Source organism: Pseudonaja textilis, chromosome 9, assembly GCF_049901715.1.
Source record: "Pseudonaja textilis isolate UNSWEBS1 chromosome 9, rPseTex1.2, whole genome shotgun sequence".
In the NCBI taxonomy this organism is placed as follows: Eukaryota; Metazoa; Chordata; class Lepidosauria; order Squamata; family Elapidae; genus Pseudonaja; species Pseudonaja textilis.
The window spans coordinates 13,349,029-13,488,790 of record NC_141998.1 but is presented as its reverse complement, the minus strand read 5'-3'; the positions used below and the strand labels follow the sequence as shown (position 1 = coordinate 13,488,790).

Here is a 139,762-nt window from a genome sequence, read left to right as displayed (position 1 = left end):
CGATATGGCATGCGATCTTGGAGGTCTGAGATCGCTGCCAATATCTTTGCTCCTGGACGATCCTTTCAGATCTAAACCATCCCGAAGAGATGGTGAAAGTGAAGAGCGCATCCTGTCGATTCCAGGACCGCAAAGTCCCTGGTAGATCCAGGAGAAGCTCTTCTTGCCAGCAGCAAAGAGGCAGCCATTAAAGCTGCTAAGGTTGGGACAGCACCAAAACGGAAGAGAACAGAAAGAGAGAGTGTCCTGGTTTGGTGAGAACTTTTTCTTTATTCTAAGATCTGAAAGGACATCCTAAGGAAAAGAAAGAATCTGTAAAAGTTTTGACAGAAGTGATTAAGTGGCGATTTTAAACAGGAATGTCAAAGTAATGTTTTTTTTCTCATTGCTGGATTTTCTATACATGATCTTATATTTTGAAACTGGACTGTTTTTTTCTTTTTCATCTATTTTTTTCTCCTTTTTGATTTTGTAACTATTTTAGGCTAGAGACTCCCATTTAGTTATTTTTTTAAAAAAATATATCTTTTTTAAAATTAATTCTTATTGCATTTTGCTTGGAAAAAGAGGGGGAAAGTAAAAGCAAAGAAACTTTGTAACACTGCCAACTAGAGGCTTGGAAATATTCTATTTCTCTTGTGACCAGACAAAGCTGAGAAAGAAAGAACGGAGACTTTTTTTTTCAAGGACATTGCTATTCGATAAGATAGAGGGAAGAGCATGGGAGAGTACTATTGCAGGTGCTCTTCTGGGTTTCTATCAACAGCTGGAGTCTGGTGCTGAAGGTTATAGAAAAAGAAAAGATGATAAGTTTCTGGAGAAGAATGTTATAACAAGAGCCTTGGATAACTAAACAAAGTGCAGTGTGTTTTTTTGATTTTTTTCTAAGCTGTGCTACCCCTCCTCAACAGTTTACTTTTTGAAATAGCTATTTGGACTTTTAGTTCTTTGGAAGTTGTCTTTGCTTTTTTTTATGCTTGTCTTTGGAAGTTAATTTTTTACATTTGTTTTTTATTTTAAAAGAAAAGTTTTAGTATTAATGATTCCCTTCCCTTTCTTTTTAAGGGAGTAGCCTTTTTTTTTCTCTTTTTGATTTTCTAGTATTTTTGTTTTTCCATCTACCTCCAATACTGGTTTTTTCTTTCTTTTTATCTTTCTGGCTTTCTTCTTCTTTTTCTCTTATGCAGTCTTTTATATTTGAGACCTCTTAATTTATTTATTTTATTTTATTTGTCAATTGTTTACAAGATAATAAGTATAAGTGTATAAATAGTTATGAATACATGAAATGGGTACATATAAGAAAAATAAAAGAAAAATAAAAGAAACAACAGGACAGGGATGATAGGCACATTGGTGCGCTTATGCACGCCCCCTAGAGACCTCTTAGGAAAGGGGTGAGGTCAATAGTAGACAGTCTAAGGTTAAAGTTTTTGGGGTTTGGGGAAGAAACTACAGAGTCGGGTAGAGTATTCCAGACATTGATCACTCTGTTGCTGAAGTCGTATTTCCTGCAATCAAGCTTGGTGCGGTTAACCTTGAGTTTGTATCTGTTGTGTGCTCTTGTGTTGTTATGGTTGAAGCTGAAGTGTTCATTGACAGGTAGGACATTGCAATTATGATTTTATATACCATGCTTAAATCAGACCGAAGACGGCGTAATTCAAGGTTTTCTAGTTCTAGAATTTCAAGTCTGGTGGCATAAGGTATTCTACAAGGAGTAGAGGAGTGGAGAACTCTTCTTGTGAAATATTTCTGGACTTTCTCAATTGTGCTAATATCAGATACGTAATGTGGGTTCCAGACTGATGAGCTGGTCTAGCAAATGTTTTGTATGCTCTAGTTAGTAGTGTGATATTACCAGAGAAAAAGCTACGTAGGATTAGGTTAACAACTCTTAATGCCTTTTTGGCTATGTAGTTGCAGTGGGCTCTAGCACTTAGATCATTAGAGGTGAGTATTCCAAGGTCCTTTACAGAGCTTGGATCATCAGCAAGATCTTGACTATTCAGCTTGTATTTTATTTTCTGATTTTTTTTGCTAATATGTAAGACAGAGCATTTATTTGTTGAGATTTGAAGTTGCCATTTGTTTGACCATTCTGATACATAGTCAAGATCTTTTTGAAGGGTAGCAGTATTGTCTGTGGTATTGAACAGCTTTACATCATCAGCGAAAAGAACGCAGTTGCTCTTAATATGATCACAGAGGTCATTTATGTAGAGTATGAAGAGAGTTGGTCCTAGAACACTGCCTTGGGAGACACCACTATTGACAGGTACAGAATTTAATAGGACGCGCCAATTTTGACCATTTGTTGCCTGTTTGACAGGAATGCTTCTATCCAGTTATGCAGTTGTCCAGAGATACCATAGGATTTTATTTTTAGTAGTAGTTTGTCGTGTAGCACTGAATCAAAGGCTTTACAGAAGTCTATGTAGATTACATCTACTGTTTTGCCCTGATCGAGTTGTGTAGTCCATATGTTTTTGCAGTGTAAGAGTTGCAGATTACAGGATAGTTTTTTTTCTGAAACCAAATTGTTTATTGGAGAGTAGGTTGTTTGTCTCTAAGTGGAGGATGATGGATTGGTTAATAATTGATTCCATGACTTTACAGGTGACACAGCATAAGGAGATTGGTCTGTAATTTTCAACTAGGCTGGGGTCTCCCTTTTTGAAGATGGGGGTGACCGTGGCTTGTGACCATAGGTTAGGCAAGGAACTGGTCCTGAAAGATTTTTAGAAGATTATGCTTAGAGGTTTGGCTATGGCAGTGGGTAGCTTTTTTAAGAAGTAGGCACATATTCCATCCGGTCCAATGATAGAGATGGTTTTAGATTGCGAAGTGTTTTTTCAACATTGTCTTCTGTAAAATCGGTATGTATTAGATCATTGTAGTTATCTGTGGTTCGGCTAGGAAATACTGGGCATGATCCATTGCTGTTTACAAATACTGAGCCAAAAAATGTGTTAAAGATGTTGGCTTTAATGGTGTCGTCGTTGCAGTCTTTACCATTAGGTCCTATAAGGGGTGGGATGGACCTTGAATCTTTTAGTTTGTTGTTTACAAAATTGTAAAAAGCACTGGTGGAATTGGTTTAATGTGATAATTGGTGCATTCGGTCTTTATCTGGTGGCATAAATTTTTGTATCGGCTTTTGAAATTGGCAACGTGACCAGATTTGTTTTTCCGCCAGAGTGATCTCTTTTTGGATTGAAGTTTCCTTATTGTTATGGGTAATCTGTTTTTTTGTTTTGTTTTGGGAGTTGTTGGTACATACAGTTTGATGACTCTTTTGACTTCAAGTAAAAATACGTTGTAATGGTCTTCAACAGTATTGCATCCAGTGAATAGAGATTGCCAATCAAGGGATGAGAGATCGTTGTCTATAAGATCGTAGTTGCCTTTTTCGAAGTTATAATTGGGGATTATGTCATTGTGGTGGTTTTTGTGTGGACGTATGTTGAGACAAAAGTCAATCATATTGTGGTCACTGCTGGAAAAGGGTTCTTTAGTTTGTATTCCGTAAATTAAATTCAAACTATTGCAGAAGATGAGATCGAGGCAGTTGTTTAGTCTAGTGTTGTTGGTTACTAGTTGTTCCAGTCCCAGATTTGTAACAGCATTGTAGAAGGTTGCGTGTATGGTTTCAGTTGTACATTCATTTAGGGTCCAGTCAATATGAGGTAGATTGAAATCACCAAGAAAGATAAAAGGGTATGGGCAGGATGCTGCCCATGTTAGTAGTGTATTTAGCTTGTTTACATGTTCGATGTCATAATCAGGTGCTCTGTAACATAGTAAGAATCGAATTGTGATATTTAAGGATAGTTCACAGATAATGGTCTCAGGAAGAGCAAGCTCCTGGGTAACTTGGATATTTTTTAGATGTAAGGACTTTTTATAGAAGATAGCAACACCACCTCCTCTACGAATTTCACGATCTGATCAGTAAACATGATAGTCTCTTACTGTGGTAATGGAGTCAGGGAGAGATGCGTTGAGCCATGTTTCACAGACAAATATAATGTCGAATTTAGCCATATTTAGTAGGAGGAAAATTTCAGGTATTTTATTTACAAGGCTTCTTGCATTGAGTAGCTTGCATTTAAGGCCAGCAGTAGTTGGAATTGAGGTAGTTAGGGGCGTGTGTGCCTAGTCTTGGGTGATGGTGGATTGGTTGAGGTAGGGTTGTGGTTGAAGGTTAAAACTGAGTTGCGGGATGTGTGACTTACTTTTGATACAGTCAGCATGGTAGTCATTGTACAGGTCCTTCTCTCCATTGTCTAGACATTTTTTGAGTTCAGTGCAGAGTACACGGGAGCGGGCACGTTGCTGTATGTTATAATTGTATTAAGGTGTTGAAGAACCTGAATAATTTTTCCTCTTTTTTTTTTTAGCTTTTTATTCTTCACTTTCCCATCTTTTTTAGGATTTTACAACTTTTTCTCCTTTGGCTGAAGCTTTGGAAATAATGGAAGAGAAGATGATGGATGGAATAGATGAGGTTTATCGAGTCTTCACAAGATACGCAATGAGAAATAGCCTACCAAGAGAAGTTCACATCAGATTTACAAAGAAAGCCATTAAAACGCAAATATTGCAAGTGGCAAGAGAGAAAACATTGAATATAAAGATAAGGAGATTGTGGTTTTGAAACAAGTACCCAGAAGAGTGAGAGAAATGAGAAGAGAATACTGATTCTTGACCAAATTGCTACTTAAAAAAGAGGTGGCTGATTCCAGAAGGTTTAATGTTCACATGGCAAGAACAGAGATACAGAATTGATTCAATTGAGAAAGCTGAATCATTTTATACAGAATTTTTCAGAGGGAAAGAGGAAGAGGCAGAAATTTTTTTTTCACCAATTGAATTCCAAGAGGACTGCCAAATGACGACTGAAAAAGAGGAAGGTGCAGTAGGTGGAAAGGAGGAAGCCAAAGGTCAACGTGAACCAAGATCCAAGAGAGCTGCCAATCCTAATTATAAAATATAACCATAGAAGAGAAAAAATTGATTACAATTAATATAAATGGACTTAATTCAGCCATTAAAAGAAGGAAAACTTTCCATAAATTAGAGAAATTAAAATTTGATATAATATGCCTACAAGAAGTACATATTCAAAAGCAATATGAACAATTGTTTTTCTAAACAAATTTTATTAATTTTCAAAGACAATACACAAACAAACAAAACAAAAAATGTAAGAACATAAAACATCTTGTTTAAGTACAGCATAGTTCCAAATTATCACATTTCTATACAAACACAATTTAATATGCATCTTGTGTATTCAACTTCATATCTTATTACTCTTTTTCTAAGTTCTCGCTATTTTTCCCTTTACTTCTATTCAATTTTATTCATTAAACTTATACTTTCATCTGTCTTATTTACAATTTCATATGTTCTCATCCAACATTCTTAATTCTCAATAAACAAACATAAACAAACAAAACACGTAACATGAAAACATAAAACTTCTTTTTAGAAAGTGGCTTAATCCCGGGTTACATCTTTTTGTACAGACATAAATCAAATTCATGCTCACCTTATATACTATTTCATATCTTATTTAACATTCTATATTTTCTATATGTCTTCTCCCCTCTTTTCACTCTCTTAATTCTATTTTATTTACTTCATCTCAATTTAAATCATTATACTTGTATCTTTTGTCCGTTATTTTTCAATTATCTATTTATCTTTTCTCTTTAATACAAATTTTTTCCTGTAATCACTGGTTGAAGTATGACGCCTTTCTATCTTTCCCCCAAATTTAACACTTAAAATAATACATAATTTCCATTCTGATTCTGCTTAGTACATTCTACATAACATTTTAAAATAAAAAACATAATAAGCTTATAGTATAGTAAAAACAATGTTCCATAACAAATTAATTAATTAAACTGTATTATTAAATCTTAGATATTTTACACATTCCCTACAATATTCTATTAACACATAAAATATTCCAATTTTCTAACTCTATTTCAAATACAAATACAATACAATCTTAAGTACTTTTGCAGAATCTCTTTTTAAATTGTATTTTACCCTTTGTCTCTAAAAAACCTGTTTCTTAACATCTTGTTTTAAGCCTTTATAACTTCTCTTCCCTTCCCCCCTCCTTTCTTGTCAAATCTAGCCTTTTTACCCCCCCCTCTCTCAATCTCCACCCTCTTAGTCTCCCCTCTCTGTTGTATTCCTTTTTTCTGTTGCTTTCTGACATTATATCGATTTTTCACCTTATTTTCCCCTTTCTTGATTGTTTTTTTAAATCTTGAATTCTCCATTTTCTCCCCCCCTTTATCCTTTTCTTCCTCAACTAAAGTTGTTTGTCCATTAAAGATGGCTTCTTCTTCATCATCCCAGCTTTCTTGTTGCTGTATTTCCTGATAAGTAGAAATCGCCATTTCTAAGAAGTGAAAAATAGATCCAGAAGAGCCCTTGCCTTCTTGTTCCTCTTCTTTTAGCTTTTTAAATTCCATTTTCAATTCTTCCACAGATAATGCCATTGTGAGATTTTTTTTAAACAATCCAAATGTTTTTAGTCTTCAAAAGATAGTTTGAAAAAGTCCCAAAGTCATCCAGCAATAAAAATCAACACAATCTGTTTCATTTAGCACTTTCTTCTTTTAATACTTTCTCTTCCTGGGGTAGAGTTCAATTACATAATTCCAAAATGATTTTTTAGAAGTTTTATTGCAGTTTAGTCTTTGATCTTATAAACTCCAAGAAGTCTCCTCCAGCAAAATCTTAGTATAAATCATTTACCTCTCCCTTCCCACTTATAGCAAAAAGATTTTGATTTTTAAGTATCAATGTTCAGAAATCTTTAATGTCCCCTTGGCTTTAAATTTCAAAATTAGTTACCTTCTGTTGCCAAAGCGGGTATTTTCGATTTCCATCTGCTATCTCCATAGGGAAGGAGAGTGGAAGAAAAAAAAACCTTTTCCTTTCTACTTTCATTTGCAGCTTTTTACAATCTTCTTGGGAAACAATGTATCCTTTAAAGAGCTAAATATCCAGGGTATTCAGATGTTACTTGTTGTCCCAGTTCAGCCAAAAACTTTCACTTTCTCAACTTCCTCCTGCACAAACTTGTCTGGCTGAAAGGTTCTTTGTGGCGGCCATTGCTGACCGCCACTCCGCCACCTTTGGAAAAGGGAGTTAAGCCAGCTGAGGAAGGGGGTTGCAATGTCCCCAGACCCATGCCGGGATCTCCCCTATCTTCAGTTATCTCTACAGGATATCTATAGCCTCCAAATCCAGCTGGATCAGAGGCACTCCAGCAGCGAGCGCAGCAGGAATTGCGCACAATCATGAATTCCTGCCGCCGCCGAAGCCTGACAAACCGGAACTCCCACAATATGAACAATTCTTGATACAGCCAAAACTAGGGAAAATATTTACCTCCTTGACACAATGCAAGAAAAGAGGAGTGGTTTTATATATTAAAGAGACTATTCCAGCGAAATTGATTTATACTGATGACGACGGAAGAATACTAATGGTGGAAAGAATGGATAATAATACGAAAACACTCCTGATTGCAATCTATGCCCTGAATGATAAACAAGAAGAATTTTAGAAAAAATTACATATCAAAATAATTGAACTGGACTATGCTAATATAGTTATGATGGGAGATTTTAATGGAATTGTAGACAACAAACTGGACTATACAGCACAGAAAACAATAAACCAAAACAGAAAGACTCTCCCAAGTCTTTTTTTAATATGGTAGATGAAATAAACTTAAAAGATACATGGAGAGAAAGAAATGCTAAAACTAAACAATACACCTTCTACTCAAATAGACACTTATCATGGTCCAGAATAGATATGATATGGATGTCAGCAGAATTGTTAACTAATATCCAAGAAATAAATATTGAAACAAGTACTTGGGCAGATCACAATCCAATGACAATTAAATGGAAAGGACAAAGAAGAAGATCTAGATGGACACTAAATAATACTATTTTAAAGGAAAAAGACTTCACACAGTGGATGGAGAAAGAACTGCCTTTTTTCTTTAGAGAAAACAAAAAAGAAGATACATCAATTCAGAATGTATGGGATACAATGAAGGCATATGCCAGAGGCTTGATAATAGACTATACAAGGAAAAGAAATACCATGAAAAGATTAGCCTCTAAGGCATTAGAGGATGAGTATAAAGGACTTGAAAAAGAGCTACAGAAAAGGCCACAGAAAAAGGACACTAAGTTAAAAATGGATATAACTAAACATAAAATGGGTCTAATAGAAAAAGAAAAAATAGCACAGAAAATTAGAGGTGCAAAACAGAATTACTTTGAAGATGCAAATAAACCAGGTAGATGGTTAGCATATACATTGAGAAAGGAGAAAGAATCAAGGAAAATATTGCAACTAATAGATGATCAAGGCCAAGTTTGCTATGGTAATAAAGAGAAGAAGGATTTCCCATATTCCCAAGAGAATATTGATGAGGAAAGAGTCAAACAGTACCTACAGAATGGTAAGTTACCCCAGATACCTAAAGAGATTGAAACAATGTTAGAAAGCAATATAACGATGATGGAGTTAACTGAAGCACTCAAGAAGCAAAATAATGGAAAGGCACCAGGCCCAGATGGACGTCCGGCAGAATTTTACAAAACATTACAAGAATCATTGAATCTTCCATTGCTAGAAGTCATATGAATGAAGTTATGTTAAAGAAGAGGATACCTAATTCATGGTCAGAAGCTTATATTACACTTGTTCCAAAAGAGGAGGCCGATCCATTACAAATCAAGAACTATAGACCTATCTCCCTACTAAATGCAGATTATAAAATTTTTGCTTCAATATTGGCAGAAAGACTTAAAAAATACTTAAATAATTTCATTCATCCTGATCAAAATGGATTTCTGCCAAAGAGACAAATTAAAGACAATATGAGACTAATTTTGGACACTTTGGAATATTACGAGGCACATCCTGAAAAACAAATGGCTTTGATATTTCTAGATGCACAGAAGGCATTTGATAATGTGAATTGGCAATTCATGTTGTTACTGCTGGAACAGATGGGCTTTGCTAGAAAATTTATTCAAGCAATAGAAGCTATATATCATAAGCAAACGGCAAAGGTAATGATAGAGGGAGAACTGACAGACTCTATTGATATAAGAAAAGGAACAAGACAAGGGTGCCCACTGTCACCTCTGTTGTTTGTGTTAACTTTGGAAGTGCTAAATAGAAATATTAGAGATGAAAAGAATATAAAAGGGATGAAAATTAAAAAGGAAGAATTTAAGTTGCAAGCATTTGCAGATGATCTGGTTTTTATTCTAGAAGACCCACTAGAAACAGCATCAAAACTGATAGAAAAGATAGAGACATATGGAAAAGTGGCTGGTTTGAAAATAAATAAAGATAAGACAAAGATCTTGATGAAGAATATGCTATCAAGACAAAAGGAAGAACTGGCAGACCTATTGAAAATTCAGGTCATGAATAAGATCAAGTACTTGGGGATATACTTGACAGCAAGATGCAGTACACTAAAAGAAAATAATTATATCAAACTTTAGCAGATAGCGCTAAATTTGGCGAAATGGGAAAATTTACAACTGTCATTAATAGGGAGAATATCAACAATCAAGATGAATATATTACCCAGAATTTTATATTTGTTTCAAACAATTCCAATTAGGCTTGGAAAAGACTATTTCGAAGATTTAAATAAAATTGTGTTGAAATTCATATGGCAAGGTAAGAAAGCGAGAATAAGGTTAAAACTTTTGCAAGATGCTAGAATAAGAGGAGGATTTGGTTTGCCTAATTGGGAATTGTATTACCAAGCTACAAATTTGATGTGGGTTAAGAAATGGATAACATTAAGAAATACTAGATTGTTGACATTAGAAGGACATGATCTGTTGTTGGGGTGGCATGCTTTTCTATGGTATAAAGGAACTAAAACACAGGGGTACTTTAGAAGACATTATATACGGGAGTCTCTGTGGTTAAACTGGGAGAAGATTAAAAGACAATGTTATTTGAAAATTCCAATCTGGCTATCGACTATTGAAGCATTTTCTTATCCTATAAGATAAAAAAAGGAACAAACAGATATGGTGAAATATTGAATGAAAAGGGTGAACTTAAATCTATACAAAAACTAGAGGAACAAGGTATAAAGATGAATTGGTTTTCATATGCACAAATACATTCAAAGTAGGATAAAGATTTTAAAACAGAAGGTTTCTATGATAAACTGACTGATTTAGACAAGATTTTGACAGGTACTGATGAAAAGGTGATTAAAAATTGTATGGATATTTATTAGAAATTAAACTAGAAGAAGAACAAGTTAAAGAAACTATGATTGCTTGGGGGAAGAATTTTGGATATGGGATTGATCTAGAGAAATGGCAAAAATTGTGGTCTCAAAATTATAAAATGACAATGTCAACAGCATATAAACAAAATTTGTATAAGATGTTTTACAGGTGGCATTTTCCCCCAACAAGAATGTTCAAGAATAAATCTGAAAAATGTTGGAAATGTCATCAGACACCTGGCTCATATTACCATATGTGGTGGACTTGTGCGGATGCTAAAAAATACTGGACTAAAATCCACACGTGGTTGGAAAAAATGACAAAAAAGCATATAGACTTGAAACCAGAGATAGTTTTATTGGGAATTTTACCTGAAATATATAGTAAAGATTTCAAATACCTGATTGTAAATGTATTTGTAGAGTTGTAATTGCAGGAATGTTCCAATCTCGGATGGCAAACCTCAGATAAAGAATGTTTCCAAGCAGATACAACTCAGGTAAACAAAGTCACTAATCTAAAGGAGGATGAGAGAGAGGAAGTAAACATTTGTTAGACTTTAACTAGAGATAATTAATTGCATGGATTACTGTGCTAAACAGTAACAAAAATTAAGCAGTAACCAAAGTTAACTAGTGATGGAGGATAACTAAAAATGTGTATAAATGCAAGACTAGATTCCAATAAAGATCATCATGATTCAGTTGTTCATGATCAAACAATTCAACTGCCTCATCATTACAACATGAATTAACAGTAGCTAGGATTGTATTTGCTAAAAACTGGAAAAATGAGAAAATACCATCACAGGAGGAAATTATTAAGAAAATATTGGAATGTGCTGAAATGAGCAGATTGACATTTGAAATTAGAGTTTGGGATCTCTTCTATCAATGGTTAGACAATAAAGTATAGTAATGAAAAATGTAGACTTTTAGAAAATACTAAATATATAGATGTATTCTTTTCTTATTATATCTACAAAATGTTTTTAGGATAGATTTGGGATGATAATATGAATTGTCACAAAACAAATTAAGTAAAACATGATTATTTTCCAAAGCATGAATGAATAAAAGTATAGTCAAATGATTGATTAATAATAATACCAATATTGGATTGAAAATATGAGATCATATACAATCTAATTGTAATTGAAGACTATAAAATGGAAGCACAAAACAATTTGTAAACCAACCGGCACACTGTATGTACATGTATGGAAGATGGCCTGATATTTTTATGTTTTGTTTGTTTATGTTTGTTTTAAAAACCAATAAAATTTTTATTAAAAAAAAATACGTAACAAAATATGCTCAAACCTGTTGCCTTATGGTTCCTTTATCAATTTGAGAAGTGGAGCAGCAGTAGGATTACAAGAGATCTGAACAAGTAAAAGAGGATGGAGATGATTAGAAAAGAGGAGAAATTGGAGAAAGGAGGATGCTGAAACTTTCTTGGCCTCAAAAATTGGTAGCAAAAATTATGGTGAAAAGCTGCCCTCAAACTCTGGCAGATAGAGTACTATTGGAAGAAATGTCCATCTGGATTCAATTCCAAGTGGGGAGAAATATACTGGAAATATGGAGGCTGCTTGGAAGGATGGTTTAATGCTGAAGCAGAACCACCAAGCACGTGTGATCTGGGTAGCTGAACACATGGAGAAGATATATTTATACCCTAACTTGGGCCTTGCCTTCGAGCTTCCTGTTCCTGTTCAAGAAATGTATTCTATTGGTTGTTGTAGGGGTCATGTGGAAATCCTAGAACTTTGTCTAAGTTTGATTGAACTGTGCTGGGTGATGTAATGTCCCCAGGTGGTTTTGCCATGTGGTTAGCTCTGCTGATAGATAATCCTATTATGTCCTGGAGGGTCATGTCTTAAGCCCATCATCCTGGAACTGGAGGACTTATGTCTTGTAGATAGGCTGGTCCAGTCTTTCTCAATGAGCACCAAATATCTGATGGGGCAGGGAGCTGCAGGGAAGTACTCTTTGTCCTTAAAAACATGTTTCTCCTTTTCTCATCCAGGAAAATATAATATTCTGCTTTTTAAAAATATTCCTCAAATATTTCATTCTTCTAAGAGGGGTGGGTGCCAACTATTGTATAGTGGGCTTCAGCAGGTAAGCAACAGGCCAGCATAGTTACAACAGCAATTTATTTACTCAAACTGGGACTGAGGAACAGCAGGCAAATGCCTGTAATTTGTACTCTGGGCCCACAGGGCCTTAACCAATCATAAGACTTGTTGTAAGTTTCCCTCCAAAACAGTTGGAGTTAACAGTTAAGGTCATCTAAGTCAGGGTGCTTTTGGTGTTTCTCATTCGTGCGCTGGGGCAGAGCGTGGTCTTGGTCTAGACTCCTGACAAGGTGTACAAGTAGCAACCCATTCTGCTATTTGCCCATCCATATTAGGCCACCATAGCTCCTGGCCAGTGCTTTCATCCTGTAGGGCCTCTAGCACTGGTTTCTTTAATTTTGGGGGTACAACTACTCGGTCCCCCCCCACAGTAGAAATCCATGGGGGCTGAAGAATTTCTGGTTTGCAGGGCTTCGGCGGCAGCAGGAATCCACGATCGTGCACGGTTTCTGCTTGCGCTTGCCGCTGGAGTGCCCCGAGCCAGCCGGCTTTGGGGCCAAGCCACCCCGTAGAGGTGGTTGAAGATAGGGGAGACCCGGCAGGGTTTGAGGGGAGCCGCACCTCCCCTCCTCAGCTGTCTTAACTCCCTTTTCCAAAGGCGGTAGAGCGGCGGTCAGAAATGGCCGCCACAAAGAAGCACTCATCCGGAAAAGAATGTGCAGGAGGAAGCTAAGAAGTGAAAGTTTTGGCTGACCGGGATAAGAAGCAACATTCAAGATACCCTGGAATTTAAATTTTTTAAAAAAGATACATTGCTCCCAAAGAAGATCCGGAAGCAGCGAATGAAAGTGAAAAGGGAAAGTTTGTTTCTTCTCACTCTCCTTCCTTATGGTGACAGCAGATGAATGAGAAATCGGAAAAACCTGCTTTGGCACCAGCAGGTAATTAAACTGGAAAATCAAAGCCAAGGGGACGATAAAGATTTCTGATCACTGAAAAAACTTTTTTTCACTGTAAGTGGAAAGGGAGAGGAAAAGAATAAGAGCAAGATTTGGCTGGAGGAGACTGCTTGGCATTTAAAAGAATCTAAAGTTAAATTGTAACAAGACTTCTAAAAGATATATTTTAATTGGAACTTTGTAACTGAATTGTAACCCCAGGAAGAGAAAGTGAAAAAAGAAGAAAGTGTTAAATGAAACAACTTGTGTGTATTTGGACTGCTTGGTGACTCTGGGACTTTTGGAAATTATATTTCAATGATTAAAAACACTTGGGTGGTTGTTTAAAACATTTTTTACAATGGCATCACTTGTGGATGAACTGAAAATGGAATTTAAAAAATATAAAGAAGAGGAACAAGAAGGGAAGGGCTCTTTTGGCTCCGTTTTTCATTTATTAGAAATGGCAATTTCTACTTATGAGAAACTACAAGAACAAGAAGATTGGGACAAAGAAGAAGCCATCTTTAATGAACAAGTAACTTTATCTGGGGAAGAAAGGGGAAAGGGGGGAAAGAGAATGGAGAATTTAAGACCTATAAAAACAACCAAAAAAGGGAAAAATAAGGTGAAAAGTGGATATAATGTCAGAAAGCAACAGAAAAGAGGAATACAGAAGAGGGAAATGGAGATGGAGAGACAAGGGAGTAAAAAGGGCAGAGTGAAGAAGCAAGGGAGGAAGGAAGGGAAGAGAAGCTACAAAGGTTTGAAACAAGATGTAAAGAAACAGGATTTATTTAGAGATAATGGGTAAAAATATAACTGAAAAAGAGATTCTGCAAAGGTACATAAGACCGTATTGTTGTATTTGTATTAGAAATAATGTTAGAAAATTGGAATAACATATGATTATAAAATGGGATAAAATATTCAATGTAATTCAGTGAAATTTTTTTTTCTTGAACAAAATAAATGAAATGAAATATGAGAGAATTGAATTAAGAAGAAATGGGAACATTTTAATTACATAATGTTTTAAAATATAAGTGAAATGCGGGGGAAGTAACTACATAAAATTTATAATTGTTCCCATAGAAGCATGATACCTATTTGAAAAGGAATGTGTAAAATGTTTAAGATTTAAATGAATATTAATTTTAACGATAGAGTTCAATTGGCATGGATTGTTGTTTTAATTATATTATATATTTATAATTTTTTATTTTCTTAAAATAGCTTTAGAATGTACTAAGCAGAATCCGAATGAAAGTTGTATATTATATTAAGTGTTAAATTTAGGAGAAAGATATAAAGGTGTCATACTCCAAACAGTGATAACAGGAGAAATTTTGTGTTAATGAGAAAAGATAATAGACAGCTGAAACAGGACAGGCAAAGGATATAAGTATAAAGATTTAAATTAAGATGAAATAAGTAAAATAGAATTAAGAGAGTAAAAAGAGGGGAGAAGCTATATAAAAAACGTAGAATGGTAATAAGATATGGAATGGTATATGAAAGTGAGCATGAACTTGAATTGATGTCTGTACGAAGAGATTTAACCTGGGATCAAGCTGCTTTCAAAAAAGATGTTTTATGTTTTTCATGTTTTGTGTTTTGTTTGTATATGTTTGTTTTTTAAAAAATTAATAAAAAAATTTTGGGGAAAAAAAAGAAACCCTTGGGGGCTGATAACTCATGTTGCCATGCATTAAACGGCTATAGGTCACCCCCCACATGGCCCCTTTGGCCACCCGTTCCACACCCAGCTCAGAACCTGTGCTGAAGTTTTATCTCTGGCTGAATGTCTTGCAATCTCGGCCGATATAATGGGACCAAACACTAACTCCTCAATGAGAAGGAAGGGTGCAATGGGTGCGGGGTCCTCCATGATTTCTGGAAGCAGGCACCGGCTGAGAGTGTTTGCGTGGGCCAGGGACTTGCTGGTGATTTAGTCAGTATTTGTAGGCTGTCCTAAAAATTGTCCATTGTGTCATCCACGATGATAAAATGTTCAGGATCGGGCAGTCCCCAGCAAGCAGTCCCAGCACCAGCTTATGGTCAGTTATCAGTTCAACTTTACTGTAGATGTATTTGTGAAAATGTTTGACTCCTGCCACTGCAGCCAACACCTCCTTGTCCAGCTGGCAGTAGTTCTGCTCAGCCACTGACAGAGTACTGGAGTAGAAGACAACCGGGGCCGCGGTCCCGTTAAGCATTTGGTGGCTGAGGACAGCCCCAATGCCAAATGGGGAGGCATCACAGGTCAGGATGAGGGGCAGAGTCTCATTATATTGAATTAAAATGCTAGCAGAAGACAAAAGTCTTTTGACTTCAGCAAATGTGGTGGCTTCCTTTCGGCCCCAGGTCCATTTCACTTTTTTTATCTAGCAGCCAATGTGGTGATTCAGACACTGTCACCTTCTGCAGCAGAAAAATACTGTAAAAGGCCCAGGAATGCCTGGAGACCCAGGAATGCCTGGAGTTCTGTCTGATTTTGGAGTTTGGGGCCTTCCTTAATTGCCCTGACCTTGCTTTTCATGGGGTGTATTCCCAAACCGTCAATCAAATGCCCTAAAAACTCAACCCGTGGCACTGCTATCTGGCACTTTTCCCTTTTTATTTTTAACCTGGCCTCTTGAAACCGGCTGAGAACTATCCTCAATCAATTGAGGAGTTCCCTTTTGTTGGCCATGGACACCAGGACATTATCAAAATAGGACACTATCCCAGGAATACCCTATAACAGGCATTCCATTATGGTTTGAAAAAGCCCTGGCTCATGCCGAATTGCAAACGGTGGCATTTAAAGGCACCTTGGTGGGTTACAATGGTCTGTGCCTCTGCGGTGGCTTTGTCCACCAGTAGCTGCTGATACACTCATGCCGGATTGAGTTTTGTGAAAGTTTTATCCTTTCCTAAAGAATGCAATAAATGCTACATGGGACAGGTGCTCTGCTGCAGTGCCTTGTTGATCGTACATTTATAGTCCTGCTGACGTGGACTGAGCCACCTAGTTTTATTGGTGTGACTATAGGGGTTTCCCATTTGGCATGGTCTACTGGGTCCAAAACTCCCTGGGCAATTAGCTTATCTAATTGACTGTCAATTTTGGACTGAAGAGCAAAAGGGACTCTTCGTGGTTTCATCCAGATAGGGGCAATTTTGGGGTCCAGGCCGAAGGAGATGGGTGCCCCTTATAATTGCCCAAACTCCCAGTGAAAACATCAGTGAACTCTTTGACCAACTCATCGGTGCTGTCATCTTGGAGGGTGTGGATGCCATTCACCCCCAGGCCCAGGGATGTGAACCAGTCCAAACCAAGCACACTTGGCAAGGCGCCATCTGCCATGGTCAGTGTTAGCGGTCTGACAAATTTTCTAAATTTGATTTGGAAGGTCCCGCTCCCGATGATTGAGATGCAGTTCTCCTGATAGTCCTTTAGCTGCACTCATTGAAACTTCAGATGTTTCTTTACAATACCTGCAACTGCCTTCTTGATGGTTGTCCATGATATGATGGAGATGGATGACCCTGTGTCCCCTTCCATGTCACACGGTGACCTCTCAATGAGGACCCTGGCATGGATTTTCTTGGGTGAGCTTGCCTGTCCGATGGTCCTCTGTAGCCAGTTTTTGGTTCTGCGGCACAATCTTCTCTTTGCCTGGGTCTCCGGGGCTGCGTCTTTCAGGGTCCCATGTGCAATATGAGGCTAGCTGGCTGGCACGGCAGATCCTTGCTAGATGCCCCTTCTGATCACATCTTTGACAAATGACATCCTTGAATCTATATGCTGCTGTAGGGTGTGCACATTGATGCACAGTGACAGTTCAGCGTGAAGATGGCAGGCTGCCAGTTTTCTGAATGGCCGCCATAGACCGGTTCAATGACTCTGCTATTCTGGCCTCATCTAGCACTGTCTGCAGTGTGAGGTTAGACTTTGCTAACAATCACTTTTGTAAATTCTTCTTCTTCTTCTTTTTCTTCAGCGTTTGTCTCGCGCTCGGGCGAGGTCCGCTAATGTCCTTGAGTACTGCTTCCACACCTCTCTGTCTGCCACGTGTGTCGGGTCTGCCTTCGCGATCTCTAGATCGGCCTTGATCGTGTCCATCCAGCGTTGTTTAGGTCTACCACGCGGTCTCACTCCTCCGACAGTCACCTTCATTACAGATTTGATGATGGATTCTTCCTTGGCGCGGCTCACGTGGCCGAACCATCGTAGCCGGGACTGCCTCATGACCGTGGGGATGGGCACGACGTTGAACCGTCTACGCACTTCTTCGTTCCTGACGCGATCGAGTAGGGTGAGGCCTACCGACCATCGGAGCATTCGCATCTCCATTATCTGGAGTCTGCTTTCGGCTTCTTTGGTCGTCGGCCAGCACTCTGCGCCGTATATGGCCACGGGCGCACCACAGAGTTATAGATTTTCGCCTTCAGGCGCATCGGCATCTTCTTGTCACAGAGGACGCCCGTGACGGACTTCCATTTGCCCCACGCTGCATTGATCCTGGCTGCCACCTCAGTTTGTAGTAGGCCTTCTTCCCCAAGAGTAGTTCCCAGGTACTTGAAGGTGGAGGCGCGTGGTAGCTCCTGCCCGTTCACGTGGATGGAGCCTGTCATTTCATTATCAGTGGTCAGGTATTCGGACTTCTTTAGGTTCAGCCGGAGCCCGAACTGCTCGAGGCGGTCGTGCCACTGTTGGACTCGGTGCTCGAGTTCAGCCTTGCACAGGTTGGCCAGGAACACATCATCAGCGTAGAGCAGCGTCCATGGGGCGGGCGTGTACAGGTCGTGTGTAATTGTGTCCATCACCAGAATGAACAGCAGTGGTGAGAGAGCAGAGCCCTGGTGTACGCCGACGGTAATATTAAACTCCTCTGATATCCCAGCTGCCGCTTTTACACGGCTTTTGTGACATCTGTATAGGAGTTGGACCCATTGTACGAGCAGCTCAGGCACGCCGTGATCTCGCAGTGCGTACCAGATGAGATCGTGCGGGACTCGGTCGAAGGCCTTTTCCAAGTCTAGGAAGGCGGTGTGGAGCGGGATTTTCTTCTCTCTGTGAGCCTCCATCAGCATCCGCACACCGAAGATGGCGTCGGTGGTGCCGCAGTTCTTGATGAATCCAGCCTGGTTGACGCTGATGTCGACGATGTCCCGAATGCGCTTATCAAGGACGCGTTCAAAGATCTTCATAGTGTGTGACAGTAACCTGACCGGTCTGTAGTTGGAGCAGTCCGCTGGGCTGCCCTTTCCCTTCCAGATCGGAACAGTGGTGCTGCGGTACCAGTCGTGTGGCACTTTTCCCGTGGAGACGATGTTGTTGAACAGCTCGCACAGCCACAATGCCGAGCCCGGTAGTGCCTTTTTTCCAGAAGTCGGCAGGGATGTCGTCTGGTCCTGTTGCCTTACCGTTTTTCATGGCCTTGATGGCGTCGGCGATCTCGCTGGCATAAATGCCTGAGACTGGGCCTTCAACTGGGTCACCTCGCGGGGTTCGTGGGTGTGGGAACTCCTCGGTGGAGATCTTCTCGAAGTATTGCCGCCACCTCTCCGCAGCGTCTCTGGGGTTGACGATCAAATTTCCCCTTTCATCGTTGATCCCATGAAACTGGTCAATGTCCAGGGTCTTCCTGTGTCTGTGTTTGGCTAGGCGGTAGATCTCATTCTCGCCTTCTCGCGTGTTCAGCTTCTCGTAGATGTCATCGTAGTGGGAGCTTCTGGCTTTCGCTACTGCTTTCTTGGCTGCCTTTTTGGCCGCCTTGTATTCGCAGAGCTTCTCGCTGGTCTTGTCCTGAAGAAAGGCCTTGTAGAGCCGTTTCTTCAGGTGTACGGCATCTTGTACTTCCGGTGTCCAGAGCCATGTATCTCGTTCGATGCGTCTCCGTCCTGGCTTGGTGCAACCAAGCTGTTGGCAGCCGGCAGTGTGAACAGTGCTCTTCAGCATGGACCACGCTTCCTGTGGCCCGTCGACCATCTGCGGGAACTGCTCCGGTTTGATGAGGGGTCCCGCCATCTTCTTCTGGTTCCACCACTTGATTCGTGGCTGGTCTGCATTCCTTTTGTCAATCCTGGTCTTGGGCTTGCTGATCCTGATCTTCGCCATCAGCGGCCTGTGCTGACTGCTCGATTCGTGCGGGTACACCTTGGCGTTGAGCACGTTTTTAGCGGCTCTTCGTCGACGATGATGTAGTCGATCTGTGTGTGGTGGCTCCCGTTTCTGCTATGGTAGGTGAGGAGTTGAGATTCTCGCCTAATGAAGCAGGTATTCGTGATGGTCATATCATGGGAGTCGGCAAAGTCCAGGATCCTCTGGCCATTCTCATTCGTATCGCCTGTGCCGTGCCCACCGTGGCACTGGTGTCCGTTTTGTCCCGCCCTACATGACCATTCAGGTCGCCGAGATGATGATGTCGTCTTCGTGTGGGATCTGCCTGAGTTGGATGTCGAGCAGTTCCCAGAAGGTATCCTTCTCCTCCTCGTGACATCCGGTCTGAGGGGCGTAGGCGGACAAGATGTGTAGGCGCTGCCTCTTGGTCGCTACGACGATTATCATCAGTCGTTCTGTGAGGCGCTTAACTTCTGCGACGGAGCTTTGCCAGCTTGGACTGACAACCACAGCTACACCGCCGCGGTTTTCCTTACAGCTGGTGTATATGATCTTGTAGCCGTCTATAGTCGTAGCCTTGTTGCCCTTCCAGCGAGTTTCCTGGAGGCAGCAGATGTCCAGCTTCCTGTCCCGCATGGCCCTGACGATCTCGGTCGAGCGTCCAGTCAGCGAATCCACGTTCCAGGTGGCCACCTTGAGCGTCTGGCAGTCCTCTGTTCCCCGCTTGCGTTTTTTTCACACGGATCGGGTAGTCTCCGTGCGCATCGGACCCGGACGCAGTCGCCATAGCTTTCTCACACGGTGCAGGTGCGCCGTGCTTTCCGCGTGGACCATTTCGTTGATTTTTGGCGTAGGCCAATGGTCTCCTGCGCCCGTCGGTTCCCCCGAACGCGGTAGCATTGGACGTGTGTTTTGTAGTGGACGTTTCCACCATGTTGATGCGGCATTTGAGTACTCCAGCCGGCCTGTCGCGTGGGCCTGTCGTCGGAGGGTCTGCTCTCAGTTACGGTCAGCATTTGACGGCTTCGCGCATCCAGGGGACACCACTTGGAGGTGGCAGACCGCTCGTCCCCCAATCACTTTTGTAAATTGATATATAAATAATCACATTTAACCATTTTCCCTGCCAGAATGGCAGATCTGAGTGAAGCCTTCGTTCCTTGGCTTCAATCTCTTATTAGAGTATTCAGCATGCCTCAGTCTGCTTTTTCCATCCATCTCTCTGAAGCTACTTCTCTCTCTTTCCCAGTGGGTACCAGCCATCACTTAAAAGTTTTTCCAACTTTCAAGTGGTGTTTCCCTCTTATTCCTGGCATAAAATCAACCCCAAGTTAAGAGAAAGAAGTGCCTTTCATTTAATTTGAGATGCCTTAAGTAGAATTTTTTTTGGTCTGGGCAGATAAGGCCACAGATGGGTGAAAATCAACAGAACTGATTTCTAACTGGGGAAGAAGCGAGCAGGATAAAGTTACACTGAACCCACCAGCGCACCACGGCGCGCATATCTTCCAAAATCTATAGTGGAGCATGCGCAGTTGTCGCCGTGCCCCGCGAAGTTTAGTCTTCTGAGTTCTCGCGAGATTTTCAAGTTCAGGCTTCCACCCTCGTCTTTCCGACGCGTTTCTTTCGCGGTGGTGAGATGCATTCGGACGACGTGAGTTGGGAGAGAGGTGACCGGAGATTCCGGGTGGGTGGGGAGGAGTTATTCTAGGAAACGTGGTTCTGTTTCGGAGGCTCCGGGGACCGCCCGCTGCGCTGCTGCTCCCAGATGGGCTTCTTCCTTCCACGTGGGAGCGGAGGTTGTTGAGCTGCATTGAGCATCGGGATCCGCTCCTTTGGACGCGTGTTGAGCTTTTAGGGAGAATACGTGCCAAGAGCCCTCTTCTTCCTAACTACAGCCTCAAAAGAAGAGAATGCTGTAGCATGTGTAGGATGCCACGGCTTTATCCCCGACTCCCAACACTAGGATCTGGGTGTAAACATTAACTCTAAGCATGTGCAGAATACTATTGCTGCATACCTGACTCCAGCATTAAGATATGGGTGTGGAGAGAAGAGCAACCCTGAGCATTGGTAGAATGTGTGTGTGGAAATTTGCAGACAAAAGACAAAAAAAAAGGGCAAAACATATTTATATTTCAGTAGAAAGCTCAACTATATAAGGTACAGATACGCTTTACATAGAATTGCTTGCTTTGATGGCCTTTTAGCTTATATCGCTCCCTGTTTCTACATATTGCCATGTATTTTAATATACTAATAGATCCCTAGAACTGCATTGCTTCGTCGTTCTGCTTGAATAATGTTGCTATTTTATTAAGGAAATTGTATGTCCCTGTTAGTAGAGTGCCCAAGGTACCTAATGTAAGATGAAAATGGGTAAATTAAAACAATGGCATCAAGTGTGCATCATTGTTAAAAGGGAACTTGTTTGGTTCACTAAAAGAACCTCACCAAGATGTTTATATTTTCAGTTGAAAAGCATGGGAAGAATCAGTAACACTGTCTTTTCCTCTTAGATCATTTGGGATACTCTTGGCAACAAACAATTCTGCTCATTTAAGATCAAGTGAGTATTTTTACTATATACTGTATGCTGAATTCAAGAGTTAGAACTGAAGGGAAGATAACTAGGCTCTTCTAGATGTTCTGGATTACATGATTGATGATGCTATGCTGGTGATTAGGTTTTATGAGATTTATGTTCAGAACATTTGAGAAACTCCAGGTGGTTTTTTCCTTAGACTGGTTTTTTCAATAAATAATTTGAATAATGAATTCAGTCACATTTTCCACAACCAGCATTCCTGCAAGGAGACTATTATAAAAAATATCAGCAGTAGCACTTAGACTTACATACCACTTCATAGTGCTTACAGCCCCCTCTAAGCAGTTTACAGGGTCAGCATATTTCCTCCAACAATCTGGGTCCTCATTTTACTGACCTCGGAAGGATGGAAGGCAGAGTCAATCTTGAACTGGTCAGGATCTAACTTCTATCAGTCTGCAGAATTAGCTGCAATACTACATTTTATAACTGCTTCACCACCATAGCTCATTATGGCCTAGAGTATACCTCTTTGCAGTTGAATAGAATCCTTAATGCCACAGCTCAAAGCAACACCTAGCTTAGTGATGGCAAACCTTTTTTATTGCGGTGTGCCAAAAGCGTGCATGCACTGGCACCCACAATGCAATGTGCCCTGCCCCCTGTGCATGCGCGCACAGCACCCCTGCCTCTACCCCTTACCTGGACTGCGCATATACATGCCCCCCAGCTGATTTTCGGCCCATTTGAGACCATTTTCGCCCTCCCGAGGCTCGAGGGAAGCCTCTGCAGCCTCGGGAGGCCGAAATATGGGCCGTATGGAAATACCAGAAATGCCTGTTTTCAACCTCCTGAGGGCCTCTGGAGCCCGGGGGAGGCCATTTTTGCCTTCCTGGAGGTTCCTATTTCAGCACTTCCGGTGTTTCTGGAAGGCTCGTTATTCGGCCTGCCGAGGCTTCCCTCGAACCTCGGGAGGGCAAAAACGGCCTCAAACAGGCCGAAAATCAGCTGGAAGGTGCGTGCATGCAGTTTGGCTGGGGGTTGCTCTACATGCCATTTGTGGCATGGATGCCATAGGTTCATCGTGAACCTAGCCCATTTTGGCTAATTTTAGATGCTAAGCAAGACAGGACTGGACTTGAGGACAGTTTACCTTTTAGAATTTTTATACTATCCAGAAATAGTGTTTTTGCATTACTCAAATGTATATCTACATAGGGAACGAGTGAATTTTTAAGGATTTATTTTTCTTGGCATTCTTCCTACGTACAGTGATGCATTTGGGCCATGGGAATTTTGGATATGGAAGTTCCAAAGCACCTGGATTGTAGTTGTTGTTGGGCCTAGTGATTCTATGGTAATATTCAATAATGGAGAAGAGAAACTGCATGGTATTTAAAATGGACTACCTTTACAACTTTTTCCTTTACAGAACAAAAACTCAGAGCTTTTGCCGAAATGAATATAATATAACAGGCCTATGCAATCGCTCATCCTGTCCCTTAGCTAACAGTCAATATGCTACTGTTAAGGAAGAGAAAGGTAAGCATTCTTACTGTGGCTTTTCAATATCACAGTATTTTTGCTTTAATAGAGCAGGACTTGTTTAGATCCATAAATAGTAAGATTTGGAAGAAGGTTAAAGGGCTGCTTGCTACAAAAACAATAATAGTATACAAATTTACATGTAGACAATGACTGTGTTATTATGGTTGTTAATAACAAAGAATAATACAAAAATACAGAAACAGCTCAGGACAAAAGATAGGAAAGAAAGCATGAAAGGGAACAAGGAAAAGAAAGAAAGGGATGTCAGTTGTTCTCATGAAAAGCCTGGCTGAAGAGCTAGGTCTTAAAGGCCCTTTGAAATACTAGTAAGGTGGGACCTCTTCAAATCTCAGGGGAAACTCATTCCAGAAGACAGGTGCTGTGATAGAGAAGGTGCAATTCCGAGGTCCCAATTTGATGGCATTCTTTAATTGATGGACTAGAATGAGGCGCTTACCCTGAAGATAATTTCCTGGGAAAAGACTGGAATCTTGTGAGCATCAATCACAGGAACTTGTAGAATGTATGAGTTAATGCTTTTGGGATAGATAGCATGTATCTGTAAGTAAGAATGTGGCAAATCTAATGATGTTTCATATCACTGCTTATTTTTGCTCATGTTTTAGGACAATGTTACCTTTACATGAAGACCATTGAACGGTCTGCTTTTCCCAATCGGCTCTGGGAACGAGTAAGTTCTTTTATACGTGCCAGGACTGAATTTGGGATCTTTTAAAAAATTCCTTTTAAGTTTACAGTTGGGACTGACTACCTCAGTAGACAATGATAGCCTTTTTTAAAAAATTAGGTATTAAGTAAAGAAGGTGTGAAGAAGTGTCCAGTTGTAGGGATCTGATTGCTGGCATTGTTGACTTGGAAAATACATTGACCATCGGTGTTCCTGTGAAAGTTAACATTGATGCACACAAAACTATGGTGTGTAAGTGACCCTTATTTAGTTCCTGTTGTCCCATCTCCAAAAAGATAACATTCTCTTGCCTGCTGCCGATATTCTAGAAGATTCTCCTGTTTCAGTGTTGCCCAGGATGGATAAAAATTGATGATTTTTTATTTTTTTAAAATTTAAATCAGATTTTTTTTATTTCATCAAACTTATTTTAATAAAATGCCTTTGAAGTAAAAATCTATCTAAATATAGTTTTCTGTTTAAGATACATTAATAATTTAGTTTATCCAGCATGAAATGGAGCTTAGTTATGAAACATGAGGCTGTATATTCTGCAATATTTTAAGTTTTGGTAAACTCATTCAGTGAATCCCAAGTCCTGCAAACTAAATAGGAAGTAGTCATTTTGTTTGTAAATAGTATTAAAGATTCTTAACTACCAGCAAGAATGAGTCCTTACATTTAAAGAGCACCGGTCATTTCAGATCCATCATGGCAGCGCCTGTTAGCAGGCATTCACTTATTTGCTGCCCGCTATGTCCTTCACCTTGTGTCACTGCCACATCAACAGCTGTCCCATTAAAGTGGTACTGTCGGTGAGAGCCGCTGCGGGACAGAGATGACAGTTGCTCTTTTAAAATTATGATTTAAATTGAGTAGATTTAAATCAAGCCTTTTTACTAGTTATTTAAATCATGATTTAAATTGTGATGGTGTTGCTCTTTCTCAGAAATAGCAATAGCACTTATACATACCTATATACTGCTTCACAGTGCTTTACAGCCCTCTCTAAGCAGTTTACACAGTCAGCATATTGTCCCCCAAAATCTGGGTCCTCAATTTACTGACCTTGGAAGGATGGAAGGCAAAGTCAACTTTGAGCCAGTCAGAATCTAACTCCTGGCATTGTGCAGAGAGTCAGCCTGCAATATTTTATTCTAACCACTGTGCCACCACGGCTCTTTGCTGCATGCCTTCTCTCTCATTTCTGGCAGGTCCGATTGAGCAAAAACTATGAGAAAGCATTAGAGGAGATTGATGAGAATCTTATCTACTGGCCCCGCTTCATCCGGCACAAATGCAAACAGCGCTTTACCAAGATCACCCAGTACCTGATCCGAATCCGCAAGCTGACATTGAAGAGGCAGTAAGTGGCATTACCTAGGCCTGTCCAGTTCAGCAGGGGTTATTGCTATAAGTGTGAGACAAACCTGTTGCTGGCCTGAGAGAGCTGCAGCTTCTTGGCATCTAGTTTGCAGAACTGTTCAATCAACATCTTGTGTCTCTTTCAGGAGGAAACTTGTTCCGTTAAGCAAAAAGATTGAAAGGCGTGAAAAAAGACGAGAGGTAAAGCACCTTACCTGCCAGATTCCTCATTCTTTGCTGTTTTGGCTCTCAAAACAGCCCCTGTGGAAATTCCCAGGCTTTGCTGCTGTCTTCTTTGGTTGTTGCAACATTTTGACCATAAAGTCTGGGTGCCGGCAGCTAGTGGACATCTTTGCCCCATAAAGTCCAGGGGTCCCCCTACTAGATGAGTAAATCCTCAGATGGTGATCCACTTTAGAGTTTTAAGATTTCACCCTGTCCACCCCTTTGGGATGTATCTTTTTATACTGAGTTTGTATTGAGCATGATAACCAAGAGTGCACATAGCAATAGCATTTAGATGCATATACCACTTTATACTGCTTTACAGCCCTCTCTAAGCGATTTAGAGTCAGCATGTTGCCCCCAACAATTTGGGTCCTCATTTTACCCACCTTGGAAGGATGGAAGTCTGAGTCAACCTTAAGCCTGGTGAGATTTGATATGCCAAATTACAGGCAGCTGGCATGACTCTCAAGGTTTTTTTGTGGGGGGGAAAAATTGCCTTTGGAAAATAGTATCGTTTTTTGAGGAGGATGAAAGGAACCAACCCATTCTCACAAAATACTATTTTTCATCTTCCACTGTCCTGTTGACTTGTTCCTTGTTTTCATCTACTAGGAAAAAGCCTTAATTGCAGCTCAGCTGGACAACGCAATTGAAAAGGAATTACTGGAGAGACTCAAGCAAGATACGGTATGATCTCTTAGCAGGAAGATCAAAAAGGAGTTGGGTTGCCAAGCCATTTGCATAGTGTGGAGGAAGGGCACTCAGGTAGCTTACCTGCTCTGCTCTTTATGTCTCAGAGGCAAGAGCTGAATCATGATAGCAACAGATTCTGTGATGGAGCAGAAAATAATCCCTGGAGTTCAGGAGTAGTAGTTTATTCAATGGCTGGCAAGTAGTCTGGGCTAGAGATTCCTAGCTCCAAGTTCTTAGAGAAATAAGAGTTAGGATATAGGACTGTGATGGTGAACCCATGGCAGGCGTGCCATAGGTGGCATGCAGAGCCATTTGTGCCGGCATGCGAGCTGCAGGAAAACTTACTTCACTGTGCATGCCCGCACCTCACAGCTGATTTTTGGCTGGTTTGAGGCCTTTTTCGGACTTCCAGAGGCTTCAGGAAGGCTTCTTCAGGCTTTTCAACTAGGCCCGTTTCATCACTTCCTGTTTTTCCAGAGATACCGGAAGTGACAAAATGGGCCTAGTTGAAAAGCCTGCAGAAGCCTTCCTGAAGCCTCTGGGAGGCAGAAAATCAGCTATGAGGCACAGTGCAAGTAAGGGGTGAGGGGGTGGGAATTGCATGTGCATGCGTAGGGGGCGTGGGGGCGCCATGCCTTCTGGGTGCTGGCGTGCAAATGCACGCACAATTTTTGGCACAGGAGCCCAAAAAGGTTAGCCACTACTGATATAGGATATTAGGAAATTGTCTTAATATGTTCCCATTCTTGACATATTTCTCTCATTAGTACGGCGATATCTACAACTTCCCTATCCATGCTTTTGATAAAGCTTTGGAGCAGCATGAAGCTGAAAGCGAAAGTGACTTAGACTTGGAGAAAGAGGCAGAAAAGGAGGAACAAGTAATACTTTTAAAACTCTTGATTTATTTAAACCAGTGGGTGGGAAAGAGTGCTTAACAAATATATGTGCCTACAGCAGTACAGGATTGCATGTATTGAGGAAAAAAATTCTGGCTGGAGATTCTAGGAGCTGTAGTCCTAGCTTGGCACTTCAGAAAAGAGTAAGATGATAGAACATGGGCCCTGCTTTATGGCTAACCCAGAACTTCAGATTGTGTTAAAAAAAAACCAAGCTTCATAATGGCTGCATTATAGTAGGTTCATTTACTTGGTGCACCCTGCTTCCCCAAATAAAGTGTCCACAGATACTATTTCCTTCCTTGAAGACTGGGAATTGAGGATTGAAATGTCATAAAATTGATACGCTGCCTGATTCTGAGCAACTCTGGGAAAGAGGGGGAGGACTTACAAATGGTTTTTAAGTAATTTTTAGTATTAAACATTTTACATAAGCTTAAAAAACTACAGAAACATAAAAGGTAGGAAAATCTATAAAGATTCCCATATTAAATTGATAAATTCAGAGCAACTCGGTGGTTTACAAATAATTCTTTAAAAAAACTTTTTATCGTAAAACAATTTTACATAGATTTAAACAACTACAGAAACATAAAAGGTAGGAATAGAGTAAAAAAGTGAAAGATAACAAAAGAGAAAGAAAAAAAGACATCTAAATAAGTGTCTTCATAGTAATTGTTAACTGCTATTCCAAATCGCATATTGAGGTTCTTTTTCCCATAAATAAACCTTTTAAACCAAAAATCCTCAGTTCATTTTTATTTATTTTCAACAAAAAGTCCATAAAGAGGTTCCAGGCTTTTACAAAAGTAACTAGTTCTCCCACTTACCAACTTAGTTTAGCCACCTCTGCACACTCAGCCATCTTCACAATCCCTCACTCTATTATGGATATGTCTGGAATCTTTGTGCATATAACAGCTGTATACTATATATAAAACTGGTCCATGAGACTTCTATTAGACTGTCCACAAGCCCTAGTAAAAGTATTATTTCTGGTGGTTTATAAATTATTTAAAAAATACAAGAAAACAACAGAAAATGAGAATGAAGATAACAGATAACAAATCAAGATATGAACAGAGAAAGGAACACTTTTTATGCATGAACAAGTGCTACTGCTCTGTGGATCAGTTATCTTCTTTCATGCTTGTAGGATTTGAATAAAAGGGAATACATAGAAGTTGATGAGAGTGATCTTAGCGATTTTGAGGTAAGTGCAGCCCATTGAAGATTGCAATTCAACTATTTATAAAATACCAAGATCACCTAAGAATAGCAATGAAGTAATTTTAATGTTAATCTTATTGTCTCTGGGGATCAAAGAGACCTCAACTTGAAAGCAACGACTTCCAGATTTGTACTTCCTGCAGCAGTCATTTGGTGGAGAATGTTGACAGCAAGGAAATACAGAGAGAGGGCTGGGAGTAAGTAATATGTTTGGATTGCCTCCCTGTTGTTTCTAACCTTCCTTTTTTTTTCTATTGAAGGAAATGGATAAACTTGAGTCAAGTAGTGAGGAGGCAACATCCAGTGAGGAGGAAGAGAAAGAATCAGAACCAAAATCTAAGGGGAAAATGCCATTGAAAGGCCCATTTAGGCAGAAACGAGCTTATGTTGAAATAGAGTATGAGCAGGAAGTGGAACCTCTGTCCAAGTCCAAAGAGACATTACTTGGAACTTGAGGACAAAAAGAAAAAAAACTTGGACTATGAAATAATTGTACAGATCTTCACCATGGAATTGTCTGGAGGCTTTTTGTATAAAAGGAGATGAAGGAATAAGCAAATTAGAACAAGTGAGTCAGTGGCTTTTTGTTTTTAACTTTTGCTTCTGCTGTCCTTCCCAACAAGCAGATGTGCAAAAAAAAAAGTTTCTTTTTAAAACCCGTTGAAGATTAAGAGCATTCTCTCAATCTTAAGCTGAAGTTTTTCCTTCCAGGTTCAAAAAACAGGCACCCCCTTGACCAACATCTCTCTGGAGTTATTCAGTAGACAAACTTGGGACAGGATCCTCTTGTATTTGCTGTAGGCATTCCTTGAAGTGTTCATTTTCACAGTTTTGGTAGACTCCTTGCAATAAGACCTGGCAGAGGAGAAAAAGATTGCTTTTTGCTGTGCCCTATTTGTTTCCCAGACAGCATCACACACTTAGATCACTGATAAACTTAGCACAGTGTTTTTCAGATTTTGTAACTTGAAAAGATGGATGGACTTCAACTCCCAGAATTCCCCATGGTGGTGGAAGAAATATTCTGGAAGTTAAAATTCTTATATCCTAGAATTGCCAAAATTTGAAAAATACTGACTTAGTTTATAACTGACTGTGCCCTTGTGTTAGATTTCATGTTTTCTGTTCTGAATTCTTGCCATCTTAGCAGGCTGTGCCCTAGAAGAAATACCTGGGGGGGGGGGGGAGAGGAGGGGATATTTTTAAAGACCAGGAAAAATATCCTCACAGGTCCATTTTCAAGTTCAAATAAGAAAAGGGGAATACTAAGCATGCTTCTAAAATGGGTTTTTAATAGACCTATGTACATTGAGACTTCTACGAAATGAAAGGAATTCTGAGCATGTTAAATTAACTCCTAGCAAAGAGATATACAAATCAAACGTATCCAGTTGAAAACCTAGGCTTTTTCCACACCTTCAGTTCACTTTGAATGAAGTTTGGCTTACCTTCACCTGTCCTTGGGAACAGTGATTCAACAAGAGGAGGCATTTGGTGGCTCTCTGAAGCAAAATTGCTTTCACAGGTTCAGGGGTGGTGCTCCTGTCTGTGACCACATCCCACATCATTTTCAGCAAAGCCTTGAGAATTACAGCAAGACGACAAGTCATTCTGTGGCAGGAAGATGGAGATTTGGTTGGTAGGACTATTTCTGGAGACAAATGATACCCCAGTATACCTGGGAACCCAAACCCAACTTAGCTGGAAAAGCTACATGCCTGGGATCTACTGACACAGGATGACTATGATCATTTAATCAAGATAATACCGTAGCCTTGACCAATTCTTTACTGCAGTGGTCCCCAACCTTTGCAGCTTGATGGCCTGGCTGAGAGAGGAGGGGAACTGGGCCATGTGAATGGCAGGCTGGTGTGTGCATGCAAACTCATGTAGCTGAACTTAAATGAGTGCACGCTTGCGTGGCCAGGTTCTGAATAGCCATGGCCCAATACAGTGGCCCAGGGTTGGGGACCCCTGATTTACTGAGCTGGAATAAAAAGGTCTACTTTCTCAGCATGTTTTCTTGGCATGAATGCCCCTTTGATTCTAAAGCAGCAGTTTGGGTCTTTTTTTTCCTACTAAACTGTACCTCAATGCTTCTGCCTCGTAGGATTACTGATTATTTCTTCCACAATACTCCCCTTCTGATATACAATGCATATATACCCATCAAGTTTTGTGGCAATTTTCTCCAACTCTGTAAGGGAGGCACCCAAGGCTTTTAGGGTTCATGCCTCTTCTTAAATACCTAGGCCAGGCGTGCTCTATTGTATACTTCAGAGTTTCTAACATTGCAATCCGAGCAGCTTCCTCTGGTCCATCAGGGATTTCCAGGTATCCCACAATCACTCGCTGCAGCCGCTTCAGATGATGAACAATCCGGATGCCAAGCCTCTCAAAAGACAAAATTGGTTCAGAATTAGAAGCCATGTGAGAAGAGGACCCTCCTCCTTACTAAGCAGTGAAGAAGAATGGATGGGGCATTTTTTACCTCTCGACAAAGGCAGGCAGGGTCTTGGCATATATTCTCCGCAAAGAAAGCTGGCTCTCTGCTTCCATGTGAGTCAGTAACAGCTGGAGGACTTTGTCAGAGGCTGTGACACGTCGGGGTTTAGGAGACAACTGTGGGGCTCTTTCCAAGATTGGCAGCACGTCCAGTATGCACAACACCACAACCTGGGTTAGAGATGAGAACAGCTGGATCTATGAGCGTCTGCTTGGGACAGATGTCCAAAAAGAGTGGCTGAGAGATGGATTCTCTTTTATGCTGTCATGAGATTCCCTGCTGTTCAGCTAGCTTGTCACTCTCAGCCTGATGGACTTAGGTGGTTGAAATTGTATGTTCGAGCTAATATGCACCATCTTAGAAGATGCAGTACAGAAACTGTGTATGTATATATGCATATGAATATGTGTGTGTATGTATGTATGTATGTATGTTTGACTCATCTACAACGGAGTTTGGCAGCTTATGGTTCAATCAGGCTATGATACTAAGCCCTAGCAGAATTAATTTGGGCATAGTAAGTCACATAAATGCAGTATTTATATTCAATTCACCTTGAGTAAACTCAAGCCACTTTTTTATTGCACAGACTTTGATCACAATTATCCAGAAGTAAAGTAATTCTCAAAGGTTTACTTAAAGATGGAACCTTAAATACTTGTCTTCCTTGCTTTTCCACTTAGGGAGATGTTTATGTGCAATAAATCCCAGATTTAATTCATAGACTCTGGAAAGTCAAAAATTAAAAACAGAGCACAACTACCATTACAATTTTAGAAAAACCAATGGCAAGATTTCTAAAAGAGCCTTCCCATTTCACATCCAAGATTCAGCTTTGCCCCTCAACAAACACCATAGTGGGTCTTGTCTTGAGAATGCCGTGCTCTGTTCATCTCTTGGTTAACTAGGCAGCCAAAAGAACAAGCAAGTTTAATGTCAAGAGAAGAAGAGCACAGTTGCAGGGCCTTTCTTTCAAGGGGTCCAAATTCAGCCCAAGAGCAATTACTTGATAAATATGGATTAATCACTTTCAAATAGGGATGTTGAGAAGAGAGCAGCAATCTAAAGACTTATGACCGGAGTATGTTGAGGGGATGGTTTGTAAAAGCAAAGCTAAGGCTGCAATTCTAGGGTTGTTTGGGTAAGGAATGAGTCCAGTTAAAATCAATGACATTCATTTTTGAATAAATACTTGCAGTGGATTATGTTGTACGTTACCTGCAAAAGTTGAGCCTCTCTGCTGTAGAGATGGTTAAAGAGAGCATGATACACAACTTGAACTCTGTTAAATTGGCCAAGGACAGCTGCTGGCTGCAACAAGAGAACATTTATATGATTATCTCAGCTGGAGGTATATTTAGCTGGGTTATGCAACAATCATGCACATACACCTCTATCATTCCCTTTTTGTTACATGTATGCTAAATTCAGCTTTTCATGTAGTTTTAGGAAAACAGGTTAGAGTAGAGCATTGGATTATATGCTGTTTTGCATACTGTTTTCCTTTTTGTTTATTTAAACTCCTGTTCCTTGGAGGAAGAGTCGTGGAAATAATCAGATTACATATACCTCTCCTGCATAAATACAATATCTCCATTAATACTGTATACTGATTAGCTCCTGCCTATGCATAAATGTTTATCCCCATTTAAATCTTTTTTTAAATAATTCATGTTTTATTTAGTTTTCTTTTCACACCATATATATTTTGTGGACAGTGTGTTGACTGGGTCAATGTCCTTTTTAAAGAATGCTAAGAATAATAATACAATTAAGTATATATAATCCTAACCTTCCAACTTTAACAATACTATTCTCTCTTTAAAGTTCTTTCTCATTTTTCCATTAATTCATTTAAGCATAAATAAGTTCTTTTTACCATGTATTTAATATCACCATTAAGTCACTTATATTGAATATTTTAAAAATTGCTCATTAGTCCACCATAATTTCAATATCCCAAATATCTAGAACTATTAATCAAACCAAATATTAACAAAGTTTAATCAGTCCCAGGATTATATCTCAAAATCCCCACAATTTCTAATCCTTAAAAGTTTTAAGTTCACAATATATTTTAACACAGTATTAATAATAAAATTAAATTACCTACCGTGTTTCTCATAAAATAAGGCCAGGTCTTATTTTTTTTTGAGCCCCCAACAAAATGGCTAGGCTGTCTTTTCGAGGGTGGCTTAATTCCCCCCCTTGCATCCTTGCCTAGGGCCCCACGGGCAGCAATGCCTCACCACCAGCTGCTCCTAATGGGTGATCATGGCGGAGCGTGGAGAGCTCCCTACTCCCGCCAAGCACCTTTGCTGCAGACATGAGACCTTGGGCGCCCGCCGCTGCTGCTTCCTCAGCCGCTGTTGCTTTCCCTTCTTCCTGTGCCACCACCGTGTTTGGAGCTGCTGCTTCCGTGTTTGGAGTGCTGCTGCTGCATTTAGAGCTGCTGCTGCCATTTGGAGCAGCGGCGGTGCTCCAAATGACAGTGGCGCTCCAAACGCGGCTGAACAGGCAGAAGGGAAAGCAATGGCAGCAGAGGAAGCAGCAACGGCGGGTTTCAGCATTAAACAGTATGTCAAAAACAGCTGATTTTCCGTTAAATCCAGGGGGCTTAAGAATACAAATAAAAAAGACAGTTTCTCCCCAAAATCATCTTTCAAGTTGTTTAGCTTTTTTCCAGGCTTTCTATATTTTAAAACTTCCTTTGGGCATTCTTTCACCTTTTAAATTTCAATCTTTAATCTTCTCCATGTGTCTAATCACCATTTCCTTAGTGCTTGGAAGTTATTTTTAAAATTCTTATATTTAAATCAAGTCTTTAGAGTAAGAGTTGGATATTATCTCACCCAGTTTCAATGCTCTGTCTATGCACTGCTTCAGCATAAATCTTTTAGTTCCGGTTGTCTCAGCTTGTGACTGCCAAAAATGACTGTCATCCTACTGCCGCTCAGGAGAGCTTGCTTCTGACCTAACGAGGAAATTGTGAACTCCTCATAGTCCACAAAGCGCCTCTCTTTTCTTCGCTGCCCCTACATGGCGGCTTTGACTCTGTAGGGTCTCCTGACAGCAATTGCCGGCTGGATTTCACGAGGCTCGATGGAGCCCGCTAATTTCCAAGTCGTTCTCATCGTGAGATCAACCGGAAGCCCATCTCCATTTAAATCTAAAATAGCAGTCATAAACATATATTTTCCTTTCCAAAAAGACTGAGTTAGTGAAATAAGGATATTGAAAACTGAGTTGAATAAGTGATTTAAATAAAAGACTAACCCTAATGCTAACCCTATCTGTCTAATGTTGCTTATTCTCATTAATATTTTCATAAATATCATTCCCATAAAACAATTTTCAAGACTGATTAATAGAGTTGGAAGGAACCTTGTAGTCCAGAGGTTGCCAACTGGTGGTCCATGAGAAAATTTTGGTGCTCCGCAGCCTACCTGTGTCTACAACAGGGGTGATACTGGTGGCGGATGGACTGATGTGCGCAGGCAGGGAGGGTAGCACGGAGGAGATCACGGCATCGGAGCCCTTCTTGGGTGTTCCCTGGCCTGTGAGGAGGTGGGGGGAAAAGAACCTCTGAACTGGTGTTGCGTCCTGCCTCCCCCTCTGACAGCTGCCAAGCCACCTCCTTTCCGCTGGGCATGTGAGCGCTTCTGGCAAGAGAGGAAGCATGGTGAGAAGAGGCTTGGCAGCTGCCAGAGGGGTGGTGAGCGCTTGGTGGCTCCTAAGGAGAGGGGTTGAGCCTCTCCCTCGCAACATCTTCACTTGAGGGCATCGCTGGCAGCTGCTCAGCCGCCTCGATGCATGGAGGCAGGATGCAACACCAGTTCAAAGGTTCCTTTCCCCCACCCCTTGCAGGCCAGGGAATACCCGGGAAGGGCTCCAATGCCTCAATCTCCCATGCCTCCACTCAGGAGCCTCCAAGCACTCGCTGACCCTCTGGCAGCTGCCAAGCCTCCACCCAGCGGGAAGGAGGCAGCTTGATGGATGCAAGAGCGGGAGGCAGGAGGCAACACCAGTTCAGAGTTTCCTTTCCTCCCATCCCCACCCCCTCACAGGCCAGGGAACACCCAGGAAGGCTCTGATGCCACGATCTCCTGTGCGCATCAGTTCATTTGCTGCTGGTATCACCCCTATTGGCCCACCCCTATTGGCCCACCCCTATTGGCCCAGACCAGCCATCTGGTCTTCAGCACGTGTCTCATTAGCCTCCAGACATCAGAATCCCACCACCCAGCACCAGTTCAGAGGTTCCTTCCCCACCACACCACTGGACAGAGAGGAGAGGGAAGAGAAAGAGGGGGAGGGAAAGCACAAGAGAAATATGAGAGTGAGAGGAGAGGGGAGAGATCCCGGTGTTTTGTTTTCTGTGGGAAACAGGTCCAAATAAGTATTTAAGGTTGCAGAAACAGGTAGTCAAGCCAAGTGCCTGAAGGACACCATCCTGTCAGTGGGAGTCCAGGCGCTTCAGTGAGCGGCACGCTGGATTCGTATTAGTGGTCCACGGGATTTAAAATGAGTTTGGTGGTCCCTGAGGTCCAAAAGGTTAGTGACCCCTGATCTGGTCTAGCTCCTGCCCAAGCAGAAGAACCTACACCATTTCTGACAAATGGTAGTCCAATCTCTTCTTGAAAGCCTCCAGTGATGAAGCTCCCATAACTTCCAAAGGCAAGCTATTCCATTGGTTCACTGAGGTTCTCACTGTTAGAATTTTTTTTTCCTTTTTTCTAGGTTGAATCTCTTTTTGATCAATTTCCATACATTATTCCTTGCCTGGCCTTTGGGTGCCTTGGAAAATAGCTTGACCTCATCCCCTCTCAAATATGAAACAGTGCTATCATGTCTCCCCTAGTCCCTTTCTTCACCATACTAGCTATGCCCAGTTCCTGTAATCCTTCATATGTTTTAATCTCCAGTCCCCTAATCTTCCTGGTTGCTCTTCTCTGCACTTTTTCCAGAGGTTCAACATCTTTTTTATAGTGTGGTGATCAAAACTGGATATAGTACTTTAGGTGTGGTCTTACTAAGGCTTTATAGAGTGGTATTAGTACCTCACTTGATCTTGATTGTATCCCTCTGTTAATGCAATTTAGGATTTCATTGACTTTTTTGGCTGCTGCTGCACACTGCTGGCTCATATTTAACTGGTTGTCCACTAAGACTCCAAAATCCTCACAGTTACTGCTATTAAGCCTGGTTTCAACAAGTCTATACGCGTACTTTTGGTTTTTCTTGCCTAAGTGTAAGACTTTATTTTTCTCTACATTGAATTTCATTTTGTTAGATAGGGCCTAGTGTTCAAGGAGATGGATCCTGTCAAGATCCATCTGGATCTTGAGCCAATCATCTAGGGCAGTGGTTCTTAACCTTTTTGAAAGAATCGCCCCCTTGAGCCATTGAGGAAGTTATCATCACCCCGCTCCCCCAGCATAACCTCTCAATCACAACACATGGAAATTATTCAATTTATGCAAACAAGTTTTTTGTTTTAAAGAAAACATTGTCATCAGGACATATTGATGCAAATAATTTATTTCCAGTCTTTTTCCCATATCTCAATTGTGTGAAAAATTCTGATGCCACCCATCACTTTACTCCCAAACTTCATGATGCATGTATTTCATTATCTTATTTATTCAAGACACTTAAATGCAATGAAAACTGAAAACAAAATTTGATTGCAAGAAAATGAAATGCCCGAAAAAAAGTAACATTTAATGATTTAAATACAAGTGAATTTTAAGACACAAAAAGAAATATAAAAAGGGCACAAGAACAAACCGCAATGCAGGAACTAAGAATTTCAAGACGAAAACTCTGAAACTAAATTAAGATTCGAGGAAAATGCACACTGTAAAAAGGATTAAAAAGACACAAAGAAAATTTTTACAGAAGGAAAGCAACAAAAATCAGAGCGACAAATTTAATGGGTAGAGTGATAGAGGCTGCTGTGCAACGCGCATGAAGATGAGCGATGCGTATTCACATATGTACAGCATTCTGTACTGAAGCTAGCTGGAGGAACATTTTAAAACACAGTTCAATCCATTAATAGCGAGCGATCTGATGTTTTTGTACGAGATATATACAGTGGTTCACTGTACAAAAAAAGTCTTAAAAGTATCCCCAAAACTTCTCGCTCCATCGCCCCCATATCCATTCCCATATCCCTTTCCATTCCTTTGCCCCCCTGAAAAATGAAATCGCCCCCTGGGGGGCAATATCGCCCAGGTTAAGAACCGCTGATCTAGGGTGTTAGCTAGTTGTGTCTGCTTCAGGCTGGTATAGGAAAATAATTCTTTGCTCTAACCAGGTGAGATTTAATAGCCACTTCCGTCATTTTATTTATCTGTAGGGAGAAAAGAGGATTTAAAAGACTATGGCCTCTGCATGTTTCTGCAGGGAATGGGCAAAAAATAGTATAGGCATGCAATTTCTCCTTACCACATTTTGAATAATATGATGTAGGCACTGTACACCCAGAATTTTATTTTCTACTCGGTAGTCATCTGACAGCAGTAGTGAAGGTGGCAGAACTTTTTCCAGGTGATCACCAAGCCAAGGTCTCTGAATCTCCTGGAGCACGAAGCAAAACACGTACTTTGTTGCTGCGTTATACTGCCATGTTTCTCTGAATCAGAGAAAGAAAATAAGGGTTAAGACAAAGAGAATTCCCCATCCGTTAGTTACAGGGGTATCAAACTCAAGGCCCACAGGCCAGATGCAGCCTGTGATGTAGTTGGATCCGGTTCATGGGGCTATCCTGGTCTACCCAGTGTGAAGAGGAAACATGTCAGCTGTTTGGGGAGTGGCGTCCAGCTGGCCACACTCATCCAGTTGGCCATGCCCAACTATGAAACACTGTTGACATATTCAACCGCCATACTCTTTTTTACATGTGATATGATAAATCTAGAAATTTCTCATCCTATTTCAGTTTAAAATCAAGTTCTGATTACATTCACTTCTGAGTGCTGGCCCTATCTACTTCTTAAGAAGATAATTTTTGGCAGAACATTTGAAGGCAAACATGATCCTAGACCAGAAAAAATGACATACTCCTAATCCTAAATCATCACTCCCATAATGCTCCTTGGTGGTCTCTTTCAAAGTAAAACTGTACAAATGATGTGTCCTGATTTATAAGCTTAATCACATGGTCAGGTTAATTACAAGATTATAGGTAGTCCTTGATTTACAACAATGGAGTCCAAAATTTCTGTTGAGACATTTGTTAGGTGAGTTTTGCCCCATTTTATAATCTTTCTTGCCACAGTTAAGTGAATCACTGCACTTGATAAATTAACAATCCACTTGTTAAGTGAATCTGGCTTCCCCATTGATTTTGCTTGTCAAAAGATTGCAAAAGGTAATCACATGACCTTGGAACACTGCAACAGTCATAAATATGAACCAATTGCCAAGCATCTGAATTTTGATCACAATTGTGGTGCTGCTACAAATGTGTGAAAAATGGTCATGTCACTTTTTTCAATACCGCTGTAATTTTGTACGGCCACTAAATGAACTGTTGTAAGTCAAGGACTACCTGTACTGAAGGACATTTCAGACTTTATTTTAGGCTACAATGGGACCTATATCTTTGTTTCCGGAGATCAACACTGGGCTTTCACTCACTTCGTTAGTTCTGGCTTCAGGCACTGCATCACCACAACAAACCAGCCATGTTCACCTTCACATGTGCCTCTGAGGAACTCGGGTATTGATTTATACTCCAAAACACGCAACAGAGTGTTCAAGAGCTCCTGAGCCCCACACTGACTCCTGGGCTGTGTCCATGGTCTCTCTGCCCCATGGGTCACTGCGCAGATGAAGATGGGTCCTGCCACTTGGCAAAGGATTGAGCCAGTTACTGCAGAGTCCAATCCCTCCAGGTCTTTTGCCCCTTCTACTTTGGCCAGGATGTTGCAGAAAACCAGGCTGACTTCTGCTGCTCGCTCAGCTCCTGCTGCACCAGAAGGGTCTTCACTGGGGGATCCTCCCTCTGGTTCCCACTGGAGAGGCGCCGCATAGCGACTCAGGACAATCACCAGTTCCTGAAGCAGGGCCGGAGTGGCCCCAAGCAGCCACCTAGTGTCCGCAGCTTCTAGCAGGGCTGAGAGGTCTCTGACGAGCCCCAGCTTGGCTGTACAGGGAGTCCCACTTCCAAAAATTCGCAAGAAATGGGGGAGAACCTGTTCTGCTGGGGAAGAAGCAGGGTCTCCCAGGTTCCCTGTGGCAAGACCCACCGAGGGGTGCTGCCCCGCAGGGCTGGGACGGGCCTTGTCTTCGGACATAGCGGCCTCTGAAGGCCTCGCACTCCCCCAGCGCCGACTCCCGCTGTTTCCCGTTGATTCTCCTCCCGAGTCCCCGCCTCGCAGTCCCGGTTGTCTCCCAAATTTAAAGTCCGGGCTTCCTTCTTCGAATTTTCTGGTTTTCAATTCGAATCATTCCCAGCGCCATCCGGACTCAAGCCGAATACGTCAGAGAGGCTCACTCCTTGCGAAACCCGCACAACGAAGCGCAAAAGCGGCCCAGCTGCAGCAGAACGGAAGTCCATACGGATTTCCGCTTTCCGCCGGAAGCGGAAATTTAATCTTCTTTCCTCGGAGATAGGAAAACAGAAAGCAGTGTTACGTGACAGGAAAAAAGTATGACGTAAATGGTCAAGAGGCCGAAGAGCGGTAGTTCTTCACTTTGGGTCCACCATAAACTATGTCTTCCTTTAACCCAAAAACATAGGAAAAGAAGCGTTTTCTTTTCATTCTGCGTGTACCGAGGCTCATAAGGGTCGAAACATACACTTTCGGGTTTGAGCGGAAATTAAGACTGTGAATCAGTCTATATTTTCTCTAAGCTTCCGTACGGCTTCCTCGGCGGCTCCGCCGTTTTCTCCTCACTGTTTTCATATGTCGCTTTCCTCAATCGAAGCTGGTTCTATTGCAGTTTCCTCTCCTAGGACTGCAAATGTTTGACACTTCCGCCTTCCCTTAATCATTGGGCCCTTTCCTGAAAATCAGCCCCCCTCCATTGCCAAGAGTATCCGGGGGCGGGGCTGCCGGCGAATATATTAGCACACAGTAATGAGAGTGCCCGATTATGGTTTCTGTGGGGAAACAAGAAACACGAAGACTCAGAGGAGAGAATCCAAGGGGCGCTGCTTCTGTTTTTAACACAGTATTCTAAATATGGGTCAGGATGGTTAAAAGTGGGATCATCATAACCTGGAAGCCGGCGGTATGGCTTTGCTAGCGTGGTTTCCGGGTAATGTTTCTTGATCCTTCAGGTTCTTTTATGTGATGAGTGGGGTGTTCATGCGCATGCGTGAGATGTGCCGTCCCAAATGTTACGACGGGGCACAGAACCCAACTGACAAAGACCGGAGGAGTTTTTCTAGTTGAGAAGTAGAATTATGCGGTCTTTTTTAGCGTATGCTTTAATTTTTGCTGATATCCTATTTCATATTATTTCAGTTTGTTAATTGTTGATGCTCTGTATTGTTTATTTTAAGCAAGCGAATTACTTGATTTTCAGCAGGTGTGTTGTGGTTTTTCTGAGCACAGTGGGTGTAGTAGGACCGATTAAATCAAGCATCACCTTATAGAAATGTGGTTTAATCTGGAAATGACTGGCAATTTTTATATGATTTATTTGTATTTATATGAGCCCGTTAAAACTTAGAGACTTTAGTGACAGGCAACGAAGGAAAATCATCTAAATTTAAACAGGAGAAGTGTTGAAGACATGCTATCTACATTAGACTTTTATGCATTAGAATTTTAACAATTATGAAGAGAGTGTTGGAGCCAAACTTCAAATAATTTATTAGAGCATGTCTGTATAAGGCCAATTCTAAGACATGTAATTCACTGTCACCCTTGACCCTGGTTTCCCCCCACCCCTCTGGGTGTATCATAATTCATATTCTCCAGCTGAAGTGTTTATAGCCAAAAGTCATCAATCGTGTTCTCCAATTAGAAATTTTTGTGCAGAAATTCTGGTAGCTTAGTTATAATCTTTGCAAGATAAGAATGGAATGCACTTTTGGTTCCAAACTGCTGCACTGCTCTTTCAGATTTTTCCCCCCCTTCTGTTCATGGCAACTCTAAAACAAGCATAGAAATGTTTTATGAGTTGACAGCTGATATTTGGCCAGGTGATATCAATCAAATCTATCTCACGTTTAGGAAGGATAACAAGATAATAACTTTTGCCAAGTTCATTGTTCTGCACAGAACACTGAGTACAAATGCAACATTGTTAAAAAGCAATTCCTTTGTCCCAAGACACAGAAAAAATGTTCAAGATATATGGCTTCTGGTTCTGCCCTGTGATCTTGAGTATATATTTATGTGGTCCACTGGTTGTGAATGATAGCAAATAATTATGCATGTCTGAATTAAACATGAGTACTATTCTATGATTTTCTGCTTTGCACAGCAGGAAACAAAGCATTTCCAATGCACAGTAGGCACCTACCCCCCCCCCCCCAAAAGGAGCAGCTTAATGTAGATATCTCTTTAAATGTGTCTGAAAATACCTTTGTTGCAGTCAGAATTTCTGTCTCCATGTTTCATTTAAAGAAGCTCTGTTTTGGTTTAGTCACCCCCTGTCTTCACCAAACAAGGCATGCTTCTAGAGGTGTCTCATGTTTCATGTTCATATGTCTTTTAGTTTTTTAACAGCACAATGTAAATCAGAACTCACCCTACACTTTAAAACTTCAATACCGTATTAAGCAGACTTTTATATGAAAGTTCTGCTGAGGACCTTAGGGACCTCATTCAGATGAAGGACCTCATTCAGATGAAGCAAGCTCTCTAGATTTAGATCTGTGACTTATTTTCTATTCTTCCTTCTCTCTCATACACTTTTCTTACCTTTATATTGTTTTCTCACGGATCAAATTTTAATCTGCTAAAGAGGATGACTGACCAGCACATAATTCACCTTCATACATGTTAAAAGGACTAATACTTTGATGGAAAATCTCTAAAAATTTTCAAGGAGCAGCAGTGATAACCACTTTTGCATTGCTGTCAAGAAAAATTATTTCTTTACATTTACGTGCTGCCTGACTCTCAATGCCGATGTAGATAGCAAATGTTGAAACTAGAGGAAAAGAGCTGTTTTACTTGAGTAACGTAACCTTAATTTAGTCTGTTAATCCAATTTTCTGTACATTACATTAAATTAAGAAACCCCATCATAGGTTGAATTTGCAAAACATCCTAGGCTAAAATGTGTTTAGTTTGTCACTGTATTATGCAAATATACTTAGAATTATAGCTTCCCAGGGTTTCATGTAGGAAATTTTGGTAGCTGAGCTGCATTTCTACTTCTGGGGATGGATGAGTATTAAAGTTGTGTACATAGCTATGTTCTTACCTCCATATGCTCCAGAGTATCTTCTGAGTATCATATCTGAACCTTTGTGTAGTCCTAGTAGGTGCAATTATGTTTGTGTGTGTGTGTGTGTGTTGGGAGAAAGTGATATGTTTCAACTCTTTAATGTTGCCCTCATCCCTCCTTCTTGCTAAGTGATTATTCATGTTGCAAACACATAATCAAAAGGAAAAAAAATCCATCTTCAGAGAAAGTACTTTTATTTTTCTATACAAGGACAGAATAGGCAAAAACAGTTAAAAGGCCACTTACGAAAATAGTCCCACTCATCTTCTGAAAGCTATGAGAAGAGTTTTCATGCCCCTACCTTCATCACTTCACTACCTCTAGGGGTGACCCAAATGCCACAATGTGGCTCCCTTTCTCCACAATATTGGAGAAGGTGGGCTCTTTGCAGCTTTGCTGGGTCGATGGTGTTAGCTGATTGGTGCCCCTTCTACAGCCCATGGGAAAGCTTTCTGCTTAACTCTTATGTAAACATAGATTTTGCAGAGAGGGATCTAGCCGAAGTCAGCAATATATCTTGTTTTCAAATTGCAGAAGGGATCCCTAAGGAGCAGAAATAAAGACAACCCAAATGGCAGGAGCTGACTTACTATAAAAAGAAAGATCTCATTAGAAATGGGAGAGGATATATTGCCATCTGTGGATTCTGACCAAGTCCTAGAAGAAGGGAAGACTTTGATCTCACAGTTGGCATCACAACAACCAGTTGTGGAAACCTGGCACTAGAGTTCAATTGTTCACCAGGGTCATCCTGGGAAAGTTCAGACTTTCTTGTTTCAAGTCCTTCATTGGTTAGTCATTTCCGAAATAAAGATTCCCATGCACTTCTGATTAGTCTTCCCCAGAAATGGCTCCCAGATGGTAGATGAAGAACAAGGCCAGCTTGCTTTCCATCTTGGCACTCAGAATGGTCCACTCTGCCTTCTGAGAAGGTTAAGATGAACATCCACTTGAAACAATCTCAGACTGTGACTGCATGTTGAAGTCCACAATCCCAAGGCAATAATCAGTGTCAGTAAAGGTTCTTTATTTTTTTTTGGGGGGATGTAGGCCGGAAGATGGTCACACTAGTTCATCCAGGAGAATTCCAATGTTTTGGTGAGGCTCTGAGGGACCTCTTATAGGCTTATTGCACATAGGACAAACACATCGAACTTCCAACCACTTCACAAGGCACCTGCAGCCAAAATGGGGGTGGGAGTGTCAAATGTTGGGGAGGTGTAATTTGAAAATACAGATCTAAAAGCTTGATTATGACATTCTGAGAGACCCCAATGCAGCATCTGATTTCTGATCAGCATCCATTCCCAATTTTACCCTTTCTTGGGCCAACTGGTGTTGGCCACTTCCCATTGAAGTGCTCATACCCATCTTAAAGGTACATTGCTCCTGGTGATACATTAACATACCTTATTTTGGCTGAATGGCTAACTTATGAGGGTACTGTATTTATAGAGTATTTTTTTCTTGTTTTTTTTTTTCTTAATTTGCTGCAGTTCTACTTAATTTTCTGCTCTCAAATGTGTTGCATTACAATTCCCTAAGCCTCAAGTTTTGGAAGCCAATTTACAGTTATATTAGATTTGCCCAGCATCAGTAAATGGCTGTACACAGAATCTGTTATCGCTTCCTTATATCACTATCCCCAAAACATGTATTCAAATGCTCTTAACATCTCAAAGCATATTTACTTTGAGATGATATCAATTCAGCATTTGTTTTTTAGCAAAGAAAATCTGTGCAGACAGTCAGCAAAATGTAAAAAGCTTATTTGATCAGATGATTTCTAGAAGTTAAGGATTTATTTAACTATATTTTATACATTAAGAGATTATGGGGAGGTATGATCCTTGGTGCTCACTGAGCTTGGTTATTTCTTGCAGACATTTCATTATCAAACTAGGTAATATCCATCAGTGCAGAGAGTACTGGGAATCACATATTGCAGCCCTCTAGAGAAATATGAAGCTAACTTTGAAGAAGTGATGCAAAAAAATTGAGTAAAATTGGTCATGGGAAAAAAGAGTGGATGAGAAATAAATTCAATATATCCTCATTTTGATTCTCTTTAATACAAGAAAGGCAAAAGGTAATTCTGTCAGTCTTCAAGATTTGATTACGGCACCTAAAAACAATAAAATAGTGTTCTAGTACTCCTTGTGGTCTTTCTTTGATGTGGCATACTTCAAAGAACTGAGAAGCCTTATGCAAAAATTAGTCAAAAATTGGTCATCTGAATCAGCCACTTTTGCACATGAACTGTTGAATTGGGGTCAGGGTTTTCAGTCCAAGGAAACCTACTTAAAGGTCTTTCAGCCTAGAAGGACCAATAACAAATTAGTCATAAGATGTAATTTTTAATGAAACATCAGTGGTGATATTCAGCTGGTTCGCACCAGTTCATCCAAACCAGAAGCAAGGATTTGGCCTGGGTTGCTGAACCAGTAGTAAGGGGAGCAGAGCTGCCAGCCAGAATGGGCAGGCTAGGGCTTTCCTTCCTCCATACCTGAGTAGGATTCTTGCACCTCCACCCCCACTCATTGTGCTGCAGCCACCACATGGTAGAGAGACCTGGGAGAGCTGGCAGGACTAGTCGGTCAGGTGAGGCCATCCAGACCATCCCCCAATGCCTGGAGGCTGTGAGGGTCTGGATGGAGATGAAGCCGCTCCCCATCACTTGGAAGGACAGGAACAGGACAGGGCTAGGAGACTTGTGGGACCCTGCCCCCCTCTGAGGGTCCCTTCCCGCCTCCCAAGTCAGAAGGGGTGGGTGCCTCCTGGTCCTCTCCTTCCAATAACACCAACTGGACAGATGAAGCTGCTGCCCTTTTCCAGAGCAGAAAGAGGCTCCTCCGAGGGATTCAGCAGCCTCCCCGACCTCCCCCCAGGATTTGGAGACTAGGCTCTGATGGGGGCCTTTGCAGTTGGATGGCATTATGAAAAGAACACAGATTTTTCTAGACGTTCATTGTGGGGAATTGAGAAATTTGGGGGGGCAGTTGATCGGCAGGGTAGAGCGTGAGGTTGAAGGGGCAATGCAGGCAAAGGCTTCATGCTCTGGTTCCTCCCTAATGAGCAGTGAAGGTGTGGGGCAGCGTGGGGCAAGGACTTCAAGGGCGACAGAGGAGGCAGTGGTTTGTTGCAGGTTGTGGCTGGTGCAGCTTGGTCTGGCTACCCCGGGTGTGAAGAAGCAGGGCCAGGAGAGGTGCATGCCACAGCTGTCTATTGGGACAAGGGGCAAGCAGGGAGGCACAGCTGCCGGATGAGCTTTGGGGGCCTGGGGAGCTGCAAGGGGAGCATGGTGAATGTAGTATTTTTTGCTAAGGGCAGAGTATTTTGGGTGTGAGAGTGGGTGGCAGAGTGAGTGGCGGCGCCCCGAAAGGGAAGGTGGGAACTTCTGGGGCTGCTTCCAGTAGCCCTGCCATCTGCTGTCCGCTGCTGCTGCCCACCAGAGCACCTCTGTGAGCTTTTTTCATTCTCCCACAGCCTGCTGCTCTCGAGCTCGCCGGATCAGTTCATTCCAGACCATGTGTGCGTGTGTCACAGAGAGTATTTTGTGTGTGTGTGTGTGTGTGTGTGTGTGTGAAAGAGAGAGAGAGAGAGAGAGAGAGAGAGACAAAAAAGAAAGAAAAAATAGGAAGGGAGAGAGAGAGAGTGTGTGTGTGTGTGTGTGAAAGACAATAAAAAGAGCAAGAAAGAAAGAAGGAGAAAGGGATAGAGAAAGAAAGATAAAAAGAAAGAGAAAGAAACAAAGAAATCGGAAGAAAGAGAAAAAAGAAAGGAAGGGAGAGAAACAAAGAGAGAGAAAGAGAAAGAAAAAAATAGGAAAAAAGAAAGAAAAATAGGAAGGAAGGGAGAGAGACAGACTGCCTTTCTTTTGCCCAGGTATTTTTCAGGGTTTACAATACATGCATTCAGTGTCTATAGTCCAGAGCATAAATACATGTGTGTTTAACAGAGTTGAAAGGGACTTTGGAGGTCTTCTAGTCCAACCCCCTGCTCAGGCAGAAAAACTGAGGATGCCAAACTCTGAGTAGAGGTCCTGGGAAAGGTGTCAGAATAACAGAATAACACTTAGAAGGGACCTTGGGGGGAACCCATATCATTTCAGAGAAATGGCTGTCCAGTCTTTTCTTAAAAACTTCCAGTGATTGAGCACCCAGAATTTCTGGAGACAAGCAGGTCCATTAGTTAATTGTTCTCACTGTTAGGAAGTTTCTCCTTATTTTTAGGTTGTTTCTCTGTTTGTTCAGTTTCCATCCATTTCTTCTTATTTGCCTTCTGATGCTCTGGAAAATACATTGTTCCCACCTTCTTTCTAGCAGCCCCTTAAAAGCCTGTTGCCTATCACACTCTTGGGCAAAGCATGTGAGCCATTTTTTCCTTTCAGTGGTCCATGAAAGTACATCTATAGTATGTAGATAATAAAGTCAAAAAAAGGTGAACAACAGTTTTACAGAACTATAGATATGTTGAAGCTGGGTGTGACAAGAATTGGCTGGGAGGGGAGGGGCCAGGTGAGACACCCCTTGCCGTGAGTGACATTGAGTTGGCCACACCCACACAGTCACATGACCACAAAGCCACACCCACCAAATAAGCCACGCCCACAGAACCGCTAGTAAAAAAAATTGAATCCCACCACTGTGAAACATGTTTCAAATCACAGTGCTAGAGGCTATGCATAGGACATACATACACATAGCTAAGGTTTCCCAGTTGGAACAAAGAAAATTTCTGGTAAAATAGACCCAGCTTGCCGATAGTCAGAAAAAATTGTTCAGAAAACCTGCTATCATTTTTAACTCAGGTTTTTCCAGTGCAAGTAGGATGCTAGCATTTTAAAGACAATTCTTGTTACATTCTTGGGTCAAAATTCCACTGCACATTTTTTGGGACTGCATGTGAGAAAGGAATAAGAACTGAAGGTGAGAAAGTGGGCAAGATAAATAAAGCTTTCAAGTCCTGGCTTCTCCCCCCCACCCCCCAAGAGTGGGATGAGAGATGATATGGTTTGACTTTCATTGCTTAGTTTTATAATTTTGTTATAGTATTTATGGTGTTTTTACTTTTGATTGGGAGCCATCCAGACTTGGTTATAAGAAGGAAGGAAGGAAGGAAAGGAAGGAAGTAAAACTCCTAAAATGAATTTGTAATTCACTCTCAACCAGCTTTTAGCCCAGCAATTATCCAACTTTCTGTTCCTTTTAACGAGAAACAGGAACAAGCTCAGGTTAAATCTTTCATATCCGGACTTTCGTGTGACACCAGTTAAGCTTAAAGCAACAGCCATCCATGCTGATTTCAGATGAGGTATGAACTGAAAAGTCCCTTCCCCAGCTGCTGTTGTCAGTAGCATGGATATCAGGGAGAACATCTGATCCTGCAATAATTAAAGCTAAGCATATTTGAGCCTGGTATATGCTCAGATCGGAAACATCTTAGTGACTCTCTCCAAGTCACTTTGAGTTGTGTTATGGAGAAGTGGTGGGACAAACAACAGGATTATTTCACCCTAAATCTATAATCCTAACTACACAGGTAAACCTCCAAGTGAAGACTGCAAGGAATATACACTGCTCAAAAAAATAAAGGGAACACAAAAATAAGACATCCTAGATCTGAATGAATGAAATATTCTTATTAAATACTTTGTTCATTACATAGTTGAATGTGCTGACAACAAAATTACACAAAAATTATCAATGGAAATCAAATTTAGCAATCCATGGAGGTCTGGATTTGGAGTTACACTCAAAATTAAAGTGGAAAAAAACACTACAGACTGATCCAACTTTGTTGTAATGTCCTTAAAACAAGTCAAAATGAGGGTCAGTAGTGTGTGTGGCCTCCCTACAAAGCCTGGGTATGCTCCTGATGAGATGGCAGATGTTCTCCTGAGGGATCTCCCACATCTGGACTAAAGCATCCCCCAACTCCTAGACAGACTGTGGTGTTGGTAGATGGAGCGAGACATGATGTCCCAGATGTGTTCAATTGGATTCAGGTCTGGGGAATGGGCGGGCCAGTCCATAGCATCAATGCCTTCGTCTTGCAGGAACTGCTGACACACTCCAGCCACATGAGGTCTAGCATTATTGTGCATTAGGAGGAACCCAGGGCCAACCACACCAGCATATGGTCTCACAAGGGGTCTGAGGATCTCATCTCGGTACCTAATGGCAGTCAGGCTACCTCTGGCAAGCACATGGAGGGCTGTGCGGCCCCCTAAAGAAATGCCACCCCACACCATTACTGACCCACTGCCAAACTGGTCATGCTGGAGGATGTTGCAGGCAGCAGAACGGTCTCCACGGTGTCTCCAGACCGTCATGTCTGTCACATGTGCTCAGTGTGAACCTGATTTCATCTGTGAAGAGCACAGTGCGCCAGTGGCGAATTTGCCAATCTTGGTGTTCTCTGGCAAATGCCAAATGTCCTGCATGGTGTTGGGCTGTAAGCACAACCCCCACCTGTGGATGTTGGGCCCTCATACCATCCTCATGGAGTCTCTGACCGTTTGAGCAGCCACATGCACATTTGTGGCCTGCTGGAGGTCATTTTGCAGGGCTCTGGCAGTGCTCCTCCTGTCCCTTCTTGCACAAAGGTGGAGGTAGCGGTCCTGATGCTGGGTTGTTGCCCTCCTAAGGCCTCCTCCACGTCTCCTGCTGTACTGGCCTGTCTCCTGGTAGCGTCTCCATGCTCTGGACACTACACTGACAGACACAGCAAATCTTGCCACAGCTCGCATTGATGTGCCATCCTGGATGAGCTGCACTATCTGAGCCACTTGTGTGGGTTGTAGACTCCGTTCTCATGCTACACTAGAGTGAAAGCACTGCCAGCATTCAAAAGTGACCAAACCATCAGCCAGAAAGCATAGGAACTGAGAAGTGGTCTGTGGTTACCAGCTGCAGAACCACTCCTTTATTGGGGATGTCTTGCTAACTGCCTCTGCTTTCCACCTGTTGTCTATTCCATTTGCACAACAGCATGTGAAATTGATTGTCAATCAGTGTTGCTACCTAAGTGGACAGTTTGATTTCGCAGAAGCGTGATTGACTTGGAGTTACATTGTGTTGTTTAAGTGTTCCCTTTATTTTTTTTTGAGCAGTGTAAATCCTTCCATTCTCCACTATTCAGTCAGAACTGAAGAAGCTTCTTGGATGAAAAGTGCAACATCTTCAAGGAAAAATAAAGTCCAGTTGCCTTTTGAAAAAGTACCTTTGGAACAACCATAACCAAGTTGACTGATAATCTCCATAGACATATCACTCTAAAAATATTGCTTCTAAATCAGATCTACTGCATATTTGCAAAACAGAGTCCTGTCCTGAAAGAGAAGATGCAGAAGATGTATCCTTCATTAGATTTGCATCTCTTTAGAACAGATCTGGCCATTTTATGGTCCCTGGGCCACATCTGGCACTTTGACTGTCCTTGCCTACATATGTGTGTGCCTATGCACCTTCACAGCCCTATTGGTTGGTGCTCCACAACAGTCCCAATTTCTCATTTGATCCCTTGGGAAAATTAATATTCCCCTCCCCCTGCCTTAGAAGTATCATTTTTTTCTTCTTCCCTGATCCACCTCGCCCATCCTTCCCACTTTGGAGCTGAGTCCAAATGCCTCCCCCCGCAATTCAAGTGAACTCTGAAGACAAAATAAGACTAAGCCTAGATGTTCTTGGCTTCATTGTTTGCTTCAGGGTCTTGGCTACAGCATCCTGGCACAATTCCCAAGTGTGATGAATTAGCTCTGATAGGTTTTTATGTATTTAATTCAAAGTCTGTGCTCCTACCCCATTTGCTGTCCTTGGTTCAAATATCTCAAAATACAACAAAGAGCCTCCCTCTTTATCATCCTGGGTGCCCATCTCCTCTTCTCCACCACCGGCATGCCGGATACTGAATGAATATTGCGGTTGCTTGCTAAAACGAGAGGCACAACACAGCTTTTTGGGGCTGTCTTTGGCATCTACTCACTTTCTGTGGAAGGCATGTTGGCATGGCAACACTCCCAGTTCATCTTTCACTTTAAAGTCTTCCAGGCAGACGGCACAAGTCTGCTGCGGAGAAAGAGGAGGAGGAGAGAATGGGCAAACATTACAAAGCAGGAATCAATAAAGGAGAATATCTGTAGCTCAGGGTTGAAAGGGAGGACTCCTTGGTACTCTCTGATCTTGGTTTTTTTTGCAGGTTTCATTACCCAAACTAGGTAACATCATATGTACTAGTTATAATGTAGACTAACATTGAGGATGCTACTTAGTTTGGGTAATAACATGTCTGCAAGAAAACCACCAAGCTCAGAAACTGAAGAGCCCCTCAAAGCAGGAATTACACATGCTTATCTGTTGTAGATTTCACAGCAAACTATGGCTGATTTTGGGGGGGAGGGGGCAGATCAATACTTTTGGTGGGAAACAGAAGGAAAAGCTTAGAATGAGAGAGTTCAAGAGGCAAAGTCTGATGAGTCATTTGCTTCTAATCATGATTTATTGGATGCAAAATTACTTAGCTCATGGTTCAAATTTCCTTGGATATCAAGGCAGATCAGCAGGTATCTGGGTTTATTCAATAGCATCGGTCTACAAATGGGTCTTCCACAATCCAGGAAGTATATTTGCAGTCTATAAAACCTTCTGAGAATGTGGGGTTGTATAGATCTGAGGGAACATCTGTTATAGCCTAAATAGTTCTAGGAAATTGTTGTGTATCATATTTTATTATGGGTTTATCAGCATTACTGGGCCTGGCTAGTCTAGTGAAGAGAAGGACCAGGGGAGACATGATACTATTTGAGGGGCTGCCACAGAGAGGAATGGATCAAGCTATTTTGCAAAGCATCTGAAGGCCTGATAAGGAATAATGGATAGAAACTGTTCAAGGAGAGATTCAACCTAGAAATAGGGAGAAATTTCCTGACAGTGAGAACACTCAAACAATGGAACAGCTTGCCTTTGGAAGTTATAAGAGCTTCATCACTTGAGACTTTCAAGAAGATATTGTACTACCATTTGCCAGAATGCCCTGCTTGGGCAGGGGGTTGGATTAGATGGCCTACAAAGTCCCTTCCAACTCTGATAATCTGTAATCTAATCTAGCCTTCCCAGTTTAATGTCTTCTAGATTTATGAGTTTTGCATATCTAGAACTTCCAACTAGCTTGGTTGTGTTGGTTGGGTATTCTGGACATGGCAGTTCCAACATTGGATCAGTTGGAGAAGGCTAGTAGATTCCAGCATACAACAGTTCTTGAACATTTCTGGAAAAGATATTCCCTACCATTTACCAGGTAGATTAAGGCATACAAACTTAAAGTAATTTGCAGTAGATTGTCGAAGATTTCTGATTTCAACAATAGTGGTAATAATATGAATCTCTAACCGCTCTCCTAAATTATGATGCTCTTATGGGTTATCAGAAGATATTTTTGTTTGGAAAGACAATAAGAGGCATTCAGTTTCAGAGTTCAGAATCCTTTAAGGCTTTGTTTATCTAAACCTTTTAGGTGAAGAAGCCATAGCTCTATTTGTACAACATTTAAGCCTGATTAGTGTTAACCTTGATTATGATTTTTGCAACTCAGTGTATTCTATTAGAATGTATTAAGAAAAACTGGAAAATATGTTAATAACTGGATTAAACAGGCTGTTCAGATAACCTATGTTTCTTGCAACAGACTCAGAGAGATAACACATATTCCCTGGGTATAATCTGCCTGACCCTGAGCTTTCTGATCTTTTAAGCTAGAGATGCTAAAGTGTGACCTTTTGTCAATTCTCCACTCAACTATATACAATTCTCCACTCAACTATGTTGTCATATTGGGTTTCTTCTGTTAGATCTGGAGGACGGTTCAAGAACGGAGGCAAGACTCAGATAGCAACAACAGCTCTTTATTTGTGACTTCAGATCTGAGCAACTAACCCCAGCCGCAGCAGCCCCTTATATAGGGCTGGCTGCGGCTAGGTAGCCAATGAAGGTGATTTGAGTTTGCCGCTCTTGGCAGGGCCAATCGCGGCAGCCCGTTTACTGGCCAATCGCATCAGTCTATGTCGACCAATCACGATCGGCTTTCAGCGGGCCAATCAGATTTGCAGGCTATGAGCCTGCTAGTCCGGAACATCTTCCTTTTTTGTTTTCTGCTGTGGATTTTGGTTTGTTAGCTGATCATTAAATGGAATGATAAAATTGTACAATTGGAAGCAATTTCGAAGGTCTCCTAGTCCAACTCTCTGTCCAGATCAGGAATTTTCAGACTATCCCCAACAATTGTCCAACTATTGTTTCAAATTCAGAGTGATGGAATGCCCATGACTCCAGATGCTGGACCTACCACTACTTAACAGTTGTCAGTCAGGAAAATCCTCCTTATATGGATCTCACTGAATAGATAGTCTTCGAGTTTTTACTTAATGGAACCTGCATGTTATGGTTGTAAATCATAGCAGCCATAAAATGTTACTACCATTTTATTATGTTTTTTGTGGTATTCGTTAAGCAAATGGGGTAGTTGTAACCATAAATTCCATGGTCATTAAGCAAACCCATTGTTTGCTATGGTGCATTCCCCCCCTCCCCCCAAAAACAAACAAACTGGAAGTGTATGCTAGTTTTCAGCACAAGTGTTGTAAAATGCTTTTCATTTCACCCTACATATTAAAAACAGCCATAAATGTGGTTGTGTTGAGCCAGGTACCATCTGTTTTGTACCTGCACACTTCATTTTTTCTATTTAAGTGCGGCACCATACATTTCTCATCATTGAACTAAATTTTGCTGGAAAGGACTCAAAAGTAAACTTTATTGAAATCTTTTTGAAGATATTTTGTTTTATGAGATGTTAACAATCACCCCCAACTTTGGCAGGGGTGGGATTCTACTGGTTCACACCAGTTCAGTAGAACCGGTTGTTAACATTCCTGGTAGTTCAAAGAACCGATAAAACAGGCCCCTGGCTGGCCCCGCCCCTCTCCACCTGCTGCCCAACTCCCAGAACAGTTTTTCATTATTGTGCATGCATGACATTTGCATGCATGCGCAACAATCATTGACGCATTCTCCCCCACCCGTCATTCCTGGCCCAGTCATTCATTATTGCACGACATTGCACATATGCACAACAATCAGGGATGGCATTCTCCCCTGCTGCCAGCCCTGCTCCGCTCACTCCTCAGTTCCCGGCTCAGTCAGCCATTATTGCGCATGCGCAACATTGTGCGCATGCACAACAATAACTGACTGCATTCTCCCTTGCCTGCCCTGTTATGCCCCGCCCAGTCACTAGTAGTACTTATAGTGCATGTGCGCTACACTTCCTACATTTTCCTATCTGGCGCCATCGCTCCCAGCACCAGCACCAGCAGCAGAAGAGCCAGCTAGCCAGCCAGCCAGCCAGCCATCGTTGCCTGCCTTCTGCCCTCTTGCTTGATTGGGATGAGTGAGGGCAAGCAGTCACTGCTGCTAGCTGCCCTCACCCTCCTGGACTGCCTTGCCCAGCCTGCCTCCCAGGCCTGCCTGCTTCATCCAGCCTGCCTCCCCTAGCCGCCATTACCAAAGACGTGGATCAGTGAGTGAGCTACAACCAAAACCTGGTCGTTTACCTGACGCTGCCCCGGTTGAGTCCCAACAATGATTCCCGGACTGCAGCCCTCCTCGCCAATGCTGCCTGCCTCGCCCACCGCCATCTTCCCTCTCCCGCGGCCCTCCATTGTTGCTGCCTTGCCTTCCACCACCGATTGGTGAGTGAGGAGGCAGCAATCTACCTCCTCCTGCTGCTGCCAGCCCCAGTCAACTGCTGACTCCTGGGCCACCCAGCCGCCCTTGCTACCTGCTTTGCCCAGCCGGTAGCCGCCATCTTTGGCTGGCCACCATCTTTGCTCAGCTGGCACCATCTTCTCCTGCCCATGGCCCACTGCACCGTTGTTGCTTCTTGCCTTGCACTACCAATTGGTGAGTGAGGAGGCAAAGGCAGCAAGCCCCACCGGTTGCCTATCTTCTTCTGCTGCCACCAGCCTTGGTCAAGTGCCGACTCCTGGGCCAGCCTCCCAGCTGTCCTCGCCACAGCAAGCTCCAAGAAGACCAAGGAGAACCCCAGCATAGCTGGCTAGCCAAGTTGCCTGCCTAATTTTTGGTAAATTGCTTTATTTAATTTCTTCATGTATTTTTTTAGTATCTGTTTTGGTTTTTATTAATCATAAAAACAAAACAGATACTAAAAAAATAAATCAAAACATAAATCAAAATTCTTGTACTATTATTGTTAGATATTGACACCTCTGTTTCTTTCTTCTTTGCTTTTTGCTATTAGAAAAAAGCAAAGCAGAAACTTAAGTATCAATATGTAACAACAGTTGTGTAACAAAAACATTTTCATTTATGTATGTATTCAGGTATTCAGTATCTCTACTGTTTTTATGATTAATAAAAACAAAACGTATACTAAAAATATTACTAAAAATTATTTAAGTAATTATTGATCACCAAACCATGCCCAGATAGACATGTGATCACCAAGCCGTGCCTGTCCGGTCACGTGAACACCAAGCCACGGCCAGCCGTCACGTGATCACCAAGCCACGCTCGGCCAGTCATATGACCACCAAACCATAAATTAGTCCATGCCCACAGAACTGGTTAAGAAATTTGAATTCCACCCCTGAATTTTGGGTTATCTACAGATTTTCTAAACATCCCTTCTCTCTCCTAATCACATTTATAAAAATATGGTACCGCCAGGACAGAATCCCAAGCTAACCCACAACAAACCTCTCTCCTGCAGACATATATTTGCATAACCACTCCTGTATATGTTCAAACTATAGATTCATGAGGATGTCTTGCTTTCATTTTTGCTGAGAAATCAACTCTTTTGATTTATCTGTGGGTTTACTCACCCCATGTAAATTTAGTTTTTTGGCATCATCTTTCAAAACCACCTGGAAGGAAGGAAAGCAACAGATTAGTATCAGAATGCTGGTGCTGAATGATCAAAGCAGCCAATCCCATTGAACATTGCAAAGACAAATAACAGCAGCTGCTAAACATCAACAATATTGGTTAATTCAGAAACTCTAACAAAACCCCGGACAGACTTTCTGAGTTGGGGAGATCTGGCCCAGACTATACAATTCTTTATATTTGCATTATTCACATTAGTAGAGTTTCTCACTTCTCAAGCCTTCCTGTTCTCCCTTGAGCATAGTGCATGATTTCGATCATTTCCTCACATTATTTGATATTTATGATCTTCAGGCTCTGTTTTGCAGCATAGTTGGTTGCAGGATAATTGCCCACTCCCCAAAAAGGCATGAGATTTCTTGTTCCAATCTAGCAAGATAATTTTATTGGTATGATAAATTTTAAATGGTGTTTAATCATTTCTGCATAGTCAATATCAGTTTGGTAATTCCAGGAGTTGTAATCCCACTGTGCCTGGAAAGCAGCAGATGGGGGGTGTGGTTGGAAGAGATATGTGAGCAGATCCTGACTATGTAGCCTCAGTTTCTAAATGTAAACATACTCTAGTGAATCAGATACCTTTTCTGTAACAGGCAGTCAACAAAAGCTTCAGAGTTTCCAACAAATGATAGATTAGAGCAGTGGTTCCCAAAGTAGCCAGTACTGCCCTCTGGGAGGTGGGGGGGTGGGATGCCTTGGGGGATGCTAAGAGGCAAGGGGGCCGGCAGGGGGCACTAAGAGGCAGCAGGAGAGCGTTCGAGGCACTGGCTCCACAGGCTCATCCCATTGAGCCCCTTGCACTACTCCGGTGCAACAGACAATGTCATCCGTGGATTACCTTCCATCCATCCATCCAAAAGGTCTATTGGTCTGTCTGTCTGTCTGTCTGTCTGTCTGTCTGTCTACTTACCTATCTACCTACCCACCCATCCACCCATCCATCCATACATCTATCTATGTATCAATCTACCTACCCACCTACCTCTATACCCATTTATCTAGCCATCCATCCATCCATTCATCCATCTTCCTATCTACCTACCTACCTATCTATCCACCCATCCATCCAAAAGGTCTGTCTTCTTGCCTGCCTGCCTGCCTACCTACCTATCCATACATTCATCCAAAAGGTCTGCCTGCCTGCCTACCTATCAATATATCTACCTACCTACCTATCTGTCTCTCTCTGTCTGTCTATCCATCCATCCATGTTCGAGGCGCCAGCTCCGCAGGCACATCAGGAAAGTACAGCAAAGTCAGTCAGGGAGGGAGGGAGGGGGAGAGAGAGAGAGAGAGAGAGAGAGAGAAAGAAAGACCTGATGTATCAGATTGAAATGAGGCCTAGTTTAGACTGAGGCCCTTTTCCACATTGAAACATCTTTGCCAGCACATTGAAACATCTTTAGCTTCCATTAAAGGTTTTGTGGACGAAACACGGTCAAGACTATCAGGAAGCTCTCACATTTTGTTGAGGCTTTAAACAGGATCCATTGGACCAGATCTCCACCCTAAAAAATTACTTTTCCCAAATGTATTACAGTGCCAATTCTGAAGAAGGCAAAACCAAAATGTACTGGTAAATTACAAGAACACACACACACACACCACCTTCTAACCCTACTGGAGCAGGTGATTGGACTAGAATAGATATCTCATTATCTTTCTTCTCCCTCCCTCCTTCTTTATGTCTTTTTCTTTCTGTCCCTTCCTTCCATCCCCCCTTTCTTTGTCCCTTTTTCTTTCTTTCCCTTTTTTCTTCCTTCTCTCTTTCTCTCTCTCTCTCTTTCTTTTCTCTCTCTTTCCCTCTCTCAGGCTCACCCCATTGACTTGGTGGACCCCTCTGCTCAGATTTGCTTGGGCAAGTCCCTCTGGTGTAGCAGGCTCAATGGGGTGGATCTGCGGGGCTGGCACCTAGAACGCAGCAGTGGCAGCATGTTTGAAAAGTAGAGCAAAGCCAGAGGTCGGTAAAAGAATCACAAAGAATCACAAAAGTTTCTGAACTATGCACAAGAAGGGACACCACATGTCAATGCAATTCAGCAACATAAAACAAGGAAATACAAATAAAACAAATCAACAAGAATCGGCAAAGCATCTCTGATTAGATTCTATTCACTACTAGAATCTAATCAGAGATGCTTTGCTGATTCTAGTCCAATGACCTGCTCCAGCAGGGTTAGAAGGGAGTGTGTGTGTGTGCATGGCTGTCAAAACTCCAAAAACAGGTCAAGTAGCTCTGGGGAGGCCAGTCATAAATTAGAACACTTGCTAAACAGCCAGCCATTAAGTGACCACTTGTATTTGATTTGCCAGTCACCTGGCCATGCCCACCCAGTGATATGACCACCAAACCACGTCCACCCAGTCACGTGACCAGCAAGCCACACCTTCAAATTAGGCCATGCCCACAGAAATTTGAATCCCACCCCTGGGTGGGGGGCACCGAGGATGAGTTTGTAGCACCAAGGGGGTGGTGGACTGAAAAAGTTTGGGAACCACTGGATTAGAGGGCATGTGACCAGCAAGCCACGCCCAGCCAGCAAGCCATGCCCACCCAGTCACATGACCAGTAAGCCACGCTCACCCAGTCACGTGACCAGCAAGCCACACCTTCAAATTAGGCTATGCCCACAGGAATTTGAATCCCACCCCTGGGTGGGGGGCACCGAGGATGAGCTTGTAGCACCAAGGGGGACTGAACCACTGAATTAGAGGGCAACTGAATAGCAGGGTTTAGTGTTTCAGATTAATATATTAGCACTAAATGCAGAGTTACAAGCAGGAGCTCTTAGAAACTTGTTTTATTCAAGTAGAGTTTCTTGGTTTATTCCACCAGAGTTCATGTGCTTTGATGTGTCTTGCAAAGGCCTCGGCAGGATACTTCTGTATATATGCAACCCCATAACATCAGGCCAGCATAGATGGCTTTGTGCTGATGGCAACTCAAGAGCAGGCCAGGAATGCTTTACAAGTTGACATAAAGCTGGCATGATCTAGACTAGGGCGAAGCATAGGTGTGCATGTTTCAGAAAGTCATAGGATGAGGATGAAATCATCTATGCCAGCCTAAATTCTAGTCCTGCCTCAGGTGTGAAAGTCAGCTGCGTGACTTTGGGTCCATCACCAGGTGACTGAGTTTTAGTTCTGCCTTAGGGAAGAAAGCCAGCTGGGTGAATTTGGGATACTCTCTTTCAGCCCAACTTACCTTACAGGTTTATTGTGAGGAAAATAGAAGAAGGGAGGAACATTGTGGGTGTCTGCCACCTTGAGTTATTTATAAAAATAATAAAGACAGAATATAAATAAACAAGCAAATAAATAAATCCTAGATACCAGCTCCCCAGGAAGATGAGAATATCCAGATATTTTTAAAGATAAATTTGCAGTGGTTTTTGCATCTCAAAATTACAAACAAAACTTTTACAATGTGTCAAGAAGGTGACATTTAAGCTCCTTTCACCCACTTGTAAACTTGAAAGAGAAAAAGAGAAAATGACTCAAATTGCTTATTTACCTCTTTGTATCCAAATCTTTCACTTTGTGCTTGATGCCGAAGTTTGCTGCAGAAAAAAATGGAATATTTTTAGTGATCATCAATGAACATCTCCAATTTGCCTGATTTATGAGGACAGTTCTTGTTTTTTAAACTCAGGATTACAAAACTTTTTGATGTTGTCCTCATGCTGCTAAAGATGGAAACAAGAGTTTCTTTGGAACTTGCCACATTTACATTGTGGGTGTTTTTTTGCCTTTGAAAACTTTGCTTTATATGCTAGGAGATACCAGCATGTTTAGCTAGCCTTAAGTTTTTCTAATCCTGGCAAGAAGTTTTTGTTCCATTAACTGACAATTTTGCCATTTGTCATGGAAAAACACTAAAATATATATGCAGTCTCACCCTGCTGTCAATAGCTATTGTCCTCTGGTAGCAAATATTACTGAATGGATTATAGTTTTCCTATAATGACAACATTATGATCCATTGTGGCTTTAAACATTTGTGTATTTTTTTTAAAAAGGAATCTCTGTCTATCAGTTTAGTAATAGTACACACTCAGCATGGGAAAGACTGTCCTTGATTTATTTCGAGTTTTATTATTTTTATTCCATAGGCATTTTATCTTATTTAATGCTCAGAGTAATTCCCCACTAATAAAATCAAGTTTATAGGCAAATTATACAGGAATCATCATAATGGATCTTATAAAAATACTGGAGAAAATGTTTTCAGACTGCAATATTGCAAATATAATGGCTAAATATACAATAGAAAGTTGCTGGATTCTTTCCTTCAGGGATAGATAGAAGCCTCTAACTTGGAGAATGGGAAACTAGAAGATTCTCACTCAAACTTCTTGGATAATTTCTGGAGCAGATTCTGAGTCATAAAACAGATTCAAAAGCATAAATCATGTTAAGCAAAGGGATTTATAGATCACAAGAGTTTATAGTACAGATAGTCCTTGACTTACAGCCATTCGTTTAGTGACCCTTTGCAGCTTCAATGGCACTCAGAGAAGTGACTTATGAGCATTTTTCACACTTACAACCATTGCAGCATCCCTGTGGTCATGTGATCAAAATTCAGATGTTTGACAGTTGGCATGTATTTATTGAGGGTTGCAGTGTTCCAGTGTCTTATGATCCCCTTTTGTGACCTTCTGACAATGAAGTCAATGGGGAAGCCAGATTCGTTTAAAAACAACTTTTGTTTTTTTAACAGAATTGATTCCAAATAATCATTCTGTTCAGTGTGGACAGAGGTTTCTTTGTGCCCAAGCTGCACTAAATTGGAACCTAGGGGGCAGGATAACAGACAAATACTGATGCTGTTGCTATGGCTGTTCTAGAAGACAAGAGATTAATCTATTGCTCTGTGAGGCTGCAGGATTGTTGAAGGAAATAAAAGAAGAGTGTGTAAATCAAAAGCTGCATTCCGCAACTTTGGAAAAAAAACAGCTCTTTGAGGAAAGTAAATGGTTCTCTAGATGTATCAGCTGTGCCTCATTCAAAACCAAAGAAAGAATTCCTTCAACTTCATTAAAATAGAGAAAAAGTATTTTTACTAAGTTTTAAGTGATAGCAACAAAAGGAAAGCAAGATCTGAGGCAAATAGGCACAGAAAGTACATATTGAAAGTTATCCCAAGTTCCCTCCCCCAGGAGTCCAGACTGGCCATCCAATCTGAGGTGTGTATAATATGTGGGGTACATCTTCAGGTGGTTTCTCACACATCTGGTATGCCAAGATGGTTGACCTTGGCCTAGTAGAGATAAGTCTATGTAGTTGCGCAGTAAGTAGGAAAGCTTCCCCTCCTTTTTAGTTCACCCAGAAATGTCTTCTCACTCCAACAAACTTTCCCCCAAATACCAAATTCCCCCACCCCACCCCATTTCTATGGCAGCCACCAAGAATCAAGCAGCAAAAGATATCAAGAAAACTTGGAGTCTGTCAAGATGAATAATTGGATGCTTCATCCTGAAATTGACCAGTAAAATTTAAAGGAGATGGAGCAGGCAACATTTTCTTGCTCTCAAAAGAAAATTGTCTAACTGGCATTTTAGCCACAAGTGGCATGTTTTGGCAGTAAACATGCTGGGGATAGAATGAGAACACCAATTATTTTTGAAGTAGAGATGGGAGATAGCCAATGAACTTGAGGACAGGTAGTCCTCGACTTACAACAGTTTATTTAGTGACCATTCAAAGTTGCAGCATCATTGAAAAAAATGACTTATGACCATTTTCACACTTATGACCATTGCAGCATCCCATTGTCATGTGATCAAAATTCAGACAACTGATTCATATTTACGACCTTTGCAGTGTCCTAGGATTATGTCCTCCCTTTTTATGCCTTTTTGACAAAGACAATGGGGAAGCCAGATTCACTTAACAACTATGCTACTAACTGAACAACAGCAGTGATTCACTTAACAGCTGTGGCAAGAAAGGTCATAAATTAGCAACATAAATTTTGGGCTCAATTTTGGTCATAAACTGAGGAGTACCTATAGTAAGATTTTGAGGAATGCTAAGTGTAGTGCCAAAGGGATGAATGCTATAACTAGCCTATGGAACTGAGTTCAAAAAATACTCAAATGATTGGTTTCACCCACTTCATTACTTTGACAGTAACTACCTTCAGAATCCCTTTTTAGCTTGTATTTCCAAACCATGCCTGGAGGTCCTGGGCATTAGATTTGGCACTTTTGTATGCAAAAAAGATGCTCTGACCTATTGCCATCTCACATCTAAAATGTTAATCAGTAAACAAGGAAGGATACAAGCAGCAATAGTTGTTTTATGTAGTGTTAAAAGGGCTACAGGTGTACATTTAGGTCTCTGTTTTAATGAAAAGAAAGACTAGAGACAACATGATAGCAATGTTCTAATATCTGAGGGCTTGTCACAGAGAAGAGGGGGTCAGTCTATTTTCCTAAGCACTTAGAGGCAGGACAAGAAGATGGAAACTAATCAAAGAGAGAAGCAACCTAGATCTAAGAAAAAAATAGAACCAGTGGAATGACTTGCCTCCAAAAGTTGTTGATGCTCCATCATTGGAGGTTTTAAAGAAGAGACTAGACAACTATTTGTCTGAAATGGTATAGGGTCTCCTGTATGAGCAGAGAGTTGGATTAGAAGTCCCCCAAGCTCCCTTCCACTTCTGTTATTTATTCTTTAGCAAAGTTCTATAGTGGGAATGTCTACAATGCAAGCATGCATAATCCCCTTCTCCTGCACTGTACGTGTGGCCGGCAACTGAAGTATGCAAACCACACAAAACAACTGCTCAGATATGATGCGTTGCGGGTCCCAGTGCCAGGATGAATCAGCTGACGACCTGCACCCAGGCAGACTGTCTGGGCGGGCTCCTCTTGATGGCAAAGATGACAGCGACACAAAGGTTTCTTTTGGTGAGAGGAAGCACAGATAGTACTACGCACCTCTCTTTTATTGTGCAGCAAGCAGGGGGGGGTTAGGTTACACATGAGGTTAGACAGGAATAGGGAATATTGCCATATATGGCTAATCCTTATGCTATAGCCAACTCAGGTTTTACACGTTGCTGTTCCTATAGTGTCGCCCTATATGTGTATTGGGTTTTCTGAGTACGTGACTTCCTACTGATGTGTCATGATATTGCAACATCTCCTCTGTTTTTTATTATTTTGATACACCTCTATTCTTTATGCTGCGAGATCTAGTCCTCCTCCGAGTCCAAGTCCTGCCGGCATATTAGAATGCGAGGGCCGTCTCCTTTTTCTGGGTATTCATCTTCGTTCTCCTCCGAGTCCGAAGTGAATGCCAATAGAGACCTTTTTTCTGCTGGAGTGTTGATCTCAGACCTTATTTTTACAAGCATGTTTATGTTGGTAATCTCAGTATCAATAATGGCCAGTCGTTTTTTGAGGAATTGCATTATTTTCCCAAATACACAAGGGCCCATGGCACACAGCAATAGGAGCAATATTAATGGTTTGAGTACCTTGTGACCAACGACAAGATGAAGGTGATTTTTGGGCAGTGAAATTGGTGGTGCTACCAACGGCCTCAAAGTAAGGGGGGCCTGCATTAAGACACAGCCAAAAATCATTGGTAATTGCAGGGTTGCTGGCATTGAGGAGGAGGTAACTAGAGTTTATTAACCGTAACAAAGGTTGGGGAACTGTATGGCCTGGACGATATTCTACCAGGGATATGTTTCTATTGGGACCTACTTGGATAGCGGGCCGCTCAATGACGAGTTTTATAGTAAAGGTATTGCCATAGTCGTACCCATCAGCATAAATCCGGATTCCCCAGGTAAGACCCACCTCCCACCGTGTAGTCAGCCTTTTCCCTCCCGCTGAAAACAAAATATACATGGGATTACATGGAGTCCATATGCTCCCTGAGGGGCAATCAGTTTGATGCCAAGAACCATTTTGGAAGGCAAAGATATAATCGTCTTTGATCGGTGGTGACCAGGAGATAGCGATGGACGAATCCCGGAGAAGGTGTGGGTGTCTCGGTTGTGCTGGTGTAGGCGGTGAGGCCTACCAATATCTGTCCGATGTCAGCTTTGAGGGTAGGCCACCAGGTGTATGGGTGAGTGGTGTTGCTGATGGAAAATAAGACACGATCGTAGGCATCATATATTGTCCCAGTTTGTTTCACTGGCTGGTGTAGATTGAGGGGGTTTGCAGGCAATGTTTATAGGAAAAAGGAAGAAAATAATGCAGTGAAGAAGAGGAAGCAGTTATTCATCATGGAGCTTCAGCCAGTGGAGATCCAGAGGGTCTGCGTTGGGTTGTGGCTGATCAGGTGGGGAGATGTGGCAAGGGCGCACACAGCGACCAGGAATCCAGAGAACTTTTTCAGGTAACTGAATTGCAGCGTAGCCTCGCCCCCAGGTGATAAGTTCAGCAGGACCCTTCCAAGCTGGATCTGGGAGTTGCCTGTAATAGACAAGTGGTCTTGCAGTGGGGAGAGAGGGTTTAGTGAAATGACGAGACACAGCAGACGAGGGAGGGTTTCCAGTGAGGTTAAGGAAATTAAGAGTATACAAACAGACATTTAACAGATTTTGCAGTGTCGGGAGGTTGGGGGGGCTAATCCCTTTTGACCCCGTGTACCGATCAAGGGCTCGTTTAAGCGTTTGGTTTGCCCTTTCTACAATAGCTTGCCCTTGGCTATTGAAAGGGATTCCAAATTTGTGGTTAATGGACCAATGATGGCAAAACTCCGAAAAAGCAGAGCTTGTGTAGGCAGGTCCATTATCCGTTTTTAGTATTTTTGGACATCCCAACACTGAAAAGGTTCGAATACAGTGGTTGATTACCTGTTTTGCATTTTCGCCCCTTTGGGGCGTGGCCAATATGAATCCTGAATAAGTATCAATGGTAACATGAAGATATTTCCATGGGGCAAAAGGAGGGTATTGAGTAACATCCATTTGCCACGTATCACATGCCTGAAGTCCCCTGGGGTTAACCCCTTGAGGGATAGCTTTCGCTTGGAGACTGCATGTGGGGCATTGTTGGATGATAGCAATTGCTTCAGCCATGGTAATGCCAAATTGTTTGACCAGAGCCTTTTTATTTTGGTGAAAATAAGCATGGCTTTCTCCTGCCGATAAGGGGGCAGTTTGTGTTTGAGCAGCAAAAACCTGTTGGCAAGCAGTATCAGCTCTGACATTTCCCTCGGAGAGGTAACCTGGAAGGTGCTAAAAGGGAAGTCTCCACAGAGGGGGAAAGATAAGAGCCATATATGTGAAATACTACTTGAGTGACATACAAGCTGTCAGAGATAAGATTGATTGGGATGTGAGAAAATTTTTCCAAGGCTAAGATGACGGCCGCTAATTCTGCTTTTTGGGCTGAGGTCTGAAGAGTTGTACGACAGGAATGCCATACTTAGAAGCAGCAGTTTTTAATTCCTTTAACAAAGCCCACTCCAATGGAGTATAATGAGGGACAGGATTACCCCCAGCAGCAGGGGTTTGAAGAATCATAGGGAAACAAGAAAGATCATCTGCAGATAGCTTTCCTTCCTCCAAAGCTGATTGAAAGGCATTAGGGACAGGAGGATCTGTCACCGTGGAGGAAGGAGGCAACAGAGAAGAGTCAAGGGGTGGGGGGGAGTAGGGTGGAGGTGCAGAGGCAGCAACAGGACAGAGTTCAGCAGAAGGTGGGTTGAGGAAGACTGGATAGAATCATCAGGAAAGAGAATATTAAGGGCAGCCATAATGGCACGCCAAGAACAAATAATCTAAGGTGGAGCCCTAGGTGGTTCATGCATCCATTTCCCCATCCGTTCCCAAGAGGAACGTTTAAGAGTGCCTTCCGCGGGATACGCGGGCAGTGTTGTTGAACATAACTCAAAAAATCATTCAAATACTTTTTGACAGAGGATATACATTTGTGCCGTTAGCCTTTTGCAAATAATTTGCCTTCTTCACTAAAGAGAGAAGTTCATCCCTATGCTTAAGCTGAACTTGAGAAAGTGAGGAGCCCATACTTACGATGCGCGAGCCTATTCCAGGTGCGTAGTACAGGAGTGAAGGAAGCGCATTCCTAGACAAGAATCACGCTTTGTCGGGGACGTATCGTTGAGACGATCACGTCGGGGTCACCAGTTGATGTGTTGCGGGTCCCAGTGCCAGGATGAATCAGCTGATGACCTGCACCCAGGCAGACTGTCTGGGCGGGCTCCTCTTGATGGCAAAGATGACAGCGACACAAAGGTTTCTTTTGGTGAGAGGAAGCACAGATAGTACTACGCACCTCTCTTTTATTGTGCAGCAAGCGGGGGGGGGGGTTAGGTTACACATGAGGTTAGACAGGAATAGGGAATATTGCCATATATGGCTAATCCTTATGCTATAGCCAACTCAGGTTTTACACGTTGCTGTTCCTATAGTGTCGCCCTATATGTGTATTGGGTTTTCTGAGTACGTGACTTCCTACTGATGTGTCATGATATTGCAACACAGATAGGTGGGAGTTGCCATTCTTGGCTCCAGAAATGGCATTTTCCCTGCCTCCTGATGTGTTTTTCATGCAGGGAATTTCAATCCTTTGAGACAGAAGCATAGGATGTGGCAACTGTATTTGTTCCAGCAGATCTTGATGATATCATAGCAAAGTAGAGTCTTCCTCTTGGTTCTCTTCATCATCGATTGCTGGATAAGATCTCTCTCCCTCCCTGCTTTTGTTTGTGCATTGTGGTTCTATTTGGCATACAGAACTTAGGGAAATGAGGATAAATATGCATTGGCTGTTCCATTGCCTGCACAGATGTATCCTGCCATATTACAAAGCTCCCTTACATCAAACCAGGAAACTGGTCCATCTTGAGCAAGATGATCTATTTTTCTTTGCATCACCTGCTCTTTGAGACAATGGCAGCTGCCAGTGACTGAATATGTAAACTCCTGCATATGTAAATCATCTGTACTTCCCTGCAATAGCTTCCATCTGGAAGGTGTTCTGAGGCAAAAGGTGCCTCCACTTCCTACTTTGGTATAAAAGGCCAGCCATTTCTATGAGCATCTTGGGCTTTCAGCCATATGGATTATGATAAGAGAAAAATGAAGAATTGTGCAATTCTTAACCAAAGGAATGAGAGTGCTGATAACAGTTGGAGCAAATGTGGAACAGTTGGAGCAAATGTGGTGGGTCCAACCTCGGGTACAAATGTGGACACAATTCTGCAGCATGCATGATAGTTGTATTGCGACACCCACAATTGATGAAACTGCAGCCCAATCACATTCAAAGGATACCAGATTGGTGACAGATGGTCTATTGATCCACTTTCAAGTCCTAAGTTTTGAACTGAGTGACCAAAGCAAGGCTGAAGACTACTCTAAGCCCCTGACAGAGCAATGCAACATTTGAAAAGCTTGAAGTAAATATTGTTGAGAAAATTTCAGCTGTGATTTATTAATCTGACAGCTCAGTGTTCACACTTCAAAACTAAGAAGGTTGAAGTTTGACCTTAACACTTACACCCCAAGGTAATATTGATTAGCTGGAAAAAGGCAAACCTGATCACATATTTCCTGTATGTTTCCACTTAATGTTCTGTGGTCCCAAAGTTCCAGAATGAGCTGGTTGACAGCAGTTTGATGTCATTCACCAGGTTCTTTCTAGACATTCTGGCCGCAGATGACAGCAAAGGTTAAAAATAAGCTTTCCATAAATAGATAAAGAGCCAGGACATCTTCCATAGAGACAATAGATCTATTCCAGCCTTCTGAATAAGACCTCCCCTGCCCCAACTTCCTATCATTTCCTGCCAGATTTTTAAACAAGCACCAGTCCTCTGAAATGGCTGGCTATTATTCTCAGGATTGGGTCACAGTTATATCCTTGGAAAGGTTTAAGCACTCAACTGCAGGATCATGATGAAGTCACCATTCATTTGAGAAATTATGATGAAAATGTTTTGGAATTTTTAAGTTTGGAAGGAGAAAAAGAATGCATGCACATTTCCTACAGTCCCTTGAGGCCTGATGAGAGTTGAAATCCAAACTATATGGATAGCAAAATTGCTTATCCCTTAGGTCGACCCAGTTAAATCAGTGAGCAAAGCAAAGAAAGTAATTTTTCAGGAGCAGTATTCCCTGCTAATAATAAGTTGCAGTACAGGTAGACCTCAAGTTATAGCCATTCATTTAGTAACCATTTGAACTGTCGGTTTAAGATTTGTACCTGTTTTCAGCCACTGTATTGTTTATATCGTGTGTGTGTGTGTGTGTGTGTGTGTGTGTGTGTGTGTGTGTGAGATGAGCAACAGTTTGGTTTGAGCAAACTAAAGAGAAGCAGCATCTTCTCCAGTGTGCTGATGAGAGAATCCAAACAATGGGTTAACTCTGCCTTTCAGCCCAGAGACTGAGTCCTGTCAAACTTTGTAGCCATGTCTCTTGACTGTGTCTGCAGTTTTGACTCAGTGTTAGCTAAAGAGAGATGTTTGGAAGACAGCTTCTCAGAGCAAACAGGCAAAGCTAATTCTTTGGATTCTCTTAAGGACATTTAGATTGTCGAACTGTTCTCAAGACAATGAACACCTTGGCTGGCTCTCCAGTCCATCCCGCATAGCTGCCTTGCTTCGACTAGCTTCCCGACCTGGCTGGCTCCGCAGTCTGTCCAGCATAGCTTTTTGCAATGATTTGGTTGGCTCCCCTGGTCGATTTGGCATAGCTGCCATGTTCTGGCTCATCCAGACAGATCTGATGCCTTCCAAGCAGTGCAGGGGACCAGAGTCACTGCCTGGTTAATTCCAGATGCATACTCTGTAGTGGTGAAGCAGGGAAAGCCATGGCAACAGGGTTCCTATTAGGAATGACCCTGCGTTTCAAAAGTGTCTGTCAAAAGTGCTGAGAAACTCAGAATGGAGGATCCTGTGGCATCAGGGAACCATGAGGTGACTGACATGAGTGGGGAAGACTGGGGTTTCCCAGTCCAGCCCCAGATTGCCCAGAAAAGCTCCTTAGTGCCAAAATCAGCCAGTAAAGAAGTAGCTGCCTGAATAAGGGCAAAAGCCTTGCATTCCCAAAAAGCCTCTAAGGCTGAGGAAGGGGATGTGGAGGTGTCAAAAGGCCCTGAAGAAAGAAATCTCCAAAGCTGAGAGAGAAGCTGAGCAACTGAGACAAACAAATTCCTCTGGGGCAGGACCTGTTATTCCCTGCTCTTTGCAGGCTGAATTGTTAGTTCATGTGAATCCTGCCCTCAGGATATTCTGAGCTTCCAGGCTTGGTCACCAGATGGCACCAGAGAGCAATCTTCTCAGCTACCATTTACAGCAGACAGCAATGAGGATTATTTTGCTCCACTGTCAAACCTGCTACCAGAAGAGAGACATTGGGAGCCTACCTTAAAAAAGAAGAATCCTACTTCCAGTTTGAGCTTCTTCAGCAATGGACTGAAATCCGTGATTGTGCACAGTTTTGATCTGTGCTCACCACCAGAGTGCCCCAAGCCGCCTGGATTTGGGGCAAAAGCCACCCTGTACAGGTGGTGAAGAGTGGGGAGACTGCCAGCAGGGTCGAGGAGAGCTGCATCTCTCCTCCCCAGCTGGCCATTACTCCCTTTCCCGAAGGCGGTTGCAATGGTGGTCAGAAATGGCCACCTCAAAGAAGAACTTGACTGGAAAAGATTGTGCAGGAGGAAGATAAAAAGAGCAAGTTTTGACTGACTAGGTTGAACTGAAAAAGCAACAACATAAGGTACCCTAGAATTTGAATTACAAAGAATAACTTGTTCCCAAAGAAGATTTTTGAAGTGGCGAAGGAGAGAGGGAAGGGGAAAGATTTGGTCTTTTTTTTCTTTCCTTCCCCATATTGACAGCTAAGAGACTTAATTAAGAAATTGATAAAAATTCATTTTGACATTAATAGGCATTTAAGCTGAAGATAAAATGTCAAAGGGATAATAAAGATTTTTGGATATTTAAAAACTTTTAAAAGAAGGAAAGAAGAGAAAAAGAAAAAATAAAAGGGTGGGATCTGGAAAAATGGAGGAGACCATCTGGAAGTAAAAGGAATTAACAGTGAAACTTTAACAAGATTCCTAAAAGATATATTCTAACTGAAACTTTGTAACAAGTTAAATAGAACCCCAGGAAGAGAAAGTGGAAAAAAGAAGCAGGAAGAAACAGCTTTGGATTATTTGGATCATTTGGTGATTTTTGGATTTTTGGTTATTGGATTTAAATGACTAAAATCAACCAGGTGGTTGTTTAAAAGTGTTTAAAATGGCATCACTCTTGGAAGAACTGAAAATGGAACTAAAGAAACAGAAAGAAGATGCACAAGAAGGAAGAGGGTTTTTTGGCTTCATATTTCAATTTTTAGAAATGGAGATCTTGAACTATGAGAAACAACAAGAAATGCTTCCAGAACAAGAAGGGTGGGACAAAGAAGAAGCCATTTTTAATGATCAAGTAATTCTATGTGGGGAAAAACAAGGAAAGGGGAGAAAGAGAGTGAAAAATTTAAGATCTGAAAAAACAACAACAACAAAAAGAATAGTTTGAAAAGCAATTACAATATTAGGAAGAAACAGAAGAGAGGATTGCAGGAGAGAAAATTAGTATTAGAGAGACAAGGGATCAAAAAAGGGAGGGAGAAGAAGAGGGGGAAGAAGGAAAGGAAAAGAAATTATAAAGGACAGAAACAGGATATAGAGATACAGGGAAAACGTACAAGGATTAAAGGTATAAGCCCATTTAGAAGACATAGAGAAAATGGGTGAAAATTTAATTGAAAGAGAGGATTCTGCAAGGGTACATAAGAAAGCATTTTTATATTAGAAATAGAAATGAACTCAGAAAATATGAAACAAGTGTGATTAAAATGATAGATAAAATACTTATTGTAATGGAATAGAATGTTTGTTAATAAATGAAATAAAGAGAATGAGAGAATGAAATTAGGAAAGGATGGGAACATTCTAATTGTTATCAATGATTTATAAAAATTTAAGTGAAGAGAAATATGAAAGAAATATGAAAAAAATTATAGAAATATTATAAGTGTTCCTAAGGAAGCATGATATTTAATTGAAAAGAAATGTTAAAGAGGTTAATTAATATTAAGAGAAGATTGTAATTAACATTAATGGTTGAGCTGAATTGGAATAGAATAAGTGATTTATATACTATTGTTATATACATATTTTCTCTTTAAGAACTTAGTGTGTATTTTAAGAATGTACCAAGCAGAATTCGATTGGCAAAAGTTATGTGTTATAAAATAGAGGTTAGATATTGAATGTTATAATTGTAAAGGCATAAATTGAAGTTTAAATAAGAGTTGAATGGACAAAAATAAAAAAAATACAATGGTGTCATACTCCAATCAGTAACTACAGGGGAAAACTTGTTTAATGAGAAAAGAAAATAAGAAATTGAAACAGGACAGACAAAAATATAAATAGAATGATTTGAAAAATATTGAAACTTAGAAAAAGATATATAATTGAATTTAGAAAGGAATGAGATACTTAAAAACAAGGTTGAGAAAACTAAGGGAAGGGGAAAATCACTGAGAAAATGCTAAAATAGTAATAAGATATGGAATAGAATACAAAGATGAATATGAAATTGAGTTTGTGTCTGTATGGAGAAGTGATAACCGGGATCATGCTATTCTCAAAAAAATATTCATATTGTTTTGTGAAACCCCCCAAAAAAAAATCTTACACACAAAAAAAGAGAGAAATCCTGCTCCAGAGGCCACTTTTATACTCAGAGCAGCAGGGCTCTGCCGAAGGGAGAGCCAAGGGCCTGAAATTTCTGACCAAATGAGACTTCTGATTTCAGAGACCATAGTGCAGGAGATTGCTGCAGGCTTGCAAGCAAGGCTGTCAGACTGCTTCTGTGGCATCTGACACCTCTCTTCAGCAAGGCAAACACCTGGCAGCCCAGGTTCAAAGAGGCTTGGCAGTCTTTCAGGGACCTCACTCACCCACTTTATCATACAGAGCAGGGGATCACTCTCAGGGGACAAGGACCAGAAAGAATTGATACTTTTAGAGGATGAAGGGGTGATCCCTGATCCCCTGGCCTTCACAGGGCTCTTTTGCCTGGCCCTCTTTAAATCTCCCCTAAAAAAGGCCAAAACCACAGCTCAATTGGGAGCTGATCCGAATACATCAGAGTCAGCATTGGGCCTACCAGACCCAAGTGAGCTGCTCTTTTCAGAGCCAACCATGGAGAGTGAAGAGATTCCCTCACCCAAATTATTCCTGGATGTGGTCCAGTGGCAATGGACCCAACTAGGAACAACCCACCCCAAGACAAAAAATTTTATAACGTGGCCCCAGACCTCGCTGAGGTGCTACAACTGCCAACAGTAGATGGGTCTGTGGTGGCCTTTGCATCCTCCATCATCCTGTCTAATGACATGACGGATGCCCTGAAGACAGAGGATAGAAAGGCAGAACTGACCCTCCACAAGGCACATCAGGCAGCAGCCTGGGCAGTCAAGGCAGCAACGGCCACCTCCTTTTTCAATAGAGACTCTTTGCTCTGGCTTCTCCAGATGCAAGCTAGAGTGTCAGCCTCTATAATGTTTTCATGAGGCCTCATGCTGTTTGCTTACTGTCGGCTGCCATAGAAATGTGGGGAGGAGAAGTTTGGTATTTGGGAGGGGAAGTTTGCTGGAGAGTGGAGATATCTTCTGTGTGAACCGAGGGGGGTGGGGAATGCTTTCCTGCTTACTGCACAACTGCATGGACTTATCTCTGCCCAGCCAAGTTCAACTGTCTCGGCATGCCAGATGAGGGAAAACCCACCTGAAGATGTACCCCACATGACACTATAAGCACTGCAGATTGGATGTCTAGTCTGGACCCTTGGGGGAGGGAACTTGGGATAACTTTCAATATGTAATTTTCATGCCTATTGTCTCAGATCTTGTTTTTCTTTTGTTGCCATCACTTCAAACTCAGTAAAGGGCTGGCGATGGTTGGGGTGATGTGTGCAAGGCAGCCTTGTCCTGCATGGGCAGGATTAATGGCTTCAGCGGGCCGTATCTAGCCTGCAGGCCTTACTTTGAGGACCTCTGCACTATCTAATCTATTAGCATAACTGACATAACAATGGGCAATTTTTTTCTAATATTCTATCTTTCTACTCACCTATTTTTACATTTTTCATAATGGAGGCTTCAATCAAAGTCAACAGAAAAGACAGACAAAATCAAGAACAGCACAGTTGGTTATCTTGAATGAACAGGGCTGATTTCATGTCCTGGCCCCTCTGGCATGTGATTTGAATGCCAAGGGACCATACATTTCCATGGCCAATCCCTTTGCACGCAAAAATATCCAGATTCAGTTCTGGCCCTGACATTTAGAATCAAGTAGATTAGCAAGCAAAAGAGTTTTTTGCCTGAGACAATGCAGAGCTTCTGCTTAATTAAGTCATGATTAAAATAAAGAGTAGTTTCTTACAATATATAAACCCAACCGAATGTTTTATGGAAGACTGCACAATAAGCTATGGATCTTACTGTTGACCTTGGAGATTAGTTTGAAAACTGCTGCTCTAATTTAGAGAGGTTTAAAATTAAAATTACTGCAAGCATTGATTCTTCTTCAGTCTAACTAGGGATTAGATTGAAGAAAAACCAATACTTTCAAGTAATCAATTCAGCTGAAAATAGCAAGAGGACACGAAACTATAGCCAGTAGCCTAGGCACATTTGTCAAGTTTCCTTTCTATTGCCAACTGCACTCAAGACTCCCTTTGGAAACATGACTCACCTAATGAAGTAACAGCAGAAAATAAGGCTGAGTACAAAGATGAAGACACCTGTGCCAAAAATCACCATATAGATGTTCAGTGGCAAGTCCTGGAAAGTTATGGGAGGCATGGTGCACGTTTTGTTGCTGTAGATCAGTCCCAGACCACAGAAGCATCCTAGAAATGAGAAAGAGAAGGGGGTAAAGTTGTATTTGTATCTAATGCTGAACCTAGATCTACTCTAACCATAATTGGTTGAACATGCCTTTAACAAGCTAGGCTCAATCTTGTGGATGAACAAAGTTCTCAGAGCCTGTTGAACTAATTTTAGAATTGATATATCGTATTATCTATTTATCATCTGTCTATCTAGATATTGCTTGGAACATATCAGAAAAAAATGAAAATTATGTTGATGCTACATCTAATATCCATGCATAACATTCTTATATAGCCACTGGGAACTCAACACTACTACAAGGCTCATTGGCACCAATACAGATTGAGAGAAACCATGTAAACCATGATCCTTTAGAGCACTGTTGATCTCTAAATTGTGGGAAAATTGAATAGGTGGTGACCAACACATATTAGATGATAACTTTCTTTTGGTCCTAAGTCAAGTCAGAAAAGGTGCCTCAGGAAGAGGAGATCAAAGAGGTAGCACAATAAGCCTTCTCTTGGCAGTGCCCAGAAAATCTGCTTGTGCTAATTCATTAAAAAACTAAGGAATGAATTTTGTGAAATTGTGGCAGCCATTGATTATGCAACTTCTAAAGCAGAGATGTGGAGTCTATGGCTATCTGGCTGTAGAACTCCCCATATCTCCCATCACTAATCATTTTCACAGATGCTACTGGCAATGGTAATCCATCCACAACTGCTTGCAACCAAGCTTGCAGTTATAATGTTAAGCAGAGTTGGATGTACATTTATTTTCATACATTTATCTAAATAGTCCGATGGTGCTCAAGGTATTATGACATTTAAAATGGCAAAGAAAAAGATAGCTGGAAGACAGCATGAGTACCAAACAAAGCATCCCTTCCTCAAGGAGCTGAGTAGCAAAACTGTGCAACGTACGATATATGTTGGTAGTTTATATCTTCTAACCTAGATGGCTATGCCTTGAAGAGAACTCCAGTATTGGAGAACATCAAGTAAAATAGTAACATAGTATTTTCCTCAGCAACAACTTAACCATGACAGGCAATTCCCCTTAAAGGCTCAGAAGACCTCTTGTTACAGCCAATCTGGATATGTTGGTTTAAAATCTCATCCTCACCAACTAATACATTAGGAGGCCATGGCAATTAGACTTCCATGGTTGGAAGCAACTATAGAAACCACTGAAGTCAACTACCCCCAGCCTAAAGTATGAAGCAATGAAAGCCCAGTCAAATGAACTATTTTAAAGAAATGGTACAGAAATAGAAATGGTTGATTTCATGCGTAACACAGATAATATAGAAGCAGTAAGAGGAAGACTGTCTTAAAAGCCCTACAAACACAATTTAAAACATCAATATCGGGTTCCAGGCAGAAACCTATAAGTAAGGTATGAAATGAATTCAGAGAGATTTCATCCTGAAGCAGAGATAATTAAATGCTAGCCACCAAGCAACAGACGGAGAGTAGAAAAGGTGATTTTTCAGGATGAATGCACTGTTTTAATTATCCAAACAACAAGCATAAGTACACATAGCACTTGACCTTTGCTTTCCCCAAAGAGGGTGGAAGTGGCAGTAATAAGGCAGGAATTTTAAAAGCAAGGAACTGGTGTACTTCAAGAGGTGCTGAGTGCAGGAATGCTCTGAGCCCCAAAGCAAGAGGGGAAGATGGGGGTCTCCTTTAATAAAAGACCTTATTTTGCAGAAAACAGTGAAGCTTCCTTGTCTTTTCCAAAACACTTTCCCTTGGATGAACTTCTACATTCTTGCTGCCTCCTCAGTGGTGCTAGGGAATCACTTTGGTAGCAAAAGCCAATTTGCAGGCTGATAAAATGAAATGAAAACAGGAGTGAGCAGCTCGCTTTCTCCCAACCATTGCAAAAGTTTGCCAGGATGATGAGTCTCAAAAGTTCGAATCAGTTCTGACATCTCTCTGGCCTTAATCCTGTCCTGTATCCCACTAGTGGTAGGTTTCCATAACCACTAGGTAGAACAACTCTTGTGAAACTATGGCCACCATCTATGACAACAGCATTCCTGGAGTTCATTTCCTCTCTAATCAAAATATATGTTTTTATTTTACTTTTCTTTATTAAAATTATATGACAGGTCCCCAACTCCAGGAAGTAAATTGAAAATCAAAATGCTTCAAGGAGGGCATGATTTGCTCAAGTCACTTGAAAGGTGCTATTGACTTTGGCTCAAATAGGAAGCTGTTTTAAAAAACCTTTGTAGAATAAAAAAGTTTTATTTATCTCCTAGTACTTCTTGACAGTTTCTTTAGCTCTAACAATTGTGTTTTAGCTTGACTGGCCCATGTGCTATTTGCTGCTTCTGAAGTTCTGGAAAGGTGGGAAATGGGGTGTTAGTCTTACCTGTCATGCTCCTTCTCAGTGTGCTGATAGAGAATCCAAGGAATGGGCTAACTCTGCCTTCCTGCTCATTAGACTGAATCAATCAAGTCTTTGTAGTCCTGCCTCTCGTGTCTACTTTCCTAATTTTTGAAGAGGGCATGATGATTGACTTGAACATGATGCTAGACTTGACCATCCCTAGACTCTGGCCAGAGAGCTGCCAGGGTGGTGTTGGATTCTCTCTCAGCACACTGAGGAGTGGGTCAGGTAAGACCAATGCTCCTTCTCCAAGTGTGCTGAGGAAAATCCAAGGAATGCAACATACTGGCATGTCCTAAGGGTAGGTAGCAATCTGGTCCAGAGTCCCCGAGTTTGTGTACATCTTCTGGAGAACTCATTTACCAAAAGCTGCTTCAGTGAAAGTGAAGGTATCCAGCTTATAATGCCATATAAATGGGGATGGAGAAGACCATGTTGCTGCTCTGCATATCTTCTCAATAGAGGCCTGAGTGGCCCACGCAGCTGTGGTGGCTGCACTTCTAGTGGTGTGAGCTGTCACTCACTGAGGCAATAGAAGAGCCTGAAGTTCATATTATTTGGCAATGCATGCTTGTATCCACTGGCCTATTGTTGATACTGTGCCTTTATTACCCAACGTGGAGGGTTGAAATGACATGAACAGGGACTCCAATCTGGAAGGAAGCTATACTCTTGATATAGATGTGGTAAAATCAGTTCCTGTGTCCTATGAAATAAAGAATTGATCTTGGGCAGGAACGAAGGGTCCAAGTACAGAACAACTCTGTTGGGATGGAAAATGCATAGATCCTTCCTGATTGAGAGGGTTGATAACTTGGGGATGCATCTCGCTGAGATGATAGTTATGAGAAAGGAGACTTTGCAGGTGAAGAAATGAAGGCTGGTGAAGCGCAAAGGTTCAAAGAGTGTAGAAGAGAGTCTGGAGGACCATAGCTGGGATATCGGTGTACTGTTGGAGGCTTTAAGTTAGTCATGCCTCTGATAAAGCTGTGCACAATAGGGTGCTGTGCAAGGGACTCCAGATCCTCACAAGATAACACAGACAACAGGTGGCCACTTGTCCGCATATTGTATTGGGCGATAGGCCCTTGTCTAGCCCAGGATTTGGGCCACCGATACTTAGAGGGGATCAATAGAGGTTTTGGAGCACTAGGCACAGAAGGATTTCCAAGTGGAATCATAAATCCTATTGGTCAATGGCCTCCTAGAGGCTTGAATGGTATCACATGGCCAGAGAAGTTGTCCAGCCTCAGAGCTCTCTGCTCAAATGCCAAACAGTCAGCTGGAGCCATTGTGGGTCTGGGTGGAGGGCAACTCCCTGACTGAAGGAGATTTTGTCTGGTAGGATAGCTGGCTGTTTGACAGGGTGACAAACAGGTCCAGGATTGGAGAGCCAAACCTTTTGGACAGTGTCCTGAACAGGTCAGGGTGCAGGCACCATTCTGCATGATCGACTGTGGCCCGGCTAAGCCAGTCCGCCCAATATATGCTCTGCTCACAGGGATAGAAGATGCCATTCCATCCAGTAAAATAACTAACCAGAAATGTGGCTGGAGTGGATGCTCACTGGAAGATAAGGCCCACAATGAGAGGCTGGATGAAGGGCTTAATCCCACCACTCCACAGGCCAGATACTTTGCATTGATGGGCCATATCCATCCCGCGGGTCATAGTTTGAGGATCAGTGATCTAGATCAACAAAGCCAAAGGCCCAGCACCTGTGGCAGATACTTGACTAGGGAATGTCTGTTTAAAGAGCATCTCCTAAACCAAGTTGGAAGATGACTATAGAGGAACCAGAAGTATTTCCAGACAACTGCTTTGGTTTGTTTTGAAGTTACACCTGTTCTCTTAAGATGAATAACCAAATAATCTTAGGAAACTGCACAAGGAAGGAAACATTGTCACTTCTCTAATAGGCCACTTCAGTAAAAGATGATTAAGGATGTTATCTAGGGGGTGACATAGATAAGTTCAAGTGTTGCAATATGTTCTACACAGAGGTGGTATTCAGCAGGTTCTGACCAGTTCTGGAGAACAGGTAGCAGAAATTTGGAGTAGTTTGGAGAACTGGCAAATGCCACCTCTGACTGGCCCCACCCCCATCCATTCTCTGCCTCCCGAGTCCCAGCTGATTGGCTGGGTTTTCTTTTGTTGCCCTGCACAGGAGAACAGAGCTGGAAAGCAGGCTAGTGGGGTAAGTAAGGAATGGGATTTTGCAGTAAGCTTCCCCTAGGAGTGGGGAGGGAATGGAGATTTTACAGTATCCTTCCCCTACCACGCCCACTATGCCATGCCCACCAAGCCACACCCACTGAACCAGTAGTAAATGTTTTGGAATCCCACCACTGGTTCTACAGCAAATCGTCAGAAACAGCATGGTACAGAATTCAAATCCATTACCCCGTATTAAGGACATTTTTTTCCAACTGCTGTAGAATTTGAAAGATACACAGGAGTTTTTCTCAATGGTAGCAGTTTGAAGGTGCATGCATGACAATTCCTAGAGTCCCATAGCAAGTTGAATTCTGGGAACAGAAGTCCACACATCTTAAAGTTGCCAAGGTTGAGAAACACTGACACTTAGACTAAAAATAGTTATTATATTCCATAAAGACAGATGTTACTGATACAACTAAGACTGCTTCTGCTTGCCCACACGCCAAATCAGAAGGGGAAAGTTGTTTTATTTTGAAGGAGTCAATCTTATCAGAAGGAAGCAGGTTTACTGGTTGGTTTCTCCTACCATTCTTTCTGATATGTTCTAAAAAAAAATCACATTTCTTCATTTTCTGGGCCCAAGGAGACAGCATTACTGCTCCCAAGGAGACAGCAAAAGGAAACTTTCTCCTGTTCATTTGTTATGCAGTCAAGGATGACAGATAAATCATAATAAATAATAAAATAGAAGAGCCCAATTGAGAAGAAGATTTGTCATTTGTGCATTGCTGCATCAATACATCACACCACTGATCTATCTGTCTCCCTTCTGCCTGCACAAACAGCAATGATTCACCAGCAGGAACCATAAAAACATTCCAAGCCCACTCTATGCCCCAATCAAAATATGCAGATTTCAGGTGTCTTTGTCCATGCATGCAGTAAAATAGTTGCTTTGTTCTAGGCAAGTAATAGAGCAAAATCCCAAAGACATTAGCAGCCAAGGAGGAAGAAGGATAGGTTACCAGGAAGATTGGACATGGATAGACAAGATGGTGGGGTATAGTCTATCAGGAAAGGTTGAGAAGGTAGTGTTGAGAAGGATTAGAAGAAACCTCAGGTTATTTCTCCATCTAGCTGGCTACAGTTGGTACTGATAGATGGTTTACTAACCTCTGACTGATGTTTCTTCCACCACCTGGTGCCTGAGACTGTCCACTGAGGACTGCACAGATGGTTCCTAGGAGCAGGCTGCCTCATCAGTAGAACATCAAGAAAGAAGAAGGAGTTTCCTTCTTTTCCCAGTTTGAACACAGTTTTTCTACGTGATTTAATAGCAACAATAATGTTTACCTTGTGAAATTCATTGTAAAAGAACAGAATGTAAAATCAGCCTCTCCTAAAGGAAAGTTATAGAATGTATAGCTTTCTTTTTCAATATTTCCAGAAAATTTAACATACCACATTTCTCCCACCCTGACTCTCTTAAAAGTAGGTTAATTAGGATAAAACAGAGTTCCTTTCAGCTCAACAGTATAGAATAACACAGTATTGACAATAAAAAAATTTTTCCTTTTGTTTTGGATTCTGAAGTTTGCCTGATTGCTTTGGCATAGTCTGTCCTCCACTGTTTATCACCTTTAAGAAAAAAAGTTGGTAACTGAATTGCTCTACAATTTTGATGTAAACTGTAAAGGCAATGTTGCCCTTAAGTTGGATCTTGTCCCCAAGTGACTTCACAAAAGCATTTGTGCACATTGATCTCAGCAAGAGACTAGAAATTGATATTGGTATAATAATAGGAGCATGATTCAGATGTGTTGGTGAATCAGAAAGCACAGGAGCTGGGCCATACTGTGGCCAACATGCCTATGGCTTATTGCAAAACATGACTGCAGCCAACATGTAACTGAGCATTCCTGTGTTACTTCTTCTTTCCCAGGCTTTCCTTCTTTTCTAGAATGATTCTGACAAATTCAGGGTTAAGGGAGGCAATCTTAACTAGTTGTTTCTATCCAACAGAATGCGGGGAGGGGATTCAATTGATAGTTATTTGCAAGGCCACTTCCAAGTATTCCTACCCAGAAGAAACATAGACAGAATAAATCATCCCAGACAGTAATTTAATTTAATTTCATATAAATTCCAGATCAGACTTGGATGCATCATAAGCTTAGCAGATTCCAAACTAAAATGGAATAAATGTCAAATTCAAAAATAGAATTCACCATGCTACAATACCAGGAATGAATCATAGGCTTTTTAAAAAGAAAGCCTGAAAAAAAATGGACATTGATAAGTAGATTTGTCCATCTTGATTTCCCTAAGGCAAATCTTATCTCTTGAGAAAAACCTTATGAGGTGAGAAGTCCATTCCCTAATGGATCAGGACAGTAACTTGACTGAGGCCTCAAACATTAATGGTCCTCATCTGAACATTCCAATCTTCTAGCAAAAGGACCAACTCCTCTGATTTTATCGAGGGAGAAGTGACTTTCCAGTAGAGATGCCTAGTACTGTGGCACTCCACAAATTATATTTATCTATCAAAAGTTTTACAGCTGGCCATCTACCTCAAAGAAGGACTCTTATCAATATACTTGTCAAGCTCAACCTACCTAGCATTGAAAATAGCCCATATTTATATTTACTTCTAAAACTCAGCTTGTTTGAACAAAGAGAAATGTAATTCAAGATATAATGGACAAATGTCCTGGGGCCTGGTTGTAGTAATTCCTTATCTTTGCATTTTGGAAGGTGCATTATACTAACTTGACCCAATTCTAACCCTGTCATGCCCCTGGTGGAGACTGACTCTGAGGGAGAGGAGGAACAGATGACAGGGAATGGAAGTGTGGCTCCAGAGGTTGTGGAGGAGGCTGGGGAAGGGCAGAGGCTGGCTGAGCAGTCAGAGGAGGACCCAGGCCCATCCCTTATCCATCCTAGGGCATGCAGGGAGCAGAGGATAAGGGAGAGATGTGGTCTCCTCGGGAGGAGAGGGCCTTGATCCTCTTCATGGGCTGCAGGTATGACAACTGAATAAGAGTTCAGACCTGTGTACTGGCAACGCTGGAAACAAATTATGTAAATATCTCTAGTTTATAGTTCCTCTCTAAGTTTGGTGTCCTTCCCAGTGCGTGTTATCTGTGGACATCCTCCAGCCCTTATCTTGCCTGGTTTGTGTTGCTTTTTTCCTTCTTCGTGTAACTGTGAGGGAGTTTTTTTGTCTTCCATCAAAGATATTCAGAACTTGGAAGCAAACTGAAGGAATAAAGGGGGCTTCAGCTGTTTTCTGTGACTGTGTTTGTTTTGTATCCCACCCTGGGTCATCACTATTATGATATGTACAGAATAACCCTTGAGTAACAAGGATATGCACATGGAAACGTTTATGAGAGTAGTTATGAATAATTATTCAGCCACACACAGATACACTAGATTGAGTTAAAGTTTACTTTAATAAATGGTCCAGGTCATATATGTTCAACAGTCCAAAGAATATCTAATTACAAAGTCTTCTTACCGGTTGCCTTTGTCATTTACAGTAAACAAAGATATCAAAGTATAAGCACAGCATAAATACAACAGAGAACCTTTGATAGCAACAGAATGTCAGAGATACAGAATGTTAGAGAGAACACGCCATGATCTTTAGCTCCCTCTTATGGCAATTTGCAATACAATCAACCAATTGGAATATAGCACAAATCAATACAGTGATTTTGTCTTAAAGCTACAAACATACATTGTTGGTTTATATATTGCCAACCCAACTAATTGGTGGACAGATTCCTAACATTCTCCCCTTTGGGTAGGTCAACATATAATACATTGCATCTTTAAACCAAAATTCTCGCAATACTCTTTATACTTATACTCTTTATACTTATTTGCACCTTGAGCTTTCGTGAAATGATCTGCAATATTATGTTCAGTCATGCAGTATTCTAACTGAATTAATTTATTTTGAACACACTGTCTAACATTCAAGTATCTCAAATCAGTATGTTTAGACCTTGTTTTAACAGCTAAATTAGTAGCCATACTAATTCCAGATTGATTGTCTTCATAAACAATAAACGGATCACGTACAGTAATTCCAATATCCTTCAACAATTGTTTATAATATATCAATTCTGTACACATTAATGATAAACATGAGAATTCCGCTTCCATATTGGATAAACTAATATGTTGTTGCCTAATAGACTTTCATCCTATTAAAGCATTACCCAACATTACCACTATACCTGATGTTGACTTACGAGTCATTATATCAGTAGCAAAACTTGCATCAGCATATGCAGTTAACACTAATTCATTACTTGGTTCTAAATATAATGAATAATGGATTGTGTGTTTTAAAAACCTATTTATTCGCTTAGCTGCTTGCCAATGCCTTTCATTTGGTTCAGTGTTATACCTAGCCAATTGGTTTACACTGTAGGATATATCTGGTCTAGACCAATTACCCAGATGTGATAGACTACCAATTAAGTATTGATATATTTCCTTATCAAACATAGGACTTTTAATATCACTATGTGTAAATTCCTTACTCATTGGTGTCTTAGCAGATTTACAATGCTCCATGTTATAGCGTTTTAATAATTGGCTAATCTTCTTGGCTTGCGAAATTTTAAAACCTTTATTCATTTTCACTATATCAAAACCTCAATAATGCTTAATTTCCCCTAAATTTCTAATCCTGAACTTTTTCTGTAATGTATAAACAATATAATTTGCTTCTTGTTCAGTTTTAGTTATAATTGCTATGTCATCAGTAAATAACAGTAATAGAGAAATTAAACCATCTTTTTCTCTTCAGAAAAAGGATCAGCTATACCAGCTTCAAAACCTATTGGAACTAATTCCTTTACAATACATTTATTCCATTCATACCCAGATTACTTTAGACCATAAAGACTTTTCTTTAATTTTCTATCATCCTTTAAACCTAATGGCTTTTTCATATAGATGGTATGTTGTAAAGGTGCACGTAGATATGCAGTTTCAACATCTACATGGTTTATTTTACATTTATTCTTAGCTGCCCAAACTAATGCTGCTCTCAATGTATTTGCTCTCAGACTAGGTGCAAACACTTCATCATAGTCCTTATCTGACTGAGCAAATCCTTGAGCAACTAATCTTGCTTTATGGGTAATAGTCCCATCCACACCAGTCTTTATCTTATACACCCATTTGCAACCTATTGCATGCTCACCTAGTGGTAACTTTACATCCTCATATACCTCTAAATCCTTTAATGATTTTAACTCCCTATTCATAGCTTCCTGCCAAGCTACCTGATCCTTTGTAGGATACAGTTTTATAAGTTAGAAGGTTCTGTATTAAACTGACATACAATGCTTGCTTGAAATCTGTCAGGTGGACGTCTCTCCCTAGTTGACCTCCTAGGCAACTCAGTACATGTTGTTGGCATGTCCTCTTCCTTTCCTTCCCCTATCAAATCTTCATCTTATACAGTCATAGAGGGTTCTCCTATTGATGATTCCTCCATTGAGGATTCCTCCACTATCTTATCATCAATATTATCAGGATTATCAGTAAACAATGGAGTCTCAACAACAACACTATCTTGTTCCTTATTATATTCCTGTTCAAGCTTTCTCCAGCCAACGTGCTCCAGAAATTTAGCACTTGCACTACAATATACATTAGTAGTACCTGGCTCCCAAAATCTAAATGATCTATGATTAGCTTCAAAACCTACAAAATATAATTGTCTCGCTCTATGTTGTCCCTTTCCCCTTACTTGCGTGGGAATATGAACCCATGCTGGGGTTCCAAATGTATGTAAATAACTGAGATCTGGCTTTTCTCCATTCTAATGAGGAAATGGTAATTCACCAGTCATTGAATTCACTACATTATTCAAAACATGGTTAGCACACATTATTGGTTCACCCCAAAGTTTCTCTGATAAATCATAGTCCTAGCCATGGCCTGTAATGTTTGTCCTCTACATTCAATATATGAATCTATAAGGAGCAGAACGCTTATGTTAAATGCCAGCTGTGGTGGTCTGGCACTTGAAATGAGACGCAGGGAAACGTCTGAGCAAATGCCAGCCCCGAGTAAACTCAGGTAGCAGTATTTATTAAGAAAGAAATCAAAAGTACAGAATCAATAACAAATGACCTCAACCGGATGTTACCTCAACAGGGTGAGAATATACAGCTGTGGAAAGTCCCATGAGAATATACAGGCACGAAAGGTCCCATGGGAATGGCTCTCCTGTATACCATGAACTTTCACCTATATTCCTGGTCCCTCTAAGCTTTGCAGATCAAAACAGGATGAAACACCCATTGCAAAGGCAAATACTGCCCCCACCAGGAGTGTTTGCAAACCCTAGATCTATGCAAAATAGCTGTACAAAGGATTTACAGAAAATGATGAATAAGATATATTACCACATTCCCTCCTTTTTTATTTATTCAAAGATGGGGGGTGTTTTAGTGGCATAGTACACAGTTCCCTCGCGACTTGGTCCCATACATTGAAAGGCTGAGGTACACATTTGAAATAGATTAGGAATACATTGAATACAGCAACATAAAATAATAAGTATAGCAACAATTACTACAACTGATTGAAGCAATAAACGTAACCATGAGCTGTCAGGAAGCCAATCCCATAGTAAAGCCCAAAGTGACTTATTGAAGCCATCTTTTCCTGCTTCGTGTTCAGCTATGCGGTCTTCCATATCATGAACAGTTCTTGTAATGTTAGGCTCATAATTATGTATAAAAACACAACAATGTGAATGAATTAAGGCACAAACTCCTCCTTTGGCAGCTAACATTATGTCTAAAGCATAACGATTTTGTAAAGTAACTTGGCGAATTTCAGACACTTCTTCATTCAACATCTTAATGCTTCTAATAGTATCATTAAACATAGCAACAGTAAAATTATTTAAAATATGAATATCTCTATAGTTCATAGCTATTCCCAAAGGTGGGATTGCTGCCCTAGAAATCTGAGTCCACAAATTACCACCCACAGTCAGGCCAGAATCAACTTCTCGATTACGAATACGCATCCCAATCGGTAAACCCTCCAATTTATAGATGACAGGAATTACAAAACCTATAGTACATACTCCAGACCAATTCTTTGGCCACTGTTGATAGGCATCATCCCCACATAACAACCATAACCCATCCGGAAGGGGGAAGTATTTTAAATGCTTATGATAGGTATTGTCGGAGGCCTGACTTTCCCACTTCCACATTAGCCACATCCAATTACAGAGAACATATGCTCCGTGTTGAATATCCGTTCTGCTTGTAACTGTCTGATTAATGCAACAATCCAATCTAGTCCTTAACGCTTTGTCCAAGGAGGAGGATGTCTGAATCATCCCATTACATCCATCCACCGTATTATTCCTGGCAACACAAGACATACATCCCCCCTGCAAAGGAATCACCTTCTTACAGAGTGTAGTATTTCCTAAGAAAACAGATTGATTATTTCCTACGGGAGGACGATAATAACAAACTGAGGCTTTGGTAGTGAAAGTTACCTTTGTTGTGAATAATGTTTGATCCCACTTTTCGGGGTCTGGGCCCCAGTGAAGCCAGTGGTTAAAGTTATTATAAGTACTTAATTCAGTACTGGTTCGCTCATTCAAAGGAACACCATGTAGCAAAACTCCACCTTTCCCAGACCCAGGTACATGCATACAAAGCCAACAATTAGTTACATTTAAACTCTTTGCTGCAATCCGAATGTCCTTGATATAGGAATTTTCTTTCCATAAATTATCTCCGAGGTCTCTAGTTTCTGAGATAATAGCAGCTCTTTGCCTCCGTATTGGAGTCCGTGGAGGCATAAGACGAATGGAAAGAGAGGCTGTATAAGGTAACTTAGGCAACTCCAATTGACACTGATATTGTCCATAGTCTGAAACAGAAACATTAAACAGGATCAGAGTTGTTGCACAGGCTGAAGATATAATATCCTTATCAGGTCCCGAGTAAAGAATGTCTTGATCTTTATGCCAGGACCAATATGCTGGAAAAATCAAAGGATGCCGCTGTTTGCAGATTAATTTAGTCCGATTCCCTAGAGGAACCTGCTGCATACAAGTTGGTAATCTCAGATAAGCAGTCATCTTTTCCCAGCCTTCACAACGCCGCACCTGGACTGCCGGCATCAAGAGAATCAGGAACCACAGGTACGGAATCAGGAACCACAGAAATGCCATCCTGCTCCTCCGAAACCTCCTTCACTGGTGCCTGCGAAGGCGCCTGCGAATGATCAGGCCGAACGCACCGACCAGGAACCCAACGAATTTGACCAAGATGTTCGACTGCTGCATAACCATGTCCCCATGTAATCAGCTCAGCAGGAACCCATGCCGGATCCGGAAGGAACCGCACCAACACTCGAGGCCTCACTGCATCTGTAGAAGGAGAAGAAAAATGCCTGCTGGCCACACTCGCAGGGGGGTTACCAGACAAATTTAGAAAATGTAAAGTATATAAAGCTAGATTCAAATGATCTTGAATTGCCGGAAGTCCCAGGAGCTTCCCTCCTTTTTTATTTAATTTAGCTAACATGTTCTTGAGCATGCCATTATGACGCTCCACAATAGCCTGTCCTGTGGAATTGTATGGAATCCCAAATTTATGTTCCACGGACCACTGTTTGCAAAACCGATCAAAGACTGTGCTCCGATAAGCTGCACCATTGTCTGTTTTTAAAGTTTGAGGCGTACCAGCAACTGAAAATGTCTTAATGCAATGATTAATGACATGTTTAACCGCTTCACTCCTTTGAGGGGTAGCCATTAGAAATCCTGAATAAGTATCCACAGTCACATGTATATACTTCCAGGGTGCAAATGATGGATATTGAGTAACATCCATTTGCCAAATCATTGAAGGTTTCAACCCCCTGGGGTTGACTCCCATAGGGATAGCCGTGCCCTGCTTTGAACAAGTTGGACATTGTTGAATTATGGCAGCAGCTTCTGCAGCAGTAAGCTTGAATTGGTGTGCCAACGCTTTAGCATTTTGATGAAAATAACTATGGCTGTCCCATGGCTGGACAGTGAGAACTGAAGTTACAGCACTGTCAGCTTTGGCATTACCTTGTGATAAAATTCCAGGCAAATTACTATGACTACGAATATGAGCAACAAAACACACATGCACACGCTGCTCCAAACATCCTTGCAACAACAAAAGCAATCGTAGAATATTGGGTGATATTCCAGGAGACAAATAAGAACCTGCTACAAAGGGTAACAAATTATATACATACAAAGAATCCACTATTAGATTAAAATCCTGATTTTGAAAATTTTGAAAAGCCAAAACTACAGCAGCAAGTTCTGCCTGCTGGGCAGACTTCTGCTCTGATGTCACTTTTGTATGCCAAATTCCAGATTTATCTTTCCAAACACAAGCACCAAAAACTTTCCCTCCATCAGTAAAGACTGTAGGAGCATCTGATATAGGCTGAGTACTGATTTAGGTCACACCCTGTCCCATTGATCTCTTATTTTGCTGACTTTGACCCCCTCCAGGAGCCCGACATTGTGCTTTAAAATGTCCAGGCTTCCCACAATTGAAACAAGTTCCCTTTTTAGCATTTCCTGCCTGCAGAGCCAGAGCTAAAGTCTCCATGTTAAAAGACTGACTCCCAACCTTCCTACATGCATTAATCAAATCTGCGATCTCTCGCTCTCCACTTGCTACAAGTGGATTCAAGATCTTTTTACAATCTGTGTTAGCTTGTTCTACTGCTAACTTCAAAAGCAATTCGTTCCTGGCGAATTGATTGTCAATTTGCCTTTCAATAGCCACTTTCAATCTGCTAATGAAATTTTCATAGGGTTCATTGTTCCCTTGTTTGATGTTAGTAAAGGTCTTCTCACCACCTTCGCCATCAGGGAGAGCCCCCACGGCTTGAAAAATTAACTGTGGGAGAAGAACGAACCCCTCCTCAGGCATTCCATCTCTCTGTTGTTCTACTGTTGTAAAATTACCAGCTCCATAAAGCTGATCTGGGGTAACATGTGCTGTTCCCCTCTGGACTGCCAGCTGTCTCCATTTCTGATCTAACACCAAATATTGAGCTGGAGTTAAAATCATATTCAATAGAGCTCTCCAGTCAGCCGGAATCATTTTATTTCCATAGCCAACTGCTTCTAACAATGCCTGAGCATATGGCGATCTAACACCATACTCTTTTGCTGCTTGCTTAACTTCCTTTAAAATTCTGAGAGGTAAAGGCTTCCACTCCCGCTGCGGATTTAATGCAGCGTCCATGCCAATTTCTACTGGATTAAGTTGAATCTCTACTCCAAATTCCACCAAATCATCTCCTGATAATTCCCCTCTATTTGTTGCTTCTTGAATAGCTGCAGTAATTGCATCTACTTGAACTCTTAAAGGCAAACTCTTATCTTCTGACAAAGTATTTTCAGCGCCTGACAGTCCTCTGGATTTATCTGGAGGTGCTGTCGGCGGCAATAAACGTACCACATGGTAAGGCGGCAAACCTTCTTCGGGGGGTGCTAGGAGCGGTTGTTCATGAGTAGTTAACGCATCCATAACCACCCTCCAGGTTAACAAAATTGAAGAAGGGGCACCAGGTTCCTCGTGCAAAAATTTCCCTATCTTTTTCCAGGACTCTACTTTAATACTACCTCCCTCTGGATATGACTGAATATGTTTCCAAACATACTGTAATAAGTCCTCAATTTCTTTCTTTCCTACGGCATGTCCTCTACTATGAACTCCAAAACCAAAACTATTCCCTGTGATCCCTCTCAATTCCCTGATGTGCTCTTTCTGAGCCTTCGAGAGATCTCCTCCCATACTCACGAAAAGAATCTATCTCCGTCCAGCGAAGAAGATGAGGGCCCAGTCGACGTCCACGACGATGAGTATAGGATGTGGGAAACGTATAGCCTTTCCAAGCTATCACGTCGGAATGTATAGCTCTTCCAAACTATCACGTCGGGGTCACCACTTGTGGTGGTCTGGCACTTGAAATGAGACGCAGGGAAACGTCTGAGCAAATGCCAGCCCCGAGTAAACTCAGGTAGCAGTATTTATTAAGAAAGAAATCAAAAGTACAGAATCAATAACAAATGACCTCAACCGGATGTTACCTCAACAGGGTGAGAATATACAGCTGTGGAAAGTCCCATGAGAATATACAGGCACGAAAGGTCCCATGGGAATGGCTCTCCTGTATACCATGAACTTTCACCTATATTCCTGGTCCCTCTAAGCTTTGCAGATCAAAACAGGATGAAACACCCATTGCAAAGGCAAATACTGCCCCCACCAGGAGTGTTTGCAAACCCTAGATCTATGCAAAATAGCTGTACAAAGGATTTACAGAAAATGATGAATAAGATATATTACCACACCAGCTTTCTGTAACATGGCTTCAAATTTTCTATTGGTAAATTCAATACCATTATTTGTTATTAAACTAATAACTTGCTGTTTCTTTTTCCTTTCAGCAAATTTTAGCCAGCTTACAAGATGCTGGTATGTTTTTGTCTTCGTTTTCATTAAATAACAGAAACCATATCTGGAAAAATGATCAATTATACTTAATATGTAACAGGCTCCACCTAAACTAGGTTTTTTAGGTCCAATAATATCAGCAAAAACAACCTCTAATGGTTCACTGGTTTTGTATCCATTTACCCTGTTTGCAGGAGTTACCTTGCTTTTTTCTTGATTGCAAACATTGCAATTTAAATACTTTGTACAAGGTTTTAATTTTATACCATTAGATAACTCAACAGCTTTCTTTAGCATTTTGAAATTTATACGTCCCATACATGTATGGAGCAGAAGAATACATTCATCATGAGGCTTTGTATTCTCATAAACTGAGTTAGCATTAATTAATGAATTATCATGTATAATAAGCAAACTATTATCCAATCTTGCAGTAACGCTTTTACCCTGTTTTTCAATTAAACATTTATCTCCCTGAATGGTTACAACAAATCCTGCTTTTACCATTGCTCTTACAGATAGCAAGTTAAATATCAGTCTAGGTACATATAACATTGGTAAACGTTCATTAATACATGAACAATATGCAGTACCTTCTCCAGATGGTCTCAATTTTCATTCATTAGCTAATGATACATGCTGTTTACTCTTTATCATATTAACAAACCTCTCGTTACTTTTAGTTATACACTGCGATGCTCCACTGTCAACTACCCATATATCATGATTTACAGTTGTAGTTGTACTTGATATGGCTAAACTAACATCTTTATAAGCTCTCAGTATATTAATAGCATTCTGTTTCTTACCCTTTTTACAGTATCTGGCTATATGATCTTTAGCCCCACAAGAAAAACATTTCCTAACAATATAGGCAGTTAAAGACAGTTTTTCTTCCTGTGGTTGTCTTTTTCTCAGTTGATTTTTATCTTGCCTTCTTCTTGACTCTTTTAACAGTCTTCCAGTTATGCCAGTCAATGTAAGTTCACCTCTGTTTAAAACTTCCAGTGAAGACATATAATCTTCATAAGTTTCATCCAAAGAAGAAAGAATGATGTAAACTTGATGCAACTCCGAGAAAATTAGCTCCTTTTCTTGTAGCTCTTGTAAAGTCATTTTAATAAACTCCAAATGAGCTAACATATCACCACCTTTTATAAGATGGGCTCTAAACAGTTTACGTGTAAGGTGTATGTGTGCACTCACACTATCTCGAACATAAACCCTCTTCAAAATGTCCCAACATCTAGCAGCAGATTCTTCACCATGAATATGGACTAGCTGCTGATCACTCAGTGTCAGTCCAATTATACAAAGAGCCTTTTCATTATCCCGGTTAAAGTCAGCTATTTTCTTTTTATCTTCATCATTCAATGGGTCCCAAGCTGTTACATCCGGTGGACTATTAACTACAGTCCATAATCCATCTTTACGCAGAAGTAGGTGCACTTCATAGACCAGGAAACATAGTTTGTTCCATCCAACTGGATTATCTGGGATATACTGGTTGACTGTTCTTGTGCCATTAGTAGTTTAACAATACACCACAATCAGCTGTCTGAATATTCACACTTATTCTCAATATCTCTCTGGGCCCATAACCAATGTTAAGATATGTACAGAATAACCCTTGAGTAACAAGGATATGCACATGGAAACATTTATTAGAGTAGTTATGAATATTCAGCCACACATAGATACACTAAATTGAGTTAAAGTTTACTTTAAGAAATAGCACAGTCCAATAAATCAGTGGTCCCCAACCTTTTTTGTACCAGGGACCAGTTTCACGCAGAAACACTTTTTCAAGGACCGGGGGAGACACTTTTTCAAGGAGGGGGAGGGGAGGAGTCCGAGTTTGGTGGTTTGCTTGCAGACGTTTCATTACCTGACTAGATAACATCTGATGTTGTTACCTAGTCAGGTAATAAAACGTCTGCCAGCAAACCACCAAGTTCAGGGAGGCTCAGGACAAGTCCCTGCAGGATGGCTGAGAAGCCCTGCCTCTCAGCCCTGCCTCCCTCAGCCTCATCCCTCAGGTGTCTGCCTTGTTCCTCTCTCAGTCGCTCTCTCGCTCCTCCACCAGCCCAGGAAGAAACTGCTTCAAAGAAGCCGGCAGGGTGGCTTTTCCTGTCGGCGCAGCTCCTCCGAAGCACCCGTTCACCCCCACCCCACCGCCCGCAGTTCAATCCAGTGCTCTGTTCTGCCTGCCTGCCTTCGTTTCTGGTTGTTTGGAGCAGCTTCGGCTGAGTAAAAGAGGCGAATAGTTATTATTCTCAGCCAAAGCTACTCCGAAACAACCAGAAACGAAGGCAGGCAGGCAGGCAGAACGGAGCACTGGATTGAACCGCGGTGGCGGGTGGGGTGAACGGCGCTCGGAGGAGCTGCACTGACAGGAAAAGCCACCCTGCCGGCTTCTTTGAAGCAGTTTCTTCCTGGGCTGGTGGAGGAGCGAGAGAGCGACTGAGAGAGGAACGAGGCGGGAGGAAACCGAAGCCTCTGAGCCAGAGAGCAGGACAGGTTTTGGTTGCTTCCTCCCTCCCCTTCTTTCATTTGTGTCCTTGATCCCTGATCCCAGCAGCATTCACCGAAGGCGAAGAAAGCCGCCATTTTTATTTTATTTTTATTTTCTTTGCGGCCCGGTACCAAATGATCCACGGACCAGTACGTCCGTGGCCTGGTGGTTGGGGACCCCTGCAATAAATGATCTGGGTCATATACATTTAACAGACCAAAGAATATCCAATTACAAAGTCTTCTTACCAGTTGCATTTGTCATTTACAGTAAACAAAGATATCAAAGTATAAGCACAGCATAAATACAACAGAGAACCTTAGATAGCAACAGAATGTCAGAAATACAGAATGTCAGAGAGAGCAAGCTATGATCTCTAGCTCCCTCTTATGGCAATTTGCAATACAATCAACCAATTGGAATACAGCACAAATCAATACAGTGATTTTGTCTTAAAGCTACAAACAAACATTGTTGGTTTATATATTGCCAACCCAACTAATTAGTGGACAGATTCCTAACAATCACAAACCCTTTCAACTGCAGCAGCTCTTAGATCCTCCCACTCTCTTGATCTAGCCTGGAAACCTGCTGTTTTATCACTGAGCTTCATCTTATTTCTCAAAAGCCCATTTGTCCCCCAATCTTTCAGATTTACAGTCTCCAGGCCAGGGCAATCAATTATTCATAGCTCCTTAGATGCTGCCAAAACATTTTATCCAGGATTTTACTTCTAAGAGCCATACCTGATGTGTAAAAGATAATCTATAAGAGAAGAACCATTTTCCTCTTTAAGCAACCATAGAAAGCTTTGATTTTGATCTGATCACCAATCCTGACTGAAAGAGTCACTGTTACTGTGTCACTGTCTTGATCTCTAGAAGTTGTAAGTAGTTGTTTTCTGGATTAAAAATGTTGGGATAATATAAGAACTACACTCTCACTTCCAAGGATGCTGATACCGCTTTGGGGTATGTGTGAATCTGGCCTGGCTGACTCATAGTTTTAAGTCATGATTTATTGTTTAATGAATCAGTCAGATACTACATTAACCACAAACTAAAGAACTGATGATGTGTGAACACCATCTAGGTTCATGAGTGTCTGCTGCTTGACTTCTATCAATTTAATTGTATCTTAACTGTGCTGTTCAAAAGATAACTGGACTTTCTTGGTTTTTCTCCTTGAAAATTTTTTGCTTTTCATCCAAAAAGCTTCTTCAATTCTTCAGTTGAACTAAAGAAGCTTCTTGGATGAGAAGTGAAATGTTTTTAAGGAGAAAAACCAAGAAAGTCCCATTGCTTTTTGAACAGCACCTTTGGGACAATCATGACCTGGGTGATTGAGAATCTCCATGAACAAGTTAATTATAGTTTTACTCTAAGTAACTTCATCCCTCACTTTGTAGTTGGGGATAAGGAAACATACCAGTTTTGCTTACTTCCCACCAAAATGTTTAAAACTGCAAATTGTTTCGAATGATGGTATCTTAGTATCATCCAAGGATCAAATTCTCACCCTCCTTGAAGTGCCATATGGAATAGACAATTACCTTCAGCATGGATGTTCCTGCCTGAAATGTAGCTGCTAAAGGTGAGAAGTCTGAGAGATAAAAAGAGAAAGCAACTCTTGTTCCACGTCATAAAGATGGTTCCAATTCTGACTTTTAAAAATTAGACTTCAAATGCTCTGCCTGGAATGGTCAAATCTTCGTTTCTTTTCATCCTGTCTGTGGAAGAAATGTTCCTCATTTGATAAGCTCATATTATTTCTTTTTCTTTAAAAAATAATAATGGAATTCTTACATGTTTATCCTTGTCTTCAATAATGAGAAATAACCTGTTTACATTGCAGGATTATTGTACATGAAATATACATATAGTGACAGATCATAGTCCTGAGCACATAATAGCTCAATATTTGTATCATTCAAAGAAGAAGAGGAAGAAAAGGGAAGGAGAGGGAGGAAGATTAAGGAGGAGGAGGATTGTTCAAGCAGGGCTACCATCAAAATTGGAAAAATAGAAAAAGTCCTTGATTAACATAAGGAACATAGGTCCTACTAAGAAAAAATTGGATTTGATTTAACTAGCAGGCCTGCAAACCTACAACTGAAAATCAACTCTATTTTATTTAGACTTTACTGAAAAGATTCCAAAACATACTTTGTTTACCACATCTTTGCAAACAGTCCTGACAGTGGGACTTTTGTCCCAACCCAGCTTTGTTCTAATCCTATCCATGAAACTGCAGGTGGTGGAAGAAGCTGAACTTGCTTCAAGCAAAACAGAAGAGGTTAAAGGAGTCTCTGACTTCGACTCTATGTCTCTGTGGATACTCAGAATAGACCATCTCTTCTCCTGTTTCCCTTCCTGCCATTGTCTGGGGAGCATATGGCTCAGAAATTGTGGGTTTGTTAAATTTCATGAAATAGGCGAGACGAAGAAGGGACAAAAAAGAGGAAATGAAGGATGCCACACAACAAAAGCTGCTTGAAATAATTCATCCCAAGTACAGCTTTACCCTTTTATTTAACTGATGATAAAAGCAATCACCATCTGCTAGGCTTCTGAAGGGAACCAGTCTTTACCCCACTACAAAATTCAACATGCAAAATAGGATTTGAAGAAACTTCCCCGGCTAAACTGTGCAAGGTATGGGAAGTTATGTGCTTCTCCTTTGTGCCTTCAGCCAAGATGGATTCATTCTTACCCACCTCTCCTCATTTGGAGGGAGGAAAAGAAACATCCAAAAGCCAAATCCAAAAAGTTTGAGCAAAAAGAATGTGCCTGCCTGCCTGCCAGCCAGCCAGCCAGCCAGCCAGCCAGCCAGCCAAGCAATTTTCCTTGGAGTAAAAACATATACGAAATACAGACTGCAATGATGACACCATTAAAGCCAACATCTTTAACACATTCTTTGGCTCAATATTTGTAAACAGCAATGGATCATGCCCAGTATTTCCTAGCCAAACCACAGACAACTACGATGATCTAATACATATCAATTTTACAGAAGACAATGTTGAAAAAGCACTACGCAATCTAAAACCATCTCTATCTATTGGACCGGATGGAATATGTACCTACTTCTTTAAAAAGCTATCCACTGCCATAGCTGAACCTCTAAGCATAATCTTTGAAAAATCTTTCAGGACCAGCTCCTTGCCTAACCTATGGTCACAAGCCACGGCCATCCCCATCTTCAAAAAAGGAGACCCCAGCCAAGTTGAAAATTACAGACCAATCTCCTTATGCTGCGTCACCTGTAAAGTCATGGAATCAATTATTAACCAATCCATCATCCTCCACTTAGAGACAAACAACCTACTCTCCAATAAACAATTTGGTTTCAGAAAAAAAACTATCCTGTAATCTGCAACTCTTACACTGCAAAAACATATGGACTACACAACTCGATCAAGGCAAAACAATAGACACAATCTACATAGACTTCTGTAAAGCCTTTGATTCAGTGGTACCCGACAAACTACTCCTAAAACTAAAATCTTATGGTATCTCTAGACAACTGCATAACTGGATAGAAGCATTTCTGTCAAACAGACAACAAACGGTCAACATTGGGAGTGTCCTATCAAATTCTGTACCTGTCAATAGTGGTGTCCCCCAAGGCAGTGTTCTAGGACCAACTCTCTTCATACTTTACATAAATGACCTCTGTGATCATATTAAGAGCAACTACGTTCTCTTCGCTGATGATGGAAAGCTGTTCAATACCACAGACCCTTCAAAAAGATCTTGACTATGTATCAGAATGGTCAAACAAATGGCAACATCAAATCTTAACAAATAAATGCTCTGTCCTACATATTGGCAAAAAAAATCAGAAAATAAAATACAGGCTGAATAATCAAGACCTTGTTGATGATCCAAACTCTGTCAAGGACCTTGGAGTACTCATCCCAAATGACCTAAGTGCTAGAGCCCACTGTAACTACATAGCCAAAAAGACATTAAGAGTTGTTAACCTAATCCTACATAGCTTTTTCTCTGGTAATATCACACTACTAACTAGGGCATACAAAACATTTGCCAGACCAATACTTGAATACAGCTCATCAGTCTGGAACCCACATTATGTATCTGATATTAGCAGTTGAGAAAGTCCAGAAATATTTCACAAGAAGAGTTTTCCACTCCTCTACTTGTTGTAGAATACCTTATGCCACCAGATTTGAAATGCTAGACCTAGAAAACCTAGAACTATGCCACCTTCGGTCCGATCTAAGTATAGTATATAAAATCATACATTGCAATGTCCTACCTGTTAATGAATACTTCAGCTTCAACCAAAACAATACAAGAGCACAACAATAGATACAAACTCAAGGTTAATCGCACCAGACTTGATTGCAGGAAATACGACTTCAGCAACAGAGTGGTCAATGTCTGGAATATTCTACCTGACTCTGTGGTTTCTTCCCCAAACCCCAAAAACTTTAACCTTAGACTTTCTACTATTGACCTCACTCCTTTCCTAAGAAGTCTGTAGGGGGCGTGCATAAGCGCACCAACATGCCTACTGTCCCTGTCCTATTGTTTCTTTTATTTTTCTCATATGTACCCATTTCATGTATTCATAACTTTGTATTTTCTTATTCCTATTATCTTGTAAGTGATTGACAAATCAAATAAATAAATAAATGGGATCAGCTCAGCAACTTGCGAGGTATATATAGGATAGTAGTTAAATTGCAATTGCCAGGATAAAATTCAAAAGATTGGCTGATCTCATCCCTTTTCACTGTTTTGACTTTCTGGTTGCCATTTTGAGACTGTGGCTGTTCAAAGGCTTTGCTGTCTGTCTTTTTTGACCGGAGAAAAGTTTTGCACATAGTTCTCTGTATGAAAATCCAGCTTTATTGCTTTTATCAAGAGGAACTAAATAATATTAATGGGAAGAATTGGCCTGCAGCCTCATGTCTACCCTTTATTTCAGTGTTCATGTTCTTTAAATATTTGGCTGTCATAGTCATAGTCCAAAACTGGCAGCACTAGATACTATTCAACATGGAACATGTGCACCCAATGGAATTGACTAATGATATGAACACCTTTCTTTACCTTTGAACAACGGGACCTAGTTACTGGATTAAACTAGAGTTTGTACTCACACAGAATTCTAAACCAACGAAAGAGGCTGGGTTTCACAAGGTGATAACAGCTAACAACAAACCAAAATAAACACCAGGTCATCCAATCCAAGAGCTTCCATGCTGGGCAAAGTCACCAAGCAGATTTTTGATGTGTGTTTCATGTGCCAAGAACGAACAGACTTTGCAGTTCTAACCTAATAAGGTTGCTATCCCACAGGATTGGCTTCAGAGGCTCTAGTGGTAGGGTCGCCCGGCTTCCGCGCAAACCAGTGTTTAGGGTGGAAAGGAACATACATACAGTTCCTGCCTTCCGATATTAGGGAGAGGGAGCCCTAATCCTGCCACACTAGCCAGAGACCCGCAACAAAGACATTCAACCCCGTCCGTTCGGCGACGCATCGACCCACTCTACCATCGCTGTTTGGAAGGGTTGGGGAACCTCAAGGCGGTGCTGTTTCCTTAAGCGGAGACAAAGAACAGCCGGCCGATTCGCTTCTGGAAGGGGCGGACTCATCACTCTTATCTCCACCCGCAGCAGCTCCCCTTTTGATCATTCAAATACAGTGGCAGAGGGAGGGAGAGGATTCCACACACCCCCTTTAGGCTAGCAGCTCTGCCAATAAAGGGGAAACTCTCTCCTACGAGTGGATCTGCCTACCCCCATCTGGACGAGGAAAGAAAAGGGTGTCTTCATGGGAGACTTGCGAGGGGGCTTGCTTGCCCTTCCTCATCCCTGCCGGGGGTCGGGCGGACTTACCGTTACACCACTGGAAGGGGTGCATCAGAGGCCCCAGAGCACAGCTGCTTGGCGGAACGAAAGGCGAAACAATACCCCGAACTGCGCGGGGCGCTTATGGCAATCTCGCTTTACCAGGCGCTCTGCCCACGTCCTCCGCCCAGCCTTGGAGCTGGACACAGCATTCCAATCGCGGGGAATCTTCCTTCCCCGTTGGCAGACTTTCCGAAGGAAATTATTGCAGTTCGGCCATGGGCGGCTTTTTCGAACGGCTCAATCCGAAATCAGCCACCGCTGAGCGAGCGACCCGAGTTGCAGCTCCTTTCTCAGGGTTGCGTCCAACATACCGCTTCGGAAACCGACCCTCGCCTGGTCAACCCCGCCCCATCCCAATCAACCATCAAATCGGGGCTCTGGACAAGAGGAGCCGATTAGCATCTTTGCTTTTGAAGTGGACAAGCAGTGAGTCGGGATTGGCTGGCTTGGGACGTGGCTCCAGCCTATAGCGTTGCGAACCAAAAGAGGAAGAACGAAGAATGGGGATTAGGAAAGAATGGGGAAGGGGAAAAAAGGAAAAAGAAGATCGATCAATCGTAGCTGCGCTTAGGATCGCTCGCGTTGCAGGTAGCTTGATGGAGGTGCCGAATCCCGATTTTATTAACATTTTAAAAGGATCACCTTTCCAGCTCTTCATCCCAAGGGACCTGGCAATTCTTCCTTTCTTTATTAGATTTCTATTCCTCCTTTAACCTGTACCGGAGTAAAATTATAGACACAATTTACATAGACTTCTGCAAAGCCTTTGATTCAGTGGTACACGACAAACTAGTGTTAAAACTAAACTCTTACGGCATTTCCAGATCCCTCCATAAGTGGATTACTGTATTCCTGTCAAACAGGCAACAAATAGTAAAAATAGGGAGCGCTATATCAAACTCTGCTCCAGTTAACAGCGGTGTCCCCCAAGGCAGCATTCTAGGACCCACACTCTTTATACTCTATATAAATGACCTTTGCGATCACCTTATAAGCAACTGCATCCTCTTTGTGGATGATGTAAAACTATTCAACACCACTGCCAATGCTACTATCCTTCAAAGTGACCATGATTATGTGTCTGAATGGTCAAACATCTGGCAACTCCAAATCTCGACCAACAAATGCTCTGTCCTACACATTGGGAAAAAAATCAGTACACCAAATACAAACTAGGCAGATATGACCTCATTGATGACCCTCACTCTGTCAAGGACCTTGGAGTTCTCATATCTAATGAATGTGAGCACTAGAACTCACTGTAGCAGCATTGCCAAAAAGGCATTAAGAGTTGTAAATCTAATCTTACGAAGCTTCTTGTCAACTCTAGAATTCATCGTTGCCATAGAGTTCTGGAGAGAGAAAGTGATGTATTGAATAGTTTTAGGGGGAAAAAGTTATTATGAGTTATTAGTTCAAGGTGACAGAGAGTGGCGTAGCAAAGAATTGAGAATGCAGATCATTGGTTCATGTGATTGATGAGGTGTGAAAAAGGGGGTGGAGGTAGGTGGAATTTTGTGGGATGAGCTGGTAGGATTCCAGTACTGAAATTCCACTGGACAAATACCAATCTTTTCTTTGTTTTGAATAAATCACTTTGAGAATATGTCAGTCTCGGAGTTAATGTTTCAAATGAAGGATTGAATGCTAAATGAAGGATCTGAGACTTCTCCTCCGGAAATATTGAACTGCTAACTAGAGCATACAAAACATTGGCCAGACCAATACTCGAATACAGCTCATCAGTCTGGAATCTGCACTGCATATCAGACATTAATACAATTGAGCAAGTCCAGAAGTATTTCACGAGAAGAGTACTACACTCTTCTGCTTGCAACAGAATACCCTATATCACCAGGTTTGAGATTTTGGGCTTGGACCACCTTGAAGTACGCTACCTACAGTTAGACTTAAGCGTAGCACACAAAATTATCTGCTACAATGTTCTACCAGTCAATGACTACTTCAGCTTCAACCACAACAATACAAGAGCATACAACAGATACAAACTAAATGTAAACAGCTTCAAACTTGATTGCAGAAAGTACGACTTCAGCAACAGAGTGGTCAATGCCTGGAATACACTAGACTCTGTTGTTACATCCTCTAACCCCCACTCCTTTAATCTCAAACTGACCACTATTGACCTCACCCCATTCCTAAGAGGTCTGTAAGGGGCATGCATAAGTGCACCATTGTGTCTACCATCCCTGTCCTATTGTCCCCATTTATTCGTACCTATTTCCTGTATTCTTACTCTTGTTTATACTTATATCTATTATCTTGTAAGCAATTGACAAATCAAATAAATAAATAAAAGACAAAGAGGATTGCACCCTGCACCCTCTCCTGCACAATAACAATACTTTACCTGCATCCCATCAGTTGACTCAGAATACTCTTCCTGTTTCCCATTGTCTTTTTTTTCTGGAGGTGGACACACTTCAAAACTAAGTCCAGGGCTCCTTTGAGCTATTATACGATTATAGCGGTTATATTTCCAGGGGTAACTCAAGTTACTGCATCAAGGTGATGCCAGAAGTTTGCAACATCTATGGATTAAAAATGAGAGGTGGAAAGGAACCTGGCAGATCTCAAGAGAGCTGTTCTGGAACTGGTGGAAGTCACGGTGCTGATGTCTGCTGCAGGGTGCCAGGTAGACATTTCTTAGACCTAATCAAGATATGTGACATGGTCTTTCCTGCAAATAAGTCACACAGGACTAACCGAATCCCCCCGCAAATCAGTGGACTGCAAGGAAGAAAGGAATAACTACTGGAAATCTCCTGAAATGGAAGATTCTTCACTGTGACAAATGATGGCACATGCCACGTGAACACTGAACTGTTCACTGAGATCAACTCTTCCATAGAAGACCTTGCACTTTCCTCTACCTACTGGGCTGCATATGTAATCCATCATCAAACAAATCTGACCCAGTGGGTCACACCTTGCTGATCTCAGCTTTGGCAAACAATGGTGTCCCATCTAATGAGCTGAAGAATAAACATGGAGAAAGGTCACCACCATGAAGCCATGCAATTCCATCAAATCCTTTCCCCCTTGTGCTGGTTTATTCCATTCCATCTTGCAACAAATATGATTAAGGGACTGAATGCTAAAATGTATGAAAAATGGTTTCAGGAATTGGGTATGTCTAGTTTAATGAAGAGAAGGAGTGACATGATAGCAGTCTTCCAATAACTTATAACTAAGAAGCAATGGATGGAAATTAACCAAGGAGAGAACCAGCTTAGAACTAAGGAGAAATTTCCTGACAGTGAGAAAAATTAATTAGTGGAACATCTTGCCTTCAGAAGTTGTGGGTTCCTCCAACACTGGAGGTTTTTAAGAGACTGAGCAGCCACTTCTCTGAAATTTATTTTATTTATTTATTTTTGTCAATTGCTTACAAGATAATAGGTATAAGTAAAAACGTAGTTATGAATACATGGATACATATAAGAAAATAAAAAAAAATAAAAGAAACAATAGGACAGGGACAGTAGGCATGTTGGTGTGCTTATGCTCGCCCCCTAAATGGTATAGGGTTTCTTGTTTGATCACATTGGAGGGGTGTGTATATGTGGGAGAACTGAAGGAAGATTGAAAAGTGGATGGATCAATTATAGCAATAGCACTTAGACTTATATGCCGCTTTACAGTACATTTATAGCCCTCTCTAAGCGGTATAAAGAGTCAGCATATTGACCCCAACAATTTGGGTCCTCATTTTACCCATCTTGGAAGGATGGAAGGCTGAGTCGGCCTTGAGCCTGGGGAGATTTGAACTGCCAAATTGCAGGCAGCCAGCAGTTAGCAGAAGTAGCCTGCACGCTAACCACTACGCCACTGTGGCTCACTATAATCACAAAGTTAGGGAATCTCACCTGTGCACTGCAAAGGTTCAGTAATTTTGGTGGAAAAATCATCATCATCACCAACTCTGGCAAAAGAGAGAAATAAGAGGAAAGAATTTTGAGAAGATTGGAGTGCAAACATTACATTAATAATTTTTAAAAGGCCTAAATCATAGCATCCTGTTTCTCAAGGTCACAACTGAATAATTTGCACACTGAATCTTCCATGTGGAAAAATTATATTTAACAGAAGATGATAACATTCTTGAGATGGGTTCACTTGCCCTGAAATAAAATCCCTGGTCTCTTATATTTTATTTATGTATATAAATATTTATGTCTCATATATTCTAATGTATATAGGCAGTTCTCAGTTCATGCAGCATTTAAAATCAATTCACGGTGATATTCATCTACCAACAGCTGATAGTTTTGTGTGATTGATTCTCTCATATTTTTAAAAAATTACTACAGCAAAGAATTTGATTGATATAGTGACTCTAGAGATTTTTTAAAAAGTTTTTCCTATCAGGGTTTTTGCACCAACTGTGATTAAAAGCTTATCTAAACATGGAGGAAAGGGCTGGAGAAGACATGACAAGTAAAATCACTGCTGGTGACAGAATTAACAAATTTGAGCTGAGAAGTAACCAAGTCAGAATTGGTACATGCTTAGACAGGAGACCACAAAGCAGTTGAAAAACATAGAAGTATATTTCAGATTATTTATGTATTCCTGCTGAAAAATAATATCTATATTTGCATAGTGAATAAGACCTGGTTTTTTTTTTAAAAAAAATAGAATAACAGAGTTGGAACTTGACTCAAAGGCTATATTTCACAGCATTATTAATTCAGCTTCGTGTTTGATTCTTCCAAAAATTAGGCATCTAGTATCTTTTCTGACCAGTATGTTTTACTAAAAGGGATTTTTGCCAGCATGAACTAACATATCTCTCCTACAAGTCCAAAGAGGTACCCAAGAAAAGGAAATGTTCCTGTCCCTCCTCATGTCTCTCTCATGTTGAACCTACACAACCTACACAAACCTACACAAACTGGATTCATATAGATTTATAGTCCGAGACTGCAATCTTTCATGTCTTAGGCACATTACCCTAAGCTCTGCTGAAAACAATGGGCATTTTGAAGCAACAATAAATATGTGACATTGCTTTCAAATATTTGTTTGAGGAGGGACTTGCCATATGCTAGTGCCAGTGTGTCTTTGAACAATGTTGCCATTTCAAACAAAGGCTGGGCTAAACCAGTATTCCATTATTTATTTCCAGCAATACTTCTCTCTCTGTTTGTCTCTTTCTCTCCCTTCCCCTTTCTTTTCTGTTTTGGCAAAACAGGAGCATTGCCTGTAAAATATGAGTTTAAAATATGAGTTTTTGAAGAAAAGCTATAGATTTTTACGAGTGGTAGATCTCCTAATAAATAAATAATATTTATTTATTTATTACAGCCCTGGGGCCAGATACAAACAAGATACTGAATAAAAGTATATATACTCCCTATTTAGAAATGTATTCAAGATAGGATATGTAAGGGTCTGTTTGGAGTCCTTACAGTTTAATAGTCCTTACAGTTTAATAGTCCATGATCTAAAGTTTCTGTTGAACCATCACCACATGGATTATGAATATGTATAGGAATACCCTTAAAATATCCAAGAAGGACTGAGGGGAAAGTATCCATCCTGGCTAATGTGAAGGCTTTACACAATTTTAAAATTGGAATGGATAATAAATATGTGTCTGGAAAGGACCTTTGGAAGAAAATGATAAATGTTGGGGTGTGACCTTTATTCATTTCCCCACCTGAAGTTTAGAACTTCCAGGAAACTGCTGCCCATCTACTATAGATGAAAGATTTAAATGCATGTAAAAGTTGCCGATTAAAGACAACAAAGAGGAACTTGGTTTGCCAGCCTGCCCATTTCCACTGTAATTGAGTTAGCCTTAAATTCAGCATGATTTTCATTGGAAGAGGCCTACTCAGGATAGTTCTTTACTCTCAGTGTTGACACATGTGTTTGGACGGTTGGTGTGTTGTATGAACAGTATAACCCAGGCAACCCTGGACTTAAGAAGGGTTTAAATTAATTTTCTTCATTCAGCTTTGTTATCCAGATCTGGAAGGAGAAAACATGGGAATCGGGTGGGATCATATCACTGCCACTGCTTTAGTTTTGTTTGGGCAAGTAAAAATAGCAAAAAATAGCAAAAAGTTGTTGTGAATCCAGGTTTATTACATTGATGCGTTTCTTCTTCTGCCCTGTCTCCAGCTGTTTGACAGATGTGAAATATCTTCTGTTTTCTTTCCCCCTTTCCTTCCCATCCCTTTTTCTGCATTTATATCATATTTAACTTCTGAGCTAAAAAGGCAGAGATCACCTGGCTTTTATTATTTTGTGGACTTACTTTAGAATGAAAAGAGGATCATAAAACATTTTCAACAAAGAAGTAATGGTTAGAACATCTCATTTGGAACCCAGACAGCTCTAACATTCTGTTTTTAACTCTTGAAACCTTGTAGCAACTGAAGATTGGTTATTTTAACACTCAGTTAAGGTTCCTTGTTTCAAAAAAGTCCTCTCTGCAAAGCCAACACTACAATAAGAGGAATTCTCAATATGTTGGCTGTATATAGAAAAGTGGTCATTAGATGACCTCAGATTAGGCTTGGTATTGGTGAGTCCAGCCCTCACTAAGTGTGCAGTTCCTCTCTTTCTTTGTGTGTATAATTGTGCATCATTGCTACACACAATAAGAACTAAGCATTGCTTGTCAATAGCCCAGTCTGGCATTGATTAGATTCTCCCAAATGAGGCTTTTATTTACAGTATTATTGGATTATGATGCCCACACTTCTAGCCAGATCATCTTCATTATTTCCTCTATAAATATACATGCTGCTCTTTCGGGAATTTGGATCCAAGGATATTTTGCAAAACGAAAATATCTCAAGTGATTGTTCTCATCATTGTAATCTGACTTCATTGTACTGCTATATCAAAACAAAATTCTGGTGTCTTATGTAGGTTTGTCAGAGTTTAAATCAGCTGGCTTTAAAAAGCTAGCAAAAAGGTATGAAAGCAATAAAATCAATATATTCTGGAGAAGCTGATTTCATGAGCTTTCTGAGAGATAAGTATAAAATACATTTGCATGTCGTAAAACAGGATGAGACATTTTCTGTGATCGTCTCAGTGCATACAGATGCGGGGTGGGGGGGGTCAAAATTGTTTCACATTTTTAAACTAGTGGGCTGAAAGTGATATATTATGTGAGATGCCTTACTTTGTTTCCAGAACTTTATTACAAATTTTCTCTCATTAGGCAATTAAAAAGGGGAATATGGAGGAGATTTTAACTCCATTTAATCCCTTCCAAATTTTCCAATTTTTGTACCCAAGTTTACATGATGATATAAGGCCAATGTAGCTTTTCCAATGTCCAGCCTAATCTTTAGTATGGAAGCTGAACAATCAGTATTTAAGATATGCTGCCTTTAATTCTAGATGAAATATAATGTAATATAAGCTACTGGGATCAGCAGCCTTTGATCATTCTTTTCTTGGCAATTTTTTCTGGACTGATAACCCAAATTCATTCAAATCAATTCTCTGATTGCTGTATTTGGTCAATGGAGGTACACAGGGCTACTCTAGAAGCTAAAAACTTTGTGTATATCCAGGAGTGGGATTCTATCAGTTCGCGCCTATTCGCCTATTCGCTAGAACCGGTTGTTAACCGGAGAACTGGTTGTTAGAAGAAATTACTAGCCTAATCCTGTAAGGAAGGCAGGAAGGAAACATTCTGGTGTTGCTTACAGAAACTGCCTCTCCATTCACCCTTATTACATTCTTGGCAGGACTAGACTTCCTGTCTCAGGAACTTCTCTGGAGTTTTTCCCCCCTCCTTTGCTGGTACTTTGCTTGTGTGGAGTGATCGTTCAAAGTTACAATGGCACTGAAAAAAGTGACTTATGACCATTTTTCACACTTACGACTGTTGCAACATCCCCACAGTCATGAGAGACCAGACGAGGAGCTGCATGGCTCGATGTGAGTGATATTGAGTTGGCCACACCCAGCCAATAGCATGACCACCAAGCCATGTCCACCCAGTCACATGACCACCAAGCCACGCCCTTGAACTAAGCCACGCCCACATAACTGGTTTTTAAAAAATTTGAATCCCACCCCTGTGTATATCTATTTGTGTATATAACTTTTTCAAGTACCTTAGGGAGGGGTCTGATCCTATAACTAACCTTTTATATCAGGCATGAGGATCCTCCAGAAGTTACTGTGCTACAGCTCCCAGCATTGTCCCCATCAATGAATACATGAATCAATCAAATCAAACAATCAATCAATCAGAATAGACCTGAAAAGGACCTTGGAGGTCTTCTAGCTCAACCCCTGCTCAAGTAGGAGACCCTATACCATTTCAGACAGGTGGATGTCCAGTCTTTTCTTAACCTCCAGTGATAAAGCACCCAAAACTTCTGAAGGCAAAGCTGTTCCACTGGTTAATTGTTCTCACTGTTGGGAAGTTCCCCTTAATTCCAGGTTGTTTCTCTTCTTGATTAGTTTCCACCCATTGCTTTTTTGCCCCTGGCACATATCAGATGGGCTTCTGGGATTGAGGAATATTAATAACAGAAGGACTTAATTTTTTTTTAAATAAAAGTTTTATTTAAGTTTTCACAAAACATACAAATACAAATAAAATACCTATTTTTGAGACCAGCATGCCTCCGGGTTATCACTTCTTCATACAGACATAAACTCAATACATATTTCTTATACATTCTAATCCATATCTTATAACTATTTTCACAATTTTTTCAATAGCTTTTCCCTTTCTTTACTTCCTATAGCCTTATTTTAAATTATCTTATTCCTTTCTTAATTCAATTATATATCTTTTTCTAATTTTTAAAATCTTTCTAATCAATGTTTTTATACTTTAGTCTGTCCTGTTTACAATTTCATATTATCTTTTCTCATAAAACAAATTTTCCCTTGTAATTACTAGACTGGAGTATAACACTTTTGTATCTTTTTTCAAATCTTGTTTAAAAATTTAAGTTACATCTTTACAGTTATAACATTCATTTTCTAACCTCTATTTTATAACAGATACCTATTTTCAGTCGAATTCTGCTTGGTACATTCCCTTAAAAATATACCACTAAATTCTTAAAAGAAAAAAGTATATATGTATATATATCTGTGTATATATGTATAACAATAGTAAATGGAATAATTATTCTGTTCAAGTACAGCTCTGCCATTAATATTAATAACAATCTTTTACATTTCTATTTCTTTTAACAAACATTACCTAGTAATATCAGTTGTCTTTCACTTTAATCATCTATATTTCATATTTTACTTATTACTATCTTTAAATAAAAAATCAAAACAATAGTTATTAACAGTAGTCAATAAAGTTATTATTCTTATTCAAATTCAACTTGTCAACTGATAAAAATCTTCCATGTTTCTTTTCAGTTTTTTTTAACTTTCTTTTTAAATCATTGAGAGCCTTATTCTCTTTACAAACAAATATTCCACTACACATCAATACAAATTTTTTCTATCACTTTAATCATCTAACATTTTCTAATCCTTTTCTATTTCTAATATACCAATGCTATCTCATGGACCCTTGCAGAATCCTCTCCTTAAGTTAAATTTTAACCATTGTCTCTGTGTCTTTTAAATAGGCTTATACCTTTAATTCTTGTACACTTTTCCTGTACCTCTATATCTTGTTTCTGTCCTTTGTAGCTCCTTTTCCTTTCCCTCTTCCCTCTTTTCTTCTCCCTCCCCTTTTTATTCCCTTTTCTATGTGATTCTCCCTTCTGTGATCCTCCCTTCTGCTTCTTCCTGATATTATGATTACTTTTCAAACTTAATTTTTTAACAGTGAAGCCAAATAGAATTGTATATTTCCATTTCTGTTTCTCTGTTTTAACTGCTATCCTTAGTTCTCCAGGTTCTACTGCCCCTTGGTGTTTATTCTGAAGTATGACAAGCTTCTTCTTTATTAAGCCTGGCATTTATGCACATAAAACTATTGCACTAGAGATGCTGATGGGTTTTGATTCATCCTCCAGTTTATTTTAAGGCTAAATGGAGCCAGAAAAACTCCAATATAGGAAAAGCTTTCATCAGCATGCAAACAAAAAAAAATCTATTTTTTTAACCAGACAGCCCATGATCTATCTTCAGTGAATAGATATGCCTGCTATTCTTTTGCCTTCTGAGTTCAACCCCAGGACGTTTGCTTTTAGAAGAAAAAAAAAATCACTGAAATTCTCAGGGGGGAACTTCAGTGCCCTTCCACTTATTTAATACATACCTGCCTTTTGCCCAGGACAGGCTCCCTGCTGACCAGAGAGATTCTTCAAAGCTAAGCAGACTCAGGCCGGATTAGTATTTAGAAGGGTAGCAATTTCAGGACTGTAGATTAGATTGACATCTCTAAAACTTTGCTAGAAAAAAAGCCATTGAAAGCTGTTTCTACCATTCTGTCAAAGAAACAAGATGGATATCTGTATAGACATCAGGGGTTGAGCTTAATTTGATGGAGGCATTTTTTTAATCCAATAGGCAGTCTTCAATTTACAATCATTTGTTTAGTGACTGAAGTTACAACATCATTGAAAAATGTGACTTATGACTGTTTTTCACACTTATGCTACTGATCCCCATGGTTACCTGATCAAAATACAGATACCTGGCAACTGGGGTGTGATGCTAGTTCGCCTCCTCATGGTGCACCCTGGATAGCATGGTAGTGTGAACCAAACAACTAGCAACAATTGGCAGCCAGAATTGACAGTTAACGACAGTTGGCAGCCAGACATCTTTGTAGAACTCCTGGCTCTCTAAATACATGGCAATGGATAAACCACCCATCACTAGAGAGTTATAAAAACAGCACAAAAAAATATCGGTTGCTCTCTTTCTTCTTTGGAAGAGATTGCGAAGACCAGATTCCTCTCTAGAACACTAAAATTCTCCACAGACCGTTCTCCTCCTGGATATTCATATTTCGAACTGTTACCATTAGGGAGGCATTATGGGTGTCTTAAAATGAGGACTAATACCCTGTTTCTCCAACAATACGAAGTAGGAAGTCCCAATAGGAAGTCCCAGCATGTTTTATAGGCATGAAATGAAATTAAGCCCCTCCCCCCCCAAATTAAGGCCTATATTAAAACATGCGTAATGGGGGGGAATGGTGGGGGGGGGCTTGCTGTTAGGAAGTACTTTTGTTGCACACCCGGATATGGTGCTGCCTGCGTTGACCCTGATACGAAGTGCCCCACCAACGCCAAGGTCAACATCCAAGCCATTGCCACCCGCCCACCCAAAGATGCAGGGGGGGGGGGAATTAAGTCACCCCTGAAAAGACAGCCTAGCCATTTTTTCGGGGCTCAAAAAAAAATAAGACCCGACCTTATTATATGAGAAACACGGTAGATTGAGAAACAGGTTTTTTTCCAAGGCAGTAATTGTCTTGAATTAAACAGTGCATTTGTGATTTATTATTGTTGTTATTGTTATTATTATTATTATTAACTCTGTAGTGTGATTGTGATGTGGTGTTTGGGGCACTGTGCTGGAGTTGCTTTCAAATTTCATTGTATTGATGGAATGCAATGACAATAAAGGTATTCTATTCTATTCTATTCTATATCATCCTGTCCTTGAATGGCTGGGTGGACTGGACATTAACTGAACCACTATAAGCCCATCTATTTGCCATATGCTAAATAAATAAATAAAATGTGGCAACTGACTCATATTTATGATGGTTGCAGTTGTCTCAGGGTCATATGATCTATTTTTGTGACCTGACAAGCAAAGTCAATGAATGGAGAAGTCAGATTCACCTAAAAACTGTGTTACTAACTTAAAAACTGCAATGATTAACAAGTACTGTGGCAAGAAAGGTTGTAAAATTAATAACTGTCTTGCTTAGCAATACAAATTTTGGTTCTATTATGGTCATAAGTTGAGGGGTATTTTATAACATTCTCTTCACTGGTCTGCAGCCTATTTCTATTAAATACCAGGGGAAGATATCATAAACCAAGTTCTCCCTTCACATCTTTTAGTAGTGGTGTTATGGGGATGTTTTCTTTTTTCTAGTTCAAAGAAATCTTCTAGCATATTTTCCATTCATAAATGTGGCAGAAATTTCTGAAAGGCTCTTTCAGCTTGGATGTGAAAAATAAAAACCATTTAGCATCCTTATGTTCTGTAGAACTTTATTTTGATTGTTAAAATACATTGGGGCTTGCCACTTTTTAAAACAAAAGCTAGAAGCAAATAGGAGGAAACAGATCACAAGACATATCACTCCATGGGAATTTCAGCATTAAAAGCTTCCTCAGTATGAGGTTGGGACATTGTCTTGGAAAATGGCTTTGGAAAGTCAACAGGGAGAGGGAGAAAGAAAACCTTTTCCTCTCAGAAACCTGAACTTGATCATCTCTAGTTGAGTCCTGAACCTAAACACTGAGAACATTGGAAGTACATCTTGAAACGTTAGAGCTGAACTTCTGTGAGGCAGGATCTGTGGAAGGTTGGTATTACCTGAGCCCAAAGTAGGCTAGTAATGCCTCATGTTTACCAACACAAATTATGCTATTGTGGTTTCCCAATGACTCCTCTGCTTACAGTCTTCTCTTCAGCCTGAGGGAGTTGTCCAGGGTAGTCAACTGGCGTAGGAAACCCCGATTGGGAATAATACCTCGATGGTCCTTGACGGTCTTTATGGCCTCCACCAAGGTCAAATGGTGATAAATCATGAGGTAGGCAAGGACCAGGGTAGCTGATCTGCTTACCCCCACGGCACAGTGAACAAGGATTCTCCCTATGGGAAGAAGGTCAATTTAAGAAAATGTCCATATCAAACATCACAAAGAAGTCAGGGGCCCAGACATTCAGTGTAAGTCATTTATTTCAGACTTTTGTCAGGTGCCCTGACAAAGAACCTCATAGTATACTATATCTTATTAGCTTTCCAGCCAGTGGTGGGATTCACATTTTTTTACTACCAGTTCTGTGGGCATGGCTTGGTGGGCTTGGCTTGGTGGGCATGGCAGGGGAAGGATACTGTAAAATCTCCATTCCCACCCCACTCCTGGGGGAAGGTTACTGCAAAATCCCATTCCCTCCCCACCCCACTAACCTGTTTTCCAGCTCCATTCTCCTCTTCAGGGCAACCAAAGAAGACCCAGCCGATCAGCTGAGACTCGGGAGGCAGAGAATGGATGGGGGTGGGTCCAATCAGAGGTGGTATTTGCTGGTTCTTCAAACTACTTAAAACTTTCACCACTGGTTCTCCAGGACTGGTCAGAACCTGCTGAATACCACCTCTGGTTTGAACATAATTTGAAATTATTTATTTATTGTAGAAGGAAAGGGATAATCCAGGGGTGGAAAGAGAGGAATCAGCTTGCAGTCTTTATGTTCCCACAAGTGGTCCTAGTCCAACCCTTCTTGAATTAACACTTATCTAGTGCTGAGCATTAATTGACTAAATTCTTGTTATAGGTATGAGCAATAAATCAGCTTAACTGGAACTTAATGTATAGTCCTGATTCTTTGTGCCTGACATTTATTTAATCAATTTACATGGTCACCTAATTCACAAACTGTGACTGTTGGCAGCTTCCATAGAATTGCAAACCAGAAACAAACAAAAACAACACAAATCACAACATATCTCCATCAATCCCATACTACAATCTTTCAATTTCAAATGATTAAAGATGGGATCATTCAATATTCTGGCTTTATATCTGGGAGGAAAAACCAATTCTTCCAGGCCTTACAGAACACCAACAAATTTGAATTACCCACATCTTAGGGTAAGGGTGAGGGATAGGTCATTCCAGGTGTCAAGTACCAAAACAGATGGTACACTTCCTGAATCCCACCAGATGTTTTATAAAGAGGATCCAGAACATGTACATACTGTTAGATCTTGTGGGCTGAGCAAAAGCCTTCTAAACAGACTATTAGCTGTTTAGGCAAGAGCTGAGAATCTAAAAGGATCCCTGAGCTACGTGCCAACTCTGTCTGGGGAGAGTGCAACCTCACTAAGAACTACAGATGGAAAATCCCCAGGTTCAGATAGTCCTTGACTCACAACCAGTTATTTAACAACTATTTGAAATTACAATATCAGTGAAAGCAATGGGGGTCACTTATGATTGGTCCTTACAGCAGCAGTCATGTGATCAAAATTATTGCAGTAGTCATGTGATCAAAATTCTGGTGCTTGGCAACCAACATGTATTTACAACTGTTGCTGTATGTGGGTCATGTGATCACTATTTGTGACCTTCCCAGCCAGCTTCTGACAAGCAAAGTCAATGTGGAAGCCACTTTAGCTTAACAACCACAATTCAGTTAACAACTGCAGTGATTCACTGAACAATCGTGGCAAAATGGTTGTAAAATCGGGTGCAATTGGTTTAAGAACTTCCTTGCTTGGCAATGTAAATTCTGGTTGAGGGCTACCAGTACTCTACATAGACATATTCATCATCAGAGGTCCAGCTTGATTTCAAGAATTCCTTACTTTGTAGTTTGCACTTCATTGTTTAAAACTTTATCACCTCCCCCATGGCTCGGATTTAGCTGTAAAAAGAGCTTAGAAAGCAAAAAGAGAGAGAAGAAAATAAATCTGCTAAATACAAATTGTTATATTTTGGGGAAGCTGCTATAGGTCAAACTCAAACTGGTTATACAACCTGAGAATATGAACTGGATCTCAGCAATGTTGCATTAGAAAGATACTCTATTTTGTAAACAATGGAATATCAATTGATTGTATAGTTTGAATGAGAAACATGCACACATACTGTGTACCTATTCTAGTCATGGGTCAAGTCACACTTTTCTGTGGACTCACCTCCACTCTTGCTCAGGGCTTTGTGGATGAAATCTGCAGCAGGCTGAAAGTAGGGGCTCATATCAAAGGTGGGTGAGTCATGTGCCTCAATGCCCAGGTAGCAGATGCCAGTGCCTTCATAGTAATCTGCGCCTCCCCGCCACTTGTTGTGAGAAGCATTGAGGATGTGGGTGATGTTCAATCGGGCCAGCTCACCTCTATTGGCTGCTATATCTCTACATGGAGGGAATGATAAAGTAAGGGTCATTCACAAATTCTCAATGAAACAAATCACCAGGACCTTACATCCCAGAGTTCTAAAGGAGCTGGCAGAGGTCATCTCAGAACCACTGCTCGACATCTTTCAAAAATCCTGGAGCACCGGGGAACTACCAGAGGACTGGAAAAGAGCTGATGTGGCTCCCATCTTCAAAAAAGGAAAAAAAAAAACAGGAAACTACAGACCAATCAGCCTAACATCAATACTCGGGAAGATACTGGAAAAGATAATTAAAAAACAGATCTGCCAACATCTAGAAATAAGTAAAATAATAACTAGCAGTCAGCATGGGTTTGTTAAAAATAGATCATGCCAAACCAATCTTATCATTTTTCAACATAGTGACCAGCAAAATACTATGGACATAGTATTCTTAGACTTCAGCAAGGCATTCGACAAAGTAGACCACAACTTACTTCTTGGGAAGCTAGAAAAAAGTGAGAAAGATAGAATCACCTCCAGATGAATTTGCAACTGGCTGACAAACAGTACTCGGTGAGTAGTCCTTAATGGGTCTAAGTCTACATGGAAGACAGTAAGCAGTGGGGTGCCACAAGGTTCTGTTTTAGGCCCAGTACTCTTCAATACTCTTCCTCGGTGGCATAGAGGTTAGAGTGCAGTACTGCAAGCTACTCCTACTGCAATTTGGCAGATCGAATCCCACCAGGCTCAAGGTTGACTCAGCCTTCCATCCTTCCGAGGTGGGTAAAATGAGGACCCAGATTGTTGGGGGTAATATGTTGACTCTGTAAATTATTTTGAGAGGGCTGCACTATAAAGTGGTATATAAGTCTAAGTGATATTGCTAATATCTTCATAAATGACTTAGATGAGGGATTAGAAGGGGAATTTACCAAATTTGCAGATTATACTAAACTGATAGGAATAGTAAACACCATAGAAGATAGGCTCAAGATCCAGATGAATCTTGACAGACTTGAACACTGGGCCCTATCTAACAAAATAAATTCAATGTAGAGAAAAGTAAAGTCCTACAATTAGGCAAGAAAAACCAAAAGCACACATATAGATTGGGTGAAAGCAGGCATATTAGCAGTAACTGTGAGAGGGATCTTGGAGTCTTAGTGGACAACCAGCTAAATATAAGCCAGTGGTGTGCAGCGGCAGCCAAAAAAGCCAATGCAATCCTAAATTGCATTGAAATAGGGATACAGTCAAGTGAGGTACTACTACTACTCTATAAAGCCTTAGTAAGACCACACCTAGAGTACTGCATGCAGCTTTGGTCACCACACTATAAAAAGATGTTGAGACTTTACAAAAAGTGCAGAGAAGAACAACCTGGATGGTTAGGGGATTGGAGTCCAAAACAAATGAAGAACTGTTACAGGAACTGGGCATGTCTAGTCTAGTGAAGAGAAGGACCAGGGGAGACATGACAGCAGTGTTCCAATATTTGAGGGGCTACCACAGAGAGGAAGGGGTCAAGCTATTTTCTAAAGCACCTGTAGGCCAGACAAGGAATAATGGATGGAAACTGAACAAGGAGAGATTTAACCTGGAAATTTTCTGACACTGAGAGCAATCAACCAATGGAACAGCTTGCCTTTGGAAGTTGTGGGAGCTTCATCCCTGGAGGCTTTCAAGAAGAGATTGGACTGCCATCTATCAGAAATGGTGCAGGGTCTCCTGCTTGGGTGGGGGGTTGGACTAGATGACCTACAATGTCCCTTCCTACTCTGTTAATCTGTAATCTGATCCTTCTCTTGTTCCCAGAATCATTGCTTCTATCCATTCCTTCTCAAGTTTTTTTTCAATCTGCATTTAGCTGGCCTTTTTTAAAGAATATATGGTGGAGTTTTGCTAAACCAATTCCTAGCAAATGGCAGTTCTGCAGTCAGATTGATGCCTGGGATTGCGGAGGTTCATTTTATTTTGGACCAGTTAACACAGAAGCTCAGAAACAACTGTGCAAAAGATCCTGTCTGATCTTTGATTCCTGCTGCTCTTTATCATTTGTTGGAAAAGCCTTTCAGACTGAGCTACACAGTAACTTTTTTACCCAATTGAATGTTTCCCCAATCTTGTGAGAGTATCTCCTCTGTCCTTGAAGACAGCAAATGAACTTCCTGTGCACCCAGCATCTGTTATGACAATTTTCTCCTCTATCAGTGTCTTTCTTCCTCCAAATTTGTCCTGAGATAACTATAGTAACTAATACTATAACCGCTGATGATAGAATCCTTCTTTTAAATTTTGTTGCATTATATATTTAACAAGTGATTTGTGGCAATATAGTACAGGTAGTCCTTTACCAACATTTATTTAGTGACCAATGTTATGACAGTACTGACATGATTGGTTCTCATACTTACGACAGTCACAGCATCCCCATAATCAAGTGATCAAATTCAGGCACTTGGCAACTAACATGTATATATGATATGATCATCATTTATAAGCTTCTTAGTCAGCTTTATACAACAAAATCATAAGGAAAGCCAGACTCATTTAATGACTGAAGCAAAAAAGAAAGGTAATAAAATCAGATGCAATCACATGGTAACTCACTTAATGACTGCATCAGTTAGAGATGAGATTCTGGTTTCAATTGTGATTGTAAGGTGGGAACTACCTGCAAGTTCTTTCTTTTCTTTCCCCATCTGAATCCTTTCCCTAATCGCCACTATGTTGCCCCTTTACTTCTTCCCCACCTCCTGGAAGTGGCCTGCCTCCAGCACTGGGATCAATACGTACTGATCTCCCAGGTAAAGTCCTGGACAGACCTCATCCACATGGTTACAGGCTGTCTTCCCCGTGTACAGGAGTCTCTCAAGTTCAAAAACACTGAGGATGGGGTGGCTGACGGTGTCATCATGCGTCCTCCAGACAGGAGATCTGGATGTATTCCTGGAGAACCGAGACATGAACGCCATGGGTGCCACTGTGCCCCCTGTTGCATCCCGGGCTGCTACAGGGGGCTGGGCTGGGGCCCAGACAGTATTTCTGCTATGACCACCACCCACGGTTGGTTTCTAATCTGAAAAAGAAAGGAGAACGGTATCAGAAGCATCATCTCCTGAGATTCTCATGAACTTGGACATTTCCTGTATCAGCTGCATTGTAAATGTTGATCCTGATCCTGTAAAGAAAATTTTAAAAAGGCATTTTTAAGAAGATTCCTTCTTAAAGGTATTTATTTTTTTATTATTGATTTATTATGAAATTTATTTGGCACCCATCTCGTATCAAAAACTCTTACAATATAAAACATTAAAAACATTAAAGTCATCAGTTATAAAATAACAAAGTTGATAAAACCAGATAAAATCATTAACACAAGATGGCAAAGGAGGTGCCAGGGGGTGCATGGGGATGGGGTAGGATTAGATTTTAATTAATCAAACACCTCCAGTGTGATGTTCCCCCATTAGGTCACCAAGCCATCTGGCAAATCCAGATCTTAAGGCTCTCACAAAAAGTCAGGAGGATGGGAGCCAGTCTCACCTCAGGGGTTAAGATGTTCCAGTGAGCAGGAGCCATGGCAGAGAAGGCTCGTCTCTGGGACTTCAGCCAAATCAAATTCCTTGGCTGACAGGATCTGCAATCTGCTCCTTTGATTATAGCTGAATCAGCACTAGCATTGTGTGTGTGTGTGTGTGTGTTTGTGTGTGCGTGTGTAGAATATTCTAACAGAGCAGAGGGAGGGAAAATTTCAGGGGCTGCAAGAGAGGCTGTAGCCAGAGGACACTTTAACATACAAGGGATGGGAAGGGATGGTGAGCTCAGAACTAGTCATTTATTGTTAATGGCCTAAAGTCCCTGGGAATGGGTGGCCAAACAATTTAGTAAGTGAACAAACAAATGAATGAATGTTTGGCTAATGGTAGTTCTCACGCAGGGTTCAAGCCCTGAGTTAAAATGTAGGTTCTTTCCACTGAAGAAACCAGCTTCCTTCTACATCATAACTTTACTCAACTTACCTCCTCAACTTACAACCACAATTGAACCCAAAATTTCTGTTGCTAAGTTAGACATTTATTAAATGAGTTTTCCCCCATTTCTTTCTTCCTACATTTGTTAAGTGAATAACTGCAATTAAGTTAGTAACATGACTGTTAAGTGAATCTGGCTTCACCATTGACTTTGCTTGTCTGAAGGTCGCAAAAGGCACTGTAAGGCACTATAAGACACTGTAACCATCATAAATATGACTCAGTTGCCAAGTGAATTTTGATCACATGACCCTGGGGAAATTGCAATGGTCATAATTGTGAAAAATGGTCATAACTCACTTTTTCAGTGCCATTGTAACTTTGAATGGTCATTTAATGAACTGTTGTAAGTTGAGGACTACCTGTAGTTTCTGAATAAGCCCATTTGCAAAATATTATGAATCAAGATCTAACCAAGCATCCAGGCTTATGCAAGCAAACTGTCAGGGTTCCAGAAAATGCCACTCCAATTAAAAACTCAGAGACAGGCATTTTCTCAGTTTCCTTTTATTAGAATAGGTATACTAACATATCTGGGAAATCCTGAATCTGAAAGTTCTGGGTTTCCCTCCAATAAGTAAAAAATTACAAATCCACCCCCTGCCCCCATCATTCCATCACATGCCCCAATCACCATCCATCCCAACTTGAGATGTCCCCTCTACTACAGCCAGGTGATTATGTCTAACCACATACTCTCCATAAAATCCCCTCTCCCATCTTCCCATGCTCAGGAATGTGGCAGCATGGAAGCTTCTAGTGCTAATATGGCTTCAAAAGCTGTCACTAACCAGTCTTCAACTCTTTAAACTTAGCATATTGTGCCAACGTAGTCGCTTGATTTAAAATTATGGGAACACTATTAATGATTTCCTTATACAGATATTGCTTCCATGTAGAAAGCTATGTGTATATGAGAAAATTATTGTTACAGGTGCATGCAGTTAGAACACAAAGTCATCTTAGTGTGCCTTTTCCTATTGTTTTGCAGTTGCTGAAGGAAATTCAGTCCTTGAGTTACATCAGTTCCTCTATTAGGAAAACAAGAGCTAGTACATCAAACTTCATTCCTATGATTGATGGATTGATGGATTTATGGATTTATCAATGGTTCAACTTGGAGCAAAATACATCTTCAGTAAATAACAATTAAATCCTTACAAAAACAATATGATGGAGAAACATTAAAAACAAACTATGAAGACCCAAGGATGAAAAATACTGGGAAACATTCCTAGTCGAACCACAGACAACTACAATGATCTAATACATATCGATTTTACAGAAGACAATGTTGAAAAAGCACTACGCAATCTAAAGCCATCTCTATCTATTGGACCGGAGGGAATATGTGCCTACTTCTTAAAAAAGCTATCCACTGCCATAGCCGAATCTCTAAGCATAATCTTTGAAAAATCTTTCAGGACCAGCTCCTTGCCAAAACTATGGTCACATGCCACGGTCCCCATCTTCAAAAAGGGAGACCCCAGTCTAGTTGAAATTACAGACCAATCTCTTTATGCTGCATCACCTGTAAAGTCATGGAATCAATTATTAACCAATCCATCATCCTCCATTTAGAAACAAACAACCTACTCTCTAATAAACAATTTGGTTTCAGGAAAAAACTATCTGCAACTCTTACACTGCAAAAACATACGGACTACACAACTCGATCAGAGCAAAGCAATAGACACAATCTACATAGACTTCTGTAAAGCCTTTGATTCAGTGGTACATGACAAACTACTCCTAAAACTAAAATCTTATGGTATCTCTGAACACCTGCATAACTGGATAGAAGCATTCCTGTAAAACAGACAACAAATGGTCAAAATTGGGAGCCCTATTCCAGAGAGGCAACACCCAGCCAGGCTTCAGGGGCCCTGTCCAGCCTAGATACGCTGCCTGCCCGGTTCCTTTCATTCTAGTTCAACCTGCAGGTGCCTGGTATGTACCACCTCCCCAACCATGACCCAGGCCGGACCAAATATCATTTAAGGCCGGATTTGATGGTTGCCATGAACATTTCAATTACTTCCTCACTCTAATCCAATCCCATACAGAACAATTTGGGAATCAATACGCCACAGAGCGCGATTTGGTTATGGCCATAACAGATGGGATGAATGAAGGGGATGCTTCAGATGAATGAAGGGGATGCATCAATTACACAACGAACAAGCCCCCCAAATTATACGATGTAAACGGATTTATTCAATGATTAAGACTCAGATTTGAAAATTCAGGCAGGGTGGCAGAGAATGAAAAGAAATTAATGGAAATGAGGCAAGGCAAGAGACCCTTGTCAGAATTCATTTGGGACTTTAGAAGGGTCACAAGCCACTCATGGACTGGCCTGAAAGAATGACTTTACACTATTTTTAAAAAGCCATTGATTCAGAAGTAAAAAAGGCCTGTGAAATTAGGGGAATCCCAGAGACCTTACAATCGTGGTATGTCACATCCCTCAGCTTAGTTTGCAGCATCAGCCCACACAAGAAACCCCTTCCAGCAGCCCTGTCTAAGAGAATTGTGGCTAGGAGGCCATTTACCGGATCAGCTGAACCTGCTCATACCCAACCTACCAGGGTGCTGAAATGTTACCAATGTGGCCAAGACAGCCAAAGAGCAGCAGACTGTCTGGCCCCTGCTCCTGTACCACAAGCTCCACGGTCAAAGTCTAATCCAGCTGTTAGAGGTCAGAAAAACCAAGAAAGATCTCCAGTCAGAGGCGGGTTCACCAAACACAGCTGGGAAAGCCCCCTCTGTGCAGATGGGAGCAATGGACCACCAGACCGCCACCACGTCCCCAAGAACGTGACCTGCGAAGATGACCCAATGGTGAGTGATCCCATCATACCTTTTACAGTCAAGGTCAAGTTAGCGATACCAAACATGGGGGAGGCCAGGGAGTTAGAAGCTGTCATTGATACTGGGTCTTCTAGATGCCTTATCGGACTCCCCATCGTTGAACAATTGGGCATAAAGACTAACCCGCTAAAACAGCCAATCAGATTTGAGCATGTGGATGGAACCTTAATTGGGGGGCAGCCAACCAAATGACAGAATTGATCAAGATGGAATTAGGCCCTCACCCCAAACTCATATGCTTCATAGTGGCCCCCAGGATGTCAGAATCAATCATATTGGGTCTTGCTTGGCTAGACAAATGGGCCCCTACAATCAAATGGGAGGATGGATTCAGGAAAATCCTCATTGGACCGGGCCCATTGCCCCCTCTTCCTCTCACAACAGTCAACTTGAAACCAACCCCTGAGCCAGCATCCACAGCATCCCACCTTCTCCCAGATAACCCCCAATTACCCAACCAATACAAAGACTTGGCTGAAGCATTCAGTGAAGAAGAGTGTAATGTTTTACCTCCCCATCGAGCCACTGATTGCAGCATAGAATTAGAACCCGGGGCAAAACTACCAAAACCAAAGATGTATTCCATGACACCTGCTGAAATGACTTAATTAAGGAAATACATCAACCAAAATTTGGACCAAGGTTTTATTGAACCTGCCAAATCAAGATTAGCTGCCCCCGTGTTGTTCAAAGACGGCGGGTTGAGATTATGTGTAGACTTTTTTGATGCTGTGTACGTCAAAAACATGTACCCTCTCTCCCTCATGAAGCACTTATTGAACCACCTGTCGAAAGGCAAGGTATTCACCAAGCTAGATCTCAGAGAATCTTACTACTGGGTACACACCAAAGAGGGAGATGAGTGGAAAACAGCTTTTAACTGCCCTTTGGGTAGCTTCCAATTCAAAGTCATGCCTTTCAGGCTTCAGAGGGCTCCCGCAGTGTTTATGCAACTCATCAATGAGGTGCTACACCCACACTTTTATCGGCGGGGGGGTCCTCGTATATCTTGATGACAAACTTCCAGCTGCCAAATTATATGTGAAACTCTCAAAATGTGAATTCCACAAACAGTCGCTGGATTATTTAGGCTACTAAATATCCAACCTGGGAATTGAAATGGACCCTGGAAAGATGAAAGCAGTGCTGGACTGGCAACCCCCCAGAACCCAAAAACAACTTCAAAGTTTTTTAAGGTTTGCCAACTTCTATAGACAATTCATTCTGTCCTTTGCTGAAGTTGCCCTCCCTTTAATGGAGCTATTAAAAATGGGCCCACCACCTACCAAACCAAAGCCAAGTCAACCCCTGGCTTGGCCTATGGACTGTCAGAAAGCTTTCGAGACCTTAAAACACCTCTTTGCAGCTGAGCCCATCCTCCAGCACCCAGATGTGACCAAGCCTTTTATTGTCCAAACTGATGTGAGTGATGTAGTGGTGGCAGCTGTTCTGCTGCAAAAAGACTCTCAAAACTGACGGATGCCCTGCACTTATGTGTCCAAAAAGCTGACGGACACAGAGTGAAGGTGGGTGATCTGGGAGAAAGAAGCATTCACCTTATGATGGGCTTTATTGACTTGGAGCCATTTCCTAGAAGGGGTGCCAGATCCCTTTGAGGTATGGACTGATCACAAAAACCTTGAGGCTCTAAAGACCCCTAGGAGATTATCACCCAAACAAGTCTGCTGGGCCCAATACTTCAACCGGTTCAACTTCAACATTAAATATATCCCTGGAGGGAAAAACATATTGGTGGACGCCCTGTCCAGAAAACCTCAGTTTGACAGCCACTGAGAGGAAATAGTACAAGCCTTAATTTTAGAAGCTCAATTGGCAGGCCAAGTAACCACTCAAGCCCAACCCAACTGCAACCTCAAATGCCTGGAAGATAAGCTGACCACAGAATTGAAAACTGCCCTTTTGGTTCCTGGACCATCAAACCAAGTTAACAATGAATGAAGGAGTAGCTTTATCTACCCACAACCCTAAGACTACTGGTACTAAATTGTAGCCACGATTCGTGGCTGGGAGGCCACTTCGGATTCTTAAAAACCCTACATTTACTGAGAAGACAGTTTTGGTGGCCAAAACTGAAACCTGACATTAAGGACTATGTAAAAAGTTGCTCAATTTGTGGCACAATGAAACACAGAACTGGAAAAACCCCTGGCCTCCTTCAACAAGTCACTGAACCAACCCAACTATGGGAAGAAATCGCAATGGATTTTATTGTGGAATTACCTGAGAGTGAAGGGATACGATCATTTGGACTGTAATTGACTTATTCTCTAAACAGGCCTACTTTATAGCCTGTAAAGGACTTCCATATGCTAAGAAGCTTGCAAAGCTATTCGTGAAACTTGTCTATAGACTACATGGAGTACCAAGTAGAATAATATCAGACAGAGGGGTACAATTTACTGCAAAATTTTGGAGGGAATTTTTGAAGTCCATTGGGTCCTCCCAAGGATTATCCTCAGCTTTCCATCCTGCTTGTAATGGAGCAGCGGAGAGGGCTAACGCCATGATTGAACAATACATTAGATGCTATGTAAATTATCAACAAGAAAATTGGGCTGAGTTATTACCTTTTGCAGAGGTTGCTTACAATAATGCAGTACATAGCAGCATGGAGTTGACTCCATTCCAAATCAACACTGGAATGGATTTTGTCCCTATGCCAGAGTTACCTAGACAACCTCCCTCATCCATGTCCCTAACAGAATGGATGAACTCATTAAAGAAAGGTTGGGAAGATACAAAAAGGGTTTTACCGAAGCTGCAAAAAATTATAAAAAACAGGTGGATAATCCCTTCAACCACCCTTTAAAGTGGGAGACAAAGTATATTTGACAGCCAAGTATCTTAGGTTGAAACTGCCCAGTAAGAAACTGGGGCTAAAATTCTTGGGTCCGTTCCCAATTTCAAAAATAATCAATCCGGTCACTGTACAATTAAGTCTTCCTCGACTATTAGGGAAGATTCATCCAGTATTCCATTGTAGTTTACTAAAATCAGCTGCTACATCAATGTTAAGACCACTGCCAATTGCTCCCCCTGACCCATTAGTGGTACAGGAGGAAACACATTATGAAATTAAGAAAATTCTTGATTCTAGATTATACTGTGGATGATTGCAATATTTGGTCTTATGGAAGGGATACCCTCTTTCAGATGCTAGTTGGGTAAAGAGTTGGGATGTCCATGCTGATCAATTGGTTCCCCAATTCCCTGAGGACTTCCCCCACAAATCAAAGGGTCCTCGTGGAGGGGAGAGAGAGGGTTAAGGACAATGTATCTGTTTTGGTTGTTTTTCTTTTAGGAGAAGGAGTTTTCAAACGTTCAAATGTTCTACCATCATCGCAGTGCCAAAGAAGCCCTCCATCAAGGAACTGAATGACTACAGACCAGTTGCTCTAACATCTGTAGTTATGAAAATCTTTGAAAGGCTTGTGCTGTCCCACTTGAAAACCATCATGGATCCATTGTTAGATCCCATGCACTTTGCATTCCGAGCAAATAGATCTACAGATGATACTGTTAACATGGCTCTGCATTACATCCTACAACACCTTGAATCTCCAAATACCTACGCAAGGGTCCTCTTTGTAAACTTCAGTTCAGCATTCAATACCATCATTCCAGACACTCTTCTAAGTAAATTAAATCAACTAGCAGTACCTGAACACACTCATAAGTGGATCATAAGCTTCCTAACAGACAAGAAGCAATCTCAACTCCTGCACTTATTATTAGATTTGTCCAATGTATATATGATTAAGGCTCTCTTTGAATATAAAAAACAGGAAATCAGAAAAACAGAATGCTTTTGTCAAATAGAAGAATTGGAACAGTTTTGATCTGATCTTCAAAAGATCTATAAGATATGCTGACAATCTAGGCTAAAAAAAACAGCCCATGATGCCTTTTACATATTACTAAAGTGAAGATACAAAACACTTTCTGTTGAATGACTATTTTTACTCTGTCTGTTTCCATCTACTGAACTACTTCTTTGCTTTCAACTCCATGCAGAGTTGCTGCTGTCCAATTTAGACAAATTTACCCTGTCTTTTGTTAAAACAAATAAGCAAGCTGAGCCCTAAATGCCACCTCTGGATTTATTAATAGGTTTTCTAACATTTTGCATTAGCTTTAATCAAATTAACATGAAGGTGGGAGGACTCTTTTCTCTTAATGCCTGTACTGACAAAGTTAAATAAATCAGGGTCTGTATGGGCTCAGTTGTTGCTTTCCTTCAAAATGAGGTTTTGCCAGCCACAGTTATACCAATATGAGGGAGGGCTGACAGGGCAGAATGTGCATGAAAAGGTCTGGCAGGTGCTAACACTTTGGACAGAGAGCTAAGAGCAACAGAGGAAATATGCTAAGAGCTAGGGAGGAGAAGAAATTGTGTTTTCCTCCTAATGTAATCTCTTGTAATAATGTTGATTTTTTGCTGGCAGGACCTGGAGAAGATTTTGAAGAAACCCATGGAATTCCAGGAAGGGGAGACTTCTCTAGATTCTGGCTTGCTATATTTGGTCAGAAATGGCAGCCAGTGATAGAAGTGCAAGTTTAGAGAGTCAGTTTCTGACATTTTCACTTAATAAAGAATGGCGTAGTAGTGTTAAGGAAAAATTCATTTGAGTTCACAAAGAAACACTCTTGAATATTTACTGAATCTGGTTATTAAATTTTCTGGGTTCACATGATACAGTGAATCATAAACTAATCAAATGGGCATGGTTCACCCAGCAGGCTAAACAAAGAAAAGAAAAGAAAAATAGAACATTAAGCAGACTTATGCAAATTCGCCTACCTAATTAGGTTAAGGATAATGGCATGAACATAGCTAGAGGGATTCCAGATACCGTATCTTGTGTCCTTGGGTTGTTTCCATAATCCTTGATGACTGTCCATACAGGATAGGGCTTTTAAAAAGCTTAGTCCAAATCACCTAGAGATCACTGGGTTGCTTGTGATGTTTTAGACTTAAAGTTCCATAATCCTTGACTGTTGTCCTCCCAGGATAGGGTTTAAGAGAAGCTTAGTCCAAAGCATCTAGAAGACACTGGGTTGCTTTTCCCTGGATCACAACCAACATTAGGCTAAGCCAGGAAAGTGCAATCTGATTTAAAGACATAGTAGGCTCAGAAAAAAATGCCCCAAATCAGGGCAAAGAAGTCAGAAGGAAAAAAAAATCATGCTATTTAGTTTCATCATTAGATTTAGTTTCTTTTCAACTTATAATTACATTAAAAGTTCAATGGTAGTTTTTATAGGTCTTCTGAAGAGTCATACTCAAGACTTAAAGTTGCCAAAGACCAAATTATCTACCCTTAAGTAGCTGGACCAAATGTTGGTTGCAAAAATAAAACATATTTTTGCACAATCGGCTTCTGGATAACAGAACACAGCTTCCTCGCTTTCCAATGGGGCCCCATCTGGGATCATTCAAAGCTTACTGGGAAACTCAGTTGAGAATGTTTCTGGTGTGAAGTCATACAGGAGACAACTCCAGGATATGTGGCATTCTGTTTTCTCCCTATTGAATAACTGCATCCAACCTCCATAGAACCAGAAACTTAAAGAACTCTGATCATTCTTATTTTAGAAATTGTGCCAAATAATCACATCATGATAAATCTGCCAAAGACTACTGTTGTTACTGAGGGTATATGTAATCCTTTCACTAGTTCCCAATTACTAACATTTCTCCACTGTTGCCAGCAACCTATTTTCTGTGCTTGGAAGACATTCAGGGGTGGGTTTCTACCAGTTCTGTCCACCTCTGTAGAACCGGTCGCTCTGAAGAGCAGCAGATATAGAACCGGTTCTATGTCTGCTGATGTTTTTGCCTACCCGGGCTGTCACCTGAATTTTATTTCCTGATTTTTCAATTTCAGCTACCTAATGAGACACAGCTGCAGTTAAAAAAGCAGGAAAACAGGGCTGTTTCAAAGGCTGCATCTCTGCACACAGCATAATGATGACGATTTACAGGCGCACAGCTCACAGCATGCCGGGGATGCTCCTAAATCCCAAACCGGTAGTTAACCCTGTCGTATCCCACCCCTGAAGACATTTAATGGTCCATTTCCCAGTTCTCTCCATCACCCAAAATCAGGATAATGGCACTGGCAAGTATAATCCACATTTTAGTAATGGAGACCATCTGGAGATGTTGGTGTGTGTTCATTTATAAATGAAATCTATAGGCTGCTCAACTCAGAGTGACTCTGGGTGGTGTATAAGATAAAAACAATCTAATATGATTCAAAGAAAAGAAGACAATAACCCAGAGATCCTTACACTGTGAACAAGCTAACAAAATTTCCATAGCAGCCCAAACTTCCTTACCAAGGGCCTGGAGAAAAAGGAAGGTCTTTCAAGTGTTGAAAGCACAACTGGATCAGAACAATTCAAACCTCTGGGAGGTGGTATTCCAGAGGGCAGATGCAGTGGCCAAGATGACTTGCCACCTAGGTCTCTTCAGATAACATAGTTTTAATGATAAGTACTACATCATGCTTACTTTGTCAGATTTACTAGACAGGCATATATTTTTAGCATTTAGGAATATTTAATCCACTTAATCACACTTCTACAACACAGTTGGATAAAGTTGCAGACATACATCTTCATTCTATTTTATCAAACATCCTTGGATACTGTAAAGTTCTATGCTATTCTCACTATGTGAACAAATGTTTATTCATTATTTTAAAGCAAGTTAAAACCAGTGACCATTGCAACATGGCAAAGCATTTGGGTGTATCTTCAGCTCCACCTTTCCTTCTGTTCCAGTGTTGTATGTGCCATGCATTTCTCTCTTAATAATCTGCATGGATGATTAGAAGAGAAAAAATACTGACTTGTTCCTCGTTGTTCAGGCAAAGAAGCCATCTTTTCATCCTGTGCATTACACAAGGTTCTTTTGGAAGCATAGAACCTGATGTATGGATTATCTGATCTATCTTTACAATCATGCTGTGTGGGAGACAATTCATAGTTTTATTTTACATAGGCAGAATAACTAAGTACAATTTGGATTTGGGGCATCTTGTCTTCAGTGTTCAATTCAACCTCTGGATGAAGTCAAAGGACTTCATCTTTTCCACCCTTCTGCTACCACTTTGCTCATCCTGCAATGGTCTCTGTCTCCTGGCCCAATAACCATTTCAATTATATAAGGACCCTTTGGGCTCTGACAGGCATTAAGAAAACAGGAAAGTCACTGAGGACTGTGAAGGCTGAGATGGTTAGGAATGAAATCAGTTCCTTCATGCTTAGAGATAACAAGGGACGTATCCTACAAAAGTCCAGGTATCTGTCAAAATGATCTAAATTCCTTTTCTGAGTGAAGTTGTTTAAAGGAATGACCAAGATCACAATTGCTGGAGCACCACTCAGTCTCAGATCTTTCTCCCTCTCCTTCACCATCCTTGAACTTCCAACACAACCAAATCCATTCAGCCCCAGACAGACAAAAACATGCACAACATAGAAAGAGAATCAGACATAGACTTCTTTGGCCCTGAGGAGGAGAGGAGTGATCAATTCTGCACACTTGGCAGTCAAAGAGAGAAAAGCAGAACACAAGACAGGAGACAGCCCAGTTCTCTTACCTTTGTTAAAGCTGTGATTTTTTTTTTCTCAGGCAGCTGGCAAATCTAGTCAGCCATTTCTCCCCTTTTCTGTGCTGCTGTTCCTGCTGTTGCTGCCACTCCCAATGTTATGGCTGTGAGGAGGAAAAAAGGCTGCAGTCTTCACGTCTATTTTAAGCCCCGGCATGTCCAGGGGAACATTTGTTTCCTATCCAACAATGGATGACAGAGAGAGAGGGAGGGAGTCAAGGCAGCATAGAGGCAGTTGCTTTGACTGAGAGACACGTGGAAGCACACACAACACAGGAGAAGCACAGCTACCCTCTCATCCACTGTGTGTTTCCAGGCATGTGGGGTTGCTCATGCTGGCTCAACAGGAAAAATGCCCTTTGCAAAGCATTCCTGGGAAGTGTACAAATGACAGTAGGCCCATTGTCCGACAGGGAAGTGGGCATTTGAAAGTGACCCCAAAGGGCAAATTCAAACTAGGTCTTGGTTGCTAGGTCAGGTTTGAAGTTAAGTGGGGAGAATCTGTTTTGGTTAACATAACTGGACTAAGAAAAATGGAGAGAAGGGCTGAAAAGACTCACAGATTTGCAAACAATCTGGAATGAGAATTTTCTTTGTGTTCTTCTTACCCTCAGTCTGATGAACATGAAATTATTTTAATTTTAATTTTTGCAAAAGGATATTTTGGTGAAATTATCATTGCTGAATGCAGAGATCTTCCACTAGCTTTTAGTATAAGGTGAATAATGCAGGTTTTCCCTAGTATAACTGTCTCTTTAAGGTTGGGCAGCTTCTCTAGTATTCAAATCTTCCACAAAAATATAAAAAAGACAGAAGTGTCCATAGGAATCTTTTTCAGATCAGTAAATACAAGTCATTGTAGAAACTGAAAATTGATGAAGAAACGTGCTATTTAAAACAGCTTTTGTTATTTTGCAACAATAAAATTTGCTATCATGTCACCCCTAATGTGTCAGCTACTGAACTTTTCCCATTCAACCGAAAGAATGAACTTCTGGGAACTAGATGTTTCAGAAGGAATCCTAAGGAATCCTAAGACAATTCAAGTACGGTTTCAAAGCAGAGTCTAACAGCTCCCAGGCATGCAGTGATACTTAAAGGAAGTTAGGACCCCTCCCCTTATCTTGATGTGTATTTTGTCAAACAAAGAACCAACATGTTAATTCCCCCTCCCCTCCTCTGGGAACGATCTTTTGAAGAGTTCTCAGGAAGTATCTTCCGGAGCTGGAATTTTTATGGTCCCTTGTCCCCTTGCTGTCTCTTCCAGAGGTGACAGGTTTCTGGGGCATTTGGCTCCAATCCTTCAGTTGTATATCATTGTGTAGGTTATACAAATTCAATATAAGATTTAATATATTCAGGTTACATCAAAAAGGATTTCTTTACCAACTTCCCTCCCCCCTTCTTCTCCAATTGAAGAATGGCAGATACATGGATCTGACATAATGTTTCTTATTATTAGGCTACAAAAGCTACAAAATGCTTATTGTACTGAGAGCTACAAAGGTGTTTTTGGGCACAGCCTGGATTTGTATCTATTCCATGTTCTTAATATGAAACATAATGAGTTTTAATATCCATGTTGACCTTGACTTTATCATACCACAAATATCCATGCCATCTAAATCTCATGTTATGTGCTTCTAACTCCAAAAGCAGCATCCACTCTTTCATACTGTTAGTGATTGGGGACAAACCCCCAAGCAGAGTGTGCAGCAGCAGTCAAGCCAGGCAGCCAAATGAGAGGGGCTGGGCCCAAGAGTATACACACACTGGAGACAAAAACTGTTTGTAGTTTTAAATAGTTGTTTAATCCATTCAGAGTGTAAGCATTGTCAATCAGTCCATATGTCATTCACAAATATATCCATCCAATAACTTAGTCCATTAACTAGTTAGTACTATGTCCTTATCTGCTTGTAAATCTTCTCCTTCCGATACCTTTCTCTTGAAGACAATGCTGAGTATTCACAGGATATCAGCTCACCAAGGGAATAGTCCTTTTGTTCAGCAGAAACGGTATCCAGCACAGTAGCCAGCAAACAGTAACAAGCAGATGTCTCAAACAGGAGTAAGCAGCAGACAGGCAGAGAGCAGAGAGACCAGGGAGCAGGGCTGTTACGTTTCTCTCACTGCCTTTTATTGCCGCTTGTAACCGCACCCTTAATTATCTAATTACATTGCAGTTTGGTGCTTAAAGCTACAAACACTTAAACCTTGGTTTATATATTTATTCACCCAAACCTAGTTGGTGTATCGATATACCCAACATTCTCCCCTTTTGGGTGATATAAATATATAATACCCTTACAATCTAAACCCATACTTTTCACAACTCTCTTGGTGCTTAATGGCACCTTGGGCTTTAGTAAAATTATCAGCTATATTGTCCTCCGACATGCAGTACTCCAGCTGTATCATTTTACTCTTTACAGATTGTCTAACGTTTAGGTACCTTAAATCCGTATGCTTGCTCCTAGTTTTTACTGCAATATTCGTGGCCATTTGAATTGCTGCCTGATTATCTTCATGTACAATTATAGGATAATTTACAGTTATACCCATATCATTCATCATTTGTTTATACATAATTAATTCAGTACATAATAGCGATAAACAGGAGAATTCTGCCTCCATAGTAGACAAACTTATATGCTGTTGTCTTATTGACTTCCAACCAATTAATGTCTTACCCAGCATTATGGCTGTTCCTGAAGTCGACTTTCTTGTGTCTCTTTCTGATGCAAAACTAGCATCTGCATAAGCACTCAGTATGAGATCACTTTTTGGTTCTAGATACAGTGCATGGTGTAATGTTCCTTTAAGATATCTTAAAATCCTCTTTAATGCTATCCAATGACATTGAAGTGGATCATTATTATGTCGTGCCAGTTGATTAATACTATAAGCTATATCTGGCCTTGACCAATTGCTAATGTATGATAAGCTACCAATCAAAGATTGATATAATACCTTATCAAATTTGGGACTTTGAGCATCCATTTTGCAAATATCCTGACTCATTGGAGTCTTTGCAGTCTTACAAAGTTTCATCTTATAATCTATTAGCAATTTAGATATCTTATCCTCCTGAGATATCTTAAAACCTTTCTGTGTTTTCAGTATATTCAAACCTAGATATTTCTTTATCCCCTAATTGCTTGATTTTTATTTTCTTAGCTAATGATGCTATTATTTTATTGGCTTCATCATTAGTCTCAGTAATCAAAGCAATATCATCAGTGAACAATAATAATAATGATATTTTCCCATTTGTCTCCCTTTTAAACAGACATGGATCGGCTAAACCAGCTTTAAACCCTATATTGTTTAGTTCCTTTACAATATACTGGTTCCATTCATAGCCTGATTGTTTAAGACCATAGAGGCTCTTCTTTAACAACCAACAATCATTATTATTTTCACCTTTAAGTCCAATAGGCTTTTTCATATATACAGTATGTTTTAGTGGAGCGTGCAAGTAAGCAGTTTCCACATCTAGATGGTTAACTATATATTTCTTGCTTGCTGCCCACACTAATGCTGCCCTTAATGTTGCTGCTTTAAGACTAGGTGCAAATACCTCATCATAGTCATTGGCACTTTGTCTAAAATCTTGGGCTACTAATCTTGCCTTATGGATTATGTTTCCATCCTTATCAGTTTTTATCTTAAAAATCCATTTGCAGCCAATGGGTTTTATATCACCAGGTAATCTCACATTTTCATAAACTTTCATATCCTTCAAGGATTTCAATTCCTTATTCATTGCTGCATACCAACTTTCCTTATCTTTAGAAGGATACATTTTTATTTCATCCACAGTATATGGAACTTTATTAACCTGGCACACTGTGTTAGCCTGGTATCTATCAGGCGGTCTAGATATACGTGTAGTTCTTCTGGGAATTACAGGGCTTGTATGAGGACTTTTTTGAGTTACTACCTGTTCATGTTCCTCAGCTTGCTCAGCTATTTCTTCCTTTATGGGCTCTATCTCTTCCTGTACTTCTCTCTTTACTTTATTTTTAAAGTTACAGGGATAGTTAATGGGATTTCTATAGGATTCAATAATTACTTCTTTATTGTTATCCTGTTCTAACTTATCCCATCCTACGTGCTCTAGAAATTGGGCATTGGCACTACATAACACCTTAGATGTGCCTTTCTCCCAAAATCTATATGCCCTATGGTTAGCTTGGTAACCAACGAAGAATAGTTGTTTAGCTCTGTGTTGCCCTTTACGCCTGAGTTGTGTGGGGATATGCACCCATGCTGGTGCACCAAATGTGTGCAGGTAACTCAGATCAGGCTTCCTGCCATGCCACATGGTGAATGGTATTTCACCAGTAGTTGTGTTAACAACGTTGTTCAGTACGTTATTAGCACACATTGTAGCCTCCCCCCACAAAGAATCAGGTAATCCAGAATCAGTTAACATTGTTCTAACCATTGCCTGTAGTGTTTGGCCTCTTCTCTCAATAAATGCGTTGTGTTGAGGTCTGTATGGTGCAGATTTCTTGTGCTCTATTCCAGCTACCTTTAATCTATTCTGGAATTTGCTGTTAACAAATTCCGTACCATTATCTGTCACCAGGGTTATCAGTTGCCGTTTAGATTTTCTTTCTGCAAATTTTAACCAGTTGAAGAAATGTTGATATGTTTCAGTTTTGCTTTTCATTAAGTAGCAAAACCCATATCTAGAGTAATGGTCCATAATGCTCAGTATATATCGAGCACCCCCCATACTGGGTTTCTTTGGACCTATAATGTCTGCAAATACCACTTCTAAAGGTTCTTTAGTTTTGAAACCATTTAGCCTATTTGCAGGCAATATTTTACTCTTATCTTCACAGCAGACATTACAACGCAAATATTTATCACAAGGTTTTAACCTTATTCCATCAGATAACTCTACTGTACGTTTTAGCATTTTAAAATTTACATGCCCCAAACGCCTATGCAATAAATGGATACATTCATTATGAGGCTTTATATTGTTAAATACAGTCTGTGCCTCACCTTTCTTACTATCATGTAATACATACAATGTTCCATTTAAAGCTGCAGTTACCCTTTTGTTATCTTTCTCAATTATGCAATTATTATCCTTAAATGTAATTACATAACCTAGTTTGTCTAATACCCTCACAGAAAGCAAGTTCATCTTTAACTGTGGTACATACAACATTTTTATATCCTGGTTTAAGCATGGACAGTATGCAATACCTTCACCCTTGGCCTTGAGGTTCCAACCGTTAGCAAGTGATATATGTTGAGAGCTTGTAGACATTTTTATAAATTTTGTCTTATCTCTCGTGATGCAGTGGGATGCACCACTGTCCACCACCCATAAATCATTCTTCACATCACAGTTGCTAAACGTGGCTAGTTCAAAGGATTTCTTTGGCTTTTTTACATTCTGGCTTTTTCTTTTCTGCAGAATCTTGCCAAATGTCCTCTGCCTCCACAATTAAAACACTTTTTAATTGTGTATGCCGTCGAAGATAAATTCTCTTCTTCCGGTGCTTTAATTTACTAAGTCGGTTTCTTTCAAGCTTTGAAGATAATTTCTCTTCTTTATTAGGTTTATCTTCTCTCAGCTGGTCACGTTCAAACCTTCTTCTGGCTTCTTCTAATAGCCTGCCGGTAATCTCGGTTAATGATAAACTGTCTTTTGGCAATACTTCTAAAGCCGTCACATAATCATCATAGGTTCGATCCAATGAAGACAGTATGATGTATACTTGTTGCAACTCATTAAATATAAGCTCTTTTTCTTGTAATTCCTGAAAAATGCTTTTCATACAGTTTAAATGAGTTAACATGTCTCCATTCTTCTCAAGATGTGTTCTAAACAGCTTCCGTGTAAGATTGATATGAGCTCCTACACTGTCTCGAACATAAATCTTCCTGAGGTTCTCCCAGCAGTTTGCAGCATTTTCCTCTCCACGGATATGGATGAGTTGCTGGTCAGAGAGAGTCAGTCCTATGATGCATAAAGCCTGCTCATTCTTTCGTTTATAGTCTTGTATCAGTTTATCATCCTCTTCATCATTAGGATCTAAGTTAGATACATCTGGTGGGTTTTTTATTATGTCCCACAAACCTTCTCTTCGTAGAAGTAAACTACATTTCATTGACCATGAAACATAGTTTGTTCCATCTAGTCTGGATATCATGGACAGATTTGGCAAATTTACTTGTGCCATTGCTCTTCAGATATATAACTATTTAAAAACCAATGAAAAACAGTTTGTTTTTACAGTAATGTGCAACTCACATCAAAAATCTCACTGCTATATCCTGGTTAGTTAGACTGTGCGCACTGGGCCCATAACCAATGTTAGTGATTGGGGACAAACCCCCAAGCAGAGTGTGCAGCAGCAGTCAAGCCAGGCAGCCAAATGAGAGAGGCTGGGCCCAAGAGTATATACACACTGGAGACAAAAACTGTTTGTAGTTTTAAATAGTTGTTTAATCCATTCAGAGTGTAAGCATTGTCAATCAGTCCATATGTCATTCACAAATATATCCATCCAATAACTTAGTCCATTAACTAGTTAGTACTATGTCCTTATCTGCTTGTAAATCTTCTCCTTCCGATACCTTTCTCTTGAAGACAACGCTGAGTATTCACAGGATATCAGCTCACCAAGGGAATAGTCCTTTTGTTCAGCAGAAACGGTATCCAGCACAGTAGCCAGCAAACAGTAACAAGCAGATGTCTCAAACAGGAGTAAGCAGCAGACAGGCAGAGAGCAGAGAGACCAGGGAGCAGGGCTGTTACGTTTCTCTCACTGCCTTTTATTGCCGCTTGTAACCGCACCCTTAATTATCTAATTACATTGCAGTTTGGTGCTTAAAGCTACAAACACTTAAACCTTGGTTTATATATTTATTCACCCAAACCTAGTTGGTGTATCGATATACCCAACACATACAAACCAAACTGAAAGCTGGAAAATATAATTACAAATCAGGTAAATCCAATGCTCCTCTTTCTTCTGCATCTTGATTGACTCAGCCTTCATACGAAGCCAAAAGCACCAGCCTGAAGATGGCGAGTGGGACCTCATCAAAACTTTGCCAAGATGCTCTCAAGTCTTACATGAGAAAAGACCTGAACATGCTAAGACCTGCATACCTGTACCCATGAAAATCTATGAATATATATATATATATGGTATTCAGCTTTGTTTGGGTATTTTCCCACGTCATTATAGTTGTGCTTTTAAAGTTGTAGCGACGTTTCAGCAGAATCTCATCTGCCATCATCAGGCTTCTGTATAGCGTTTGTCCCTTCAAAATCCAAGAAAGAAATACTCAGACTCCATGGGTTGGAGCAAAGTTACCCTTTTACTGGAAATTAAAGTGGAAGCTACAGATGGAATTCCGAATCTGAGAAATTGATGCGCAGATCACATATACAAAGGAATAGAATTGTTCCCACCCCCCAAAGTCCAAGACACTTCTGTTCGTTGACCTTGACATATTTTGATAAAACTTAGCAGCTGCGCAAAAGGGGATAGAAGCTAGCAAGGAAATGGAAAGTTAAAGACAAGAATTCATACACCCCCTCCCCTTGCTTACCCACAGTAAAGGAATGCAAAACACCTCCAGCTCTCTTCCCCCTAAGTCACCCCTCCCCTCGTTGCTAATGACAGCCGAAAGAATGAAGCCTGGCAGCAGGGAAGATGTAGTCGAAGAGATCTTGAGGCTGACATTCGGACTCCCTAGAAAAAGGACATTAGTCCCTGTAAGAGAGAACAACACAAAAATATGTTAACAATTGCATACGTTTCTATGGTTTATCAGGGTACTTAGCATAAAACTTCTTTAGCAATTCAGGAGCCCTAATGTCTTTCTCATTCACCCACTCGGCATAGGATGAGGGAAAATGTTTCCTGGCTACAAGATATTGGTGACGACCCCTCCATTTCCGAGAGTCTAAAATCTCTTTAATCTCGAAATGTTGTTCATCCTCGATCAACAATGGTAGATCAGTCTGGGTTGGTCTCAATGTACAGGTATGTTCGGGTTTTAGCAAGCTAACATGGAAAACCAGATGAATGCGATGAAGAGTTTTTGGTAGAGTCAACTGAACAGTCACAGGATTCACAATCCGCTCAATAGGGAAAGGGCCCACATACTTAGGACCCAACTTCTTCGATTTCTGAGTGGTCTGTTGAGAGGAACACTTTAGTTGAGAGGAACACTTTGTCGCCTACTTGATATGACTTCTGTGGAGCTCTCTTCCTGTCAGCAAATTTCTTATGGGACTGGTGCGCCTCGTCCAAAGCTTTACGAGCGACTGGCCAATTGAGTTGAAGTTGAGATATCCAGTTGTCCAACGACTGGCCATTGGGTTTTTCACGAGGAAATTCAGGTATGGGCACAAAATCTTGCCCCGTGGCCACTTTGAAGGGGGTAAACCCAGTACTGCTGTGGACAGAGTTGTTATATGCCACCTCTGCAAAAGGCAGTAGATCCACCCAGTTGTCCTGCTGATAATTTATGTAACACCGGAGATATTGCTCCAACACCCCGTTAGTTCTCTCACAGGCCCCATTAGTTTGGGGATGGTGGACGGAGCTTAAGCCCTGGGTGGAGCCTATTAACTTCAAAAATTCCCTCCAGAAGTTCAAGGTAAATTGAACCCCTCGATCAGAAACTACACGCTCAGGGACACCATGCAGTCTGTAGACATGCATAATGAACAATCTGGCTAGCGACTTCGTCGAGGGAATCTTGGAGCAAAGTATGAAGTGTGCTTGTTTGGAAAACAAATTGGTCACTACCCAGATGACTGTGTGCCCAGCACTCTCGGGTAAGTCTACTATAAAGTCCATGGAGATTTCCTTCCAAGGAGCAGTTGGCCAGGCCACATTCTGCAACAGACCTGGTGGCTTACCAGGAGGTCTTTGGGCTGAGGCGCAAACTGGACAGCTTGCTACATAAGTCTCAATGCCTTTTTTCAATGAAGGCCACCAGAACTGCCGTTTCACCAGGTGTAAGGTTTTCACGAAACCAAAGTAACCAGCTGCCTTGGAGTTATGAGTCTGTTGTAGCACTTGGCTTCTCAAAGTCTGTGGTATATACAGCTTCGCATCCATCCAGGCTAAACCATCTCTAGCGGTGCAGTTGTTCGCATTCGTCCGGAACCACTCATCTGTTTTCAAGGCTTCCTTAAATCATTCCATCAAGTCATTGGACAGATCCGCCTCTTGCTTCCTCTTTTGTGCTCTGGTGACCACTGGGGCAGCCAGCTGTGTGGTGGACACAATCGGCCTTATCACTTCTTTACAAACACTGTTGTATTGTGGCATTCTAGATAAAGCATCTGCCATAAAAAATTTTCCTCCTGGGATGTATTTCAGAGAGAAATTGAATTGCTTGAAATACTGAGCCCACCTAACTTGTTTAGGGGACAACTTCCTAGGTGTTTTTAAGGCCTCCAGATTTTTATGGTCAGTCCATACCTCAAATGGGTGCTTCACTCCTTCCAGAAAATGCCTCCAAGTTAATAGGGCCCAACGGACTGCAAAAGCTTCCTTCTCCCAAACAGCCCATCTCTGTTCAGTGTCAGTCAAGTTATGGGAGGTGTAGGAGCAGGGTTGTAGTGTCCCCTTCTCGTTTAACTGAAGTAAGACCGCTCCCACAGCCACATCACTCGCATCAGCCTGGATCACGAAAGGGGTGTCCATGTCTGGGTGCTTCAGCACTGGTTCTGCAGCAAATAATCTTTTCAGCTTCTCAAAAGTGGCTTGGCACTCCATGGACCAATTCAATGGCTGGCTAGGCTTTGGCTTCGTTTCCCCCTTTGTCTTTAGGAGGTTGGTGATGGGCATGGCTATTTTAGCAAAAGACGGGATGAATTGCCAGTAAAAGTTAGCAAATCCAAGGAAACTTTGAAGCGGTTTTCGGGTTCTCGGTGGGGCCCAGTCCAATACAGCTCGCACCTTCTCCGGGTCCATCTCAATGCCCTCGGGTGAGATACAATATCCCAGGTAGTCGATTTTTTCTTGATGGAACTCACATTTGGACAATTTGGCATACAATTTGGCAGCCCACAGTTTGTGCAGCATGGAGCGTACCAGTTTCACATGTTCGTCTCTAGTCTCCGTGTAGATAAGGATATCACCAAGGTAGACCAAAACCCCCTTGTATAAATGTTCGTGGAGCACTTGATGGATCATTTGCATGAAAACGGCCGGTGCCCCCTGTAGGCCAAAAGGGAGAACATTGAACTGGAAACAACCCATCAGGCAGTTGAACACAGTTTTCCACTAGTCTCCCTCTTTAATTCGGATTCAGTAGTACGCCTCCCTCAAGTCCAACTTTGTGAAAATCTTCCTCTTGGCCAGGTGGGCTAGCATGTCCTTCATCAGAAGGAGGGGGTACACGTTCTCCATGGACACTGCGTTCAGGTTTCGGTAGTCCACCACCAAGCGTTTGGAACCATCTTTCTTCTCACGGAACAACACAGGGGCCACCACTCGAGGTCTGGGGGGGTTGGATGAAGCCACGTTTCAAGTTCTTGTCGATAAACAATCTCAATTCCTCCAGTTCGCGTGGGGTCATTGAATACAGCTTCGGTTTCAGGAGCATCACCCTCAGTAGAAATTCAATGCTACAATCGGTTGACTGATGAGGAGGGAGCTCATCGGAGGCCTCTTTACTAAACACCTCTCTTAAGTCCCAGTAATCTTTCGGGATTTTCTCCTCCCCCTCCACGCGCTCGGCACCTGCAGAAGCTGTCTCAGCGGGGCTTTGGAGCTTTGGATGGGATTTCTCCTCCCCTTCCGGCGGGGGTTGCCCCTCCCCTTCCGGAAGCCAATCGGTGCAGATCCGTATCCACCCCTCTCTCCAGTTCACATGGGGATTCCACTTCCAAAGCCAGGGCAATCCCAATATTAGAGGCTGTTCCATCCCAGGGGCCACAATAAAACACAGGGTCTCACGGTGGTTTCCCATGGTCATCTCTAGGGGTTCCATTATAAAACGTGCAGGGCAACCTCCCACCTCAGATCCATCCAGTTGGCAAAAGGATATGGGCGTTCTCAAATTTCTCGGTCCGATGCCCATACCCTTGACTACTTTCATGTTAATTATACACCTCGTGCACCCCAAGTCCAATAAGGCCAGCATCTCCCCCTCGGTCCCTGAGGTGGGCACCCTTAACTTTATTGGGATGGTCATGGGCCCTTGGTTAGGACTTACCGGGACGTCATCTTCTGAGTCGATCTCACTCTCATTGAGGGGAGTCGGAGGTCCCAGCTCCTCTCCCGCCGGAGGGGCGACCTCTACAACCTCCCCTATCTTTAGCCCGGTTTCGTGAGGCTTGGTCAGGGAGGTTTTGGGCTTCCTTCCTGGCCCCCGCACTCCCTTTGGATCCAGCTTGGCCCGGCAATCTGCAATCCGGTGGCCCTCCTTCCCACAACGAAAGCAGGCGGTGGATTTGGCTCTTGCCATCACCCCTCCCTTTCGGGGTTTAGGTGTCTCTCGGAGACGTGGGAGGAGAGGGTTGCTCCATGCGGGGCCTCCTCTGCCCCTGCTTCGGGCTAGATCTATTTCTACTTCTTCCGCTAGCAAGTACCACAACTGCAAATCATGTGGATCCCTTCTGGAGATGCACATGTGGTATATATCTTCATTTAGGCCATCTTTGTAGGCTTCTATCAGAGCCCCCTGGGACCAGCCTCGGATGTAGTATGCCAGCTGTCTGAACTGTTGGGTGTAGTCAGCAACTGATCTTCCCCCTTGAGTTATGGTTTTCATTCTGATCCTGGCCCTTCTCTCCACCAGAGGGTCTTCAAACCTCCTCCTCAAGGCAGTCATGAAAACATTGAGGCTCCGCAGTTGTGGGGAGTTATCATTATACAAAGTCACCACCCAGTCTGCTGCCATCCCCTCCAGGGTTCTGGTAACACATCTTACTTTGGCTGCTTCAGAGGTAAACTCCCTTTCATATTCTGCCATATAGCTCCCAACTTGTACCAGGAAAAACCCCAAATCCTTGGGATTTCCTCCAAACTTCACATCTAAGGGGGGCAGGTAGCGTTTCCCAGGCATCACACCTATTGCTGGGGCTCCCTGGGCAGCAGCTGGCTGTTGCGCTGGTGTAGGCTGGGCTAGGGGGGGTGGGGGCAGCCCGACTTCCCCAGGCTGAAGTCGCTCCCCCTTCCCCCTCATACTTTGGAGCCCTGCCGGGTTTCTCAGAAGCATCCATAAAGAATTTCCCGGCTTGATCCAGCCTGCATTCCA

General features: G+C 41.2%; 4 protein-coding genes and 1 non-coding gene across 8 annotated transcripts; 2 read left to right on the top strand and 3 right to left on the bottom strand.

Moving 5' to 3' along the window:
• Window positions 1-20,984: 20,984 nt before the first annotated feature.
• MAK16 (MAK16 homolog) lies at window positions 20,985-29,228 on the top strand. Its single transcript, XM_026718012.2, has 10 exons — window positions 20,985-21,118; window positions 21,984-22,033; window positions 23,445-23,554; window positions 24,187-24,251; window positions 25,463-25,614; window positions 25,760-25,814; window positions 26,454-26,528; window positions 27,302-27,415; window positions 28,590-28,646; window positions 28,924-29,228. The coding sequence occupies exons 1-10, from the start codon at window positions 21,104-21,106 to the stop codon at window positions 29,116-29,118; spliced, it is 888 nt and encodes a 295-aa protein (XP_026573797.1). The 5' UTR covers window positions 20,985-21,103; the 3' UTR covers window positions 29,119-29,228.
• Window positions 27,422-39,762, bottom strand: TTI2 (TELO2 interacting protein 2). Its single transcript, XM_026718010.2, has 7 exons — window positions 38,817-39,762; window positions 37,623-37,809; window positions 32,388-32,480; window positions 31,155-31,339; window positions 30,912-31,055; window positions 30,112-30,274; window positions 27,422-29,518 (listed from the first exon to the last, which is right to left on the bottom strand). Exons 1-7 carry the CDS (start codon window positions 39,473-39,475, stop codon window positions 29,417-29,419), a joined length of 1,533 nt encoding a protein of 510 aa, XP_026573795.1. The 5' UTR covers window positions 39,476-39,762; the 3' UTR covers window positions 27,422-29,416.
• A 693-nt stretch (window positions 39,763-40,455) lies between these two features.
• On the top strand, window positions 40,456-40,553 carry LOC113447741 (small nucleolar RNA U13). The gene has a single exon (XR_003375654.1). It is a non-coding gene; the product is annotated as a small nucleolar RNA U13 (small nucleolar RNA).
• A 2,214-nt stretch (window positions 40,554-42,767) lies between these two features.
• Window positions 42,768-98,300, bottom strand: RNF122 (ring finger protein 122). 3 transcript variants are annotated; one of them, XM_026718062.2, is made up of 6 exons: window positions 97,931-98,300; window positions 73,312-73,468; window positions 59,070-59,115; window positions 55,492-55,533; window positions 50,577-50,656; window positions 42,768-43,767 (listed from the first exon to the last, which is right to left on the bottom strand). In XM_026718062.2, the coding sequence occupies exons 1-6, from the start codon at window positions 97,953-97,955 to the stop codon at window positions 43,653-43,655; spliced, it is 465 nt and encodes a 154-aa protein (XP_026573847.1). In that variant the 5' UTR covers window positions 97,956-98,300; the 3' UTR covers window positions 42,768-43,652. The 3 variants fall into 3 exon arrangements, with proteins under 3 accessions (XP_026573847.1, XP_026573845.1, XP_087795041.1); XM_026718060.2 differs by having other exon boundaries at window positions 50,577-50,659; window positions 97,931-98,280; XM_087938915.1 differs by lacking the exon at window positions 97,931-98,300 and adding an exon at window positions 79,188-79,335 and having other exon boundaries at window positions 50,577-50,659.
• An 11,792-nt stretch (window positions 98,301-110,092) lies between these two features.
• DUSP26 (dual specificity phosphatase 26) lies at window positions 110,093-127,673 on the bottom strand. 2 transcript variants are annotated; one of them, XM_026718068.2, is made up of 4 exons: window positions 127,487-127,673; window positions 115,744-116,026; window positions 112,767-112,981; window positions 110,093-110,717 (listed from the first exon to the last, which is right to left on the bottom strand). In XM_026718068.2, exons 2-4 carry the CDS (start codon window positions 115,920-115,922, stop codon window positions 110,518-110,520), a joined length of 594 nt encoding a protein of 197 aa, XP_026573853.1. In that variant the 5' UTR covers window positions 115,923-116,026; window positions 127,487-127,673; the 3' UTR covers window positions 110,093-110,517. The 2 variants fall into 2 exon arrangements, with proteins under 2 accessions (XP_026573853.1, XP_087795040.1); XM_087938914.1 differs by having other exon boundaries at window positions 115,773-116,026; window positions 127,487-127,601.
• Window positions 127,674-139,762: the final 12,089 nt, after the last annotated feature.

Bases quoted from the DNA above. Each gene is read 5' to 3' on its own strand.
- RNF122 (XM_026718060.2), bottom strand. From the start codon at position 97,955: ATGCACCCCTTCCAGTGGTGTAACG. The intron at 55,534-59,069 runs GTAAATAAGCAA...CCTTCCTTCCAG, and splicing joins AAAGATTTGGATACAAAGAG to GTGGTTTTGAAAGATGATGC. The intron at 50,660-55,491 runs GTGAGTAAACCC...CTTTCTCCGCAG, and splicing joins AAAAACTAAATTTACATGGG to CAGACTTGTGCCGTCTGCCT.
- TTI2 (XM_026718010.2), bottom strand. From the start codon at position 39,475: ATGTCCGAAGACAAGGCCCGTCCCAGCCCTGCGGGGCAGCACCCCTCG. The intron at 30,275-30,911 runs GTATTTAAGAAG...TTCCTGCCACAG, and splicing joins ATAGAGCACGCCTGGCCTAG to AATGACTTGTCGTCTTGCTG. The intron at 29,519-30,111 runs GTAAGCCAAACT...CTCCTCTGCCAG, and splicing joins GTTCCCAAGGACAGGTGAAG to GTCTTATTGCAAGGAGTCTA.
- DUSP26 (XM_026718068.2), bottom strand. From the start codon at position 115,922: ATGGCGTTCATGTCTCGGTTCTCCAGGAATACATCCAGATCTCCTGTC. The intron at 112,982-115,743 runs GTACGTATTGAT...CCCTCCATGTAG, and splicing joins GGACTTTACCTGGGAGATCA to AGATATAGCAGCCAATAGAG. The intron at 110,718-112,766 runs GTGAGTCCACAG...TTCTTCCCATAG, and splicing joins AGCCCTGAGCAAGAGTGGAG to GGAGAATCCTTGTTCACTGT.
- MAK16 (XM_026718012.2), top strand. The intron at 22,034-23,444 runs GTGAGTATTTTT...TTTCCTTTACAG, and splicing joins TTCTGCTCATTTAAGATCAA to AACAAAAACTCAGAGCTTTT. The intron at 25,815-26,453 runs GTAAAGCACCTT...TTCATCTACTAG, and splicing joins GGCGTGAAAAAAGACGAGAG to GAAAAAGCCTTAATTGCAGC.